The 126,058-nt window shown below is 43.6% G+C and overlaps 3 protein-coding genes across 10 annotated transcripts; all 3 read right to left on the reverse strand.

Moving 5' to 3' along the window:
• Positions 1–12,314: 12,314 nt before the first annotated feature.
• On the reverse strand, positions 12,315–14,189 carry LOC146642836 (thymosin beta-12). Its single transcript, XM_085399486.1, has 3 exons — positions 14,032–14,189; positions 12,620–12,732; positions 12,315–12,525 (listed from the first exon to the last, which is right to left on the reverse strand). The coding sequence occupies exons 2-3, from the start codon at positions 12,717–12,719 to the stop codon at positions 12,494–12,496; spliced, it is 132 nt and encodes a 43-aa protein (XP_085255612.1). The 5' UTR covers positions 12,720–12,732; positions 14,032–14,189; the 3' UTR covers positions 12,315–12,493.
• Positions 14,190–16,412: 2,223 nt separating this feature from the next.
• Positions 16,413–27,396, reverse strand: LOC146642837 (ribose-phosphate pyrophosphokinase 2-like). Its single transcript, XM_085399485.1, has 7 exons — positions 27,069–27,396; positions 24,230–24,413; positions 22,138–22,236; positions 21,709–21,833; positions 18,700–18,873; positions 18,456–18,615; positions 16,413–17,433 (listed from the first exon to the last, which is right to left on the reverse strand). Exons 1-7 carry the CDS (start codon positions 27,188–27,190, stop codon positions 17,341–17,343), a joined length of 957 nt encoding a protein of 318 aa, XP_085255611.1. The 5' UTR covers positions 27,191–27,396; the 3' UTR covers positions 16,413–17,340.
• A 2,054-nt stretch (positions 27,397–29,450) lies between these two features.
• On the reverse strand, positions 29,451–117,024 carry LOC146642838 (histone deacetylase 4-like). Of its 8 annotated transcripts, none has more exons than XM_085399072.1 (27): positions 116,535–117,024; positions 112,140–112,491; positions 91,012–91,080; positions 81,530–81,846; positions 72,695–72,845; positions 69,114–69,237; positions 67,088–67,206; positions 58,183–58,311; positions 57,981–58,090; positions 57,381–57,515; positions 57,066–57,258; positions 50,431–50,654; positions 44,115–44,330; positions 43,634–43,829; positions 42,823–42,956; positions 42,616–42,718; positions 42,454–42,500; positions 42,228–42,335; positions 40,838–40,893; positions 40,456–40,543; positions 40,238–40,357; positions 39,260–39,357; positions 38,379–38,497; positions 38,058–38,191; positions 36,582–36,666; positions 36,076–36,220; positions 29,452–34,216 (listed from the first exon to the last, which is right to left on the reverse strand). In XM_085399072.1, exons 2-27 carry the CDS (start codon positions 112,159–112,161, stop codon positions 34,174–34,176), a joined length of 3,285 nt encoding a protein of 1,094 aa, XP_085255198.1. In that variant the 5' UTR covers positions 112,162–112,491; positions 116,535–117,024; the 3' UTR covers positions 29,452–34,173. The 8 variants fall into 8 exon arrangements, with proteins under 8 accessions (XP_085255200.1, XP_085255195.1, XP_085255202.1 ...); XM_085399073.1 differs by lacking the exon at positions 116,535–117,024 and adding an exon at positions 115,990–116,097; XM_085399074.1 differs by lacking the exon at positions 91,012–91,080 and having other exon boundaries at positions 29,451–34,216.
• Positions 117,025–126,058: the final 9,034 nt, after the last annotated feature.

A 126,058-nucleotide genomic window follows, 5' to 3' on the forward strand; every position in this document is an offset into this window, starting at 1 on the left:
TGATAATGAATCTCATACTCAGTTGATCCCTGTTGGGAACCAAAGCAGGGGTCAAAGGTCAGGCACCAGTCCTGGAGATTTGTTTCTAATGCCTTAGGAAACCGCACTGTTTTCTCCCTCAAGGCACGAAAACTATTTATTACATGTTCTTGAGGTTTCAGATGTTAATATTATCCTCATGGGGGAGGCGACAATGGGCTATGTTCACTAACCTGTTTGTTAGCAATAACAATTGTGTTTTGCCAGCATGAGCGTTGACCTCGTTTAGACAAAACAACATGTGGTGTGCTGCGGCATCAAAATTCCTCAGATGCCGCAGAAGCTGGTCTGTGTCGGCGTCCTTGACAGTGCCGGGTGGTTGACGGGAAAGAAGCTGACCTCAGATTCACAAAACATGGAACAAGTTTTAATCTCTGCGGTTATTTTTTCAAAAAATTATTGTTTTCTTTTCTCATGTCACTCTTTTAATATGTCCTATGTCATATTTACGTTCCTATGTTAGCTGGTGGCTGTTTATGAATACAGATATATCGTTTGGCATTGACTAAACAAAAAAAGCTGACCATTATTCTAAAACAGGGCTATTTTCAGTGGAGATTGATACACAGCCGGGGTTTTAGTTAGTATGTTCATCAGCAGGTTGTGGAGATATTTCAAAACAAAATAAATGGCAATTTCAATCATAATGTAATCTGACACTTGCATTAAAAGATTATGAACGTCACAAGAACATATCTTTCAAACATCGAGCCATAAATATTAGTTTTTACACCTGGGCTAATCTTTGGATTTGCACTCTCTCGGATGATGGCAGAGCTCCAGCTTCCTTGTTGTCTTACCTTGTACGTCAAGTATGCTGGGCCTTGCTGTTGTTGACACGGCTTAATGGCGACCTTGGCCCAGAGTGACTCACTGCAATACCAGCAGCTGTTATCACCACTTAAATGACCTCAGAAAGGGAAATAAAAACTAAACACTGTGACAAGCAACTGCAAGATACGTTAAGTGGATTACGGGTGTGGAGCTGGTGCTATCACCCTGAGATTCAATCAGAGTCTGCATGAGAGAGCCCTCGATTAAAACATATTGAGATCGATCGTTTGTGTGAATTTCAGACCCTGGCTGGGTGTTGCACAATACAGCCTTTGAGCAACATTGTTTGAGCAACTCTGCAAGTCTCATGTCACACACTCCATATGATGTAACACTCGGAGGAGGCCTGAGAGACGCCTTGAAGTGGGTTAGGCAGTTTTGAATGCTATGTCGAGGAGAGCAATATGTGCATGCCATAAACCTTGGAGCGTCAAAACAAAGTTAATGAACAGCACATTATTCATCCCTCTCCTGTACTCATGTGCACAATAATAAACGTTCCTTCAGGCAAGAACAACTGAGATGTACTGTTGCAAGATTGAACGAGACACACACACACAGGCCCAGACAGATTAAATTATCAGTGCAACCCCACCCTGATAACACAGCACAAATTGACCAACACTGGCACCTCTACTGAGAGATACCATTCATGCCAGGTTTAATGTGTAAGTGGCAGCATGAGGCAAAAGCCCAGGAACTTCTCTTAATTACAGCAGGAGAAGAGTAGCTTTATTCAGTCACCCACAGTTTGAATCAGGACAGTGTGAAAAGCTGCAGCATGCCTTTCTAAAACTGAATCATCAATCAGCATTTGTGCCACACAAACACTGTGGGCTGAAAACGGAGTCCTCGGGCATTTCAGCATCATGTTCAGCTGGAGCGAGAGAAGAATTTAACAATAAATAGGTTTGATCTCCAGATGTTTTAGGTGGAGGCGTACACAGGTGGCAGTGCTTGAGGAAACTTATCTAATCGCTCTCTTTGTTTTTCTCCCAAGGCTTATCTGGGTCTTAAGATAATGGCTCAAGGCAACAAAAGACTTCCAAGTCAAACATCTACAGATAAAAATCAAAAGCCCTAACTGGTTTCAGGTGCGCTGGCACATGGGTTTGTTGGCTACACCAACACTTTACTTGGCGTTAGTCGCACTTGCTAGATTTTAGTCCTTGTAACACTCACAGAAGAGATCGAACCAGAGACCACATAAAAGATGGACAAAGTGCACACTTGTATTAAAAATGGAGCCAATGCGTTAGTGCCTTAAGGCTGCATTCTTCTTAATGGCCAGCAGGGGGCAATTCTTTGGTTGCAAAAGGCGTCTGGGTGTATTTAGGTTTTGGAATCACACACCGTCAGTGTTGGGGAGTAACGGAATACATGTACCGCCGTTACGTATTTAAAATACAAAATATGAGTAACTGTATTCCGTTACAGTTACCGTTTAAAAAGGTGGTATTCAGAATACAGTTACTTTGTTGAAATAAATGGATTACACTGCGGTACTTTCCTGTTCCATTTTGTCGCGGGTCAGGACTGTTTGGGTTTTGTTTGACAGCTACGTTCTGTTGTTCCAGGCCGCAGCGTTACGGTTGCCATGGTTACAGGGCTACGCTCTCTCTCTCTCTGCGACTGTGTGTTTCCTGGGTGAGAGAGCGCCTTTTCGTTGTTGTTGTTGTGCTAAGCTAACAGGCAGAATGCTACAAGCATAGCTCTAAAGAATGTAGCATCATGGGCAGTGTAGTCCATGCTGCAGGGAGAATGGACTGCCATACTCGTTATGGGTCTGTGAGCGAGGAGGGAGAAAAAGGGGAGTGGAAAGGTACGAGTTGTCATCGAGCAGAAACGGGAGCTGGAAGCATGTAAATATAATAATAACCATTGCAGCCAAGAAGAGAGCCTGACGAGCCCAGTTGTAAGTAAGCTATTAAGACTCGACTGTACACCGTGTTCGTGTTTTCCTCCGAAAACAATAAGTTCCGTTGGAGCAGTCTTTCAACGCCTCTCTCTGTCTCTCGCAAGAAAAATTGACCCACACAACAAAGTAGAGCTATTTTTCGGCTACGAGCCGACAGGGACCCCGCCGTATTAGTCAGAGGTCCCTTTACTACAGTTTGGAGTCGCGGACCTTCAGTAATAGTAATAAATCACACAGCAATAGTACATTCACGTAGTTGTAAAAAGCATGATAATATATTAAGTAATCCAAAGTATTCAGAATACGTTACTGTCATTGAGTAACGTAACAGAATACGTTACAGAATACATTTTGGGGCATGTATTCGGTAATCTGTAATGGAATACATTTTAAAAGTAACCTTCCCAACACTGCACAGACATGACATTAACTTGGCCATTATTGTGGATGTGTGGTGTTGTAGAGTAACGTGAACAAGGGCCCAGTTACACTGGGCAACTACTGGTCACAAGAGACAAATGTGCATTCTCCAGCTAGTTGGCAAGTGGTTCCTGGAGGTTCACAGTGGTGGCAAGGTGAAATTAGTACTGAAAACCTACTTGTTTTGGTTGCTAACAGGTTGCCACAGTCACCTGTAGTTTGCATGGAAGATGGCAACTTGTCTGCAAGCACTTGCAAACTCTCCAAGTTGTAGTGAAACCTGCACTTTTTTAACATGTTAGCTGGAGTGCCAAGGCACATTTACATTTACTTCTCTGTTTCTGGTTTGATTTGCACTTTTTCCAGTTTCACTACCACTCAGAGAGAGAATGTTGAATGTTTGCAGACAAGTCGCCATCATTTTATGCAAATTATTGGTGACCAAGTAATTAAAAGGTGTTTTCTGGTGCAAACCCCTAAGACTGAGGCTGACTAAAGGTGGAGGGTTGCTAATTTCACAGAGGAGGAGATCCAACCGTAGAAAGTATGAAAGATGGTTTCCAGGTCCAAAAAGATTTAGTGATCTTATCTTAAGCTGAAGACGAACCTTTTTTGCCAAGCTTTTGAAAACTTCTGATTTCTACAAATATGATTTAAAGTCTGGTTACTGTTTGGTTATTTTGTGTAAACTTTGTGAATGTGTGTACTGTCAATCTTATCCGCCTCTCCCGCAACACATCTGATTTCAAAACACCAGCTGGCAAAGTATAAAATGCTCATCTTGAGGCTTGACTAAGCACTGAGTCATATCACACTGGTTTATACCTCCTATGCATCCAACAAGTATCGTAGAGGACACAAGTGGTCAGGATAGTACTTCTAGAAAAGCTCTAAAAATAGTTGCACTAAAAGTGACACAATTTTGCAATCAACCCTTGTACACAGATGGATCACATATGTGGTGGTCAGCAGGGAGTCCTGCACAAATACCAGTAATAATGTTGGGTAAAAATGATTGCTGTCGTTCCCATCATTTCGCCTTTTTTCTGTGACTCATCATACTGGCAGGAATAGCTGTTCGCTCATGCATAAAAGATTTTTTGTCTTCAAACATGGTTGCACAAACTTGTTCTTTTTCACCCTTAAGGAATATTTGATTTCAGTAACAGCCATCAAGCTCCAAAGCTTGTGTACAGTCTGCATGTGGTTCAACTGGTAAAACCTTGATTCTATTATAAAAAGCACAACAAGAACTGGTAGTGAGCATGTGAAGCCAGGCAGATGCTTTCTTTCTTCGAAAGGTGGTTTCCTGAGCCTCCTGTGCTGTGCTGCTTCATGTTGGTCTCTTGCTGATTAATAAAACCCAAATAAGGGCATGACATGTAAAGCTTGTTAGTTGCAAAGGGCCAGTAATTAAGCAGATCTCTTCTGGGATTAAGAGGGTAATTAACGCTGATGATCAACATTCTCCTAGCGATGAGCTTGGCCTCGGAGAGTCTCAGGGTGCCACGGTCTGTGTCGTTTCAAATTTCATCAGGGTTCAGGGATCATTTCAGATGTGCCCTTTTGCTGCAAATGCATTCCTTGGGTTTAAAAAGTTAGAGAGTAAAAATTGCAACATTTTGTGTAAATTGAAAATTTTTCACATAAGTGAAAAAACAGAACAGCACCATAGACCGAGTCACAGTTATCAAATGCAGAACATTTCTCTGCTCTTTTGCAAAGTAGAAACCAAAAGTGTCAGGTGTCTGCTTCAGGGAGGAGGAAGAGGAGATGCAGAGAGTGCCCCAGATCTGTGCCCGTGGCGAGGGAGGAAGTGTTGCGTCTGCAGCGTGGCAGCCACAGCCTCTGCGCTCTGAGGAAATGTCACGGCTGTCGCACTGGGTAAGCCCTCAGGAGAGCAGTCGCTGAGAGCTTCTCCCTGTTTACACTTCACAAGTGCACCAAGGTGACTCACCAACACATCTCTTCATGCGATCATGTGTTGATCATGCATGCACTCACACATGCATGCACGGCTATATGTAACCTGCAGGACCAGCTTTTATTCACACTCACTTGTGGTTGTCACGTGAGAAATTATATTTACAGGAGGGCCTCATAAAGTCACAGTGAGTCAGTTTGACACTCTGTGATGTGCTGCACTGAGCTCTACTGCCTGTGCAGCCACATTGATTCTCTACAATGCTAGGGCTAATGCATTCACAAGCAATGGAGAGCGTCACCATCATTTAAACACCATTGATCGAGGCCCCACCTGGGGCCAGGCTAATAGAGCATGTCTGGAATAATCAACCCAAGCTATAGACAGGCAGAGCTGCCTGCTGCACTCTGTAATACGGGCCCACGCCCGCTCAGTGTGTGGCTGTGCTTTTATGCATCAGTGTGATGGTGTAATTAGGGTCCCGTACAACTGTTTAACGGTCTGTTACCAATCCATGGGCTCTGATGTAATTATGATTTTGTGCAACAAGAGCGCTAACTCTGGCTTTATGGGGAAGAGAACATGTGTGCTCTTTTTTACAGTGTCATGTGTGTTTTACTAGACTTTTTTTTACAACACTCTGTGTCTTTGTTCAGAAAAATGCTATAAAACAGTTCCTGCTTTCCTATAAACCCCAGATGCAGAACATCACTTATCTGTAAACACATTGCACAAAGAGGACATGACTGGTAAAAAAAAAAAAAAAAGGTTTTGACACCTGCTTGAAATATTTCAAAAGAATATTTTATGTAGGCCTCCTTGTATAGGAGTAACTTTCGGGAGTAGCACAGACAGAACAGACCATCTGAGCACTCTGTTCCTTAAAAATGTCTGTAAACTGATTTCTAGTCACAGACTCGGGGTTAATTTTCCAGGAAAATCTGAAGGGTGTGCCCTGCCTTAGTTTCTCTCTTCCGCTGAGCTGCACAGTTTACTGAAACAGTAAACTGTGCCAACTATCACTACCTTAAAAATGGAGTCCACTAATCACTGCAGTGTCGACGAAAAAGCACCTTCCAGCACGATACCCCAACACAGCCTCCTCATACGGACAAAAACAAAACCTGATTACATTTCCAGTAGCAAGGTTTTGCTAGTGAGGAGCTACGTATGTTGTTATGTTCTAAGCTGATATCTTGGACAGCTAAGGGCTAGAGAAAAAATGTGCATTCAGTGACCATTTTGACAGTTGTGCCTGGCTGTAGGTGCAATCAGTCACAAAGATACCAAAAACCTCCTTGTGATTCCTTTGTTCTGCAGTAGTTTGTCAACTTTTCTGCAAATCACTCGCCACTTTTTGCCAAGCCATGGTGAAACCAGAAACACGGGGCGTTTACCATCAAAGTAAGCATGCATTATCACTGCAACTGACGCATTTTAAATGGTGCCAGGCTGAAGGCAAATGCTCCCCGTCTTCCAGTTCGCGTGGCACTTTTCACAGTTTTGCTTCTGCTTGGCTAGTTTGCGAGTGTTTGCAGAATGCATGCAAACTACTGGCATCCAATCTGCAAGCATCAAAAGAAATCACAAGGAGGTGCAGCACTATAGTATTTGTATTTGTATTCTATTTTTATCTTATTGTATATTTATTTTATTTTATTCTACTGTATATAGTATTTTATTTTATTCTATTCTGTACAGCTGTGTACTGTATTTATTCTTATTGTATTCTAATTTTTGCCTCATAACTTTTGCACTGTCCACTTCCTGCTGTGACAAAACAAATTTCCCACGTGTGGGACTAATAAAGGTTATCTTATCTTATCTTATACACCTCTTTATGTCTAATCTAACAACCTCCAGCAAACACTTGCCAACTGGTCATGGAATACATACTTTTCTCTAACAACTGGTGGTTACTGGGGGAGTCACTGACCAGTCCCTAGCAATGCTTTCACAACCACTGCTAGTGACCACTCACCAACCAGTCAGAGAATAAACAACCACCAGTTGCCAAATGGTTGCCAAGCTGGTTTCTAGGCCTGTGTCACTGGGGCCTAACATTAGGACTAGAGAAAAGCCTGTTTTATCTACCAAGGCCCAAACAGAAATATTACCATTGCACAGAGAGCGCTTAAAGACTGACGAAGCCACCACAGACGTACCTTACACCTGCATTCTTTTTATTGGCCAACAGAGGGCGACTCCTCTGGTTACTTCTGGTTGTAAAGAAAGCCTATGAGGAAAAGGTCCTTGGCTCTCTTACTCTGTGTGCTCAGTAAAAAGCTTCCTGATGATATTATGGGCCTCATCTGTAGTTCCAGGATTATCATGGGGAGTCCTCACTGGCTAACAACTTTTCATTCATAAATTGTTAGCCAGTGAGCATGCAGTGTTTTTTGATTTTACATCGATTGTTACAGTGCATTCAAACTTGCAGCACAGCAGTGCAGGACAGTGTCATGTGCATCTCTTTGTTCCTATCAATAACAATTCTTTTTTCTTTGATTTCTTCTTAATTTCTGTGGTTAAACCATGTCGGGTTGTAAACGTGCAGCCCTTGATGACAAAACATCCCACAGTAGACCACGCCCACCCCGCTATGAAAAATGCAAGAAGCCCTTTTAAAAAAGGAAACCATTTTCCTAGTCTAATCTTTATTAATAAAATATTAAGTTGACCATTAGTGCATCGGCGCTGTCCAGACCAAGCCATGTATCATCATCCCATTTGGTGATTTGTTTTACTGGGTAACAAAATCCAGCACTCATTGTCTCATAAAAACATCATCACAAGAGTAATTCTGTCGCCTCCCTGCAGATCGCTGATTTAAGGACATTTTCTCCACATTATAACCAGCTAAGAAAATAAAGTCTTGTTTGATTTCATGTGTGGATGCTGTGTCGTTTGGTTTACTGTTACGAGCATGGCCAGAAAATCAAATAAACCAATAAAGTTTTCATATTACTTCTCATTTGTTTTCAGGATTCCATCGGCTTTAGTTTCATCCATATGACCATGTGGGAGTCCCCGGGCACTTTGCTAGCTGTATTAAATTACACTCTGGAGTCACATACTATGAGCTAGCCTGGTAGCCTCAACACTACCACATGCAGAAAAAAAATCTGTGGGGAGTGATTGCATTCAGTGACCTTTAAGTCGCAGAAGCAGAGAAGGAACACATGCTATATATTAGCCATTGTCTTCATGTATGTGTTTTTACTTCTGGAGGTAAAGCCAGCACACAACAATGACACCACAGATAGTACAGAGAGATACGCTTTGGACAGGAAACCACAATCATGACGCTCACAGAATGTGTTTTTCCTGTTTAGCCCCCTCCGCAGCAGTAACAGCTGAAGACACAGCAGATATGATTAATGATAACAATCAGGTGTTAACGTGAGAGCCACTGCAGGCAACAGAATATATAGCTCCTGGGTGGGTAGTTGCCATGGAAATCCACAGCAGACCCAGTGTTTGACTCAGTCGGCTCAGTGGAAAACCTAGCTGTACCTGCAGCTCTCGGTGAAGGTGCTGCAGTAATACGTGGCTCCTCGTTTCTTTGTTACCTGCTACGGGGGACATTGGATCTGGATTTTTGGGGGACTAAGTGCTTATCTTGCTGTGCAGCAGATGCCGGTGTCATAACAGGAAAAGTAAACTCATTTCCAGGATGCCAAATATCGATGTTTTGTCAAAGCTGTTGGTGCCTCGCTGATGTGCAAAATGTGTCTTATAGAGTTGGTGCCACTGTACAGCGTGTTGAGACAGCTTTTACTCAATTTGCCACATGCAGATGCTTGTAAATGACCTTGTGCCATCTCGCTTAGAACGACATCAGTTTTCAACGTGCATTTGCAGTATTTGTGGGTTTTTTGGATCAATCTGTATTTTTACGTGCAAATAAATAGACCAGACCAATCAGACCACTGCATCAGGCAACAGGTACGCTGTAGCATAAAATGTGTACCAGTACTGAGTATATACCAAAATGATCCTACCTTACTCCAGACACACAACTAAAGGCTGCTCTGGGTCAATCAGCTCTCTGAAATTATTTCTCTGCCTCCTCCGATGTGGTTCAAACTGCATCACTGACGTCCTGAAATATGTACGAAAGCCAGCTCCTGGATCATGTATGAAATTCTCCCTGTGGGCTGTCTGCTGCTGAGAATTGGATGAATCCAGAACGTCTCTTGGACCAGCTCATCACTGCTTGATGTCAACTGTATATTTTTTCACAGTGTGTTTTTTTAAGGATGAATTTTCCATAAAGCACAACACGTTTTGTGTGCGTACACGTCACACAACAAGTTCAGATCTGAAAAATTGTGAATCTTGCATTGCTCTTTGGCAGCACGCTGTGTAAAATGACCTTTAGTGTAACCAAGAAATGTCTGGGGCCTTCATTTAACCAGCAAGTTAAAGTGAAAGTAAAAACAAAGTGCAAAACAAAATGCTCTAAACAGGATACGAAGCACAGATTTCTGGCCGACAGACCTGTGTGACTTATAGACCGTTATCTCTTCCTGCATATTGCAATGGTTGGTCCATTAAGGCACTCCCGCCTTAACTGAGGACTGTTAACGTCTTGTGCAAATTTACATGCAATCCATCCAGCCGTTTAAAAACAAACCGCCCTATTTGTGGCCACAAACAAGTCACATCCAGTAACCGTGTGTCCATTACTGCTAAGTGTAGGGGGACGAACAGCCTGCTAATAGAGTTGCAACTATGGAGCACGTCCACTGAGCAGCCATTAATCAATCACTTCCCTCTGTTAATTAGGCCAGTTTCAAAGACATGCCTTTAGTTTGAGTCACCGTGCTGCAAGGCCAGATGGTTGAAACGTCTGAACAGAAACAGCACAGCAGAACCCGACGCGTTCATAATCTCCCAAGTGTTGAAAACGCGCCAGGAGGACAGGTTTGATGTCGAGTGCGTGCCAGGGAGAAAAGCTCTCCACGAGGACAACAAGCATCCAACCGCCCAACCCCCAGGACGTGACTCAGCAGCAGCTGTTGCCATGGCTTACCAGGCAGGACACCCATAGGTTCCCAACGAGCTCACAGTGCTGACACATCTGACGCACCCCTCCCCTCAAATCTCCCCTTTCCCCTTCATCCCTAGACAACAGCGACTCCACCCCGATTCTCCGTCACTTTCTCTGGGGGTCCTGATGCAGGCCCGAGCGGAGGCGCACAGCATGCTGTTGAACCGCAGGCGGCTGTAATCCCATCCGAGTGAAGACCGGGCCCGCTCTCCCTGCCATAGCCACTACCCCTCCTCCTCAATGCAGATTAATACCTTATTAACAGCCTCTGACTTAACACTAATCCACTTACACTAGCACGTAAGATCTTCGGACTGTTATATGGCCCGAGATCAAGCCCGTCTTCGGCCTGAGAAGAGGCAAACTCTGACGATGTCTCCTCTTTGCATTTGTCTTTAGTGATTGCGAGCCCCCACCCCGGGGAAATACACAGAGTCAGTCCTGCAGCAAAGACTCATCTGACTTACTTGCAGAATTCATTAGCTGATAGTTCAGGCATTCATCGCTATGCCCGTGCTAAGCAAGCCAATGAGGGCTCTGCTCCTCCAGAGCCTGAATAAAAGGTCTCTCGTGAATTATGTCCACCTTTACAAATGCAGCAGGTTCTCTGCATGCATGCTGCTGACGGGAAGTCTTACAGAAGTCATGGTAATAACAGTAAGGCTGTGTAGGCGGTGGCTAAATTAGGATTAATGCAGTTTAGGGTGAAGGACTGAGCAAATCTCCTGCAGGGTCACGGCCATCCTGTCCCAATAAGCCACCGCTCACCAGTGCACCGACCCAGCTAATAGCTAACTTGTTATAGGTACACCCTTATTCTCCCCTGTCATTCAGTATAGCACGTTCATGCTGCATCAAATCAGACCTGTAGCTGTTAGAGTGCCCTACACAATCAGTTCCTCAGCTGGTCTACTCTACTTCCTGAACTTGAGATTGTTTGCTCCACAGCTCAGGCTTTTAAAGTGTAATTCGAGCTGACGGTGGTGTTCACAGCTTCCTCTAGAGGAAAGATTCATGACAGGTGGTTTAACAACTTTCATTTCCCTTCCGCCACCTCGACACATACACAACATTTAAAAAAAACCTCATCTCCTGTGCTGGTAAATCCCGGCCGTGGAACACATTTAAGCCTTTCAATGGTGCCTCATCCGTTAAGTAAGCCTATAGGAAGGTAAGAGTGAGGTAGTGTGGAAAGTAGGTTAGACTAAGACTTGAACTGTAAGCTGGAGCCAATTTAAATTCCTGCTAACTACCTTCAAGTGTGAGGATTGTGATAGAGCATGCAGGGTGGGGGTGGGGGACTGGGACATTTAAATGTGCAGATAAACTCTCGCAGCACACCTCTTTAGTAACAAAGTTTTTTATTACAACATTTCACTGCTTTTTTTTCTTTCCATTTCTGGTAATGGTTTGTGGCAGAGTAACATGACTGCTGGGAATATACAAAACTCCAAAAGAATTTCGCTCTACGGTTCAAAGCAAACACATGGAATCGATTGGCAGAATCATTTTTTCCTTTTCTCTCATTTGAAACAATTCAGAGACGACAAAAGCCATCCTGAATCACTCCACACAACAAACGAAAAAGGGCCAAAGCACGTTACATTTTCACCGCATCTCCCAGAATCTAGATGGCATCCGTTACACTTTCTTAAATCCTTGTGTACATACAAAAGAAAAAAAGAAAACACTGAAACAACAGTATCAGTTTCTTTTTCCAGGTTGTGGGGGGGGGGGGGGGGGTACATTTTGGCCAGCGTACAGACGAAGTTGTGCATTTCCGAAAATTAGAAAAACAACAAAAACAAAACCAAAAAAAGCTTGACGCCTCAGCTTTGGCGCAAAAGCAGCCACACAGAAAGTTGGGTGGTGGTTGGTGGGTTTTGGTGAGACGGTGATGAGCTTCCTGGGACGCAGGCCACGCCCCATCCCTCAGGCCTCTCGCCCTCTTGACACTGCACGTCGATCTTGGTGGTCAAGGCGGTGTTAAAAGGAGAGACGTGCACATTCACGGACCATCTTCTGCAGTCCCCTCCCTTCCCTCTCTGCCTCAGAGAAATCTTCCTCATCTCTTCCCTGGCGGAAGGACGAGCATGACGGTGGTTAAAGGTGACAGTAGTAAAGGGGTGGGGGTCGGGGTGGGCGCTCTGGCGAAGGCATCATCCATCCACAGGCTGTGCAGCTTGGTTATCGTTTCATAATTTCGGTTACAGAGTTATACAGCTAAAAAGAAGTGACTGAAAACAAGGCAATGCAGGAGGAGGGGTGAGGGGTGTACAGTGCATGACGGGAGGTGGGGGCTTCACGACGTCGCCTGCTTCTCCTGTTCGATGGCTGTGAAGGAGAGGAGAGAGGAAAGGAGGGGTAAGGAATGATACGAAAAGAATCGTGCAAAAAAGAGGAATCCAGAAGAAACGAGGACACCAACTTTCTTTTGTAGGCAGGGGATTCTTCTCCTGCGTCTCTGTCTTCTTCAGCTTGGACTTGTCGAACTTCTCCACCTCTGCAAGGTCGGGCTTGTCGCTCATTGTTGCAGTTAGTCTGAGAAAAGATGGAACAAGCAGGGAGATGATTAATATTATTCACCACGCAAAGTTGTGCAACAAAAAACAAAAGACTAAATATACACGGCACATCAAATCTGACATGTCAGTGGCTTTTATTTGATTTCTGGAAAGGGCAGAAAGCACCGAGCATGTGGACCGAGCTGACATTTTTAATCAGTAGAAGGGCGTTGCCTAAAAATCTCAGCCACCAGAAATCGACGGCTCGAGATGAAGTTGACTGCGCAACCGCAGACTACTTTTTCCCTCGAATGTGCCGCCGGTGAGTCCGCCTTCTTTTGTTCGCCTGCGGCTCAGCCCTGCCTGATTTGACTGCCTGCCATCCATCCCGTTACCCAACACACGCACACAAAAAGTGCGCACACACAACCCGGGATGTTGCACACAGGGAGGGGGGAAGACAATGAAGCCCGTCCAAGGCGTTCAGCGCGCATTTACATAACAATAGGAGTTCCCATGCTGGGCACAGCGAGGAGAAATATGAGGGAGAGAAAAAAAAAAGGGGGGGGGGGGGGAGGGGGAGCCAACTTGTGCGCATTATTTAAAATATGACGCTGAGTGAATAAAAACTGTAATATTCTAAATGTTAGAAAATATGGATTTATGAGCGTCCACTAGCATGGAAACTGCGCACAACATCCGCAAAATTCACTTGTTACGTACTTCTCCCTTTGGTGCGCAATCTTCAAGGAACCACCGCCCTGATTGGCGTTCAGCTGCTTCACCCAGCTCGTTAAAAAAAAAATTTATTTATTTTTTTTTTTTTTAAAACCTCCACCCTAAACATTTGCTCGAACAAACCCACGAGGGAAAATATCTAAATGTGTGGTTTTATGAAGGGAACCAGGTGGGTGCAGGGCTCCCTCTCTGACTCTCTCTCTCTCTCTCACTCTCTCTCACACACACACACACACACACACACACACACACACACACACACGCACAGCAACAAAGGAAATGGGCTGATATGCTTGAGACAAAGACGCTGCACACACGCCCACCCTGCTGTCACATTTACACTCTGATGGGAGCTTAGAAAACCTGCAACCCTCTTAACTCAAGGACAGAAAGAAAAGAGGAAAAAATCTAATCATCTTCTGTCTCCTTTTTCTTTCTTTGCTGTGGCATCACTTTTGGCACAACATCCACTCCACTGCGCATTTACCCGCATCGACTCCGACAGTCTCAGCTCTCCCAGCTGCACACGGTGAAGCACAAAGAGGCTGATCACAAAAACAGAAAAGCAGCATGAGATGCCGAGCAGCTGTTTACTCACCGATGTGTCGGCTGATGTCTGGAAAGGTTGTGCTCGGCGCGCTGTTGCAGCAGTAGTGGCGCGTCTTTGCGCAAGCGTTAGATATACTCAGAAATATGCTAATGACATCTGACATCACCGCTCCCCCAGACCGTCCTCCGTTGCCCCCTGCTGGAGGAAAGCTCTGAATGCTCCATCCACACTCACACACACCACCACCACCACCTCTTGTAGTAAGCTCTTAGTATTATTATTATTATTATTATTACGTGACAGACGAAAGGAATGGAAAGATGTGGATTTCTGCTTTTTGTGTCTGTTTTTACTGTGAAATCCCCACTGAGCTGAATGGTACACTCCACTCCTCTAGTTTCATAACATGATGCCACTGCACTGAGTGCAACATCAGCACGCGTCTGACTGAGTGGCTCTTTTGCGTTCGCTCAGTTTGATCTGGAAATCGCTCTCTGAAGGCCTGACCTGTGGAAAATTGTTAAAAAACTGCGTCCTTCCTGATATGACTTCCACGTGCCACTGACTGCACTTCCATGCGTGCTGGGCTCCACCTGGTGGCAGCTTCATTTGAGCTGTGCGTCTCCCTCTTTTTGCAGCATTTCCACTGTGATTCATTTGTAGATTAGATTGGATTCAAGGTGAGTTTCTCCAAAGGATCTGCCTTTAAGTGGGAAATCCAACCATACGTTAGGGAGTTCTATACTAAATTGTGACCTTTGACCTCCCCAGAGACTCCCAGGACGTCTTTATCGAGACTGACTAAACTGCAGAAATCCATTCCCTCCACAGAAGGCATATTCAGAGGCTTTGATTAGGAAAATATAGACACAGTAATGCACCGATACATAAGTTCAGGTCTCTCTTTGAAGTCAGGCCTCTCTGAAGGGTCATCAGACCTATCCTGTCACACCAGCTCTCATTACGACCTCCTTCAATACATCCATGGTTCTTCTCTGTGGTCTTCTTTTCCTCCCACCTCACTGGCAAGAGCTCTGATACTGAAAGCTCTGTTTAGGCAGACTGCAGTAAAAACTGTGTTAAGAACAATGTATGTAAGTGCATTTGCCAAAAATGCAGCCTTTAAACTTTCTTCAATCACCTAGCAACAATTCAGCTTTTCTGCGTGCATTCACATAGTCGGGCTGTAAACAGGGTCAGTTAAAACAGTTAAAGGTGTGACCTCCTTTTAGACATCAGAAACAAGTCAAAGGGCCTCTGAGATAAAGATAAGACAGATTATTTATTTTTATCTAAGTAAGAGGTTCTGTGCTTTACATGAACTGTGTATTTGTGCAAGTTTACAAGTACTGTTCAATTGTTCTTCAACTCAAATATGTAATCAGCCAATCACATGGCAGCAACTCACCTCATTTATTTATGTAGACACATCAAGACCTGCTGAAGGTCAAACTGACAATCAGAATGGGGAAGGGAGGTGATTTAAGTGTGTGCTGGTCTGAGTGTTTCACAAACTGCTGATCTACTGAGAGTTTCCCACACAGCCACCAGAACAGAGTGAAAGAGAGAATCTCCAGTGAGCAGCAGTTCTCTGGGAGAAAACGTCTCGTTGATGCCAGAGGTGAGAGGAGAAAGGCCAGGCTGCTTTGAGATGACAGGAAGGCAACAATGACTCACATAATTTCACAGCTGAGCAGAAGAGCGTCTGAGTGTAAAATGCTTTGAACCTTGATACAGATGGGCTGCAGCAGCAGGAGGCCACACTGCGAGTCACTCCTAACAACAGCAATCTAAAGCTACAGTTCAAACAGGTCCACCTAAGCTGGATATTAGAAGACTAGAAAACGTCGTCTGGTCTGATGAGTCTTGATCTCTGCTGTAATATTCAGAAGGTAGAATCAGAACAGCTCCCTCTCCTGGTGGTGTAACGTGTGGGGGATATTTCCTTGGCACACTTTGAGCCCCTCGAGCATCGTTTAAACTGAACGACCTGCCCGAGTGCGTTTGCTGACCACGCCCATTCATCTTTTCACGGTTTCTTCCAGCAGGATTATGCACAATAACCCTCAAACTGGAGTTCACTGGACTCAAACGGCCTCCACAGTCACCACCAGTCTCAGCTCGCTAAACTGGAACAGGAGGGTGTGCAGCCAACAAATCTACAGCAACTGTGTGATGCTGTCATGTGAATATGAATCTAAATCTTTGTTTCCAGCACCTTACAGGACAGTTAAAGCAGCTCTGAAAGCAAAAAAGGGGGTCCAACCAACTACTAAGGTGTACCTAACAAAGTGTCAGGTGAGTATATTCCACCCAAACTTGTCAGTTGAGAACACTTTAACCCCCCCATCTTACCACTTTTACAATGTTGCTGCTCATGTGTTTCTTTAGTGCCACTAAACAGGAGCGCAGAGATGATGAGGAGAGCGTCGGTAAGCCAATGTCAAAAGCTTTATTGTCAAAGCGTTACACAGATATTTATATATGTATATATAAAAAGAGAAGAAATCACATTTTCAATCAACCTGCAGGCAAATGTGACCCATTACAGCTGATTCACCTTTAAAACAAAAACAAATTACGGCTGAAATCGACACTAGAACAAAGCTCGATGCTCCATTTCTCATCGTGACCTCTTGGATTCTCGTATTCGTCGTTAAATCTCCTTTTAGTGCGATTCTCAGGAAGGAAGGCTGCCCTAACATCGTGCAGCTGAACCAGGCAAAGAAACGAGGAACTAAAACAAAGTGTTCGAGCTCTGACTCGACTGTGCCCGTGGTCACGTCGGTACAGTTACGCTCGCCATGCAGCTTCTGAACTACGCTCAGGAATACGGCGCTAAGCTTGAACTACCAGAATCAAAGTGTTAGAGTTCGGCTACAACTAGAAAACTTTCAGCAGCTCTGAAAAAGCAAACACTTCAGTGACAGCAGGGACGCGGATACATTTTCATGTTTTATTACTTTGTGAAGCATAAAGGGCCATAAACACCGCTGACCCACGACACAGTGGAAAGCTTAATTTAAAGTGAGGTACAAATAATACACGGTGTTACATAAGGGACCCTTTGGTTAAAGTGGAGGCCAATGAGTGCTGGGCTCAAGGTTAGCAATACTGAAACTGAGAGGGGGGGGCACAAAAAACTAAAAAAAGCTCATAAATACAAAGTTGGTCTTCGGAGGAGGAAGTGATATTTCTCTGTCTGCTGGGTGAGATGTAAAGGGCAATGTGGGCGTGACCTTTAAACAGTCACATGGGCTTTTGGCTGAAAGCCATCAGGCCTCTTTTGTTTTCAGCCTTAACTGGAGGAGGTGTGCCCGAAAGCGTTGGCCCCGTGGCCTGACGAGCTCCTGTTCTCTACAAGGGTACGTGGCTGAAGAGGTAGGACACCGACTCGCCGTTGTGGGTTCTCCTGATGGCCTCCGCCAGGATCATGGAGATGTCGATGACCTGCAGGAAATAACGAGTTTGTAACGTGAGATAGAAAGTAGCACAAATCACATCTGCTGCAAGCCTCCTCCAGCCTTGCTCTTCTTCTTCTTCTTTTTGTTGCGCGGCAGCCGTGGCTGGCCACCCTGTTTCTACAACTGTTTGTGTATAAAACCCTTTTGTTGAACACATTTTAACAATGCTCTGGCCAGTGTTCGTCTAGTGAGCACAGGCTGACAGATCACCGTTTACCCCAACATGCTGGGTGTGAAGCACTCACAACAATTTACTCTGGAGGAGGCTGGAAAGTTTCCTGAAAGGAGCCTGATACGAGTCGATGAGTCACTGATGACAGCGATGCTGAGGGGAGTTGTTGAGCATTTGCAGACCTTTGCAGGTCAGAGGAGGCTTGGAGAGAGCAGTGGAGGAGAAAGACAGTAAGAAAGAGATGATGAAAATATGTAGAATGGTCATAAGAAAGAAAGAAAGAAAAATTAAAACCAACTTAACATCCATTTTTGTAAAGCTACATTTTGGTGTTTGAATTCTCAGGAATCTGGAAGTTTCTAACAGAATTAAAGAAAACCGACTTACAACAGCAACATTTCCCTGAAGGACAGAAACTGCAGACAAACAAAAGCTCAACCTGATGCCAAGTGTTTACCTCAGCAGCTGTCAGCTAAGAACCAGGCCTGTAAAGCTGAACAGGTCATACCACTGGATGTCACTGTTGTATTATGATCTTACACTGTGGTTCTACTCAAAAGCTGAGCATTTGTAACCACAGCAGAACTACATGAGGGAGTTTGAGGACCTTCAGCTGCAGTTTTACACCTAATTAGCCAAATGTAGTTCCTGGAAATCCAAACAGGATCCACACTATCCACCGCTGCAGGTCTGGACACCTTTATCACTGCCAAAGTGGTAAACTGGTAGAATAAGCTGCTGCACTGCTGTAGCCAGTGACGATCCCAACCAACCGAACATCAGTCGGTTGAGTTCTGTGCACCATCTCATCTAAAGACGGCAGCTGTTGTGTATACCTGTATTTTCGGGCAGGCCTTCATCTTCTCCTCCTGCGGGATGGTGTTGGTCACCACCACAGCCTCGAACGGGGCGCTGTTGATGCGAGATATGGCCGGCCCTGAGAATATGCCGTGCGTGAGGATGGCGTAGACCTTCACAGCTCCAGCATCGATTAGCCTAAAAGTGGAACAATTACCAAAAAAAGTCACTACATTTATACATAAAACGAGCCAAAGACAAAACCATCTAAGTGACACCGACTTGTCGGCAGCGTGGCAGATGGTCCCGCAGGTGTCGGCCATGTCGTCCACCAGGATGGCCACGCGGTCCTTGACGTCACCGACCAGCACCATGCGGTCCACCTCGTTGGCCTTCTTCCTCTCTTTGTGGATGAGAGCGAAGTCCACATTCAGACGGTCCGCGATGGACGTCACGCTGAGCGGGGGACAGGAAAGAAGAGGGACATGCACAGACTCAACCCTTAATTGCTTCTCAAACAAGTCGACTACAAAGCTGTGACTGAAATCCCCGCAGTGCGCCCTCGTTTCTCTACAGGATGACATCAAATAACTTCCAAAATGGCAAGCAGTTGGCAAACTAAGCAGATGATAATCACCGAGGTTCTGCTGATCTCTCCTAATGTCACTGTGAAAAGACTCGGAGCTAAAGCTTGAATCAGCACATCACTTTCCCCCTACACTAAACATTGAAGTATATTTTCTACACTCAATACAAACGAATGGCCAAACAGATTTGGGGGGGGGGGGGGGGGGGGGGTCAGTGCAGTCTGTGTATTCTTGATATGACCAGGTGCACGGCCACTTTCAGGACCTTTGATGTGGTCGGAGTCCAGTGTTGGGAAGGTTACTTTTAAAATGTATTCCATTACAGAATACAGAATACATGCCCCAAAATGTATTCTGTAACGTATTCTGTTACGTTACTCAATGAGAGTAACGTATTCTGAATACTTTGGATTACTTAATATATTATCATGCTTTTTACAACTACGTGAATGTACTATTGCTGTGTGATTTATTACTATTACTGAAAGTCCGCGACTCCAAACTGTAGTAAAGGGACCTCTGACTAATACGGCGGGGTCCCTGTCGGCTCGTAGCCGAAAAATAGCTTTACTTTGTTGTGTGGGTCAACTTTTCTTGCGAGAGACAGAGAGAGGCGTTGAAAGGCTGCTCCAACGGAACTTATTGTTTTCAGAGGAAAACACGAACACGGTGTACAGTCGAGTCTTAATAGCTTACTTACAACTGGGCTCGTCAGGCACTCTTCTTGGCTGCAGTGGTTATTATTATATTTACATGCTTCCAGCTCCCGTTTCTCCTCGATGACAACTCGTACCTTTCCACTCCCCTTTTTCTCCCTCCTCGCTCACAGACCCATAACGTGTATGGCAGTCCATTCTCCCTGCAGCACGGACTACACTGCCCATGATGCTACATTCTTTAGAGCTATGCTTGTAGCATTCTGCCTGTTAGCTTAGCACAACAACAACAATGAAAAGGCGCTCTCTCACCCAGGAAACACACAGTCGCAGAGAGAGAGAGAGCGTAGCCCTGTAACCATGGCAACCGTAACGCTGCCGCCTGGAACAACAGAACGTAGCTGTCAAACAAAACCCAAACAGTCCTGACCCGCGACAAAATGAAACAGGAAAGTACCGCAGTGTAATCCATTTATTTCAACAAAGTAACTGTACTCTGAATACCACCTTTTTAAACGGTAACTGTAACGGAATACAGTTACTCATATTTTGTATTTTAAATACGTAACGGCGGTACATGTATTCCGTTACTCCCCAACACTGTCGGAGTCACATCCCTCAGAGTTTTGTCTTAGCCACCGCAGCACGATGCTACCTCCATCATGCTTTACCAGTCATGCACCAATCAGATGACACTGGGCAGGTGATAAAATATAATGTGACACATAAGAGCCTTTTGTCTGTTTTTTATTGCCTCTTTTCCACCAGCATAGACCCAACCGACTATTTCAGTTGTTTTCCATTAGTACCACTTCAATGTGGGTGGAGTTGTTATAGCAACGTGGCCGGGATGTCCTGTGATGTCATTTTATGTGACACAAACACAACAATGGGGCACATCGAGGTGATGGTACACCTGCTGCTAAACAGATGGTAAACATCTGCACCTTGTCGTTGGTTAGTGTGGAATAATTTTCCTCGTCCAATCGGTGGCCTGCAGTCTGCTGACGTCACGTCTTAAATGCTACCACCTAATAATGGGAAACCCTAAAAACAGAGATGAGCCAAGTCAAGCAGCTGCTGGTGGAAAAGAAGCTTTTTACTAAGGAGGAGCTCCAGTCCAGCTTTTATGGCCTTTACTCCCCCAGCGTCGCTGTTTGGCCAGCGGCCCTTACTCCCCTTCAGGAACCTTCCATGAGGCATCATTCTTTTGCAGTGATCCCATAACGTGTGCTCAACACACTCCTGCCTCAGCTCTGTGGGTCATTCCTTCAAGCTCATGATCTGGTTTTTGCTCAGTCACCATCAGCACTGAGGCTTTACAGACACGTCGTTGCTGAGGGCGAGCAACACAGCCCCAAAATGACATCACAACACTCACACAGAAAAAAGAAACACTGAACCGTGTTGTATCGGCGACTGCAGCTCGCAGACGGCAGCATTTATTAGAGCAAACACGACTTTTCCAATGAGCCGCTGCCACTGACGACACGCTGTTTAATTTAAAGAGTAAATCTACTGCTGCGAGGTGCCAGCAGCTGCAGCACAGTAACACAACTGCAGTGACATAGCATAAAATGAGCCTGCACGAGACAGTCTCACACTAGAATTGAAACTGAAAACATTTTTCTACCTGGGATCTTCGTGTTGGGTCGAGCGCTTTAAGGAGTTGCTTAAAGCCCTCCTTTACCATCACATCAGTAACTTTCATCCACAGCTCGAGGGAAAGGACACGCAACGCATTGCTATATCGCTGATAACGCAATATAATGATACAATTGCGTACAGTCAGATATGGCACAGCCTTGCACGTCACGTTCTTGCGCACCCAAAGCTGGACTCCAGTCATGATCCAGAAACCTCTCAAAGACGCTTAGGAGACACAGGCATGATGGGACATGAAGTTTGAATTTGAAGACGGCACAAATAAATAAAAACAGTGGTCACAGTTCACTGCATACAGTCGGTCTGCAGCTTATTAGCATTTCACATCATGCAGAGATACGTGGTGCTCCTTAACCCCGCTATCTCGTGTCGCTGCGGCTTACCGTTTGGCTCCTCCTGCATCTGGAGACACGATGATACAGTTCTTCCACTCAGGAATGTGTTCTTTGATCCACTGCAGGACGGCGGGCTCGGCGTACAGGTTGTCCACAGCAATGTCGAAGAAGCCCTTAAAAACCGGACCAGAGTAAAACGACAATTAGCTCTTTATGCATGCAAACACAACACGTGTAGCACAAATAGAACTGGATCAAAGCATACATTCACCTTCAAATCACTCTAAGAAACTGTTGCTGTGAAACTGGCAGCTTCGTATGAAGCTAGCAGCAGTATTAGGTCCATCTACAAGCACCTGTGCAGCCGTGTGTGAGACTTAGAGGTGCTAACAGGCAGATTTGATGGTCTTTATGTGGCGATTTCTCAGTCTGTACGTCAAGTTTGGCAGTAAGAGGTGGAAACACTGGTGCACCAACCTGGATCTGTGACGCGTGGAGGTCCATGGTGATGATGTGGTCCGCACCAGCCACCGACAACATGTTAGCCACCAGTTTGGCTGATATGGGTGCTCGGCTCTGAGGAAGCATTGAGACAGTCGTTGGAGGCAAGTATGCACGGGTAAATACGCCAAAAGGACTTTCCCCCTCCTATATGGTGACCATACTGTTTGTATAATCATTTTATGTTGACTCGCAGCACCTTTGAACATTTGTGCTGATGTTAATCAGCCGGCTTTCATTTTCACACATTTTATTTACAAAAATGAAACTAAAGCTATAAAAGCTCCAGCAACCTAAATAAAACCCCTCCCTTGTTTTGCTACAAAGTTCAAAGTTTGTGTGTTGTGATTGTCAGCTGCTGAAGGCACACGTAGACGGCTCCGTCCTTGTCAGAGTCCTTGCTTTGGGGGTCACCCCAGCAATGTAGGTCTGGCTGCCGCTCGGGGCCTGTGCTGTTTAGCTGCTGCGTCTACTCGAGAGACGCGTCAGGGCTTGTTGACAGAACACTCGAATACGTGTTCATGACGGTGGAGCGGCGCTTAGGCCGGTGATTAGACTAAATGTGGCGCTTGGATATTCATGATGGCTAGATGCTCACTGCACCAGGATAAAGTGAGCAGCTGTGAGTGGAGTCTGAAGTACGTGAGATAAAAAGATTTGAGCTGTCAGGAGGACGTTCATTATTCACCTGAAACACATTACAGCTCTGTAGGAAGTTAGACCTGTTTTCTCCATCCATCTATTTCCTTCCACTTATTTATCGTGGAGGTGGGCGGCCTCAGGGATCCAGCTTTTTCAGCCTTGATCAAATTTAACTTAAAAATAATAATAATAATAATAATAATAATCTAGCACAAAATGAGCTTGTTGTTCAGAATGAATGTGGTAAATATGGCTATTATATCCTGTAGTGCAAAAGTCACAGCTCGCAGATTTGTTGTCGCTCGTGCAAACAGAACAGAAATACAACATATAGGACAAAAACTGAGTTTGCACAATTCTAATGAGCTTGAAAGTCAATATTTACCTTTGTATTTCAACACAGCCTGAACTCAAGGCCGGCTGTCTTGTCATATCTGTCAGTAGTATGTGACTGATCCCCCCCATCACTGCTGCCACTGATTTTCAGTCCAGTTCTTGTGTAATCTGACACCATCAGCCTCTTCTCCTGTTGCCCTTCTTTAAGAACAGTAACCTGACAGCCACCAACACATGCACTATATTGGACAATATATGTACTACAAATCCCAGCGACAGCTTGGCTGTTTGTGTTGTGAAATGTGAACCGGGTTAAGTTTGTATAGCGTTTCCAAATGAACAGAATCTGGCAGGAAGCCTGAAATCGGCACGTTTTTAAAGTAGAATCTTTATCTGGTGTAAACGAGGATGAGGTAAGAAAGTGTTCACAGAGCTTTGACCCTCACGTGCTACGATGAGACTTTATTAGATAAGTGGAGCTCGGCGCACACGCAGGCAGAGTGAAGGTGGAAAGCAAGGAGGAGTCAGACAGGACGCTAATTCGCTGGATCAGAACCTCTGCAGGTGCTAATTAGTTGAAAACCGCGTCCATCTCGCTGCTTCGTGCAGACGTGATTCTCCACACTCATCACACCAACAACTGTGGCAACACAAGATAATGATTTACAAGATCAGCAGCTTGAGCCGGTTTCTGCCTGCAAACCGACGCCGCTGCTGACCTTGAGGGATTTCTTATTAAAACGTCAGTGCGATTAAGTTAATGCGTCAACCTGCCAGAGGGGAAGCAGAAACGTTCTCCGAGGACCTGTTTGGTCTCGTTCTTGAGATTTTGAAATCTGCATTTTAACGTCCCCTACAAAGACAGATTTTCACTCATTACCCAGCAGCCTCCACTCGAGCCGGCGCCCACAGGACCATTTATGTTTGTATAAGCTCACAGCTGCACTGCAGCCTGTGACTAAATGCCAGTTTACAGGATTAAGGTCATATAAATATATATGTGGCTCGCAGGAACAAGCAGAGGTGACGTTTGTACTTTTGGTTCTGAACTCTTTCTGCTGTTAGGGTTTCAGAGTGGTGAGGCGTTTACCTTGTCCTTCTTGTCCTGTCGGGCGTAGGGGAAGCAGGGGATGACAGCAGTGACACGGGATGACGAGGCGATCTTGCAGGCGTTTATCATGATTAGCAGTTCCATTAGGTTGTCGTTAATTTCCCCACAGCCGCTCTGAATGATGTACACGTCTTCACCACGCACACTTTCCCCAATTTCCACACTGTATAACAAAAATGCAGGCAAAAGAATATATTTTACATCCACACAGACACACGACCCTGTGATCTTTGAGTAAAACGACCAAAGAAACCCACAAGACTGAAGAGACAATGAGACATTTGACAAAACGACCAAAACCACACGTAAACAGACAATTCAACCAATGTGGTACAAGACCACAGAGACACAACAAAAGCCACAAAGACTTTAAATGACCACAAAAAAAGAGAGATGAGAAACAAGCTTTAGAGTTTCTAAAGACGCAGAACGTATCCTCAGAGTTACCAAAGAGACTCAAAGCAAAACAGTCAAAAAGATTCAAAGTCACCAAAAACAGACTCAAAATGACGCAAAAAGGAAAAAACGCATAAAGAAAACCCACAGCGTAAAAACACTTCCAAAGAGATACAAGTCAGAGGCACAAGACCACAAAGAGAAACTAAACAACACTAAAAAGCCACAAAGAGACTTTAAAAGACTCGAGACAGAATATAGCCTCAAAACAAGCCCAAAAATCTCCAAAAGGCCAAAGATGCAAAATTACCAGAGACATAAACTGAGCACAAAGACAGAAACATAACTTTGGTGTCTTGTTGCTTAAATCCAGGTAAAAGAAAAACTCAAGGATGGATCAGTCAAAACAACAACAACAAAAAAGCACTCGACCACTTTATATTATAAATCTGATATTAAAACTACAGGATTCTGTGATGCTCAGAAAATCCCCAACAATACATTTACCTTTATATTGACACTCACACAAACTGCACTGTGGGACACTGCAGGTTTTAGTGTTAAAGGCCAAGTCTGGGCTGAGTCCCTCTGCTCTGGTTGAACATGTGAAGCTGACACTGCGTGTGTGTGTGTGTGTGTGTGACATTCCTCTGTGGGAGATGACCAAGTCCCGTCAACCTCAGTCATGTGATCACTGCACGCACAGCTATGCAGAGGGAGAATCACGATTAGACAAACAGTTAATAGAACTTAATTACATCAGCAGAGGCTGTGCAAACACTGATACTGTATATCGCTCCAAGTCTGCAAAGTTAGTCCACTAATAGCCTCAAATTCTCCCTTTATCCTCCATGTCTGGGTCTTTCAACTCCATCAGCTTGAGCTGAGTAACAGAGTATTTTCCCCAGCCTGATCATCAAGGGAAAAAGAGCACAAATAAAAAGTCTCCATGCCGTTTTATTCCCAGGGATTTACGCTCTTGTTTTTGTCACAAAGTGAAGTCTTAGTCGGAAGATTTGAGAAGAGCTGCCATCGCCTCCCTTTATTGTGAGAGGATGAGAAAATAATCTTTGTTTTGTGTCGCACAAACAGCTGCGTTCCCAGGAGAGCAAACACGCCGCAGATAATCAAGAGTTTCCCTGGATTTTTGTTTTTTTAAAAGCTGTGAATGGAAAAAGGATCCAGACACCTTTAAGAGAGACTGCAGATGACCAAACAACAGATGCAGTCGAGTGCATCACACAAGGAAATCCTCTCTGAGTAACCCCCTCAGCAATGAAATGGTCACTGCAGCCCCCCCCCCCAAAAAAAAATCAAGACACTACATTTCTCGTGTTACTCCATCCAAAAGAAGCCCAGCAGCTCCATATGTGCTGAATTTGAAGCTGCTGGGGGCTGAGAGCTCGGGGTCAGCACAAGCATGCAAACATGAAACCAAAAGGTCATCATCCCGCAGGAGAGTTCAGACAGGCTGCACACATTCAAGTCCACAAGCAGTAAAAGTAATAAAAGCCCCGTGGAAAGCTGAAAGTTATTAAACAAGGGTCGACGCATGCGTGTGGGCACTGGATAAACTAATGGTGAGCTCGGTATTGTGGATATAAGCTCAAATTAAGCGCATGTGACACAACCAGTGGACAGTTAACCATCTTCCCTCATACACAGAGGCAGCAGAAACAAGCTGTGCTCTTATTTAACATGTAACGTATCTCTGTGGCTGCTGTGGACTTTTTAAATGTATGCTAATGCCTTCAGATGCCTTTAGCTATATTTCGGTCTATGAAGTTAGCAAGCTAACTCAAGAGTGTGTTAAAATGACAGCGGGGTAAACCAGCATCCATTATCGGACGTAGTTGACCCCCGCACACCAGCGCACTTTAACCGAGACAACGACGAGCGAGGCTTGAATCAGTTATACCGTAATAACCACAATTTAACTTAAATTATTTAACAGCAGTAACAGCCTGTTCCCTTCTCAAAAGTAGCGTTTTCCTAGCTAACAGAAAATCCCTTTAAATGGCTACAAAGCCGAGTTTGATAAGACACGAGCTCGTTGTGGAGTTTGCGACGCAGATACAAAATACGGCATTAAGTGTTACGTGACGCTGGTTTACACCTGTTGTTTTGAACGCACGCAAGACAGGTGAACAGAGCATTTTAAGTAATAAAACAAGTCCTCAATGATAAGGATAGCGCAGGTGTCCGATAAAGGACGCCCCAACTTTAGCAAGCTAACCTGCTATGTTTACATGTGGTTAGCTAGTCACGTGTAGACGTGAATAGTAAACTATTGTTAGCCAGAAGCTAACCCTCCCACATGGGGACACCGAGCCAAAGCACTGAGGGCAAAAAGAGAAGACAAACCCGTTACGCGTTAATGTCAAGATAACTAGCATAGTCTGCAAATCCCAAATATACTCACCATGTCTCCTGGTTGCTGAATTTCTTCGTTATCACTTTCCCCAGCTCCAGTCCCAGCCGATCCGCCACTTTCTGGGACAGGTCGTGGTGGGAGCTCCCGCTAAAAAGCACGATGTTAGGCATGTCCAAAAACCTGGAGCTGCTTGTTCGAGAAAAAGAAAAATGAAGAAAGGTATAAAAGACACGAGGTGTCCCCGCTTTAAGGGTGCTTTGGGGGGAAGAGAAGGGGGAAGAAATGAAGCTTAAGGTTGGAGAGTGAGCATCGCACCGCTGCTGGGACCGTCGGCGGAGAGGAAATACGAGCTCAGCGTTTGCACGGTGAGGGGAAGTGCCTGCCCCTCATTGGACGGCAGAGCTGTCCACTTATGAATGAAGAACGTTATCTCAAGACATCTTTCAAATCGATCTTTTTATTGGCTTACACTGTCCCAGGTTACCCCATGTCTGCTCAGATTTCACCGTGTAGCATGTGACTTTATTACCTTATAAATTAACTCTTTAATATATTGATACTATAATCAGAATCAACATTTTATTGCACAACAAATATATATGCTTTCCCATTTAGTGCACATTAAGCAATCTTAAACTTTTATTCTATTAAAAATATATATATATATATATATATATATATATATATCTCCTCATTTCCATTTAGTTTGTCGAGAGCATCGTAGTGTAAAATGCCCCAGCTTTTATGCTGTTATAATGTGCCAAACTAATTGTTAAATATTCTTATGAATTAATAACTACACAGCTATTCTTCATTCCAAGAGAAACAAGCTTTCCTTTTTAAATTCGCTCTTAATTATTAATACCCGAAAGCCTTTCCTCATGCTATTCTCATTAAGGCTCAATCCATCTAAAATCCTCACATCTTTCCAACATTTTCCACTCGACGAGCCCAGATTTACCCAAATATAGTGTGGTTCAACGTTTGAACAAACATAATAATTGCTGTGAAATTGTAGTTTTATATATGAAATACTTTTCTAGATTATTTATTTTGAAAAATTGTCCATCCAACTCCTTTACCTTTCTTTTTTCTTTTTTTGACTTAAAATCTGAGCCAATGTTTGAAAACGACACTGGCGTCAGACACTATTAAAGATAAAAGCCTGGAATTCTCACTGGTGTTTGTGGGATGTGTAACGTGGGACAGATACGTTGAAAAATAGCTGAGTATGAAATATTTTTAAACATTCAAGCTGTCCTGTAAAGTCACACCTATTAAAACATACCAATAAAAATTAAAATAAAAAAAACTAGTGATAATTTTGAATGGTATATCGTTGCAATTCACAAGCATGCAAAATGAAGCATATAGAATATTTTTAAGAAAATATTTTATCACAAAAGTGAATAAAGTTATATTTTCACTCAACTTTCATGCTGGATTGAGCAAATATGACAACCCTTACCAGAAAAACAAAAATATCAGTATATAGTTGAATCCAAATAGAACAGAATTCTGGAAATGGTAACCATTTTAATAAATAATATTGTTAAATGTTTGCATATTCATATTCAGTTTTGAGAGCTACTCTACCTACTGTTGTTGGACTTACACTGCCCTGGAGGAATCCAATATTTCACGTAAAGTTTTTAAACAATAGTAAAAGCTATTAAAGGTCAACAAGTGCAAATAAAAAAAATATTGTACATAAAAGTAAATATGTCAAAATCGATCTATCAGCAGTGATTAGATCGATCTGAACTTTGCAGTATTAAAGTTTTAGGCAAACCAGAGATGGAGCAGAAACCGCGTGATGATTTGAGACGACTGACGAGCTTTTATTCCTGTGACCCCGTACGTCATTTTGCTTCTAAGCTATATACAGAAATGCAATCAGATGAATGCCAGATTTCTTATTTATCAGCGTTTTTGATCTTTCAAACTTTGACGTTTAAATCATGTTCTAGACTAAATGTTTGACCACAGCTGATAGTGACTGCTTGGCCTTTGCCCAAATGCAGCCTGCACACTTGTGACACTGGGTTTTGTAATTCGATTTACTACTCAGAGAGAAGTCATCTGAGACTTTATGCCTCTCGTGGTGCTCTTTCTTGCCGTCACGTGGTGGCCAGCTAATTTTTCAGCTCAAGAAAGAGCATGACTCCACTGTCTGCTCTGCAGATACCCTGAAACCAATACTACTGATTATTTTGGATTGATTTGCACTATCACAGACTCTGAGTAATCGTTTCAGTTGTGTGATCAAAGAACATCATCAGCTAGAACGTGACCAGACACCAATGATTGTATTGATTAGGTCCAGAATCCTGGTCACTGAGGTCAAAACCTCACGAGGTAGCAACAAGTTACCCCAATGCTGTCAATGATGACAAACCAATAACACGACTGGAGCCGCTCGTATTTTTCAGAAATATATTTTATAGATGATGTCAGAGATGAAATGTCCAAAGCGTAGGTCCCAAAGAAAGATAACATTTTTCATCAATAGAGACAAACAACAAACAAAAAATAACTTTTTTAATCCATTTACATGTAAACCAAGAATTGCTCTTGAGCCACAGTGGTTATATATATGTATAGAACTGGCCGAGGTGGGTGTGACAATCAAACGACGATGCCCTTTTTCCCCCCAAACCTTTTTCTCAACTGATTTCTCCAGTGCCCGTTTAGAAATCTTTGAAAGAGGAACATTCTTTGGGAGCGTCTTTAAGGTCTGAATGTAGCAGAGGTTTGGCAGAGCACGTTTCTCTCAAACACAGTTCATACAAGTCGTAAGTGCTTGAAATCACTTATCCAATAAGAATGATATTAAATGTTTCTCAGTGGAGTCATTTGGACAAAGTCCTTTGAATTGTTTGCCCACCAGAGAGGAAGAAAAAAAAAAAACATCCCTCCTGGAGCTCTTGGGAGCTGCCAAGGGAGGTTTTTTTTTTGTTTTATGTTTTTTTTTAAATATATAAGTCCTCCAGTGTTCTTCTTCTATTGTGCAAATACACTTTTTGTTACACAGACAAGCAGGCATGCTGACTCACAAACCATGCAAAGAGTTAAAGTTTGGCGCGAGCAGACAGCAAAAAAAGAAAGAGTAGTAAAAAAATCTACAACTTAAGCAAGTAACAAGTGGAATGTTTGGTTAGAGATGAAAAATATCAACTTAACCGCAAATCTTACAAGTTTAGAAAATTATATCAACTCAAATTTAGACATTTCTCTCCTCTGGCCTGTCCTACTGCTCATCCACGTCTATTATTCTGCTGTAAGTGGACCAGTTTTGGTTGTAGACAGCTGGGCCTTCTCTGGCTAGAGTTGGCCTGATAAGGGATTTTTAAGACAGATACCAATATATTTTTTTTTAATGTATATATTTTGAGATATCGGCTGATATTTTTTTCCTTTTAAAAAACCAAAAGAAATTTCCCTAAAATTTGTTAAGTGTACTTATTTATTTACTTGTCTAAGCTCTGCCCGACTGTGCTGGGATTAGAAAACTCAGCCTTTTCTGGCCATAGCCTGACTGATAAAGGATTTTTAAGACTGATACCAACATTTGGTGATCTGAAAATCCGATATTGTGATATACCAATATACGTTTTTCTTTTGGACAAACAAAAAAATTTACCCTAATTTTTTTGGGGGGGTGTACTTACTTATTTATGCTCTGCCCAACTATGCTCAAACCAGCTGGTTGTCTTTGTGGCGCTGCATAGTGGCCTCTGGTGGACACACTATGTAATGTCAACACTCATAACTTGGTGAAGGGTGTTTCTCTTCTTTATTTTTTAAAATTCTCATTTATTGGCTGTTATAAATGCCATTACCAATAGTATGGCAAATAATTATGGTTGAAGTTTTGATAAATCAATTGGGGTTCAAAAAAAATGGGACTCACCTTGTGATGCTCAAAGACATAAAAGATATTTTAAAAACTCAGCAACGTGTCCTCCAAAAATCAAACGTCTTCATGGATAATTTATGTATAATTTATTTCTACTGACTAGATCCGCTAGCCAAAAGAAGTATGCAGATAGTATTAAAGCTCATATTGGGTTCGTTTAGTGTCAGGACAGCCACTGAACATGAAATCAGCTAAAAAGAAGTTGTTGATTTTTGATTGTGAACTCCTGTCAATCCTGTCATATTTGCAACAGTAAAGTGTTAACACCCGTGGAACCCCTGTTTATTAGTTTTAATCATTTCCTAAACTGTAACATCCAAAACCTCAAAAAGTTGCCATTTTATACAGAAATGGGTCAGAACAGAAACTCAGATCTCCCGAGTCTCCACTGACAAAAATAGCGAGGGCAAAAATACATCCGCATTACCATCTGCAATATGGCATCTAAGCCTAATCACAGTTAGATGGTGGATGTATTTTGGTGGAAAGAAAATAGCTTCTACATGTAGCTCCTCACAGCAAGATTTGTGGATATTTTTGTATAAGTGGGTCATCTTTTTTCCTCTTTTTGAGCAGCACAAGGAAACTTCTTTTTAGTCCCATTATATTCAAAAGCCACAGGAATGTCTACAGCTGATATCATCAACAATGGGCAACTCGCACCGGAGCAATCCGACTGGATAAATCACTACAGGCCAGAGGAAAAACACGCTCATTTGATTTGGGGGATGAAAAGTCCCTTTAAAAATAAACATGACAGTCGTCTTTAATCAGGTGTTTAACAAAGCAGTTGACAGATGGGGGCTCATTCGAATGTATTCGATCTACTCTTCGTGTCAGGTCAGTTCAAAGCAGGAAAAGGAAGAAGGAAACACCGACGTCATGATAGTGCCACACATGCTTAGAGAAGGACTTTGAAATGATTGGCTGATGTTTTCCATCCCGAGCTGCTTGAAAAACAAAAAGAAAGAAATCCTTTCGTTGACATAGGTGTCCCCTTCTTTTCTTTTCCCACCACAGAAAACTCAGCTAGCTACATAAGGTGGCCTCTAAACGTCGTTTTGTTTGTTTTTTGGGTGTTATCACAGTTGAAAGGTAAGCGCATGTCGCACATGCACCAGAGGAAATGTTAGGCAACAAAGTGATCAAATGTCTTGACTCTGTAGGTGTTTAAAAAGTCAACCGCGGTGCCGCGTAGCGACCACTGGAAAACAGTGCAGTCGATGACGAGTTAAATATGCTGCTTTTTCAAAGTTCATGGAGTAACATCTTACACCATACTGCTTTTCTTTTTTTTGCTCACAATATCATAGCTGTCATTAGTTTAGAGTACATTTATAAATTTTTCCATATACAAATCTCCTATAAACAGTACATGTTATAAATACATCATTGATGAAAATGCAGAAAGGCTTCAGGGAGCCGTAGAAAGAAAGAAAGAAAGAGTTGCTCCTTAGTTCTGATAAATACAAGAAAGAAAGAACAACAGTACTAAGGACGTGAATGGCAGCCCTATAACTATTCAGAAAACGGATAAAAACACAGAACAAAATCTATGGATGAAAAAGTTAGAAAAATAATTTTATACAGTAAAAAGTAAAAAAAAAAGAAAAAAGGAGTGGACACGCTTACCAAACACACTTCTGACGTTGCAGAATTGACAAGTTGATGCGAAAATCATACATGTAAAATACAAACAAAGACAATACTCGATTACTGCCTCTCAAAATATATTCAATTCAATATACATGGCTGATGTTTAGCTCACAATAGTAACCAAGGTAGTTGCCAACCGGCAAAGCATGGGCTCGGCACACACCTGATCTGTGAAGGAGTAAATCAGTAAACATTGAACTGGGTATTGGGCGCCTTGTCTTAAAGGGCCAATACGTGAAATGTTTGTCGGCTTGCCATCTAAGTGGAGTTAAGTGCTGCTGTAAATCCAAACTCATGCTTTGGCTTTCTCTTGCTTGGCTTTCTCTTTTGGATAACATTCAAAATATCTTGCAGGTAAAAAGAAACAAAGAAAAAAAACATGTCTGGCCTCTCTGCTCAAATGCATGCGTTTTACAAAGCGACGACTTCGATTAAAGGGAAGCTACATTAAAGGCTAAACCTTTTCTAATTCCTTCTTTGAAGGTCTCCATGTTTGCACCTTTAATTTTTTTCCTCTACTGAAGCTGGCAACTACCTTTACAAAGCGCTTTCATTTCCTTCTTTCTTTTCTTCCTTTTTTACAGAAAAATAGATCCATCCAAAAAAAAAAAAGTAAAGTAACTCTTCAAGAGAGGCCGTGAGAGACATAAATGCTGTCTTCGTCACGTTCCAAGTAAACATGCTGAAAGATTGTTTGCTATATTTTTCATCACCCCCCCCCCACAAGAAAGGACTTGAAACTCTCCTCCGTCTCCCGCACCCTCGGGCCGATTCCTCGGCGAGAAAAATCTTAAGGCAATCTTTTCCTGAACAATCGTGAAATCCAGCGGACCCTCACCAAGGCACTCCTCTAACTCGTCAACCTTCGACAACAGGCTGGTCCGGCGAGGCGACGGAGTCTCACCGTTAAAATCTTTGTAAAAGCCTACTCAAACTTCGGCCCAACCAAAGTCCACAGTGAACACATTTAGTAAAATTATCTTCTCGGTTGCCATGATGCCCCCCCCCCCCCATTTCTTTAGGGAGGGAAAATAGTCAAGAAAAAAAGAAAACAAATCCCCGCGCTTGCCTCTTGACAGCTGGGGACGTCTGCTGTCCCCGTGTCCGTACTGGATGTGGTCAGAGGGCAGCCGCGTAAAGCACCGTATTTTCTGCACAGAAGTGTCATCGCACCTTTCGGTGACGAGATCTGATCTCGCCCCTGCCCTCTCCCGATCGCTCCGCTCCAAATACGCTCGCCCGCTGCCGTGATCACTTGATCAGCCGCCGAGGGCTAACATGGGGGTGCGAAGACTGACAGATAAAACGTCTCTGAGCGAGCGCTTGCCGGTATGTTTAAACAAGTTTTTTCCAGTTCAGTCCTCCTCTGTCTTCTGATTGGCTCCCTACTCTTGAGGCTGAGCCCACCCCCTCTCCCTCGTTTTTTTTGGCCGAGGGGCCGCCAATCAAGGTGACTGACGTGGTGAGTGGGGTTATTGGGGACTAAATGAAGGGATCAGTCGAGACTCTTTGCTGCTCAAAGAGGCGTTCTCCGGAGAGGTCAATGGTAACGCGGTGACACCCTCACGTTTTCGTCCACTACAGCGGCTCCTCCTCTTCCATGGGCTCCTCCTCAGACCTGCTGAGGAGATATAACACAGAAATATTAATACTAGACCTCAAGCTGTCATTAACAAAATGCCTCCTCAACTTTACCAGCACCATCGAGGACTGAAAGAATGGGAATCCAGTGTGGAAAGATAAAACTGCAATTCTTCTAGCGGCCACTTGGGGTTTGCTCCAAAAGTGAGTCAATCCCCATCAACTCTCATGTTAAAATAACTCTACAACTCTAAAGCAGAAAAAACATGTTGGCAGCTGGCAACAAAAACAGTTTTGGTCTCGATAGCTTATTTGCTATTTCCTGACACCTACACACAGGGTCTTTTTTACTGATATAGAGGCATTTAAAGGTTTTTAAGACTAAAGGCCATGACACACCAAGCACATTGCAAACTGTCCCCCAACTCCCTCAAAAAACCCACGAAATTCCAAATGTTTGGATGCAAATTTGTTGTGTAACGTATGTACACACACTGACATTCGTCCTCATAGATTGCACTGTGAAAAAGACTTGACTCAACATCAAGCAACGATGAGCAGGTCCTGATGTTTTACAGTTAAAGTTGTGTCACGATCGCTTTCACGTATGTTTCATGATGTCAGTGAAGCAGTTTGAACTCAGAGCCAGTTGACCCAAAACAATGTCCAACTGTGCGTCTGATAGTGAATATTGATTGATATTAAATAGTATTAGTATTCCTACTACTATTATTAAAATAGTATTGTTTTACTATATGATTGTATATTCATTGTATATTCAGTACGAGTGCGTTTTGAGCTGAGTGTGTGTTTGGTGTGTACGGCTACATTAAAAATAGGTCATAAACTTTACACATCTGGTGTGTAAAGGCCTTTAAAGTTTGCATGATTGATCGCGTCTCTGACCTGAAGTGGTCGATGTGGCGGCTGTTCGCTGCATGGTACGTCAGCTAATTTAACTTCGTAAACTGGACCTCTGGACTGTGTTTGTGCCTTTTGGATCACATTTAATGCTATTTTCTGACAAATAGCACACATTGCTTCTTGTAATTGCACTAACAGGACGTTACTCAGCACTTGTTAGCAGGTAGATCTACACCCATGCATCTAAATCTCTCCTTCAAGCCATTCAAACAAAGGGTAGCATCAGGAAAAAGTTCCTCTCTGCTTTCACCTTATATACTTTTTTTCTTCTTTTGTGCAGATGATTTCAGCCATTTTAGCATCCTGAAGTCAGTTATTTAAATATTAAATGACATTAATTTAAGACCTTAGCAAGAGTGAAAGGGCAGATTTACAAGATGCTAGTGAGGGCTGCTGTGGTTTGGAGATGATGCCCCTGACAAAAACACAGGAAGCTGAGTTGATGCTTAGATGTTCAGAACAGAGAAGATTCATGGATGTAGTAAAGGAGCACATGTTGGTTGGTGTGACGGAGGAGGATGTGGGGGACAGGGTGAGGTGGATCCACTACGGTACAAGAAGTAGAAAATGTTCTTGTTGGCTCTTTGTTTAGGTTGCTTTATAAATGACCTTTGACCCTATCTAAAGACAAACAAAGTCACTATGATTTCATCTATGTTATCTCTTTAAAGGCTTTAAAGTTGTAAATATAGTCCAGGGAGTATATTTACAAAATATACGTGCAGTTGATCAGTATATGCAGAAGTTGTTCAGTAAACGAATGAATCTTTGAGTTATTCGGAGGTTTTATTGGAGGTTTCCATCAGGATTAAATATATTTAACAACACGTTACTCCGACTGCAGACTTGATGTCAACGACAGAAAGTAGTGACTTTACTGTTGCCGGGTTTAAAGGTTATATAAAGTGTATAACTACTCTTAAGTCAAGACTATTGCTCTTAACACTGTGTTTACTTGTGGTTTTGGATCCTTACCTTTGCTCCATGGCATTAGAGTTGGCCACAGAGAGAGAGGCCATGGCGCTGACGGCCTCAGCCTCCTCCGAGTCTCCCCGTTTGGCTTCCAGCAAAGAAAGCCCCAGCCGCGGCGAGTAGCGCTGCACCGAGCGCCAGTACTTACCTGAGAAGACGGAGCAGATAAAAGACAGGAGGGAGAAAAAACAACAAACGCAGAGGAAGTGAATAAAAGTAAAGCATTAAGAGGGCTGACCTTAAATATATGAAGCTCACACGAAAATGAACCAGAGAGAATCTTAAAAAGTAAAAATAGATATTCTCTAATAAAAATGTTGCAGACTTTATTTTGTCACAGAGAAATGACATGTTGAGTGTTACTCAGCTTGCCTTTCACGTACTACTTCCATGAAGGCTAAACCCTTTGGATTGTTTATGAAGCTACAGATACAGATTAGGTTTCTAATAAACTCTGTCCCTGTGGGTATCGGTGTTATGAGTCGGTGCTCCTGCAACGGTCAACTCACTGTGAGTCTCCAAGACTTTCTCCAGAGAGCGAACAGCGTTGGGGTTTGGCCTCTGCTCGAGGACAGCCTTGGGCAGTGGGTCCAGCTGCATGGGACAAAAACACAGAGAAAACACAAACATGAGCGTGCAACAGCTTCAACAGGATGACCTGCCAGCCTTTTTTAATGAATCTCAGCCGCTCCAGGACAGCGACGTCTATCGACTGCCCCGGAGTTTAAGTGTGGATCAACAAATAAATACAATAATAATATAAAGACTATTTTATAAATAAATAATATAAATACAATAAATATATCTAAAAAAATCTAATAAATAACAATAACTATTTAAGAAAACAACCAGAAAGAAATGAACCAGTAAAATATTGCTGCCCGGCCTCAGAATCCTTGTTGACCCTGTGGTGACATTTGAAAGTTCTGTCAGTGTTTCCCGACCTTTCGGAGCCGTTCCACATATTCCACATATTCCACATATTCCACATGAGAAAAATCCCACAGCACACCACCAAACAAATTTCACAAAAAGCATATTGATCATTTTTCTCTGGGCACCAGGCTCTGTTAGCTTTTTTGCTTTCTTTTGAACACTGCTCTACGACTCCCCCCTCGGGCACTACGACTACTTTGTCGTTTCAAATATTTATCGATTGCTATTACGTACTGCGCTGCCTCACTCACAGCATGACTATTGTGTCATTTCTTCTTCGTCTTCTGTTTCACTGGCACTCGGCAACCTATTTAATTAGAGCAGGTAGTTGTACTGCCCTCTAGTGGAAGAGACTGTAATTGTTCTGCCCGTTACTCACGCCGGTCATTACTGATCAGGTGGAAGCAGATAATCTTCCACGGCACACCTGATCATTTCTCGCAGTACAGTGGTTGGGAAACGCTGTTCCAGGTGACTTTCTTCTTGAGTCATCGCACTCATCCCTCCTTGAGCCTGGTTATTTTCGAGGTTTCTTCCTGTTAAAAGGATGTTTTTCATCCCCACTGTCACCAAAGCGCTTACTCATATTACTATAGGCTCTTTACCTTACAGCAAAACGTGCCTTGAGGCAATCTGCTGTTGGGATTTGATGCTATATAAATAAAATTAACCTGAATTGTTGTGTGTCCACGCTGCATGCCCGGCTTTGTGACGACTTTAGTCTTCACGGCTGGAGAGTAAAATGGAGTCGACTCACACTATTAAAACTGGCTATTTTAGCTCCACCCGTTTAAGCCAAACTTCTTCTTATTGGCTAAAACTTGCATACGTTTTGAGAACATACAGAGCCGAGATGTGTTTACTTAATCACTAACTTCTCCATTTCTTCTCATGTCCACTTCCAGTCAGTTATCATGTGTAAGATGAGCAGGAACAAAGGAGCGTGGTCCGAGTCCTGCTTCGACCGGTCTTTGTTTCTAACGTCGACCCTTTGAGACGTCCTTTTATTAGGATTCCAGCCTTGCGTGCTTTCAGAGTGACCTCCTTACCTCCTGGCCGAGCAGGGCGGCCACGCAGGCCTCGGAGGCATCACAGATGGCGGTGAGGTCGTGACCTCCCTCTAGAGCCAGGACCACACGGCCTCCGGCGAGGGTCATCAGCTGCCTTGTCAGATAACCGAAACCTGAAGAGAGTTTACAGGAAGGAGGTGAATGCACTTAAATGTATCTGAATGCCTTCCACAGCTGCTGAAGTTCGTTAACATTTTAGCGCTCTGTTAGACTCTGCTTCAAAGCTCGGTCAGCAGCGTGCGCGCGTGTGGAGCGGCTGGAGCGCGAGATAAGAAACACTACCGATAATCTCCCACTCACATTTGGATGTCAGAGTGTAGCCGCCCAGCGGGGGAGGGTGTCCCTCGACGGCGTCGAAGCCAGAAGAGACCAACACGATGTCTGGAGCAAACTCGCTGGCTATCGGCATCACCACTGACCTGCGAGTGGAAGGGCGGGGTTCAAAGATTAAACAGTGCATCAGCCAACATCTCAACATCATCTGCACAAAGGCGACGCACAAAGGAGAAGCAAGCTTCAATCATTATTGATTTCATGACAAACAGTTGCTTCATTAAAGTTCGGCAAATTATTAAAGCTGATTATTAATGAGCGTCACACAGTTACTTTTATTTGTTTCATGAGATAAAAAGCTGAATATATCTGTTTCATCCAGTTTCATCTATTAAGAAAGTATCATGTGATTAGTTATGGCCGTCCAAACAGAAACATCCACCTGAAGAAACATTTGGTATCATGACAAAGGAACAGGAGCTCTCAGAAAGAAAACTTTGTGATGCTTTTATTACAACACGCTGACGTCTGACCATTTCACCTTTCATTGTGTATTTTCTTATCTTTACCCACATGCTTAGAGCAGAGCCTGAAACAGTAAGAAGTTTGTCACAGAGCTCTCTCCACGCTCTTTCATATGATGAATATTAATCGAGATGGTTTCTTGAACAGTTTTTAAGGTCAATTTTGAACTTGCTAACAATGACGATCAAAGTCAAACACTCAAGGCCCCGCATATTGTTGTGAAGTCTGAAGGCCAACAAACAAATGGAAGCCATTATATACGCCCTCCCTTTAAGGGAAAACTTTATTTGGGAGCAGGGCTTTAAAGGCAGGGCGCTTAACTCCGAGGTTTGTCGTCAAAAGTTAAACCGACCCCTCACATGTGCTGAAGGTTTATCTGGTACCTGAAGGCAGCCAGGTATTCTGCATCTCCCATGGGCGGGTCGAGACCTCCGGTGAAGGCAACGTTGACGTTGAACCCGACTCCAGGGCCACTGCCCACCTGTGGAGAGGAGCACAAACTTCAAGTGAGTGTATGACACAAATAAAAAGGAAAATGTCCTTTTTTTAAGCTTTTTAGCTTCTTTTGGGTAATTACAGGATGCTTCTCCCTACTTCAGATTATTTCTTGCCTTTTGATCAAGATGTCTTTAAAAAAAAACTACGATTAGAACAGAGCATTAATAAAGTGATCCTTGGAGAGAGTTCAACTGGAAACGAACAAGATACACCCGGAGCCGACAGATAACATAAACTTGGAGTGCGACCAGCTTCAAGAAGTGTGGACTGAAAAAACTGGCAACCAAACTAAAAACTGTCAAAAAGCTGAAGTGGACCAATTATCATTATCCTTTGCAGCTCCACGGTTTTTATTCTTGGACTCGAGTTCATGTTTAAAATGATCTTTATTTATTTTATACTCCTCAGTTCAATCGCTGTGTGGAACAACTCGTTTTAGCTCGTCTCCCTTTAAGGCAACTTTTCTTCATCACACTGAGCCATAAAACACAGCGTGAAGCTGACAGGGCTAAATTATACACAATTTTATCTTGTTATGTGAAGCTGGCCATATTTAATATGTGTATCCTGGCCACCAGGTCAACTGTTTATTGAGGCAACTATCTAATCAGCCAATCACGTGGCTGCAAAATCCCAGCAGATCAGGAGTCCAGCCACGTTCAAAGTCACTTAAATCACCCATTCTGATCTGGCTTTGAACTTCAGCAGGTTGTTTTGACCATGTCCACATGCCTGAATGCACGAGCTGCTGCCATGTGATTGGCTGGTTACATATCATTAACAAGCAGCTGCACAGGTGTGCCTAATGAAGTGGCCACTAAAAAGTAAAACGTGGGAAAATTCTGATCAGGTCACACACTCACCTCATCAGGTGCTCCGCTTCCAGGGAAGAAGTTGCCGTCGTCGTAGCGATGAACAGAGATGTAAAGGACGTTGGGGTCATCGTAGAAGGCTTGCTGGGTGCCGTTGCCATGATGAACATCCTGAGAGTAGAAGAAGAAAATAAATCTAACTGGTCTTAAGAAAAGAAAAATCTGCATCTTCTGATTAGCGTCACATGACAGAGGATCATGTGACTCACCCAGTCCACAATGAGGATCTTGTTGACATTCAGTCTCTGCTGCAGCAGTTTGGCTGCGATGGCCACAGAGTTGAAGTAGCAGAAACCCCTGAAACAGCAGCAGACGGAGGGCAAGAGCTCCTGTTTGTTATGAATATCTTTGCCAGAGCTCCATTTTCATTTTTGTAATGGGACAATTTAAAGACTTTTTGAGGAGAATATGGAAAATAAATAAAGCAGGGCCCGAGAAAGCTGGCAGAATAAAGGCTCTCAGGATTTTATGTGCAAATAAACTCAATGGTTTATGTAATTTCTATTCCAGACGAGCCCGTTCCAGCTCTGGTTTTTGTATACGTGCAGATTAAGTGTCTCCAAGTCAGTGTGGTGACGGCTTTGGCCTTACATGGGAGTGCTTTCCTCCGCATGGTGTCCAGGAGGGCGGACCACAGCGAAACCATTCTGGAAAAAGAAGAGGCAGGAGCGACAGGAGTCTGTTAGCACTGATCACTGTTTCCTCTGTGATCCTAACCACCATTAAAAAACATCATAACTTAGCCTTTAAGTGGGAAACTATTACACACGAATCAAATGAAACGCTGAGAGTGTGACAAACATTAAATCACAGCAATACAAAGCGAACGGAGGGTTTAATAACTGCAATAAGGCTGCAACAAGTTTTGGGTTAAAACAAGCAATGATGGCCGTTTGTGTTTGGGGCTTCCCACGATGCACTGAGCGCTTAATCAGGAGTTATTATTAATCCTGGTTCTCTTCCACAGAATCTCTGCCAGAGGCTTCTTCCTTTTAAAAAGGGAGTTTTTCCTTCCCACTGTTGCCAAGTACTTGTTCATAGGACATTTCTGCAATTATTGTAGAGTCCTTATAATATAAAGCGCCTCAAGGTGGCCGTTGCTGTGATTTGGTGGTATATAAACAAAACTGAGCTGAGCTCAGTGAGCTGTGAAACATGGGGACTGCAGGTAAACTACTCTGCAGTTATTGATAAAGGTGAAGCAGCCAATACGAATTAAGCTGCGTGCTCTATTTTTTCTAGAAACTTCTTGCTTAAACTTGTGAGTGATGCTCTCAGGTAGACACCGAGTTGTCTGCAACCACTGGCCAACTGTGCATGGGGAGTTGTACCTATTGAAGCATGTTGGTGGTAGCAGAGACGCGTTTACTTTGAAGGCAAATGATTTTCAGTGTGAACTGCACTGATTAAAGTTTCACTACTGCTGACTCACCAGTTTGTGAATGATTGGAGACAAGCTGACAAACTTCAAGAGATTGGCACAATCTTTTAGTGACCAAAGCAATCACAAAGATGTTTTGGACTTCACCTAGCGACAGCAACAGACACATGTTGCTACTTCAACCACATGTTTCATCAAGAGCCCACTGAGGTGTTGCAGGTGTCTCATTAAAATGTCTCCAGGTGCCTCCCTTCAGAAGCTTTCTGGGTACCCCCAGCTGGGAGGAGACCCCGGGGCAGATCCTGAAGTCACTGGGGGGGTTATATATATCTCATTTGGCCTTTGAGCATTGTGGTATCTCCCAAGTGGAACTGGAAAAAGCTGAAGAAAAGGACATTGGAAATACCAAGCTCAGCCTGCTATGGCTGGGTGATGCAGAACGAATGAAAGGGGGTATCTTAAATTTTAAGTGGGAACTTTGGGCTTCACTCTGAAGTTTCAAAGACTGTGGCAGAACTGCAGCACATAAAACACATTAACTTTGCTGCATCGCAGTGGGAAACAGAGCAAGAAGCACCAGACAGGTGTAATCAAGGTTACCTTTAGCTCTCCAGTAGCAACTTTAAAAACAAGCTCTACCACTGAGCCGACGGCGAGGCGAGCCGCGCTGGAGGAGTGGACCTCGTTCCAAATGGTGTCGCTGTCCACCTAAGACCAGAAAACCGAGTCTCATGTTGATAAACTGGCTTGGAAACCGATGTTGAATAGTGCAGGAAGTGTGAGCTGTTTTAGCCCCTTTTAAACAAAGCAAACAAGCATTACTTACCCCCACCCCTCCACACGGGAGCCGAACAAACATAGGAGTGATTGAACCTGTCGCAGGAAACAAAGATTCAATTTGACATTATCAGCAGCTGAGTGTGTGTGTGTGAGAGTGTGTGTGTGAGAGTGTGTGTGTGTGTGTGTGTGTGTGTGTATAAAGGCTTACAATCAAGTTTCTGTCGGAGTGGGTTGGTTCCATACAGCAGGACGTGGGCTTCAGAGTGAACTGTCTGCAGCTCTTCCAGAGTGGCCTTCCTCCCACGGATGCACTACACACAGACAGACACACAGATGGATTCAGCTCACATAAGCGGTTCACTACTTTGTGCGACGGCTGGTGGATGCTGGATATCTACATTTTTTGCAAGCCTACCTCACACTGAGCTCTGAGTCCAGTCTCTTGCAGTCGGGACCAGATGCTCTGAATGCGTCCCGCATGCTCCGGGTGGCTGTTGGTGTTGCCGCACATGCACTGATGCTTCTGCATCAGGGAGTCATACACGAGGCCTTGGAAACACATGGAAACATTCACTACACTCGTTCAAATGCTCGTACACACTGATTGTGAAATACCACCTTCATTTTTGTTAATCTACACAATAGCGGTCTAGATGAACGCCTTACTCTTTTATTTTGAAAAGCTGAGGCATCAGATCCTTGTTTGATATTCGCTGTTGAGCTGTGCTTTTCCCGCACATTTTTCTGTAGTTTGGAACTGAATCGGAGCAAAGTAGGCCAAACTAAAAATATCTTCAGCTGTGGTGCTCGCATGCAAGAACTGTCACAAAAGTGCGCTTCCTAAAAGACACGCTGAAGCGGCTGGGAGGAGATTTAAAAAAAAAAAAAAAAAAAGAGGTTTCTCCTCAACGAGTGAAACAACAGAGTGGGAGAGACAAAGATTTTGGCAAGATTCACTGATCCAGCTCGTCTATTTCTGCTACCAGATGGAGGCTGGAACTAGCCCAACGTTTTCTGGCCAATTCACCTGATTTCTGGGTGATTTTTTTTTCTTTCCAGTCCCGAGTGCATTAAGATGGAAATTAAACTCACAGGGAGGCGGCTAAACTGCCGATGAATCCTACTGGTTGCTTTACGGTGATTGTAGATTTGAGTTAACGTGTAAGCAAACGAGCACGCACACAGTACGTGATGCTTCAGTGGGAGGAGAGGAGGGCGATGCTGACCTGTGGTAAAGCGAGGCTTGACTGGAGGATCGGGCGTGGGGACGCTGATCGGGAAGGAGGAAGCGGAGGCCGGAGATGACTGGGCCCTGGACAGGGGGCGGTGTCCCGGGAAGGAGATAGAGAGGCCGGCAGCTTCCATGGAGGCCTGGTAGTTTCTCAGTTGGTGAATCCGCTGCTGCTCCAACAGCAGGGCCTGCTGCTCGCACGCACAAAAGTGAAAAATAAAGGATGGGAATTCTGGAAAATGTTTAGATAATAAAACTCTTTGATGCTTTTTTTTACTGCAAGCGCAACTTGTGGCCAAAAGGTGGCAGCCAAAACAAATAATCTGGCTTTGATCGTCCCTTTTGCTTCTTAATCTCATGAACGCTGTGCCATTTCTTTCAAACCACCCCCCGCCACACTCCAGGACTTCCCCAGGAACACCTACAACCTATCTAAGCCAATCAGGTGCTCTAAAAGTTAACTCCTCATCTTTTACCTGTCTGAAGAGGAGCTCCTGCTCAGCCTGCCTCTCCCTCTGCTGCTGCTGCAGCACCTCCTCCTGCAGCTCCTGGGGGTCGGGGGGCTCCTGCTTGATGGTGACCCCGTGCGGCAGGCCTCCTCCGTCCTGGTGCTCCCTCAGCTCCTCCTCTGTCTCCTCGGGGTGGCTCTGGTGCTGGCGGCCCACGGGCGACTCGCTGGGCTTGGCCATCATCTGCGGGACACGGCGCAGGCAGAGAGAGAGAGGGAGACACAGAAAGGGGAGTGAGGGCGATGATGCCGCGACGTGAAATTTATTTCACAATCGAACAGCGGGATGCGAAAAATCCAACGTGTGAGGCTGCATTCAAGGCAAACGGGCACGCTCTCCTCTGAAACAAATTCCTGGCAGAGCGCTCTTTCCTCTCGAGCATTCTTCTTTTAACAAGCTTAATTTGGATTACTCAGCCAGATTGGTGTCTTGCTCATTTCAAACCTATCCTTTCTAATTGAATGTGAGTAGCCGCTCTCCCGACTGTACTCCGGGGCAAAATGTGTCTCGCAGAACAGAGACATTCCCCGCTCCCCGTCGCGTCTCTTTACAGTCGACTCATTCTGGGCCCCCCGTTAACCGAGCGGTGACTCAGTTGTCTCTTCATTCACTTTTACTGACACGAACCGCTAAAAGGGCCCGAGAGTACTCGCCTCCACAGAGTTTACGATATGAAGGCTGAGAGAAAGAAGTGTTTGCTGGAAGTCTCAAGAGTGAGCTACATTTACAGGTGTGTGTAGTTGTGTGTGTGTGTGTGTGTGTGTGTGTGTGTGTGTGTGTGTGTGTGTGTGTGTGTGTGTGTGTGTCTGTGTGTGTGCGTGTGTGTCTGTGTCTGTGTCTGTGTGTGTCTGTGTCTGTGTCTGTGTGTGTCTGTGTGTGCGTGCGTGTGCGTCTGTGTGTGCGTGCGTGTGCGTCTGTGTGTGCGTGCGTGTGTGTGTGTGTCTGTGCGTGCGTGCGTGCGTGCGTGTGTGTGCGTGTGTGCGTGTGCGTCTGTGTGTGCGTGCGTGTGTGTGTGTGTGTGTGCGTGTGTGTGTGTGTCTGTGCGTGCGTGCGTGCGTGCGTGTGTGTGCGTGCGTGTGTGCGTGTGTGTCTGTGTGTGCGTGCGTGTGTGTGTGTGTGTCTGTGCGCTCCCAGAGCTGCGAGCCTCTGGGTCCCCTTGGCTCAGTGCCAGGGGACAGCCTTGACGTCAGAGCATTCACCAACTCCCTTTCAACCTCCTCCTCCTCCTCTTCCTCCTCCGTGTTACTGTTCTCGTCTTCTTTGCATCCAAACAGACGTTTCTTTACCCCCATTTTTCATGTCCTGCTCTGACCTCTGACCCCCCCCCGCTCCACTTTCCCAGAATCCTCCTGCCTATCTGCTTCAAACTGATGCCCTTCATTTCATTAGCAGCCAAGTTAAAGCAGACATAAAGATAAAAGACAGGAAACGTTCTGTTTTTATTAAACTTGGTGCTAATCTGACACTAATCTGACACTTCCTGGTTAAATAAAGGTTAATAAATAAATAAATAAATTTACACTGGTAAACTGGCTGTTTGTCTATAGCAGTAATTAACTGATTACATTTATATGTGACTAATTATTAAATGAGCATAATGTTAGACCACAAAATCTACACTCAGGTAATACCTGTGTTCATATACAGGGCCCAGTATTCAAGTTGCTTTAGCTTGTCTATAGTCTCTGCTGCAACTGCAAGCCACTTTGCAAGCCACATCCAGCTCCAGCTGCTCCTTTGTGTTGTTTTTAACATCTTTTATTTTGGAGTTAGGCAATCATACACTTGTTCTTGACTGGCCTATGTTGTTATCTGGGCTGGATTATCCAATGAGCATACAGTATACTCATGTACAGCTTGGTGCCCATTCAAGAGCCAAATGACACCAGAACTGTTCGATGTTGAAACCATATATTATCGAAACAGATATATTTCTTTATCATATCAGTTACATAATTAGTAGAATACGGTAGTCCGTATTTTACCTGACACTTTCTCCCCTACATTACAGAGGCTAGTGGTCTCTCCCAGGTATAACAGGAAAACGGGGGAAAATGGCATGTGTAACTTTTATAAAATTGCCATTTTTTAATAAACAAACTTAGGATGAAAATATTTCCCTTAACTTTAAAGTTGTTGAGACGTTCAGTGCGGTGAGATGAAAGGTAATCCGGAGGTTAGCAGCTCACAATCACAATCAGATTTATTAGCTAAAAGTTTGACTGGAGCCAATCAGAGAAGAAATCATCCATCAAATATTATTATTTTACTTACTAAATTTTGACAGATAAACAATGTTTACTCCTCTGGGCTCTACTTCATCACTGTTTCAACACCCGTCCAGAAGCAGTACCGTGGTACTGTCAAGAGGTAGGTACGGTCTCGCTAGTTCAAACTATTCTGTGTATATGTATGCAAACACTCCTGTATGTCGGATTACTGAAGAAAGAAAAGAAGGAAGACGGTGGACGACACCACAAAAGGCAATAAATACACAAGGTAATGAGGCTTCCCTTTAAGGAACACAGTGAAGGAGAAAACCCAAGAGTGCAAACACAACAAACCCAACAAGGAGACAAACTCAAAACACTGTGAGCGATAATCCCCACAAAAAACCCCAACTCTGTGTCAAGACCTTGGGACCATGATAGTTTTGAAGCTTTTGCTAACACAGATATTTTATCTGAAGTTCAGAAACATGACGACATCTTCTCTCACAGATACCTGCTCTTCCTGTCTTAGGGTTTCCACCTATGTGCACAGGAGTGTGGGGTCGTCCCAAGCCAAAACCATATCGTCACTAGAAAACCTTCTTCTGACTATAGTTATGTTTCTTACTAAACTAATTTTGATACGTGATCCAGGCCATCTTGCTTTTTGTGTGTGGTTTGATCTTTAGCATTATTCTGCTATTTAGCCAAATTAAACGCTGCTTTTATTTGTTCGAGCTACACAAACTGTGCGCACGTCTGTTGTAAAATGGTATGGCTTCTCAGACAGCAACTAATAGAAGCATGTTTACATTTAGGTTCTTCCATTTCTCTGATCCAGCTGAGGTACTATATATCAGGGGAAAGTTGGACATGGATGACTTGTATAAAGAATACCATGTAACGGATCCACACTTGCAGGAAACTGTGGCTAGAAGAATCTGGGCAACCTTTCTTCAAGGCAGAAAGACACCAAGTATGGCTGCCGTTGGATGTTTTCTCTTCTGAAATTCCTGTTACAAGTGCCTTTGTAGAGTTTTTCCTTTTTGGGCTGACCAACAGAGCCGGTGTGCTCCTTATTAACAACGGGTTGCACCACAACAGGTGGTGCTACATGTTTTTAATTTTTTTTGTTTTCCATTGCCTTTCCTGACATAACCCCAAAGGGATTTCTGTCTCCTCCTGGGATGAACTCGGGATCTTTCGCTTGTTAAACCACCAAATATGTAAACCAGCTACACTACGGCGCTCTGCACAACTCATAAAGTGTGAAACTCAAGTCGAGAGGAACTTTGGATACAGTTGTAAGAAGTTGTACACCTATGCACTCCAGGGGAAGGCCGTGTTGGAATCTGCATGCTCACACAAAAAAGTACAAAGTGAAGAAGAACATCTAAGGTAAGATGAACTTTGAGGCTATAGAATTGACTGTTTGTGCTGTTTCCAGCGTGGTGCTAGATTGTAATGCTAAACCAGTGCAGTTCTTGAGTTTCAGCCAGCCTCTTTCCAGGGTGCTTAAGTGCACAGCGTGTGTGGGCATACCTGCTTTTGTTGCAGTGTTGCACAAAACTGAAAAGATCCGATTTTTGTTCCTGTTTCCTCCTGACTCGTTTCAGTTTTTTATGTATTCTCTTTACATTTTGTGCATTTTAAAGTGCAGTAACTGAATTGGTGTTAGCAGGATGGCTTTATGAACTTTAAGCGAATAATGACTTTTAGGTATATGGTTATACTTCAATATGTGGTGCTAAAAGAGAAGTTTGAATATCTTAAATGTGGTGTTTGTTTTACAGTACTGCCATGTTCATAACGGTTGCTTGAGAAAAAATATGAAGTGTCACCTAAAGTGCAAAAGCAGGAACCACTGAGTGTAATTCTATTTAAAATAAGAATGGATTACAGTTATATGAACACTTACAATGTGTGGGAGAGTCAAACTGTATCACTCGGCCTTTTAGCTCACCCTCAGTTCATATAGTTAATAATGCATCAGTAGTGTAGTTTAAGCCCTCATAAGCATCTTTTTTATTCTCTTTGTATGCTTTGAAAAAGTGTCATTTAAATAAAGGGAATGACACATGCTAAAGGCAACCTACACTCAAACATATTTATGGCTGAAATGCTGGCTTTAGCTAATTTGACTACATGGCATTTTCCATGTAATTGTATTACAGAATTAAAATGTAAAATGTTACATTTAATGAAATGCATTCAGCATTAGCGTTAGCCAAGTAGTTAGCTAATGCTATTAAAGGTTTTCACTAGCAAACCAACAAGAGCAACCTAAATTTGGCTAACAGGAAACCTAACTTGATCATATATTCATTCTATTGTATCCATTAATAAAGAAAACACCTGAAATGATAACCATTTTAACATAATACTAGAGATACATGTTTGCTATTAGCTCGTCAAACTGTCTGCCCAAAAACACTTTTCTGTGATTTTGCTTTTTTTCTACTTCTGTTGTATTTTATTCAAAATCCACTGTGTTTAGTGTCCTTTTGCGCAATTTTTCTATTTGCTGATATTTTAAGTTACAGTGTGTATGACCTCTCAGAGCCACCGTACTGCTGTGTGTCATTTTAAAAAGTAGCGATACATTAAATCAAACTTTTTCACTACCATAATACTGAAGGCTGTGCCCTACATTAATAATCTCTTTGGTTTGCTAGGATCTGGTTACCCTAACCGTAGCACCGGTCTTCAAGTGAGGATGTAATTGAGCTGAAGCTGACACTTTCGTAATGCTTAAAAAATGCACAAACCTAACAAAAATGACACATTTCATGAATGTTCATGTCAAAAAAATGATGTTGTGCCTAATGCACGTAAGTAGATGAGGACAAATTTTAGAGGAACAGTGCAAAAGACGTGGTGACAGAATGCAAGGAAGGCAAAGACTAATCTGGATCATAGCTTTTCAAAAACAAAGCTATTTGCACACATTTTAAAAATGAGGTAGCAGTGATGTTTAGAGGTGCTGGTAGGCAGGTTTTGCTACATCAGGACAGAGCTGGGCCGGCTGTAAGCTGCACGCATAACAGTAATCAACCTTCTCATCCAACTCTGGGACACATAAAAAACTGTTGCTGACCTTTTCCTTTACATGTCAGAGATCTCCTAGTATAAGAGTTTGAAACCAAAAGGACTCGAGTTTAGATCAACTTGTCAGATGTAAAAAAAAAAGAGTAAATCTTATCTATATCTACATTCACAGTAGATATTTAAAGGAACAAAACCAGCTCTTTTATCCCCTCTTGTATTAATTTGACAGAATAACATGCTAAAATAGAGATTTTCTTTCTTCTTTTTGTCCTGGCAAAAACAAGCAGAAAGCCGTCCTTAGCGTGCCAGAGGCTGTTGAGAAAGGTGTTTGTGTAAAAATCTGCCACTTGAGATCTCTGAAACATATGAAGGGAGTGAGATGGAGCAGAGCAGTGCGGGGGAGGTGGAGGAGGAGGAGAGGAAATCCCTTGTTTCATCCACCCACCTCTCCTCCAGCACGTACCCTTCTTGAATAGGTAAAGCGGCAGCTGCTCTCTTCCTCCATGCCCATATAAGGCAGAGGCTTCCGGCGCGGTTGCCATGGCAGCGCATGGTTACCTCGCAGCCCGTGGCAACTGTCTCGGCCACAGTCGCAGAGACGTGGATGCAAGCATTCACACACACACAGACACACACAGCTATACATGTTAACCCATACCTGCCTCCACCTACTCACAAACAAAAATACTACAGAGAGAGAAAGAGAGGGCAGAGGAAAGTCAACAACTTCACACACAGCCAAAGCTAACACATTATTGGCTGTGTAGCCCGGTGCTGCCTACGCAAACTACTACACTACAGCTCCAGAGCTGGCCCTCTGAGACTCATAGCCTCCATTAATTATCAGTTTATGTGAACGTGATATCAGATTTCTGGCCACTCGAACCCCCTGCCTGAGACGACATGTTATAAAGCAACATGGATGCATGATTCAACAAAACGGCACCACTTTGCATTCAAACGCGCCCGGAGACAAGCTGCCTTTAAAACAAATCACAAGTTGAATTCAAACCCAAATTGAATACCTTGTTTAGGTGGAGCTGCTGCTGCTGGAACTGCTGCTTGTGCTTCTCCAGGAACTGCTGGTGCTGCTGTTGGACCACCAGCTGCTGCAGTGCCAGGGCCTGCGCATGAGCCTGGGCCGCGGTCCCCTGGGGCAGCGGGGCCGACTGGGTCCTCCCCAGGGGCCGGTGTTGCCGCTGCAGTTTGGTCATGGACGCTGCTGACGACATAGACAGGCCGCTTACACCTAAGACACAAACAAGGCAGACGTTACTACATAAGGCAGAGCAGATACCAAAGCATTGTTTCAAAGTAGTCTGGCAAGGCGCTTGATTTCTCAGTAACAGCAGCAGCATTGTTTCAGGCCAATCCGGGCCCTGCGCTTGATGCATTATCTTACAACGTCGCTTCAGTTTCGTGCAGCTTTTTAGGAAAATGTGCTGAAGCAGTGTTTTGTCAATGACATGTCTTAAAGTGGCTCTGAGCACCGGAGCGACTATTTAGACTAGGTGTCATAATGATTCATGGTTACTTGAGTGTGCAGTCTATTCTGGCTGTTTTTCCAAATTAAAAATCAGAAGCGAGAATCTGAACAATCGAATCACGAACAGGTTCACGTCTAAGCAGAGGGGCGGGGAAGCAGGTAAAGTCCAGCTGGCTTCGATTACAGCTCACAGGAGTCTCGGTTAAGACTTCCCAGACTGGAGCGAAAACACCTGAGGAAAATCCCGAACTCTTGGTATAAACCGCACTGATGAGAGCGCTCATATTCTAGATAAATATGATGTGTTCCTAATGTTGTCGTTGGACCTCGGATTAGTTAGCAGATGTATTTGCGAACCGAATAAAAACAACCATCTGTGCTGCAATACTGTGAATCTCCCATTGTAGTGACACGAGATCATCTCAGCAGCTCAGATCAGCTTGCGGAGTGTCGCAGCACTGAGAAAAAGTAAGAAAGCAGACGCGGAGCCTCAGAGGCACCACATCGCTGTGCTTTCAAACCGATAACTTAAAGAGAAGGAGCCGGGGAGGAGCTGACATGAAACACAAGAGTTAGTGTTAAGTTTTCATGGTTAAAAGTGCGTCTTTCTGATAAGTAGCTTGTTGCTGCACGTAACGATTCACACTCTCCAGCTCTTGGCCTGTGTGTGGGCATTGATACGTCCTTGTCTGTACGTTTTTGGACAAGAATACACGCATTCTCATACGTGCGTCTGTATCTGCGTCACTGCTCATTCACTGCTAATGCCCCACTGAAAATAGACGCAGTGTGGTAGTGAGTGAATGAGCCGATGAGAAAGGGCACACAATGGACCCATGTCATACTCAGACAGCATATGCTGACATATGAAAGGAGCTCATTAGGTCGAGCTAATGAATGGACGTCTGTCAGTGTGAGGGGGCACACAGCGATGATGGTTTTATTTTTCTGCACGTCCATGCGTGTGTGTGCGTGCATGTGTGTGCGTGCGTGCATGTGTGTGTATGCATGTGTGTGTGCATATGTGTGCGTGTGAAACCAGATGGCTGCAGGAGCAAAAATGAATATTTTTACTTTTCGTTTACGTTGCATTTGATTCTTTTGTTGCTTTTTCTCAGCTACTGCTGCTATTTATTTAACATTTAATCAAGCTGAGGCTGTAAAACGAAGCAGTAAGTACCAAAAACTGCAGTTCCTCTAATGGCCACTTGAGACCAACTCTAAAAGTGTTAACTCTAAAACTCTAACTCTAAAAATTCTCCATTAACTGCACTATTAAAATGTCCAACTTTAGAGCAAAAATAACATCTTTACAGATATTTTGGATATCTACAGCCAATTTTAGCATCTGTGACAACTACACAGGTTGAACTGTTATACAGCACTGTGGAAAAGTCTTCAGCTGTCCTTCATTTCTTTATATTTTGCTAGGAAAACGGAAAATAAATGGAAATACAAAAAAAAGGCGTAAAAACAGAGTTTGTACAATTCTAACAAGCCTGAAAGTCAATATTTGGTATGGCCCAACTTTATTCTTCAACACAGCCTGGACTCTCTTAGGGAGCTTTCAGTAATTTCTTTAAGCAGTCTTCAGGGACAGTTCTCCAGGCTTCCTGAAGGACATTCAAAGCTCTTCTTCGGATTAGGCTGCCTTTTGTTCTCTGTCAGGATGATCCCACACTGTTTCAATAATGTCGGGCTCTGAGGGATCCATCAATTTTTCCAAGATTTCCAACATCACTGGCTGAAATGCAGCTCCAAATCATGACAGAGCCTCCACCGTGTTTTACAGATGCCTGTACATTCACTGCTGTAGCGCTCTCCTTACCTCTACCATACATACTGACCAATGTTCCCTCTAGTTAGGGGTGGGTTTTTATAATCGATTTATCGATTAAAATCGATTCTGGCTTGGATAACGTAAAATCGATTCATTAAAATCCTGAATCGATTTTTTAATATAAATTTATTTTGCCCGAAATGCCAGAATCTCAGGTGAAAGATCACAAAATTTCAACAACCACCAAACAGCTAAGACAGTAAATGAGAGCAGGTACACGGATTCTGCACAAAGACTTAAACACACAGCGCGACCCGCGGATCAGAATCAGTGAGATGTCGCCTTTCTCACAGTCGGGGATGAAAGCCGACAGCTCGCTGACTCTGATCTGTCGGCGGGTCCGCGCTTTGTGTTCACGCCCTTTTTGCGCTGATTCTGAAGCTGTTAGTTTGATCTCTCTCCAAACAATACTGACTGAACCAGCAGCAAAAGAAGATCCAAACTACACTTCACATAAACATCGTCATGAATTCACTCTGACTTTTACGGTTTTGCTTCGACCACGATGCACAGCTCTCTCTCTCTCTCTGTACTTCAAGAACAGTTTCCCGTCTAAAAATCTGTTTTCTTCGTTATTCGCTTTCTTGTTACGCACAAGTTTACAGCGCTGTCGGCCAACGTTTTTTTTTTCGTTTTATATACTTCCGAAAAAAAACCTAATTTCTGCTGTTCAATACTGAACAAATTTTAACTTTTTAAAATTATGCAAAATGCAAAACGCTGTGTCTCTAATAAAACCGCTGTAACTTCAGAGGTGATGTTCATGTGTTGATTAATGGTTTTCTTTCGTTTTTTGATGTACTGCAGATTAGAGCTGGGCGATATGAGATTTTTTCATATCACGATATGTTTTTTTCATTTCAGGCGATAACGATATCTATCACGATATAAGCCAAATAACTATATTTGTAAGATTTAAATGTGCCGTTGCTCACAAGTAAAATGTGAAATAATCAGCAGCTTGTTTTTATTTAAATATTTATTTCCCATAATAAGTTCAACAGGGTAGATGTACTTAAGGAACATGAGACTTTTTCAGATAAATAAAGGCAAATATTACAAACTACACAAAAGGCAGCCACTAAAGCGTTTAAGTTTCAAAATAGAACAAACGAAACAGACTAAACTGTCAATTCCACTTAGAAACAAAATATTAATTCTAAAAATAAATCTTAGTTTGTTTTACAGAAGAACAGACAAAACTGACTAACTTTTGTCAATATCAAATAAACTGAGAACTAAAAGGAAATTCTCAATCTCTCCTTGTTGTATAGCTTAGCTTTTCAAACAGTTTTAACAGTTACTTTAGTCTGACAAAAGCCGAATGACGAATTAGCGCTTCCAGTCAGAGACTGAGGCTACGTCCACGCGTACATGGGTATTTTTGAAAACTGAGATTTTCCGTTTTCGTTTTAAAAAATAATCCCGTCCACACATAAAGGCAGAAATGAAGGAAAACGCTGCTATGAACATGCCAAAGCAGCAGGTGGCGCTAGATTCCTAACCGTGCAGAAATGCTGGCCAATCAGAAGTCTAGAAGCCTCGGTGGGAAAAAGTAAACAAAGCTGGGGCATAGAAGCAGAACCGAGTCGTATGTGTGGAGGGACAGTAACTGTGTGTATATGTAAGCATTTAAACACTGCAGAGAGTAGAATTAACAGTAACAGTATTGTAGAAATTCATTTCACCGAAACAATAACGTGGCGCACAGTGTGACGCATGCACCAGTTCATTGTATTTCCAGACTTGCTTTCGGCACAATTTACAGTGCACGCTACTCTGTTTTTTGTCAGACTTGAAATAGCCGAAATACCTTCACACTACGGAACTTCTATGGCTCTTCCGTTCGACAATCTCTCCGCCGTTGGAACCATCATCTGTTTTCTCTTCGGTCACGCTCGGTTGATTTTTCTAGTCGGCACACTCATTTCCTCCATTACGCGCTGGCTGCTTCCCAAACAAACACACGTGCGGCTTGGCACTTGTGCTTTACGTAACAAGTCACGCGACGTGACACTGCGGCTGTGATTGGTTCGGCTCTGCGCTACTTAATTTGGATTGGCTGACCTTTTTTTTTTTTTTTTTTTAAGAGGACAAGAGCGGCGAGCTCTATCGCGATAGCTTAATTTCTCTATCGAGTAAAAGTTATATCGCGATACATATCGTTATCGTTCTATCGCCCAGCTCTACTGCAGATTATTTTTATAAAATCCAGGCCAGGAAAACCTTCATGTTTTTCTGTGTTTTATCTTCAGCTACTTTGACACAAAGGCCTCTGCTGTGACGCTCACACCTTTGATAAAGTCTTGCGTGTGTCAGCTTCCTTTTTATAGATACAAAAATATGTAAATGTGCTGATCTGAATTATAATATTTCTGACTGTCAAAATTTCCCAGATTCAAATCAAATCGAATTAAATCGAATCGTGGATCGAATCGATTCGGGACCTTGTGAATAGGAATTGAATCGATTCTAGAAATGAGTGACGATACCCTGCCCTACCTCTAATGTTTCATGTGTCTGAGCGAACACACAAACTCTCTGAGCGTCCCTTGGACCACTGTGAGCAGCAGCAGACGTGTGCACTGTGGTCACGCCAGCATCCAATCCATCCAAGTTACATGTTTATTAAAATAATCTAATTACAGCATTTATGTTAGACTACTTTTAATTAACTGCTTTAGCCCACTTACAATGAAAAGAAAAATAATCTTGTTCATGACCTGTAGCATGTTAACACTATTGGAAGTAAAAAAAAAAAAAAAAAAATATATATATATATATATTTTTTTTTTTTAATAAAGCTCTGACTTGTATGATGAGTCTGTGGTCTGGGAGAGAGTCTGTAACTCTGTCTGCAAATACAGTAAGTAATGACCAATGTTGGGCAATTACCGGTAACTATAGAGTTACTTCTTCAAAAAGTTACTGAGTTTTGCAAACAACAAAGTTTTGCAGCTGTTTACCTAAAAATGCAGCCAAGGTGTTTTTAAATAAACATTTCAAACTATTTACAGAACAATCAGCTGTTCTGCATCTAATCTGATGCCACACAAATTATTTGTGCTGCTCCAAAAATAATTTGTGTCCACTATGAGATGAAGGAGAACAACAGCCTGATACCTGCAGGCCTGACAGCAGCAGATGTGTCACTGCTGTAACACCTGTAACACTCAGCAGTCGCCTCATTGTTCTGACACACAACACTACTGACTACACTACACACTGACTACACACTAACTACACACTAACTACACAAGATTTGTGCTAAACGAATAATGAATCGCATCATTGGCTGGACTGTGGGATAAGGTGGCATCGTTCTGATCCCATACAGGAGCAGCCAGTCACTGACTAAGACTGTAAAACAGAATTGTTAACGTATTTATTTTAATTTCAATTCAGGTTAGATTTTTTTTGTGCGCAACGCAGATTTTCTGTGCACAGAGACGTGGCAGCAGCTTAGAGGGAACATTGATGCTGACAGTGTTTCCCTTACTTAAGAACAGCTCTTTGACATCCATCCTAGACGACCTCTGTCCGGGTTCCTCAAATTTTTTATGACCCACTGCACAACACGCTAAGACACCAAGTTTTCAGCTAATGTCTCTTTGGAATTAACTTGTTGGTGCAAAAAACAAAACAATTTTATATATTTAGCTAATCATGCTGCTACTTGCAAAGTCCTTAAAGATATAATTAAAAACTTGCTCTTTGCTAACTTGTCTGTGCAGACACATGCTTGAATGTTTCATGGTTCAGTGTTAAATAACTTAAACAAAAAAAACATTCCTCTGAAAACAGTAAGGCACATGGACTCCGTCACTAATGAATCAAAAAGCAACACAAAATTACATGGCTGATTGTGCCACATGTCAGTGGCATGTTTAGTTACACATTATCGCTCATTAGCAGGTATCTGCGTCTATGGATGCTCCTTGGTAGCATCAGTAAATACCAACACCCTCTTGTCTATCCCCCAAAAACCAAGATGAGTTTGAACCTTCAAGATATGAGCTCAGTTGGGTGATAACTAACTAACTCTTGTTCAATATTCAGTTTTATTTAAAGGACACTCCAGGGAAGCAGCTGTTTTCTCCTCTAAGTATATGTTGTTTTAAGCCTGTTTATCTAACGGGGGCAGCTTGCTGTCCCCAGGGTTCAGGTAACACCCGAGGTCTACCCTCTCATCCAGATGCGGTCATGTCGGCCTTCAGATCACTATAGTGATTGCAAAAAATAGCTAATTTGGAAACCAGTGGCTATCGCCATCTTTCATGTATATATAGTCTATGCTTTAAGGTATTTAATAAAAGCTGAATTGTTTCCCCTACCTGTCACCAGGGGGCTCTGCGCTGGACTCTGCTCCATGAGCACCATGTGTTGGAGCAGGGGACTGTGTGCACCGTGCCCGCCTGTTCCTGCTCCAGCCTCGGCCAAGTAGGGGGTCAAGTGGCCACCGGAGAGGAATGGAGGGCTGAGGGAGAGGGCTGGCTGCAGGCCTCCATCCTGTTGGGCTGAGGTCACCTGGAAAAGAGCGTGCAAGCATATTTGAATAGATAGTTGGAGACAGTGCACTCTAAACAAAACAAATTCACAGTTAGAGAGATGCACAGTCTGCAAGCTGTTCAGTCAAGTTTCCTCCTTACATTAGAAGCAGCAGTGGCCGTGGCAGTGGCTGGCAGCCCCAGGGTGATGTTGGGTAAAGATGGGGAAGTGTAGAGGGACAGCTGGCTAACGGAGCCACGATCAGCACCGCTGCACAGCCTCTGGGCCAAAGATGCCTGGAAAACACATTTAAATGATTTATCTGTGTTTGCATCAAGGGAAAAAACCTCCTGCACACAGATAACAAAAAAAACAAACAGCACACAGAAGAAAAAGTCCACACACGGGGAAAGATCTACATTTGCACCCTCACTGCTGATGTAAAACTGTCACGGACAGAAGCCTCCTCCACACTGCCTGAGTGCCCCTAATGGCTGCCACAAATAGCATCTTGCCAGCTCCTCAGCCTGCCTCCTTGTCCACAGAACAATAATCCGAACATCCCTCAATCACAGCCTTCATACGTACTCCAGGCTGCAATGCTTTAAAGCTAATAAGAGAACCTGCAGCACATCGCTGGCACAAAGGAGCCAGGCTACAATTTCAGAGATCAGGCTTAATAAGTTTTATGCTAAAATTACAAGAACAACAACAGAAAGATAAATGGCATCTATAACAGCAAATGTATGCGTGTGTGTTACCTCCGTGTTGTTGGAGACTGACACAGTGATGCCGTTCTCATTAGGGATGTTGTTGGAGCTGTTATTTGGAGAGCTTGGGCCCGAGCCGGGTGCGCTGCTACATGCCGAGTCTGAAACGCGCGCAGACACACAAATCAAACACACAAGAAACCAGCAGCAGTGTGGAATGAAACTCTGAGCGAGCCGTTTGCTTGCCTCTTACCTGCCATGTCGAGTGAGCGTTTCTTGGCGCTGGTGATGGGACTGTCTCGGCGACGCAGCAGCGGACTGCTCCTACGCTCGCTTACCTTCTGCTTCAGCCGGGAGCGCAGCTTCAGGTTGGGCTCAGATGCTGAAAGAAGATTGAAAAGAGACCAAATTCTTTTTTTGAAATCCAATTTGAACTCTGTTATCGTAAGCGCATAAATACCTTAATGAAGAAAGCTTTGATAAGCTACTGAAATGAGAAAAAAACCTTAAAATACAGTTTCTACATGTCACCAATTCATTTCGAATTAACATTTTCAAGAGGTTTGTGATTAATGCATTGATGCGACCTGAGTGCTCACACTGTGCGTCCATAACATGAAGGTTATAACACAAACTCTGTCTCTCGTTACCACGTGTATACTACACGATGCACGACACACGATTAAGGCGAAAAACGGTCACACAACTGAAAAATCATCTCAAAATGGGCCAAAAATGGCAGAGTGTATGCCCGGCTTTAGTCAGCGTGGAGCCACTACTCCACATCGAAAGAAGGCAGATGAGATGTTTTTAATGACTTCTCTATATTTTATTGTCTGGAAACTAATGCATCAAATATTTAAAAAGCATCATGGCTGCTGTTTTGCACTTCCTGTCCAATACAATAAGTGCCAACTTTCTGCTCAAACTTCTTCGGGTTCGCTCAATTCTTTAGCTAACCACGATAATTAAACTAATCTTTCCATGTTCCCCCTGTGAACCCTTGACGTTCTCACAGCCCTGGTTGGAAATCACTGCACCGCAGCACTAACCTCCACTTCTGTCACCTCTGGTAAATGGGATATTTTGGTTTCTTGCCAACACCAGCTGAGGAGCAGCACCCCTGTCAAACCTCCTTGATGTTAAACAGATAACTGGCAGCTTTGGATGAATCAATCGGCAGGAAGTGAGACTTACCTGAGCTACAGTCACGCAGACTTTCAGCTTAAACTGGGAGCTCTACACACTGATCAGCCGGGGGAGCACCTTCTACCGAGCGGCTCTGTTACGAAACCTGTTAGGTGGACAAACTGTTACATGCTGCTATTCATTTAGTGTACAATTCCCCCCGCCTACTGAGATGCTTTCGAACAAGCCACATTCTGATTTTCCCAAAGACGTTGTGGCTAAAAAGCAATTAGCTCCAATTTGGGAGCCGTGTCTGACTGGCTAAAGGTCTTTTGGTCTTTTGTGTACGCTGTCACGGACTTGTGAATGGATACTGACAGAAGGGAACGGCATGTCACCTCATTAGCTTTCATGGCTCAGACCATGAAGGCTAATGCTCGGTTTATTTTACCCTGCCAATCAGCAGCCTTGGATAATTTTTCTATTTATTATCCAATTTTCAGTCATCAGAGGATAGATAAAATCAAAAACAGGGCACTTCTAACCTTTATTATGACATAACCAGTTTAACCGTCTACTATATCTCTTTTAAGACTGACAGGATAGGTAAAAGCACCCAGAAGCTACCATCACCGGAGCAACTGTTCCTTTTGGGAAACGATCACAGATGAACTTGTTCCCGTTTGCAGTGTCAAGTAAAAATAAATGTGTGGAGAAGACACAAGTGTGAAATATGAGGTGTGAAGGTACAGTAACACAAAGTGGGAAGGAGAGCTCAGTCCAGATGGAGTCAAACCAATTAACGTTGAGGGGAGGTGGTTTTCAAAGCCAATTTACTACAAATCCAATAAAAACTCTGTGACTCTGCTTTAGATTTTAGATCTAAATTAAGCAAACCCAAAAAAAAAAAAAAGGGTCTTTGTCATAACAAATACAATATTTGGTCAAAATGAAGGCTGCTGATTAAGGCTTTTGACTTTTTGAATGCTGTGAATGTTCCGGTGTATTTCATCACTTTTCACCAAGCACAACAAGAGATTCTGATATGTTCTGTTTTAATATTTGTTCTAGTAGTAAAACTACTGTATCTACTAGGGGTGCAACAATACACAAAATTCACGGTTCGATATTTTTTCGATACAAAAAATGTTCATGCTTTTTTAATTTGTCATTTATTAAAATTATAAATATGTATTTTAACTCAAAAGCACAGTTTTTAAATTTAATGTTGCTGAAACAACAAAGTAATAAAAAAAAATAACTATCTGATGGAGGAATCACTCATCTTTGGAAAAGAGTTTATTACAGAGAAATGGCTCTTTCAAAATAAAAGCTCTACTATATGCTTCTTCTGGGCTATATTCTCAGCAGCATATTAAATATATCAGGTCCCCATGAGGAGAATCATGTGCTAACGGCTGTCTAAATGACTCGGGTAAAGTTTGTAGCATGCGTGCTTGTTGTTTTTGTCTGCTTCCACTTGTCTTTGCACTAGGATGCTGTCGGAGTAAATGTGCAGTCATATTCGTTGTGTTCCCACTAGTGCTGTCAGCGTTAATCTGAAATGACATTAACGCCACAACACGGCAAATCTCCGTTAAAGAGCTACCGCGGATCGCCCCGTGCGTGGGGCTGGACGGCGTCAACACATTAACGAGCTAACTGCGCTAACGCAGTAGTTCCCACCCATGTAATTGAGCATTGCGTGGCACATCCAACATACTGTTTTACTTTAGTCCATGACTCGCTTACCTTCAGGGTCATACGTCACATGAAAACCAAAATAATTCCAAAGGCCAGATCTGAATGAGGGTGGGGGAGGTTCAATTTGCCATGTTGCAACGAGCTTAGCTTCTGTCTTGCTAGCTTGTGCTGCGCTCAGTGGATCTGCGCTTGACAGTGCAGCCTAGGCGGAGTAGTCGAACGCAGATCCACTGAGCGCTCAACACAGACAGCATCGTCAGAAGAAAAGTTGATAAAATAAATTAAAATTTTTGTATTGTTCGATACATATGCGTACCGAACCGAAAGCACTGTATCGAACGGTTCAATATCGAGTATCGTTGCACCCCTAGTATCTACAGTACTGTACAAAAGTCTTGATCTACTCCCTTTTGGTCACATGTATGGAAAAACTGTATAAGGTTAAAAACACGATTTACACAATTCTGACGAGTTTGAAAGTTAATATTTCGTATGATAAGCTTTAATGTTCAACAGCCTGAACTCTTTATGCAAGGTTGCCTTGCTTGTCCTTCTTCAAGGACATTCAAAACTTTTTTTAAGTGTCAGTAATGCTGGGCTTCTGGCTTTGAGGAGGCCAAACCATGACTGGTCTCTGTCCAGGTATGCTTTAATCCAGCGGTCCCCAACCCCCGGGCCTCGGACCGGTCCGTGAGTCGTTTGGTACCGGGCCGCGAGAGTTGAGGCCCAGGTGTGAAATGTTTGGTTTTCAGGGTTTTTATCGGTTTTCAGCGTTATTTTGTCATCGTTTTTATCGTTAACTCTGTTTTCCTGGGTCTTTTCACGTGTGTTATGAATAAATCTTTTTTTCGGTACCGGTACTAGTTTTATTTTGTTGTATTTATCCGCGACACCTTAAAGGCCGGTCCATGAAAATATTGTCGGGCATAAACCGGTCCGTGCCGCAAAGGTTGGGGACCGCTGCTTTAATCGCATTGGCAGTGTGTTTAGGAGCATGTCATGGTGAAAACTGAAGCCAGTGTCAATCGGACACGCCAGATTCTATTGCATAGTGGATGAAAATCTGATTATACTTTTCTGTATTCATAATTTCATCAATTTTGACAAGATCTCCAACACCACTGACTGAAATGCAGTCACAAACCATGACAGAGGCTCCGCCGTGTTTTTCACATGGCTGAAGACACTCAAGAAAAACTCTGAAAGACCTGTAGGCACCGGGGAACTACTGGATATAACCACTTAAAAAAAAAACCTCAGACAAAGTCTATCTTCTTGAAAGCAAAGTATAAAGAAACATGTCTTCTGTCATGATCAATATTGAATGAGCACGACCTTTCGAGGAGAAAGAGTTTGAATAAATGCATCCATCAAATCAGAAATAACTCCTGAGTCGTCATTTCATTTACATCTTTGAAGATTCATGACAGATCTTGTTTTTCTTAGAATTTGAAAATACTAATAGGCATTTTATTTTCTGAAAGGAAAACAAAGAAATGGCACGACAGAAGAAGGAAGGATAACAAGTGGCCCTTTGAGTAATTAGATTTCTGCTTTCGTTATTAGCAGAGGAAAGAGGAAAGACATTTTTAAAAGTCAAAGCCGAGGGGAATTGACGAAAATGTCAATAACTGTGAAAATAGGTTTTCTCTGCTCTTTGAGGGCTAAAGAGAAAACAAGACCAAATGTGGTGCTCATAAAAACACACGCGGTGTTAAGGGAATCGGTTATATCTAAGGCTGCATTATCATGTTTCTTGGACCCATCTTCATTCTCTAATTTTGGCAATCATTGCACAGAACAGGCTAATTAATTTTACATTAATTTATTTTTTTAAGTTTGCTGTTCAAAATTGCAAACTCCGACTAGTGATAGTCTGAAAGTTGTATTATAAGCCTGTGAAAAGCAAGAGCACACGCAATCAGAGCGATATGGCTACATAAATGGTGTATTGTGGCCCTGTTAAACGGGGCCTTAACCAGGGCGCCCAGCTAGCATTCAGTGAGTGACGCCCCCACAGCCGCATGTTGCTTTGTATATACGGGAGATTTATACGGTCCAGTTATCAAGCAGCAGCATGTACTGTATGCGTTCTTGTATTCCACATGGACATGCTGCCCAGTGAGGCCACAAAACAGCCTCGCTCATCAGTGAAAAGACAAGAAGGCTTCACTTTGTTTTCCCCTCTCATATCTTTATTGGTGTGTGAGCATGTTCTAGACAGGGGCATTGTTCATGTCGTGCTCTTTCACCCCTAAATGCATACAGAAATAGTGTCAAAGACTCAAATCCCCTATTAGCTGGCTTTGCAAATGCCTCTGTAGTTTGCAACAGGAAGCAGCTGTTCTCGACCACGGTTGGTTTTGCAGTGACAAAGGCGTCACCTGCCCATACCACACTGTAGTGGGATGGTCAGGCCAAGAAGCAGTGCCAGCGTGTTTCTTTGTAACGACAGAGTGAATGTGGAAGAAAGTGCACAGCATTTCTGAAGACAGCATGAGACGTACATGTTCATCGTCTCCTCTGTAGACGGACGGTACAGTGAATGCACTTGATGTTCTGGGACAAAAGGTCCTCAGGAAACACCTTGTGTCACCTGACTCTTCTACCTTTTACACCTTTAGCTTGCTTAGAACTTAAACCATGTGTTTAGTTACAATTTTGCACCTTTCCCACAGCTTGGCCTTTAATAAGTTGAAATGTCGTCTGGTGTAGACTTCCTGTTCTGTTGTTGGACAAGTATAAAAAGAAAAAATCATCACCTGATGACATTTGGGTGGTTTTGAGATACAATTTCCAGCAAATATGGTTCCTTTTTTGCTCTCCACACACTGAGTGTACAATGGAGAACAAGTGCACCAAAAGCTAAAACATTTCTGGGACTTGTTCCATGCTGTAACATTCTGCAGAGTCTTATGTGTAGATTAGAAGTAGTCAAAGTGAACTGATGGACGAAGAATTACAGGTGAAAGGCTGCTTGCTGCCATAAGGAAAGCATGAAAACAATGAGTCCGTTTTACTGCTTACAGATTTGCTTGCATTAAATCTAAAATCTCACGCTGTTCAAGAAGTAACCACAGTTGTCACCAAATCAGCCGGGACTCAAAAAGAAAGCAAACTTTTTGGCTTGTTCTGTCGTTGCACTGTAAAATGGTAAAAAGGACGACGGGGAGATGCACAAAAGAGCGTTGTTGCTTCCTTCGGCCGTTGCTGGGAGTTCTGGGTTCCAGTCCTCTATTTTATGGCCTGGCGGTGATATAAAAGAGCCTCTAAACTCCACCAAGCTGCCATTACCATAAGTAAACCCCGCAAAGCACGTCAGTGCTGTGGGCAAATATCAGGGCGGCACAGGTTCCCCTCTCTCTCGGCAGCAGAGCACAATCCTCAGCCTTATAGAAATCCAGGGACGGGCTGACACTCCAGGGACGATCTTTTCACTCTCTGCCATCTTCCAGTTTTTCTCTCTCTTTTTTTTTTCCATTCTGCACATAAAGCAGATTTTGCTAAGTGTGTAATCATCGTGCACTTGCTGGATTTAGTTTAAATCCTGCATGCCAGCTCTCATTTTCTATGCTCTAATCATCTTTCTCAAGGAAATGATCAGCGAAGCTAGCAAGCACCTTCTTCATTCTCCTTTTTCTGTTTTCACTCATTTCTACTCATTATCTCCTTTTCTTCCTTCATGTTACTCGCCTCTTTCTCCCTCACTTTCCTCTCCTTCTGCTGATCTCCCAGGGTGGAATGCAGCTGTGTGGGCCAGTGTCAACTGTGGTCTATCTGTTGTCGTAGCCAGCAGCCTGCAGGCTCAGAGTCAACAGGGCTGGAGCGGCCTGCCACTGGGCTAAGTGAATAATTGCACTGTAAGACGACCGCTGCTTCACGGCTACACCACCGCACACACCACTCGCACTTCGCACACCCACACAGAGCTACACATACACACACACCTGACAAAAGCACGCTGAACACAGCTGGTTTTACTCGCTAAAGCTTTAAAGACATCTGATGTTTGAGCAGCAGACCCAAAGAATGACAGATTGTGCACCACAAGTAAACTTTTATCTATTTCTGTGGTGTGTGCAGCAGTTTTAACTGCTTTAATTCTTTTTGACATGATGAGCACCGAATGTGAAACAAAACTTTCAGCTCTGTGAATCTGTTTTAGTTTCTGGACAATAAGAAGTGCATGCTGCGCTTGTGTGTGTACATATCTTACATACACTATGTGAAAAAGGTATTTGGCCACCTACACATTAAATTTACTAAAGCTTTTATGCTATCCTATCCTACAACCCTAAGCATCAGTATGGTGCAGCTACAAAAGCTTCCACCCCTCTGGGAAGGATTTCTACAAGAGTCTGGAATAAATCTGTGGAAATCTTTACCCATTCATCCAGAAGAGCATTTGTGAGGTCAGACACTGATACTGAACTCACATTTTTTGATCTAGTTCATCCCAAAGGTGTTGAACGGGGTTAAACTCACCAAAATGCATCCAACCATGCCTTTTTTGGACTTTATGTACTGGATCACAGTCATGCGGGAACAGAATAAGGACCCTCCCCAAACTCTTCTCAAAGCTTGTACTCACCTGGTGTATTGTTTTGTATGTGTATGTGCTGTTAATTTATGCAACTTATAATAGTACTGCTGTCCTTCTTGGCCAGGATGCTCTTGTAAAAGAGATTCAATCTTAAGAGTAGGGATGGGTACCGGTATCCGGTGCCATCTGACATAAACGGTAGTAACCAGACCGAAAAGCAGCGCACATTTTGGTGCTTTTTTTTCCTGAGATGTGATACACTTTAGATTTTAGCCAATCATTTTACCTTTGCGAGCGTAGTAGGCGGGGCCAGGTACGTACGTTCTTTTAGAGCAGAGCTACAGATTAAAAATGTCCAAGGCGAAGCGGTCAAAGTCTGGCTGTACTTCACAGCAAAAGATGCAAACTCAGCAGCAACAAGTGCTTTAAGCTGATACTGTGATACTGTCAAAGGAGGTAACACCTCGAATCCGATGAAACACCTGGCGATGCATAGCGTTTTTTTAAAAAGCCGAGAAATGCGCCGTATTTGATAGCTTGCTGCGAGACCTCACACCGTGCACATCTACTGCGGGTGTGGTGCCTGTTATCGGACCCGGAGTTAGCAACATCCCCCAAGAACCCGAAGAGGAGAGTCCTGGCCCCTAGCCCTGCCAGTGTAGCAGGAATGATGAGGATGATGATGCAGCAGCAGCCGTTCTTCTCTGCGTGAGTAGCTTAATGTTGTTCATGTATAATTTACGTTGAGTAGGCTAACCACGTTATTACATTAATGCATGTAAGGTGAACTAGCAAACATCATCATAGCTACATGCGGCTGTCTTCTTGTTTGATGGCAGATGCTCCCTTCACCCTGGCCAAAAAGGCTAAAATGACCAAAGAAAAAGTGGAAAACAGTTAAACATGAGAGGTTTAGGACAAATTGTGTGTTCTCCATTCTTTAAGCACCAGTTCGAGCACCGTTAAAGTACCAGTTTGGCACTGGTATCGGATAAAACCTAAATGATACCCATCCCTACTTAAGAGTTTATTTTCTCCGGGTTAAATAGAGGTTTATTTTTTTTAAAACTGCTCCAGAGTTTACTGGTAGTGTGCTTTATGCTTGGCATTGTACTTGATGTAAGGCAGTTGAAATTTCACCAACTGACTTGCTGCTTTGGTGGCACATTATAGTAGTACCACACCCAAATTCACTGAGCTATGTTGTTATGTAAAGGGAGAGTGGCTTTTTAAACATTGAAGAAAAGACACCTGCAAAAGCACCTGTGGAAATGTGGAAGTTTAAGAGGACCAAGAACAGAGCCCTGGGGAACTCCAAAGGTAATTGGAGTTCTTCACTACTAACACAGCCCTCAAGCCAGTTGGTCTTAATATTCAAATATCCAATACATTAAAGGAAATAACAGTAAATATAGCTGTCATATTTTGGTAAAAAACAGTAACTTTTTACTATTCAAACTATCAGTGTCAAGCTGATGTTTCTTAGCGCTCACTGTACTGAACTACACTTACCTACACTTGCACTCTCTACTGCTCTCATGTAGGGAATGCTGGGAGACCCTGACAGCCTAATCTGGATGTGATTAATGGAGCAGTGCTCAGTGCCATCTAAATAATTCTAGATGTGAGTCTACATGGCAGCTACTGGACATTAAACTTTCAATGTGTGTGTGTGTGTGTTTGTGTGTGTGTAATTCTCATGTGTGCATGCAGCAAATAGATGAGTCTGCACTGCCAAAACAAAGTGTATCCACATGCGTATGTGTGTGTGTGGGGACCGCACCAGTCTTTCGCAGTGGGAAGTCATCCCGGGGGTTGTAGACGCCCAGCACAGGGTGGTTGTAGGTGGACACGCCAGTCTGTGGAGGCGAGCTCTGGTCCAAAGAGCTGTGCTGGGTTTTGCTGCAACACACACACACACACACACACACACACACACACACACACACACACACACACACACACACACACAGTATTAAAGGGGCCACCAAGATCACAAAACATGTGCAACAAGGCAAAACACCGATAACTCACTGTACACGTGACTCAATGAGTAATCCAGACAAAGTAACGAACTTCATGGCTGTCATAGATCTTTATGATTAAAGCATCATGCAAATCCCTTGGCAAGAGCACAGAAATGTGCTGCCATCTGTTCACTGCCTGCAAAATAAGGTGGTGTTTGCAGGCAAAGTTAAGCCGTGTTGGCTTTGACCCAAATGCATGTTCCTGACAAGCGGATGCACACACTTGTCTCTTCCAAACTGAGTCCAATGAGTGGAGAAATTTAGATTACAGAGAGAGGCGTAGAAAAGGAGAGAAGCAGGCAGATATAGAAAGATACACTTTGTGTTACTTTGAGCTGTTGAAAGTCAACACTTGTGGGTGTTTCACTGGGTCACACATCAAGATTATGTAACGTTATTTATTTGGTTTTGCGTTTGCAATTTGTGGTTTCAGTCCTTTTTTGTTGTAGCACAAAGACGCATGTAGTCATAGGGAATAATATTCGGATGTGCTACATCCAGGGCTGAACTTCAAAGCTAAATATGGTAAATGGTAAATGGTCTGTATTTATATAGCGCTTTACTAGTCCCTAAGGACCCCAAAGCGCTTTACATATCCAGTCATCCACCCATTCACACACACATTCACACACTGGTGATGGCAAGCTACATTGTAGCCACAGCCACCCTGGGGCGCACTGACAGAGGCGAATATATGTCAGGCCTGTGTCAGCAGTAGTGAGCGCTAATATTAATTTAAGGGCTGTGCTTTTATTCTACAGTTCTGAGTTATTTACACAGAGAGAAAAGTCAACTGCATATACATTTTCATACAAAATATACAATTAGCTGATGGCACGTTACACTGGTTGAACTAAAGTCTCTCACCTGAGTTGCAAAGTTCTACGGGTTTTTGAGAATTGATATTACTGGAAATTCAATTCAAAACTGAAAAATATACTTTTTCCAAGTAAACGAATTAATGACAGTAAAGAATGAATGAATACATGTGAATTTTAATTGTGTTCCCAGTGTCAAAAGTCCCAGAGGACTGTCTTTACTCACCGCGAGTCCATTTTACCATTATTCAACTATTTGTCGTTAAACTCACATCTTCATGTTTCCTTCACACAGAGTCAAACCAGGACTGCAAACTCCTTGCGAGTAGGAAAAGTTGGCGTCCAGTGATTGGAGTATTTATATATAAATATAACTGATGTGTGTTTGTATATTAAATTCTGTAGCTTGCATTGAGCACGCTGTCTACAATGTCACTGACGGGCAATAAAAAACATGTGACAGGAGGCCACCAAACCTAGAAAGAGGAAACAGCAAGTGTGCACACCTGCACAAGGCTCCCGAGATGCTACAATAACCATCCAAGGCCAAGTCTTCAATGTGAGGGTCCCTATCATCAGCTTCCAATATGCAGCTCTATCACGTGTGCGTGTGAGCATATGTGTGTGTGCGCGGGCTGCCATCTTTGTTTCATAACCCTGCTAGATCCATCTTTCAGTCGGGCTCACACAGTGTGGCAGGTGTGGAGGAGAGGAAGCTCGCTGACAGATTAAGATACAATCCAATACATTATTCAGCCGCTGTCAGAGACAGAATTACCATCCTACACTTAGAAAGACCTGCAGATGCGTTCAGGAGTCTTCTGCTGCTTACAGTCATTACAAAGAATCAGCGGCGGCTCGCGCACTGACAGGAGGGAGAATGATTTGATGTCAAACAAACTTTTTGGTTGAGTGTATCATGTGCATTACTAGCTGAGCTAATACCACAAAAGGTGCTCCTCACCGGTACCAGTAGGGAGCGTCGTTGGGGAGGCCTCCTTGGTTGATGCTACGCTGGGCCAGTGCCTTCTTCTTATTCAGGACAAACTCCTGGAGACGCATCTTCACCTCGGTGCTGGCCACAGCGCCTGAAAGAGAAAGCCACGGATAAAGTCATTACAGCTGAATGTACGCTACATCACGAGCAATTACCATAACAAGTTAGCCACCGCGACTGAACTTGTAGGAAGACTGCGCGGAAAAGGGCCAAGTGTCCATGGGTGGTTGACGCGATAGTTGGATGTCTCATCACAATTCTCATAATCAGTTTGATCTTTTTCACTTAAGTGTGAAACGAACCCTATTACACTCTTCCACTGTAACATGTTTCAAAGCAGATACTGTCTTTGGCTGATCTGTCTTCATTAGGTTTTTAATACTGTGGGTGGCAGAGTGCTGCCTCACAGCAAGTCCTGGGTTAGAATCCACGACTTGTGTGGATTCTCTGTGAGTACTCTGGTTCTCTCACAGTCCAAAGACATGCATGGCTTTAGGTTAACTGGTGATTCTACATGTGAATGCGGGCGTGAATGTTGGCCTCTTGTCCAGGGAGTAGCCTGCTTCTCGCTTTATGACAGCTGAGATAGGCTCCAGGCCGCCCCTGCCACCCTAAATTGGATTAGTGGAAGGAAAGATGGATGGATGGACTCCAGTTTTAAATGGCTAATCTCTGTAATCACATATCTATTAGGAGTTGGTGGGCATGCGTGTTGTTGTTCCTGGGTTTTTGTTTCCCTTTTCGAGACGCAGGTAGGCGGGGCGGTGCTTGATGGCATTCCGGCGGCGTATCGGACGTCATCAGTGGGAGCATTTATGGAGCTGAGTAACGGACGTCTGGTGTCGCAGTATCGTCGCTTCCACAAGTGGTAACCTGCTTTTGCAAGATTAATCTGTTGCTTCCGCGCTACTGAGCTGCATGTTTTAAGATCCGTCTCCTGCCTGCTTTCCCTCTGCACCAGCCTGTCTCGCCGCCTGCCTGTGTGTGCTGGCCCTCTTTGGATCTGTGACAGAGACTTACCTCGCGCCGGCCTGTGACCACTGCCATACCTGTATTTCAGTGTTTCAAGTAAGCTCTCCAACTCTCCCCGTCCGCCTCAGTTTTACTCTCGACGTTATCCCCTAACTCTGTTTTGTCGCTCGTCCTCAGGTAGCTCCGGTGCGCCATCTATCCTCCCGCATACCTCGGCTCCGTTTCATCCCCTCGGCTCTGTCTCCTCGCACATTTTCCCGGCCACTGTACATAGCCCCTTCCCTTGTAAATATTCCCCTGTCACTGTAAATAAATCTGCTTCACCGCGATCCTGTGCCCGTGTGTGTTTCTGCCACTAAATCCCCCCGTTTAAATTCCCCTAACAATATCTGCATGTTCATATGTAACATCTATAGGCATGAGATGAGACTTCTGGTATTCCAGTGTAACTAGACTATCCCAGCTAAGACCTCCAACAGGAGAGATCTTATTCCTAATCCTCAGATCAGGTAATTTTGGATAACCGATCACTACATGCAGGTTAAAAGTTTAGAGTTCGTTTGGCGGTGATTTAGTTTTTATCTTAAACCAAAACTTGCACACATATCAACTGACTACAGATTCCTGAGTCTGGACTCCTGAGATATAGGACACTGCCCCCAGAAGCTAAGGGGGGAATCAAACATTGCCACAGCTTTGTACCATTTAACACCACTTATTGCACGAATACCTGCTCCAGTATTCTGAAAGCTGTTGCCACTCAGACAAAACATCCACATCACTGCCAGCATATAAAGAAAAGAAGTCAAAATCAGGACCAAAGATTTATTAATGTTTTCTTTCCAGAAAGTCCCATCTTTATCTTCAGAGGAAATTCAACAATCAGATCAGAATCAGAATCAGAATCAGAAAGGGTTTTATTGCCAAATGTTGAGCGGGTTTACAACATTAGGAAATTGCTGCGGTGCTTCAGTGCAAACATACTGTTATAAATTAAGCTTATTAGACTCCCTATTAGCAAGGACTTGGCAACAGTGGGAAGTAAAACCTCCCTTTTAACAGGAAGAGGGCTAATTTGTTCAGTTGTCTTGTATTTTCTAAACTTATTATGCATAAATCCCATCTGGAAGCTAAAATCAACTCGTCAACTGGAAGTCATTGAACAGTAAAACTTGAACGTCTGACCTTCCTCAGACGTTTAGGCAGAAATTAGTGTTTGTCTCAGTTTTCTGTGTAATCTGGGGTGCTCAATAGAAAGATACGAAAGTGGGCTTTAAGTAACTGCGACTATCTCCCGATTTTTAAAATGAAAAGAATCAGTTGAGAAAAGAATCAGCGGATTAATTACTAAAATAACCAATCAATCAAAAAACCATGCTCTCGTCTTACAGTGAATCAGCAAAAACAGACTTCTTGGATAAAGAACTGTGGTAAGAAAGAAAAACGCTACAAACTAAGAAATTTACAGACCACAAACTGCACCTTTGCAGATACACGTGAGAGCAAACACTGCAGTCCTCTCTCTTGCTCTTTTGGACACACACACACACACGCACACACACACACACACACACGATCTGTAACCATTTTCCATATAGTGTGTAAACGGCTCTCAAGGACTCCTGTTCACTTGCTTTCAATGAACTGTTGAGAGACATCCAGCAGGCAGCGGTAACAACTCGGCCCAGCTCCAGCCAAGGCCACCGGGCTAATACAGCTCGTTTACCACAGTAAATACACAGGTTCTCCAAGTAAAATGGAAATACACAGACATGCAAACACACACGCACAGAAGCGCACAAACACAACGGTCCTTTTGAACAGAGAGTTCTCGATAACTCTGGCAGATGCTACCAAGCTTCCTGACTGTATAGACAGGAAACAATAGCTCACAGTAGTGGTGGTGGTGGTGGTGGTGGTGGGTACCCTACACACGACATTATATGCTGTAACTGTAACACTGAACTGAGTGTGAAATCAAATGCTGTTCATAACGTAAGCTACTAATATGGGGACGACAACCTCTAATTATTGTTTCCAGTGTTATCCTGTTGATGCATCCCAGTAGGTTAAGTTCTGTATGTATTTATGGAAAACATAAATGCACGCAAGTCTCTTGCTTTGGGGACACTCATATGGATCCTATAAACCTGAAGGTATTTATTAAACTCAGAGGAAAGACTCCCACAAACAGTGGTTAGCAACAAGCACAACTTGGCTCCTATTATGTTTTAGTTAAACCCAGATTAGATTCATTACTGGGTACGACCCACAGAGATTCACAGCAGATTCTGTTGTGAGTATAGATGTGGTAGAGAATTCTGTATGACAACTGCAGGTTCGTAGGAGCTTTGATCAGCTTAGATAGTGACATACTGAGGCACCAGTGGTGACAAAGTGTGAACTGAAGATGAGAGAAAATAAATAAGTTACATTTGCTGTTATACTGGTTCAATATATGATTTCATATGGTTTTGCTGTTCAAACTGGGAAAGTTGGCTACAGGGCGCAGGCTTGGCTTCAGATTCAGTTTGACTGCTAGCGCTCTCAGTATCACTCATCTTGCTTCAACTTACTTTCTTGGCCCCTCTCCTTGTTCTTCAGCAGCAGCAGCTTCTGTTCTCTCTGCTGCTTCTCCAGCTCCTGCTCCCGACGGTGGTTCTCCATCTTCCTCTGATGTTCCAGCAGCTCCTGCTGGTGCTTCAAAGCCAGGAGCTCCTGTTGCTGCTGCACGAAGAAAGACCACAATCACATTAGCAAATATTCACCAAACGGGCGACTGATTGCAGATAACTCCAAGTATCCTGCACGGAAGTTTGGAACTGTTCCTTATTAGCCCTCACATCTATCTGTCTACATATCATGAGATGAGATAAGATAGGCTTTATTAGTCACAGAGTTGGGAAATTCACATTGTTAGAGCAGCAGAGTGAACACAGCAGGAATAAATAGGTCAACAACAATACGAGCATGCAAAAACACAGAAAACTACAAGGTTATATACAATATTTACCATATTCAAAAGAGCTTTATGTTTCCTTCTCCGTAATCACCACACATGTCCAAACAACAAACTCATCCCATACTTTTGTGAGCATGTCTCACTACAGTCACTGCTGTTGCTATGCTACCTACCAGTGACCACGTGAAACTCACAAATACGCTTTTTCTAATAGCTCAATTCAATTTTATTTATACAGCAACAAATCACAATGACAGTTACCTCAAGGTGCTTAATATTGTAAGACAAAGACCACAATAATGCAGAGAAAATTCCAACAATCAGATGACCGCCTGTAAACAAGCATTTTGGTGACAGTAGGAAGGAAAAACTCCCTTTTAACAGGGAGAAACTTCCAGCAGATCCATGTGGCCAGCTGCTGCGACTGGCTGGGGTCGGTAGTATACAGTAGGCTACTGTATATGAAGAACTATTACCACTTGGGTCATTCCACATAAATCAACCGTTTTTTAAAAAGTTCCCACGTGACCCCCTCAGAATCACATCATTGATTTTTTATGTATGATACAATTAGTGCATTTAATGAAGAAGTGCAAAGGTTTTACACTCTGAGGTGGGTGAAAGCATTTTTGAGCCCTCACGTCTGTAAGAACAAGAGACAGACATTCAATTTTCAGGCCTAAAACTCAGCTCCAGATGTCACAACCTGAAGCCAAAATCAATTTCTGTTGCATCAACTTGACAGGATATATCACATTTTCAGTAGCAAAGCTGCACCAATTTAATGTCTATGATGCAGAGGAGCAGGAACAAGCATTAGTGCCTTAGAAGTTTCATTTGTGGCTTTAACCTCAAGAAGGGAATTTTGGGGGTTCATTTTTAAAGGTCATGTCAACATGAAGGATTGGTTGGTTGATCAAAACAGGTCACGGCATATGAAAGGTCTCATTGTTTACCTACATTTTGATCCTAGGCTCACCTTCAATCCATGATTACTTTCTTATATAGTCATATTTTCACCTTGTGGCTGTGAAATGGTGTTAACTTGCACTTTGGACGCGCTTTTTGCACCGATCGAACAACTTTAAGTCCCGAAGACGTTTTATTTCCCCACAATCTGAGCGCACATAAGAGCCTGAATCACAGTGGCTCTTCCAGATCAGTGGATCTGAGTATTAAACACAAGTGTCACAGCAAATGGATGGTCCATATGACATGTGACATCATCATCATATGGCAAAAGAATCTGAACAGGAAACAAAACAATCACCGTCTGTGATCCCGGACATTCTGGGTGCTCAAATTCGAACGACTTTTAAGAACGTCAGGAACTTAAAGGAAAGAAAATCATAGCATGATGGTGAAGTTTTATATGCCTAAATTAAATATACTAAATCTATTGCACCAAAGAAATCCGCTGATGCTACTGGCTCACTTCACGGACTAAACCCGCTCGCCTTATCAGATACCATCACTTTGCAAAGATCTTAAAAATGCAACCATTTCATTACTTGGTCGTCTTTAAAAGTCGAGTAGTCCCATTTCTGCTTTGCTTGAGTTGCCATCTGAAGTAAATACATCTGACAGCTGTTTAAAGAAAAAAAAGGAGGGGGAAAGAAATAAAACCTTTGCAGTTCTATAAAAAAATCCCCAAAAACCTCAGGCCAGAAGCTTAAGCCTTTAAATAAATATAAACAATTTAACAGGGGGATGAGGCTTTAGTAAAAAAAACACATAATCCAATCTGCTTCTTCCTCAGAAAAAAGACAGAAGAGCATCTGTTAAATGCTCTGAAATCTGCCTTCCCTGTGCTTTTATACCGCAGAAACAAACTCACCTGTGCCCTGACGGCTTGTGCTGAAACCAAAAAGGTCAAAAATAAAATCACAGTAAAAGCCAACCTGTGCTTGGAGACACCTCTTCATCCCACTTGAGTGTCCTAAGACCCAGAGCCTAAAAGCATCAATTAAATTAAACGCAGGCTGAAGCTCACTTTCACCCTTTTCGCAGCCGTAATTTCAACAACATAAAGTACAGAGTCAAGCCTCCGAATCACTTTGTAATATGGAATAAATAGGCAAGCTGCCTGCACTCCGCCAGCAACATAATGACCTCTCGCTGATGTGCCAAGGAATCAACACCCTGGGCTCCTTTCTCCCTTATCATTGTGAAACCAGTGGCAATATTTGATTAGTTTACTGTAACGGCATGTAATCAGGTCGTGATGGCGTCTTTTTATTTTTTTAAGAAGTGTAAATAAACGCTCAGTAGCCGGGACATGCGCTCGTGTTTACCGCCAGGGTAAATCAAATGCTCGAGACCGGTCTGTGAATAAATTAGCGGCTGAAGGTGAGAGGAAGGTGAGGTGGGGCCCGTGAGAAAAGCTCATCGGCTGTCTGGCTGGCTTCCAGCCCGACGCCTGAATCCTTTTTCCTTTTTTTGGTCTTTCAATCGAGGTTGGGGGATAAGGGATTGAGTGGGTGGCAAGGCTCAAAGTAACCTCGCCACCCACATTCACACAGCCCAAACCCCTGTGGCTCACTAGGCCAGAGATGTACACAGCGCTTTGAGGGCCCCGAAAAGCGCTATATAAATGCAATCCATTATTATCATTATTATTATTATTATAGAAAATGTTGCCACTTTTTGACTAAATACTCTGAAGAGTTTCCGACTGTCTCAATTTCTGAGAGTTCCCCGTTGTTAGCATGTGAATCAGCGCATGTACGCCTGCTGCTATGGGTACTCGAGTATGTGCTACTGTGGGCATGTGTTCGAGTGCTTGCTGACATTTAAGAGGATGTTTAGGTTTTAATGGCTGTAGATTTCTGTGCGTGCGTGCACACAGGAGCTGATTGAGGACAGGCCTCACTGCTCAGTCTGTGCGTCACTCTCCTCCATCTGCGCGCCGCCACAACTCAAACGCACCTTCAGATATCCTCGCTCATCCCTCGGCATCACAAAAATGACAAAACAGGACGGAAAACTTTGGTGTTCCTCCACAGCAAAAGAAGTGCGTATTCCCGCTCCTCCAGAACATCTTATGTACACGTTCCAGCAAACGCGCGTTCCAACTTCTTATCTGACGCGCGTCTTTTATTTTGACAGCGAATGCGCACCTGCGGACCACTTATGTGGAGCCCTGTGTATGGAATTTACAATAAATGCATCATAATTCCCTATAGTCTGAAGGTTTTACATATCAGAACATAGTAAAAATGTAACCTGGTCCTTAGCAGCTCTTAACATGAGGTGAATACAACCTACAACAGATTATTTAACAAAATGCAGAGGTGCACCCTTCCAGCTTTCTAAGTCCTGCTAATCATATGCACTTGATTAGCCGATCACCAGTAATTCTGAGCACCTCTGTAAAAGCAGAAGTTTTGTAAGGTTGCTGGTCTGGAGCATTCAGTTGTGTGTTAACACGATGCCAAGGAGGAAAAAACAAAGGCAACTCGTGCTGCCCATCAGTCTGGGAAGCATTGTAAGGTCATTTCCAAACAATCTGAAGTCCATTATTCTGCACTGGGAAAGATTATTCACAAGTACAAAACATTCAAGACAGTTGCCAGTCTTCCCAGGAGTGGACAATTCACCCGAAATTCACCTCAAGGTCAGTGCGTGCAATGCTCGGAGACGCTGCAAAAAACCCAAGAGCTACATCTCAGACTCTGCAGGCTTCAGTTAAAATGGTAAATGTTAAAGTTCATGACAGTGCAGCTGGAAAAAGACCGAACAGGTTGGAGGGTAACAAGGGGCAAATCTCTTTTCTTTAAAATAACAGGACAAGAACAATTTCTGTTTGCAAAGCTGCATCTGAACAAAACACAAGACTTCTGAAACAATGTCCTTTGGATGAGACCAAAGTTTGACCATGACGCACAACAACCAAATACATCATACCAGCTGTCAAGCATGGTGGTGAAGGGCCACGATTTGGCCTCAGCACCTTGTAGTCATCGATACAATGATGAAATCCACTCTATACCACAGTAGAGTCAAAGTGAGGTCATTGTGGGCGACCGTGGCTCAGGGGGTTGGGAAGCGCATCTGTAACCGGAAGGTCGCCGGTTTGATCCCCGGGCTCTCTGTCCTGGTCGTTGTGTCCTTGGGCAAGACACTTTACCCTACTTGCCTACTGGTGTTGGCCAGAGGGGCCGATGGCGCGATATGGCAGCCTCGCTTCTGTCAGTCTGCCCCAGGGCAGCTGTGGCTACAACCGTAGCTGCCTCCACCAGTGTGTGAATGTGAGAGTGAATGAATAGTGGCATTGTAAAGCGCTTTGGGTGCCTTGAAAAGCGCTATATAAATCCACTCCATTATTATTATTATTATCTGTCCAATAGATAAAGTTGGACCCAAACGGGGTCGTGCAACAGGACCATGATCACAAGACTGAATGGATCATTTTAAACGTCTAGAAAGGAAAAAGATACAATAGAGTGAAATTACAGGAAGAGGAAAAAAACAGTGAAATACAAAAACAAAAAAAATTAAATGAAGAAAAATGTAAACCAAAAGTAAGAGACAGAAGAAAGTAGGAGGAGCGGATGACACACAAACAAATGAGGGAAAAGTTTAAATGTGAAGACAGAAGGAAGAAGTGAGAGAAGGAACAAGAAAGGAGAAAATTAGAGACGGGAAGAGCAAGGGGAAAAAAGCAGAACCAGTAAGGAAGAAGGAAGCACAAAAAGACAAAGGCAAGACAAGCTCGAAAGAAACGAGAAAAGGAAAGAATAAATAAAAAGGTTCGTAAAGAGGGAAGCTGAGCACCAAGAGATCAAGAGAGCAAAGACTTGCATGTGACATTCAAACTAATGTAATCCTGCACGTCGCCATCTGATCTTCTGCCCCCACAATCCATTTTTAGACAATTTATTCTAAGTCCTGAAATAATAAGTAGTTCAGCTGTATCTGCGTGTATTACAATTCATATTACAGCAGTATTCTTCTAAAAAAGAGCAAATACTGGAATATCTTTATGTGACATTTCTGCCTCTCGGGAGCGCTCCGGCGCTCTCGGGGGTGGGGGTGGGGGGCTGATGTATTAAAGCTTCGGCGTGTGGGCGTGATGATCTAGATTCACTTTGTATTTCCAGGTCACTGTGACATGTGATCCAAGCTCCAGCGCACACTCCTGTGCAGCTCTGTTTATGTTCCCCAAGCGTCCGGCCCGGGCCGTTCACACCAAACCGAACTTTTCACTTTTTCACGTCGCCCTGAGCACACCGTATATTTCTGGATATTTAAAGTAAGGCTACAACAGGGCTTGTGCATAACTTATGTAACACCAGGGGAAAAAAGTCTTTCGCACATTTTCCGACTTCAACCACATGCTCATATTGCTCTTCTCCATCTCTGGAGTTAAAATAAATGAAGGCAGACTGCCTCCTTGTTCTCTGCTCCCTCTTCACTCGCAGCATTTAAAGGTCTCACAGGCTGAGTTTAGTCTGCTAATGAAGAATCCCGCGGCAGACTACATCAAAGTCTGTCTTTGCTTTGTTTAGGACAGTTTTAAATAGGTTTGAGTAACAGGCCCGCTGCTCTGCTTTTACACTGATGGAAGAATTAAAGTGAAATCAGTGTCCAACAGCGTTTGTTCCTCGCTGACAACAACAATATTACAACCTGTGTATTTAAAACAACAAAAAAATATTAACAGTTTTACTGCTTCACTCTTCAGGGCTTATTAGCCGCATTTACAATGATCGTGGAGAGAGCCGATGCTTACCAGAAGTCTGACAAATTTAAAATTAGTAACCAATCGATACAAAAAACTCAAATTTCTTTGATTACCCATTTGCAGCAGTGTCGATACCTCAAAACACTGAACATCACTCTGAGGAATTTCAACAGGTCAGTAAAGCTCCTGTTTCAACCACGCTGACGTATTTAAAAGTTATAATAAACGTCAACACATTAATGTTAGCCGTTTAGCTATTAGCAGTTACCCAATAGCCATGTTACGGTGAATTTACGGTAAAGTGGGTAGGTATTAATCTAAACTGAGCCTCCAGAGTCTGCAACCTACGTAAATGTGCTTGTGTGCAGTAGGGCTGCCACGATTTGTCGACTATCAAAATCGTCAACGACTGATTTAATAGTCGACGCGTCGTTTGAAACTTTGTAAGATCGCAAAAGACGCAGGAATAAGTGGCAGGATTTAAGAGTGTAATAACGGACTGAAACAGAAGATGGCAGCATTGCATGTACAAGGATGTCAGCTACCGTTAAACCCCGAAGAAGAAGAAGAAGCAGCTGTGTCCCAGAATTCATAGCGCGGCCCAGCGCAGTTTCCAACAATGGCGGCAGCTAGTTAGTTTTAATGTTACTCTTATTATTCTTTCTGGGTCACAAAATAAACGTTTAACATATTTTCAGGCGAGAATGTAGCTGTGTAAACCTCAAATATCGGCTCAGTTTATCAGGACACCACATATTTTCAAAAGCGCTCCGACGTTTTCGGAGACATCTGTTACCCACTAGCTCGTTAGCGAGCCGGGGGCTAGGCTCACTAGCGCCGTGAGAACACCGGACTCCCCGCAAATCGTTTTCAAACCCACCGCCGTCTTTCGCTACTCAGGTTAAATATATATATGAGTCACTTAGATAACTTAAAATGTTATTGTTTGGCTTTTTTTTTTTTAGTATTTTATTTGTTCCTGAGTAAATCTGTTTGTCTGAGATTAAAGTTATAGTTTTTACACAGCTGAATAAACGTCAAGCAGACAGCTGATTATCAGAAGTGTGAGATGCTCCAGAATATACTCCAGTGTCCTGTTATATTTTAGATAGCAAGGAGTTTATTAAACTTCACTGAAACAATCTGCAAATTTCATTAAAATTTAATAAACTATCATCTTGTCTTTATTTTTAGTTAGCACAGACCTTAAACACTTAAAGCTGTAAGCTAATGATAGTTATATAAGAGTAGATGCTGCTGGTGCAATAAGCTGTACGCTGTACGTCCAGTGGATGATGATCTGATTAGTCGACTAATCGCAAAAATAATCGGTGACTAGTCGACTATCAAAATAATCGTTTGTGGCAGCCCTAGTGTGCAGTCCTCCGGAAAGACCGCGACCAGGTCTAATGCTGATCTGTTGAGCTGTGGACCAGAAGAGGCTGTTGTCTGTCTGTTTTCAATACTCTGCTGCTTTTAAAGCCAAGTGTTGAATATTTAAAAGTAGAATGGGAGGCAGAGCCTGCAGCTTTCAGGTCCATCTGTGGAACCAGCTCCCAGTTTGGATTCAGGAGGCAGATATGATAAATCATATAGTTAGGGCTGGATCAGGTGACCCTGAATCCTCCCTTAGTTATCCTACAATTGATCTAAGCTGCTGGACGCTTCCCATGATGCACTGAGTGTTTCTGTGCTTATACACCTCTCTGTATTTGGTCATTAGTTATGATTAATCTCTGGCTCTTTTCCACAGCATGTCTCCTCTCAACCACAACTAGTCTGATTCTGCCTGAGGTTTCTTCCTGTTAAAAGGGAGCTTTTCGTCCCCACCGTCTCCAAGTGGTTGCTCATAGGGGAGGGTCTGATTGTTGGGGTTTCTCTGTCTTTACTTTACATTATAAAGTGCCTCGAGGCGACTCATGTGATTTGGTGCTATATAAATAAAACTGAAGTGAACTAGTTCGAGTGGGAGTACTTGATAAAGGTGATGCAACACAAATAAGGCTGTGTGTATTATTTGCTTCTAGAAAGTTGTGCCTATCTAAAGCGCTTTTACGACTCTTTTTGTGATTCGGCCCTGTATAAATAAAGTTGAACTGAACTGAACAACAAATCTGCAAAACAAAGAATGAAAAAGTCAAAGTCCAGACCTCAAACCGACTGAAATACTGCGGTCAGACATTAAGAGCTGTTCATAAACGAGTGGCTGCAACCCACAGTAAATGGAAGCAGACTAAAACAGACTAAGACTGTGAAAAAATTCCCCCAGACTGATAAAGTCATGCAGAAAAAAAAGGTTTGTCTACAAGCTCCTGAATCATGGAGCGTGCCCACTACTGAGGGTGGATTTCAATCATTTCCGAACCGGATCAGAACAGGGTTGGAGGGGTGAACGCGCTGCTTTTAAGTTGAAATGTTCTGAACAGGCGGCACAGGAAGCCTCCTACTGGATTTTAGCGTGTTCCTTGTCAAGTCTAGAAAAACATTTTCTTCCAGCATTGTTAGCAGCCCTTCCTTTGTTCACAGACGGACTCACAGGTGAACTAGCTGTGATTGGTGGAATCACTGTGCAATCACGTCCAAATAATCCTGCCGGGCCGTCACAGCTTTAACTGCTCTTCTTTTGGCTGCTGTGAAACTGCAGCTTTAAGGACTGCTAGTGCCATTTCTGGAAAACGTGGGCCAAATTTTTCAGATTTGTTTTGAATGCCTCCTTTTTTTCCAGCACTTGAACTTCATTCATTGACAAACACGCGGCCGTACCTGAATGTGCTCCTGCAGCTGGGCCTCATGCTGGCGGGACAGCTGCTCGTGCTGCCTCTGGAACTCTGCGATGAGGATCTGCCGCTGGATCTGCTGCTTCTGTTTCAGGGCCAGCAGCTCAGCCTGCAGCTGCTGCTCGTGCACCGATGCCGCCACCACGCTGCCGCCACCGCTGCCGCCGCCGGGCTGGCCGGGCGACTGCTGGGCGGGCGGGGAGAGCGAGGACACCTGCTGCTGCTGCTGGTGATGGTCCACGCGCAGATCCATGGGGATGGCGGCCGGCGGGAGACGAAGGGGCAGCGCAGAGTTGATGTCGACTGCAAGGGAAGATGACGGGAGAGAAGAAGAAAGGCATCTGCTTTTTTAGTTTGCTCCTGACAGGTGGTGACACCTCACAGCAAAGCAAGCTGCCAACATTATCATCACCATCATCTCACCACAGATTATTAAAACATTCAAGGACGTATTTTCTAACCGAAAGCCTCTCCAGACACTCAGCGAGCATCAGCTCCTCGTGTATTTTTAGCAGCATCACAAGCAGCAAAGTAAAGCTTAGAAACGTACAGATTGGGCCCACTATCACGTGAAAGCAATTAATAAAAGTCTATTGACACCCAGCAGCAGAAAATAGGAAAAAGGAGAGTGGATCCCAACGGCTCTCTGTAACATGTTCACATGTGTCACATTGATCCTGTTCTCGAGCACTTAAAGCTGCAAGGTTGCGTGGATGAATGGGATTAAATCAAAGCCCTGCTAACTGTTGTTCTGTGTTTCTACCTGCCTGAAAAGCACCTGAAAAGTCACTCGAAGCTCTGCGGTTTCACGCTCCCCAGCAGCTGTGCAGTTTTAGGACGGAAGCATACCTGCGTATCTGCTCGCCTTTATTTCAAAATCCGGCCTCAAGTGAACATGCAATGTAAGGTCGAAGGATTTCCCCTGATAATAAATCACCTTAATAGCCACATATATGTTGCTTTTTCCTGCTTATACCACTTCCAGGAATGTTTTCCAACAGTAACCCCTGACCTCTGATCCCTGAGAGAAAGTGTTAAATAAAGCTTTCATAAAAATAGCGCCCTTTTGTCCCCTCGTCTCTTTTGTATATACAAGGAAAGCCAAACAATCCGGTTTCGTGTGTAATTGCAGAAGCCCGGCGTCTTCCCACAAAGATCGCATTGACCTGGAGCCCGGCTGCGCACAAATCACTGCCCAGGAAGCCCTCCAATCAGGCAGCTTCCTCCCCATTTAATCTGAATAAATAGGAGTCGATTGGCTGATTATTTACCTACATGTTTGCAGAGAGTGCAGCGAGAGCCAGAGATACTTTGTGTTAATAAAGAGGCAAACACGCCATCAGCGGCACACTTAATAGGAGGGTTCAGAGCCAGGTCTGCTCATAGAAAACACACAGCGGCACATTTACACTCTTTTTTTTTTGAGGATATCGTATTCGTGCTCGACCTTTCAAACAGCCACAAACTGATCACATCTTTGTTTTCCTCAGACAAACCTCTGAAACATTTCCAGTTTGTTCCAGGCTCCAGCACAGACGCACTCTCGCTGCATCACAGAGACGTGTAAAAAGCCTCTTATGGAAGATCCTTGCAATGGATTGCAGACAGACCACAGAAAAAACTTCTGAACGTCCTCCAGTGTAACCGCACATCTCAAACGACTCGGCTTGCCGCCTTCTTGCCGGTGTTTTCCGTGTGCCGGGGTGAAACACATCCACATGGTTGCCGCCATCCATGCCATAGGAGAACAGGGCAGCAACACCCAGCGGCTCCTTAAGGACTTGTCGTCATGTGGGGGATTTTAAAAAACAACAACACAACGTATGAGTCAGTAGTCCGCGCTGGTTGATTTGTTTCAACCCTGCAGGACATGAGGTTTGACATTTCCCAGTCATGAGATCCCTTCTTTTAGCCGGCTATTGCTTTCCTTCCAAGAAAAGAACCTACATGGTTGGATTTTTTGTTCTTTCATTTCCTTTTCCATTTGTGAATCTGCTTAACAAGGTACCCAATATTTAATTAAAAATGGAGCAACGCCCTGAGTTTTGGCTCCTCTCTGGCCCTTTGCTCATGTTAGAAGCGACGATGGTTACAATCTGGAAACCGACCAGCAGGCGAGGAGGGAAGGAGCGAGGTGAGCTCGTTTAAGACAGACGAACTCCCACAGCCGTGAATCACTGTGCAGAGCAAAGACGGAGAAGCAGTCCGATCTAAAGATAAATGAAACGCATGGAAAACTTTGGGTTTTGCTTTTTAAAGAAGGAACCGGCTGCTGAGGTTGTAGTGAAACTCCCATACCGCTGTCAGCCGTAATTGTGAAGGCTTGATGGAAGATTTCCATGAGATTTACAAACTACACGAAATACAGGCGTGTTCCCTCCTGATGTTTCTTAACATAAAAACGAGGAACCAGCGATTCTGCGTTCATCCAAAAGCAGAAGCAGAGAGAACCTGACCCAGCGGTTGAAGCTGTATCATAAAGGGCGTCAGGTAGTGAGCACATCTGACGAGTGTCTAGCTGTGTGCCTGAGGTAAAATAGTATTATTTGACTTTTTCCATATGATTTTATTTTCAGCACTTTTGAGCTACAAACACGCTTGTTGCCAAATGCAGTGGTCTTATTGGTCAAATCTGCTCATTTGGATCAGAAAAATCTGAAAAACTAAACGTATCAAATTCGTAGTTGTGAACCTCTGCATTAGTGAGTCCAAAAAAACTGTTTTACACGCAAAATGATCAAATGTTACGCGTCTAAAGGCCTTAAAGCAGCTGACGGATAGATGAATGTCTCTACCTGTTCATGTAATGAATAACATCAAACTTCTTTGTGACACATTGCAGGAGCTGTAAAAATCACTCACAACTATTTAAAAGAGAAACTGCTCCACACAACAGTCCAACAGTATAGGACCAAGCAGTTAAATGCACATGCTGTATTTAAACTCTGGACCTCCAAAGGTCCTGAAAAGATTCACGATCTTATCACACCCTTTGAAGAACTGAGGCGCGAGTTTAACCTGTACAGAACTAAAGTTATCAAAAGCTTATCAGCATAATTCTTTCAGCAGGCTGCCACAGACTGAGAGCGTTGGCCTCTTCTGCTTTGAAAAGTTGCTTTTCTTGCTCTTCAGTCATCATTTTTCCTGCGTCTGAACGAGCTACTTCACAGTCCTCTGCTAGCTGAAGGTTAAAAAGCACTCCGTGCTGCGCTTTCAGGCCTACAATCTGACGTCCTGGTTGGAATAAGGCCTATTTCTTCGTTTTTCATTCATTTTTTTCCTCATCTAATATTAGCTATAGCAAGTGCTAAGAGAGGAGTGGGGAAAGCACACCGGAGATGTGTTTACGGCTGAAAACGACACTTATCAAAGTGCCGCGGCTCCTAATGCAAATCCATAACTCATAAACACACTCTCTCCCCGAACATTGTGTTCTTCTGCCACAAGAAAACACACACAAGCCTCACACACACTCTCTCGCTGATGGTCACGCACAAACACACCTCACATCTCAGGCACCGGCGCTAATTGCGAGCCGCACAAAAGGAGAAGATGATGCAGAAAAGACGAGAGAAAGGTGTGAATCAGAGCGGCCGTTAAACGCACCCATCAGTGCTCTCCTCCTCCTCCTCTTCGTCCTCTCCTCCTTGTTTTTCCTCCTCCCCTCTTCCTTCTTCTTCCTTTAGGGCCGTTACAAGGAAGGACAGTACGTCCTGCACATCTGACTTGTCTTTTCCAGCTCAGCCTCTGTCACTTTTGGCTCGGCATTCGCCCCCCCGCCTCCTGTTTTAACCTGATGGGCGTCTCTCTCTCTCTCTGCTCCTTTCTCTCTCCTCCCCTCGTCCCTCGTTTGCCCAGGGGTGACATCACAGGGCAGTCTCAGGCATGCAGCCTGTTTATTCTGCAGCCCTCTGCTTTTCCAGGAACCAGCGTCACACACACACACACACACACACACACACACACTCTCCTCCCATACCCTCTCTGCTCTCTTTACTTCTAAGGCCAAGGAAAACCCTCCATGCTCGCTTGCAGACACCGATGTCTCTTCCCCCCTCTCGCGCTCACTCGGCGGGCCGTCCCATCTGAACCGGCTCGCATGCCTTTTTTTCCTCATCCGCCCCCTCCCTCCCCCTTTTACTTGTAATAACTATCCCCCCCCTCTTGCGGTTTTAATGCTGTGAGCTCGTATTCCCAGCCTGGAATTTGCCTACATTTCCCAAACAAATAAAACCGCAAAATGGTTTCAGGTGAACAGAGTGAGGATCCCAGACGTATTAATGCTGCAGGATCGTAGTTAAATTTGGGATTAATGTTAAACACTTCAATCAATTATATCTCGACCAACTCAGATGAATCTAAAGTGGCTTTTTTTAAAAAAAAAATCCCAGCATCTTCATTTTATTTTGAAATTCTGTTCAGAAGAACAGCTGGAGGTGCACGTGAGCTCTCTACTGCAACATCGCTCTGATGACTACCTGGCTCTCAGCGAGCACAGTGTTTGTCCTTCATGCAAACTGCTCTACTAAACTAAAAATAACTGTCAATAGAAGAGATGTGAATTTGGTATTTACAGCTTCCTGTCCTACAGGCAAGTTTTACATTTACAGCCTGAACGTTTAGCTGAGCTCTGAACAGTAACAGCTACTTTTTATTAGGCATTTTGTGACCAAACAGGTTGACAAAGTCAACAAGAAAAAGTCCATCTTATGACATTTAATGACCGTAAACTATAAAATATATGCTTGTAAAAAGTATTTAAAGTATATTTAGAGGTAGGTTAAACGTTTAAATGATACAATAATATTTTCACACATGTCATCCTGCTGCTCTGGCTGCAGAGGTTTCATTGCGTTATAACAAAAGCGTCTACGGGACGCACAAACTTGGTAAAAGTTAAGTGCAGCAGCTCAGTGCGTAAATGTAAACAGGCTAACTGGGAGGGAAACTACTGACACGTTGGGCCCCAATCACACAGGCCCAGAGTTGGTTGCTGGAGATTTCTGGAAGTTGCTGTGAAATCAAATGCTGACACCAGCCGAAGACCTCATGAGGGAAAACGGAGTAATCTATGACAGGTTGCTACAGTGAAACTGTTCTTTTTTTGTTTTAGGCGCTAACAGATTACCCTCGTCACCGGTAGTTTCCAGACAAGTGTGTGCCTTGCATGCAAAGCACAGTGACTGACCTCACTCTAGTGACTGCCAGCAACCTCCAGCAACCAGTTGCCAACCAGTCACTGAACATACAGTTTTCCATAGAAATCGGTGGTTACTACTAGTTTCTAAGCCTGCGGCACTGGGGCTCTAGTAGTCATTTTACAGCATTAATCAGCAACTTTTTGTAACTGATCAGGAAATACAAACTTTCCCAGCAACTTGCCAGATGATCCGTGCTACAGGTCTCACACAGGCCTAGTGAGCAAGCGACCACTTTTTGGAGGTAAAAATGACAAATGCTTATGTTTGTGTTTGTGTGAATATCCAAACCAATTTAATAAATCAATACAGCTCTCGAGGTAACTGTTTAAAGGTTTTTCAGGTAAAGTGTGAAGTGGAAACACATTAAGTTCTTTTTTAAGCTCCTTTTCATGGAAAAACATGAATGTATGACAAACTGTGCATATGGAGAATCTTCACATCACCACTGGGCATAAACAAAGATTTCTCTTCTGCTGAGTCTGCTCGCTCACGCTGTCTTTACTGTGGATGCTTTATTATGTGAATGACTTACATTGGTCAAGGTCAATAAACTGCATACAGTAGATGTTTATTCACAATCTTATTTCGCTTGAATGAACATCAAGGCAGCCTCGCCTTTACACGTCAAACACACGTGACGTGATCTTAACTAAGCGCGAGCACAGGAGGGGCATACTTCAAAAAAACAAAAACAAAGCAAAAACATTCACAGTCAGTGAAAATCCTTTGAGACCGACCTGCTTCTTAAAAAAAGAAAAAGATAAACTCTCGTATCGGCACGTCTCCGTGTACAAGCACTGACGTCAAACACGTACCTCAGTTTACTGATGTTGGCCAGATAGAAGATAATATGAGGGCACTTCCACCAAAACCAAAACACTAACAAACGTGCCGTCTCTGCGCGACCGCAGGGACTTCCAGGCTTCTTGCGCAGCTGTACCTGAATCAGACTTGACAGGAGCGAGGACTCCAGCTCAGTTCCAGTTTGTTTCCTCTTGGATCAGCTCAGGCTTCAGAGAGGAAAGACAAAGACGGCTGAAGCCTCAAATCTCTGTTCCCTTTTTCTTCCTTGAAGTTTACACAGAAGATCTCTGAGCATCAACGACAACCTCTCTGACAGCACATAACCTAAACATTTTTCCCTCTATCATCTAACAACTTTGTCCCCCTTTGCCACCTTCCCTGTCAGCTGTTCCTCTACCCTCCATCCCTGTGTCCCCTATCCTGCAGCCCTATTTTGCGTCCTTACCCGCTCAGCAGCTCCCTCCCTCCCTCCTCTCCACCTTTCTTCCCTCCATCTCTCCGCAACAAATCACAATCTGTTTACAACCCCTCAGGCGCACTCCACAACTCTTCTGGCTCCAATTGCGGATCTATTTATACCAGACAATGCAGAGGGCTGGCGTCTCTGATTTGAGACTCGGATAGCACAGCGTATATCCCACGGTCTGACTCGCTGAGCTCCACACTCATTAGGCTTAATAGATGTCATACTGAGAGCCGAGCGGAGCTGTTTAGAGAAGCAAAATGTGACTGAGGTCGCTCTCTTTTTTATTTTCTGGCGCCGTGCAAAGAGACAAAGAACAGGTTTCACAGTGAGTTTAGCAGCAGGGTGCGACGAGAGGCAACAAGTAGCACATCTGTTGATGATGGAAAATAGCTGCGGTCGCTTTATCGGCCTCTGAGAGCGGGCTGCGTGAACATCTCTTTTAGTTTTTCTCTCAGTGAGAGCTATCAGAGCAAGACTGGCTCTGAAACGGCCCGGCGACCTCCAAAAAAAGAAAAAAGTGAAAAAACACAAACAGACCTCGGGCAAAGTAGGGAAAGGGAACAGGTAAGGCGTGGCGTTGGGGAACGTGTCGAGGTGCAGCAAGTCCTGCTCTTCTGAATGCAAGCCCCGACTTGTCGCCGTCTCAATGACATCACAGAGCGGTCTGCGGCACCGCGGGCTAACAGGAAGGAGACGGCAGAGACACAACATGTGAGATCTAGAGCGGGGCGACGTGTGAAGCCGAGGTGCGGTACGTGCAGAAGTCCTTTGCGACCAGGCTTTAAATTAAGCGTGTCAGACCTCGCTATCTGGGATGACGCACAAATAGAGGATGGTGAGGGCTTCAACGCAAAGATGCGTTCAGTAGAGTAGGTGTGCACTATCAGAGAGAGGTGAGCGCTCTTTGAACTACATCTACTTCTGCAGGGGGAGGAGGGGGAGGGGTTGTGAAATTTGTCAGTTGTCCTTGTTTAGGGCATCAGCTGATGATTCTTTATATCATCAGCTGATTTGTTCATATTTCAGATCAAGAGAACATTTGTTCTCATACTTCTAATGCTACATTCAATTTAAAGTGACAGCAAAGCAGTAAAACAGGAAGTCGGCCATTTGCATTACTTTATTTCTTTATTTATAAAAAAATTTGAATATTATTTTTAGCAACTCCTCTTCAATCTGCAGACATGGAAACCCAGAGGTTGAGAGCAGCAGAACCATTAAACACAAATCAGTAGCAAAAAAAAAAAAAAGGTCGTGAAAGGAGGAGCTGGGGTCCAACACAAGGGGCGAGGTGGGTTGCAAAGCAGCTTGTAGATCCCAGCAGCTACGGGCAGCGTGAAGATACTTAAAAAGTCAACCTCACATGAAATTGACCAAACAGAGCACAGCACACCACCAGCTGGTCTGACGTGACTATGGATGAGCTCGACTTTGAGGCCTGCCCAAGCTAACGCCGTGCAGCGATGTCATTTTTTGATGGAATGATCTGCCGACTATTTTATTCTTCAATTTATTCCTTGGACTAGAGAATGTCTGAAAGCAGTGCCACTTTTTTTCTCAATTCCACTTTTCAAACGTGCCTGATATGTCTAACTAGCACTTCAAAACCTCCAAGCAGTCGTTTTAGCATTACATAAGATATGTCAGCATCCTAACAAACAAGAAGCTGGCACCAGAGTCTGCGGCTAAATTACGACATCTCTGCTTTGAGCTTCTGCAGATTTGCAGGAAACGCAATTTATTCGGTTAAAAAAAACAAAACAAACACAACGCTGGTGAAAAAATGGACCTGCACAGCTGCGTGCAGGTGCACCGACCAGAGCTTTGCACTGTGTGCTAAGATGCAACCACCAGCATCTGGTTACATTAAGATCACATGACAAAAGCGGCTTTAATGATGCAGCGATGTAGATGTTAAGATTTCCCGCAGCTCTCGCTTCTCAGGAGAAAGAACCGAACGGTCCGGGGTCACACCAAAGCGGAGGGCCCCGAGCCGCTCTGTATCCAAGACAACAGATTTGGAGAATATCTGATGAAGTCACTCCGGCAGATTTCAATATTTTATCAGCGCAGCCGGAAGGCGCGCAGAAAACAACCCCAACAGAGAGAGCGCGTGAAGCCCGTGAAAGACCAAGACGCTTAGGGTCGAACCAAAGATGAAACTTTGCTGTTTGCTCCCCTGAAGCAACAGGCTGTTCGAGCTTACAGCACTTCTTCATCGCTGCTCTGGGAGAGCCGTGGAAAGAGCAGCACGGGAGGAAATTTATGAATCAGCCTTTTGCCATTTTTGTTTTCTTTTGTAACTATTTTTCAACCACGACAATCCAAATTGTTCTGTGTTAGAAGCATTAGAAGCGCCCTCATTACTGAATTAGATAATGCATTATGCATATATTACCTCAGACTCATTTCTCCTTCAGATTACCTCATCTCTCCATCTGTGCCCCTTTCACTTCTGTACTCTGGCCTCCCTCTGCGCTGCTCCATGTCTCCTCTGTCCTCTCGCTGCTATGAACTCTCCACGCTTGTATGCTGCTAATAAACACTTGGCGATTTGAGCATACTCGGGGTGGCGGGGTTCACAGGAAGTGGTGTGATTTGTTTGGGGGAGATGAAACTGTGTGGAATAGTTTGTTTTGGTGTAGTTTCACGTGAGCTCGCAAACACACTGCTGGATTGTCATTCAGCAAAAAAAACCAAGAAAAAGGAAAAACAAACGGCACGCTGAGACACCAGCGTAAATAAAACACAGAAGTACGGCGTCGTCCCGTCAAACGCCGTCAACCTTCAGTCGGACAAAGTGCAGAGACATCTCTGACGTGATGGCACTTCACAAACGGCACGACAATTTATGACATCCCAGGAGAAACAAACACGCATGCAAAGTCACACAGGATGTGGTTAATAGTGAAATCACGTCTGTTCACACACACTCTGGTTTATAGAAGCTCACACACACATACACGTGCACCCAAACAAACATCCAGAGTGTCCAACCTGTTGGGATGTGGTTGAGCGCCGATGTCTTCAGGACCTCGAGCGGCTGCTCCTTTCCCAGGATTCCCTCTGTGGGAGAGAGAGAACACTCCGCTTCAAATATGGTCCGCAACATTGAGACAAGCTTCCAGCGACAAACCTAATCGGGCAGTTTTTTAAAAGAAAAAAAAAGAAACAGAGCCACAGTGCAAACAAGCGGGCTTCAGGTCATCTGCGCTGCGGCCGGCGCGTGCAGCGGCAACGGTACCGACACCTGAGCGCGTTCCATTGGCCGGAGAGAGAAAGCGAGTGGTGAATGCGCAGAGGGTCTTCGCGACCGCAGGGGTGCTCGGAAAAGCTCTGAGGGGACGCCGAGGGGCGCGCGAGTTCGGCGTGCGAGAGGAGAGGAGAGGAGTTGGGGCTCGACTGATGCTGCCTGTGCTCAGCATAGCAAATGTGGCTGGCAGCAAGCAGCGGCGGCAGAGAGGGATGAGGGGGATGGTGGTGGCGGGGAGGTGGGGGGAGCGATGGAGAGGAGGAGAGGGAGGGAGGGAGAGAGGTAAAAATAGCTCACCCTTTTGTGTGTAACGGCACATGCAGGAGCACACACAGGCACACACACACAACGCACATGCATACAGACACAAAGACACTCCTCTAATGTGCATGTGTGCGCATGTGTGTGTCTGTGTGTGTGTAGGCTGTAATTATAGTGGCAACATGAAAAGGCTTTTGTAGCTGCCGAGCCCTGGGAAGACATGGCTATAAAAAGCAGAGCCACGGAGAAGGGTAGTGGTGGAGGAGGAGGATGCATCAGGGGATGGAGGGGGTAAGAGGGGAGAGAGGTAGAGGGAAGCAGGGATGATGAGGCGATGGAAAGATGGAGGAAAAAGCAACGAAACGGCGAAACGAGAAAAAAAAAAAAACACTGACATTGAAATAGTGCATGCATTGCAACCGCACACAAACCTGCGACTACTGCTGCTTCATCCACCCTCTATATGTGTGTGTATTCATAGTAAACACGAGCACCTGAGCCATCTGTATATAAATACATTTACATCTAAAAATCCTGAGCACAAGGCTCAAAAACATCTGAGGGGCACAAATATGCAATTATTCCTTTTGGACGCGAGATGAAAATCCATGTAAAATCCCTCCGGAGGCATCAAAAAGAAAAAAAAAGGAGAGGGAAACGGGCGAGCGTCTCGCTGTGCGTGATCTATTTCTGGAATTCTCTCTGGACCAGACGGGCACATACACACAGACGCACGCTCTTAATTAGCCTTGAAGCTGCAGGGATGCGTTTTGCGCTGATTATGTACGTGCATTCGTCTCGCGCCACCTTGCGCGAATTGATGCACCAGTACCCCCGAACCCTCCACCTTCAACCACCCTGTCCCCCCAACAAGTGAGGGCTTGGGCGTGGGCTTGAGTGTCACATTTGGCCCTGTTGAAACAGATCTACACACACAGGTGACATTCAAATTCAAACTCCTGCAGACTTTATGTAAAGAGCGAGGAAATATTACAAGGTGGTCAAAGCCTCTCCAAAAACAAACCCGTCCGCATCGGTGAGAGCCGATATCCCCTGAGGTTCCTATTCAAATGAAACACACGCTGCTGCATTTTGCAATGGAAATGAGGTGCATCTGCCTGTGCATGACACCTGTGGCTTGGAGTAATTCTACGCCCTGCTTTTGCACAAATTGCTGGTGGGAGCTTTACATCTCCGACTTTTAAGTGTGGGGAATTGGTGGAGGGGTGCGCGTGTCGTTGTCTGTGGTTAGTTAGACAAAGCGTATAAGCTTTCAGCCCCAAACCGCAGGGTTGATACCCGACACTCACGTGGGGAGGAGGGAGCATAGGTGTGTGCTGGAGCACTGAAGAGGGAGAGTGGGACACACAGCAGTCGGAGAGCAACGTAATGAAGCGATAACCCGCCAAAGTAGTGCCCTATACCTTGGCGACAGGATCCATCAATCTTAAATGTAGCCTAGTTACACAGCAGAGCCCCCCCCCCCCAACACCTCAATGTAGCTCCTTCATATCTCCCTTTCTCCATTCCTCTCCATCCTTCCATCCTTCAGTTCCACTGGGTAAGAATCGGGAGACAGGGAGCCATAAATAGCTTCTTCTACCCTCAGGCAGAGAGTTAGTCGACTCAAGTTAGCGTAGCTGCATCAAAAATATGTTGTCATAGGGAATATAAATGGGTGGGGAGGGGGGGGGGGGTGCAGGACTAACGAGCTTAGCAAAATGGTGAAGGGGCTCCGTCCGCCGCATCTCCAAGGAGAGACAAGAGGCAAACTTGACCGGTCCTGGCAACGAGAGCATACTGTATGTTGACAGAGGCCTTTGTTATGCCGGAGAAAAGAGAATGAGACGTTTGTCTGCGCCGCTGTGGCATTTACAAAGCGAGACAGTAACTGAGAAAGAGAGGAAGGATGCTCCGGCCCTCATTACATTCAGCGCACTTCCGTTCTGGCTGCTCTGTCCAGGGTGACTCCAGCGAGCAAGGTGAACCCGACAGGAACAATACGATTAATCAAACACGCCTCTCCTTGAAGAGGCTTTTTCCTCTGGGTCGCAGATTCGCTTCCCAAGGGCACCGGCTGACGTCAGGGACCCCGATAAAAAGAGAATGAGTGACCCCTGCGTGAGCCCCGGCCAAGTTTGCGTCCTGCGGACGGTCAGAAAACAACCATCTGACCTTTCGTTTCAAGCTGGAAGACTCGGAAAAACAAGGTGGTCACATCTTACATGTGACAGAAAAATCAGAAATGAGTTGGAAATTGGTCATTACGCTGCAGACGCGTGTCCAAAACGCTGTTTTGCTGTGTAACTGCCACAGACCATAAGGGCTTACGTGTGACTTACTTACGTGTGAGATTTGTTCAAAAAAGCCGCACATTTAAGATAACGCAGCTGATTTAGAGAAAACCACCAACGCCACACGGTGAAGACCAACTGGTTTGCTTGCATCATAGCAAATAGCCCAGGCCAATTTGACTTCCACAGCAGTCAAAATCTTGAATACTTGAAGTCATGTTCAGTACGTGCAGGCCTGAATTCACTGTGCACCAAAAGCAAACAATGCCACAACATTCAACAGAGGGTTGTGGCAACGGGCCTGTTGCCACTGCACACAACTGTACAAGAACGGTCCCATAAATTGGCCCTTTCACACTCCGTTTCGACTGTGGCGCATAATAATGATATTTGCCACTTCCTTCGACTATGATCTCAAATATGAGAGCGCCAAATGTGCATTCATAACACAACCTGGTTGGAACCAAGACAGCTGCCGGATTGCTGCTTGCTGTACTTTTACAATGTTTGAATCTGCAGCCTTTTCAGCGTTTACCAAGCAGTAAAAGCATTCAGGGGTTCAGTAATGCACGTGCACCTTTCACATCTGTGAAGGCACCATTAATGCTGAATGATATAAATACAAGTTTTGGGGCATTTTAAAACAGAAAGGCCTCATCACTTCAGCAACATGTTTTACAACAGCATGGCTCGATTCACCCCAACATACATACTAAATCTACTGTGCAGTGAGGCAAAGCGACACAAACAGAGCTGCAATCGACTTAAAAATCAACTTCAGCGAAAAATCCAGTCAACACTGCTTTATGAAAATATGGAAGACAATTAGAGCATCTTAAAAAATGGGGTGTATATTCCCCCAAAATAAAAAGACATTTTAAATAGAAGTAAAACTTCGTATTTTTCTGTTTTTGAATTCTTAGGTTTTTCTCAGAAATTCAGAATTCTGACATTTTCAGAAAAAAGTCCTAAGTCAGACTTTTTTTTCTGAATTCCGACTTTTTCTGAGAATAACCTTTTCTCCGACATTATTCTCAGAATTCTTTCTTTCTGGGGAAAAAACCCCCCAAAGAATTCTGAGGTAAGAATTTTGACTTTTCTCTCAGAGTTGTGAGAAACAAAACACACACAAAAATCTCAAGCACAGGCTTTTGTTCAGTGGCCCTAATCCTCTTCCGTACAAATCCCTATCAACTGGGATTCTCCTGATGCCAGTGATAAGCTTTTCGATATCATTTGAGAGCAGCTGTATGGTTGTATGGAGCTGCATGGTTCAACTTTACATTCATGGAGACAAAAAAAACCCAAAACAAAACAAAACGAGAAAGCTTGCAGAAAAGTGAGAGCTTCCCAATAAGTTATGAACATATGTTAAAACTCTAACTTGATTCCAGCGTTCGTCGAGCACGTCATCGTCCTGCTGGCTGTTGAAGGTAAAAAGAGTTTCCAAAGCGTGCGCTGTTATTCGTTTATTTGGTGACAACAAAAGCAGACCTTAGCCCGAATTAACCCACAAAACCTGAAAAGTGCAAATTATTTCAACTGACAGCGATCTTGCGTCCATCTTTAATATTCTCTACTTAATGGGCAGCCATGATGGTTGCTAGGAGATTTGTGATGCAACCGTAAAGCTTTGCTCGCTGGGCCTTACAACAGCAAACACCCACAGCATCAGAGCTCGCAGTTGCTCCGCACCTACCATGCACGCACATCTCGACTCTTTAAGCGCTCGTGTGCTTCGAGTTCCGACAAAGATGATGCGTTGATCCTCTTGCGTAACCGTAGTATTTCCTTGATGCCCTGGCCAGACATTTGTGCTTCGTGTCAAGCACTGTGGAGCACCATGTCAAAAGGCACAAGGATTGGGCTCCCAGGCAGCAGTGTAAACCGTAATTGCCGCTGACAGCATGCTGGCAGAACACAGTGTATCCCGTTTCTCAGCTGGGACTAGACAAAAGACGCGGGGACAAAAGATGCGTCCCTTCATTAGCTCATGTTCGCTCTGCGCTGTCTTTGTCCTGGGATGGGACTCTCATGTTCAGCCAAGTTGGTGGCGCATGGGAGGACAGCGCTGACAAACCGTCTGGCTGGCAGCAGCCTCATCTGTGTTCACCGGGTTCAGCGAGAGAGAGAGAGGGTGCGGCATTTGTGGGAACACGCTGCTGAAGTGCATTTTGCAATCTGCCACAATTTTGTAATTGGGTTTCGGAGGGGCAGAAAACAACATGTCAGCACAAGTGGACGGCCAGGCAAACGTGACAATGAGGCTCGAAATTACCCTCGATGAGGCTCATGCACCTAGCACAATGACCGCCCGCACAAAAGAGCCAGCGGTCGTGTCACGCATGCACTCGCCCCGTGCTCCATTTTTAGCCGCACGGCAACAAAGCGCTCAATCACGGCGAGGAGAATCTACACGGGAGACCAAAAATAATGATCGTTTGTTCGCCGTGCTTGCACGTGCACATCTCTTCTGTGTGTGTGCTTCTAAAAATAGACTCGGGGATAAGCCGGGCCCTCTTCATTGCAGTGAAAGCTTTTAACCCTTTCACCTCTGGATTTGAGCAGAGACTGCGTGCATTTGGAGAAAGAGGCTGGACAGAGGTCAGTGAAAGCAGAAGGGGGAAATAGAGTTAGAAGAAAAAATGCATTTAATGCATGAAACACCTTTAAACTTTGGTCAGCTGCTGCAAGTGGCTTTCACTTTACTTGAAACTCCTGATATGAGCTTCCTCTATTTCAGTGCATCTCAGCAGCCAAATACAGCTTTACTGTAGCAGCTCTGATGGACCAGTGAGGAAACACTGTCATACTTATGTGTGCTTCACTTTCCTCAGTTTCTCTTGTAATAGGATGAAGGAGAAAAAAAAGGTTTCTTTTTCACTTTTTCCATTTACTAGTTGGGACAAGCCACCGATCTTCCAGTCCCAACCCCATTCCTTAAATCTCTATGCTGCCGCTTCCCCAATAATAGTATCTGGTAGGTGTAATAAAAAGCAAATCTATAATATAGACGTATAGCCATCCAGAGATCTGTGTGCATGCCTGTACTGTGGTGGTTGTCAAGGCAAGGGTAAAGACTCCAAAAAATGCTTCTCAGAGCAGCAACCTGTCAAAATAAAGGGGGGGGGGGCTTTAATTTTTAAGTAAAAACGAAAGGTAATAAATCACCTTTCTGGCCCTGCCATGTGCGATAAGGCAAACTACAAGACTGTCAGCAGCAGTGCGACAGTGCGGGAGCCTGAGTTTTTTATTAAAGCCTGCCTTAATAAACTTGCAAAATTAGTTTTTGGTCACGACAACAATTACCTAGAAAGTATGAGGCTACGTGTCTGGGGATGTATTTTTTTCAGCACTTTAGATAGGACCGAGAGGAGAAGCAGTGACAACACAAGTCGCAATGCTGAGGATGCAAGTGTGTGATGGACCCCTGGGAAGGTGATGTCAGTGAAAACTGCATGGATACACACTTGTACTGTACAGCAAGTTACAGTGGTTTGGGTCTCTTGAGTCAGATTTACCACAAGCAGCATGAGGGGGGAAAACCCTGCACCACGGGTAAATGCATGTGCGTGTCTGTCTATGCTTGACGTCAGCAGAGGTCCCACGGCATACCTGCGAAAATTCCCCACAGGCCTGATAGTAAAGGTGATAGTAAACACACGACGAGGGTCTGGAGCAGAACTCTTAAACTAAGACAAAGTGGTGCAATGTAAACCTTGTGAAGACCATGTTTAGGTGGAAACTAGCGAGCTAGCTTCCTGCTAACTTCTAACTCTGTTTAATTTAATAAATCCTGTTTTCATGGATGTTAAACTTAATTGTTACACCTGGTAAAGCAGCAACGCTGATCGTTTTATTGCAGATGAAAGAATTTAGACAGTTTTTAACTCTCGGTGATGCTGCAGTGTTCGTTTGACTTTGGGACCTGAAGCAGACGGAGTTTAGGACAGTGTTGCCCACTCCTCAGTAAGGAAAATCGCTATTGGCTGTCCTGCAAGTCGCCAAATGACGTCATCGCCTAATTTGCATAATTGGTAATGCTAATGTAATTGTAACCTACGCTGTGGGAGAGAGAAATAACATCGTGGAAGAGACAGTAAAAAACTTCCTAAATGCAGTTAGAATTTATTTAGAACTACAAATTTAATTTCTTTTAGTGATTATTGCTTTTGGCTTTTTTGGTTTGTTTTGTTTTTTTGTTCCAACCCTGCTCCTTTACCCGGGCTTGGTGTGATGCATCAGCCACACAGGGGTAAATTAGTCCATTTTTTACTTTATTAGTTTGCTTTGCAGTTTTCTTCATTAATCATTTGGTTAAACCTAACACTGGTATTATGAGGCGCGCACATAGTAACATTGTGTGTTTCTCTTTCTTTGAGTTACCTGGGTTTGGGCGGTGGCTGTTTCCTGTCTGGGCAAAAGGCGTGGCCGAGGACTCTGGGAACAAAATGCCTGCTCAGCAGAACTAACCATGGGCTTACCAGGAGCAGGGGTGTTTTAGGTTTAGTTAGGTTATTCTGTGCTTAGTTAATATTAGTGTGTTTTTGTTTTCCCCCCTATTGTGTGTAAATGGTTTGGCCAAATCATTATAAAAGCTACTCTCATGTGTCTTTGTAATTAGGTCAGTTTGTGAGTTGTGTCTCACTTTGTTTTGTTTAAGTTTCTGGAAATTACTTTTCGTAGAGTTATATTTAGTTGACCTCTTTTATGGGCCTGCTAAGAATGGTTTTGAATGTTGTTAATTTTGGACTTTGAGGGTTAAAATAAAGAAAAACCTTTTTGAAGACACTTTTTCGCCTGTGTCCTCTTTGCTTTGGCTGCTTGGTCCCTCACACTTGGACCGGCAAAAGTGACCCAAAATAGGCACTCTGGTGGAGTTGCTTTGTGTGTGTGTTTATAAGTAGTTTTAAACCTTGTGATCCACAAAACAGCGTACGAGTAAAAGAAGAACTGACTGCGTTACAGTCAGTGCGGGAGCAGCGGCTTCGCTCATGCGCAATTCATTTGCAGTTTGGACGCACAGGCGTGAACATCTGCTGCCCTGATAGCAGCGGGGGGAGGACTATCCTCCGCCCGTGAGCGCTTTGGCACGGGTGCGGTGCCCACGGCAGCACCGCTGCTTGTTGAGAATAAGAGCGATATGCGCCTTCATGTCAAAAAGTCGTCATAAATAAGTCTCCAGTAACACCAGAAAAAGTCGCCAGATTTGTCGCTAGTCGCTTTTCAGAAAAGAAAAAAAAAAAATCGCTAAGGGGTCTGAAAACTCACTAAATATAGCGACAAAGTCGCTAAGTTGGCAACACTGGTTTAGGACCCAGATTACTCCGCGAGGCTCCTGACTACGGTAGCCGTAATGCTCCGACAATGCACCTAGCAGTGCGCATTCATAGCTTACCAAAGTCGTACTAAAACATTTGACATATTGCTGCACGCCGTGTGCTACGTAAAATCGGTTCAAGGTCAGTAAGCACAACCATAATTCATAGATAAGGCACACTGTCGATGTTTAGATAAGATAAGATAAGATAACCTTTATTAGTCCCACACGTGGGAAATTTGTTTTGTCACAGCAGGAAGTGGACAGTGCAAAAGTTATGAGGCAAAAATTAGAATACAATAAGAATAAATACAGTACACAACTGTACAGAATAGAATAAAATAAAATACTATATACAGTAGAATAAAATAAAATAAATATACAATAAGATAAAAATAGAATACAAATACAAATACTATATACAACTGAGTTTCAGAAACTTAAAGGATTTTAAGTGTGCCCTATAGTGTGTAAAAAATGTTATACAGAAGAAAAGAAGATATTGCGATATATACTGTTACCGCTCATGCTTCAAATTATACCGTGATATGGATTTTAGGCCATCTCGCACAGCCCTAGTTTCTAGCTACACAAGGCAATTTAATTTGAAGTCCCTGTGTTTGAATAACCATGTTTATCCATTATATTTGCCCTCATTAACCTGCTGCCTTTCACTTATTACAGCACAACAAGGATGACTCACTTCTATATGGATTCGATACCCACTGCACTGCACAGCAAACATCTTCAGCCACCCCACATAACCCCCCCCCCCCCAAAAAACCACCCAAAGATAAAAGAGAGTGTGGCTCCTGGGAAGCAAAATGCAAAGCGCTCTTGAGCAATAGTTCTCAGCCACTTAACACTGACCTATGAATCATTCAAGCATAGCCACCTAACCCACGGGATGAACCAGTTCTGTGAATCTATAAAAAATTCCAAAGATGAACCAGTTTTTATACGTTTGGCATCCACAAGTCTGCTTGTGTCCCTGTGACATAACTTTCAGCATTGGACAGTGAGCGCAAGGGTCCGCACAGACCTGCCTAATTTTTTGTGATCGCGCAGACTCATTGCAGAGAATTCACATTACAGCAACTACAGTGGATGCAAAAGTATTCGGCCCCCTTGAACTTTCCCACATTTTGTCACATTACAGCCACAAACATGAATCAATGTTATTGGAATTCCAGGTGAAAGACCAACACAAAGTGGTGCACACGTGAGAAGTGGAACGAAAATCATACATGATTCCAAACATTTTTTACAAATAAACAACTTCAAAGAGGTGTAACGGGGACAACTATTTGACTGCCGGTTCTCCAGTTGTCCTCGTCTGAGTACAATCCAGACTTAACACAGTTTGACAGGCATAAAATAGTATTTTGCAAACACAAGGTGATTTCCAAAGAGTTAGCACCCAAAGAGTTGCCATATCTCAGCACAATTTGCAGAGTGTCCTCAAACAATCTGAGGAAATTGGACAAATGGAAGACGTACAACTACCTAGAGAAGTCATGTCGTTAAGAAATAGGAAAAAGTCTAGCAAACACCTGGCGCAGGACCTAAGAGATATATCTGAACCTTCAGCTGATCCATCTACTGTTCACTGAAGCTTCATCAGAAATGGCCTCAGTGGAAGGGTGGCTGTCAACAAGCCATTCTTTAGAGAGGAAAACACAGAAAAGAATGAAGTGTGTCAGATTACAGAAGAACTGGACTGACAACAAGTGGCAACAGGTCTGATGGAGTGATGAACCCAAATTTGGTCTCTGGTTCATGTCAATGTAAATATGTATCTCAAGTCATCACAATGGATGCTCTGGCAGGGTTTGGCGCCACATTTCAGTCAGTGTTGGGGATCCTGACGAAATTGATTTAATCATGAACACAGAAAAGTACCATCAATGATTCCACTGCCAAATCAGTAAAACTAAACCTGGATAGAAATAGACACGGTTAGAGCTGGACGATATATCGAGTTTTTAAAACATATCGATATTTTTTTATACGAGATATAAGATGTGACAATATCCTTTATATCGATATAGTCTATGTTACGTTATAATTATAGTTGTGGAGCCGCAAGTTTGCCTCTCTTTCGTCCACTTTTGTCTCTACGCAACGTTACTCCGCCTCGCCTTCACTGAAGACAACTCCCCCTCCTCCCCCATCGCTTCACCTGCAGGCAGCGACAAGATGGACACGGCAAATCTCCGTTAACGAGTTACTGCGCATCGCCCCATGCGTGGGGCTGGACGGCGTCAACGTGTTAACGAGCTAAACATGCTAACGAGCTAACAGCGCTAACCCTAAAATCCTTTCATTCTCTCAAAAGTTGACAGCGCGCCTTAATGTATGAATTCTGGTTGTGCTTGGTGGCCGCGAACTGATTTTATGTGGTACGCGGCGCTCAGCAATCTGTCAAAAATGTTTGAGTACGATTTTGGTAAGCTACGGAGCTGCACCGCTTGATAGATTGTCGGCGCATTACGGCTACCGAGGAGCCTCGCGGAGTGATATGTACTGTCCATCAACGTAATATTACCGTACTGTGTGTGTATAAGGACCATAAATGGCACCTGTAAGAGACGTGGTTATGAAGTGGATTTCAAACTCCAGGCTATCAGTCACGCAGTAAAACTTGGGAACAGAGCAGCTGTAAAATCTGTCTGTCTTTGTTATTACGCTCAGCGTCTTTTAGTTTACATTTTGACTGCACAATTGTGAGCTCTTTGTTTAGCACAAAAACAACATTGTTTTATTTTATTTATGGAGCATTATTATTTAATGAATGCTCATAATTTAATTTTGAGTAATTTTTCATGTACATCTGTGCTGTATGTTAATAAAAGTGCTTGTGTGACATCTGGGACACAGCTTTGACTAAGAACTCTTTTTGTTCTTACTTTATGGCTTAAAAAAAATATCGAGATATATATCTTATATCGCCATCCAGCTAAAAAATATCGAGATATGAATTTTGGGTCATATCGCCCAGCCCTAGACACGGTGCAACACTATCAGCCATGGACTGGCCTCCCCAGAGCCTGGACATCAACATTATTGAAGTAGTGTGGGATCATCATGGCAGAGAACAGGTCAAAAGGCAAAAACATCCAAAGAAGGAGAAAATTATTGTAGAAAAGATGTCCTGGAGAACTATTCTTGAAGACGACCTAAAGAAATTACAAGAAAGCTAGCTTTGGGTTCAGGCAGTGCGGAAGAATAAAGGTGGCTAAAACGAATATTGACTTTCAAGCTCATTAGAACTGCAAACTCTGTTGCCTTATACACTGTATTTTCATCTGTGTTAGGAAATGTTTCAATAAATCATTGTACCTAAAGAGTTTTTGAGACTTTTGTCTAGAAAAAAACTAACATTTTAGCTAACGTCCTTAAGCTTTGCTACAATACAAACTCAACACTGTAACCATGTTAAAAAGTCCCAGTATTTCACTTGTCAGAGACCCTTCATTTCTTAACAGGGCTTTTATTATGAAATGTTTTCATGCATCTAAAATAGCTGTCTTTTACCCGTTTGTGCTGACCACCTCCTCGGCCACATTCACAGGACTTCTGTTAAAATTTGGCTCTGTGTTTATACTTGTAGAGTTTGAAAAACATTTAATGGAAACCAAACTAACCACCTATTTAACTTAACCTCGGCAATGCTCCACAAAACCTAATACGTCAGCCACGGAACAATATTTAATCAGAATTGGTCAAAATTTTAAACTGTCACTATCTGAAATAATGAAATCAAAGAAATCTTTAATTCGTCATTTTTAAACATGAGAGCAAGTAGTATGCTGATGAGCTGTCCACAGAAAATATTACAACATCCTGTTTCCTGTGATTACTAATAATATAAATTTCTTGTCATCCAAAATCTTAGTAATTCAGTAAACACGGAAGCTCAGCAGAAACATGGCTGACATATAGAGAGCTGGGCCTGAGCACTTGCTTCCATCTCAGCTCTTGGCTTCAGTAGAATTCACATGATTTGATGTGGTTATGCTACTCAGATATTAAAATGTTTTAAATTATACATGTATTAATCTTCTAAGTTCAAAAGTTCAAAGGAACAAGAGAGATGAAAGAAAATTAGATTATGAAGTTGTTTCTTCTTCCTAACCCTTGTTCCTTGTCTGGAAGGCAGAAGTTAGTACTGCATGTAAAAATGGTTTTATAAATCTAATATGAAGTCTGTAAGCTAAAACTAATGCAATGTAATACAGCCTAGCAATAAATCCTACTTTTGTGGAGGTTATAGTGTTCCCCTTTTCTCAAAAATGTTTTAGAGATGCTGAATCAACTTTATGATCATGACAAATGATGTCGTTTGTGGTGGTATGGAAATAAGCTTTATTATGTAGAGAAACTATTGCATCTCTGTTGCCCAGTTGGCAAAACCTTACATCTTTCTCCATTTCTGATATAGTACTACACCACTAAAAACAGTCTCTTGAAAACATGTGGCCATACAAGTCACCATATACTGTAGATCTTGATTTAAGATACTAGTTCATGGTTCCATATGTTGAAAATGTGTTTTTATTGGAGTCTGGTGCTTTTTATCCATCCATCCATCAATCTTCTACCGCTTAGCTGTCCCGCTAAAGCCGTCTCAGAAGAGAAGCTCAGACCTTCCTCTCCACAGGCAGCTGAGAGCTATAATCTCTCCAGAGTGTCCTGGATCTGCCTTAGGGCGTCTTCCTGGGTGGACATGTTTAAAATACCTCTCCTAGGATGCCTCCAGAAGGCATTCGACTCAAATACCTCAACCACCATTTTAATTTCTCTAGCACCCCTGAAACTAGAGAGCCACCCAGCTTTACAACCCATTAAGAATATTTTTCACAGTATTAACACTGGATATCATTACTGAGATAAAAGAAACCTTCGCCAAACAAAGCCTCATCATCAATATCTTGGTCTTTTGAAACTGCCTGTGACGAGGAAGGGGTGTATCTGACTTCACTGGCTAATGCTCATTAGTAAAAGATAAAACCCAACCATCGCTACCTGTTATGATGGGCTGCTATTAGCTATTTATAAATATTTCGGTATCAAATAATTTTCATTTACTGGCCGATGTATGACAATTAAAAAACAAAGGGGAGACAGCACAAACATGCTTCATTCACTTTAGGAGTGTTGATGTCGCATAGTTTGGCCACCAGGGGGCACACTGCAACCTCTGTGTTGGTAACAAATAGGTTTGGAAAAAACAAACAATCAGCAGCCGATATATCTGATAGTTAAAATTCCTGCACCCATCATGAGTTACAATTAACAAACCTCCTTTCTGACGCTGCAAACGACCAAATTTTATAAATGAACGTCGTCTTTATTCCAATATAACTTCAAGCTAGCGGCTAAAGTCATAGAGTCATCGGGAAAGTGTTTGTGGGGATTACAGAAGCAAGAGAGCCGAGGGCTGTTTTCCCATAGAGCTCTACACAACCAGAGGAATCACCCCCTGCTGGCTATTAAAGAGAATGCAGACCTGCATTCTCTTTAATAGCCAGCAGGGGGTGATTCCTCTGGTTGTGTAGAAAGCACTTTTCTAAAACGATTGAGCGATTAGCAAACTAAACTAAATATTCTGTAGTTGGGTTCAAAACCTTTTTTTCTCTTTCATAATATCACAATTTTCTTTTTAATAAGAAAGTTTCACTGTTAAGTTAGCTCACATATCTTACAAGCTTAGAACCAGCCAAATGTTAATGTTAATACTGTTTTACCTGTTCGGCTGATAATCCATCCACTAAATCAAAATAAAGGCATTTTTCTGTTTATGAGTGACACAAATCACATTTTATTACTGGCAAAAGCTGTAAAGTCGCAAAAAAAACCCTCCATCGTATCTCTCTCCTAACCTACTGTGCGCTCAGAGATGCAGCACAGAGGCCAGCGCAGGTCTGGTGCTTTAGCGGATTAACTGGGTGCAACTCTGAATTGCTGCTAGGAATTCTCTGCTACTGCTCTCTTCATGCCTGGATGCCATAAACCGTCTCGTGTTGCTGTGTAGGGCTGCCACAAACAATTATTTTGATAGTCGACTAGTCACCGATTATTTTTGCGATTAGTCGACTAATCAGATCATCATCCATTGGACGTATAACGTACAGCTTATTGCACCAGCAGCATCTGCTCTTATATAACTATCATTAGCTTACAGCTTTAAGTTGTTAAGGTCTGTGCTAACTAAAAATAAAGACAAGATGATAGTTGTTAAAATTTTAATGATATTTGCAGATTGTTTCGGTGAAGTTTAATAAACTCCTTGCTATCTAAAATATAACAGGACACCGGAGTAAATTCTCCAGCATCTCACACTTCTGATAATCAGCTGTCTGCTTGACGTTTATTCAGCTGTGTAAAAACTATAACTTTAATCTCAGCCAAACCGATTCACTCAGGAACAAATAAAATACTGAAAAAAGCCAAACAATAACATTTTTAAGTTCTCTAAGTGACTCATATATCATGTTTAACCTGAGTAGCGAAAGACGGCGGTGGGTTTGAAAACGATTTGCCGGGAGTCCGGTGCTCTCACGGCTCTAGTGAGCCTAGCCCCCGGCTCGCTATCGAGCTAGTGGGTAACAGACGTCTCCGAAAACCTCGGGGCGCTTTTGAAAATATGTGGTGTCTTGATAAACTGAGCAGATATTTGAGGTTTACACAGCTACATTCTCGCCTGAAAATATGTTCAACGTTTATTTTGTGACCCAGAAAGAATAATAAGAGTAAAGTTAAAACTAACTAGCTGCCGCCATTGTTGGAAACTGAGCTGGGCTGCGCTATGAATTCTGGGATAGGTTGGGCCACGAAGTATACACCCGACCCATCCTTCAAATCTGGGGAAATGAAGGGCGCATTTGTTGGAGTCTTTGGATTTGGACAGTCTTCGTCGTGTCGCTGTAACGTAATCGGCCTACAAATGCGGGCACAGGAGGATGCGGTCCCTGAATTTGGACACAGCTACAATACCGGACACAGCTTCTTCTTCTTCTTCTGGGTTTAACGGCAGCTGGCATCCTTGTACATGCAGTGCTGCCATCTTCTGTTTCAGTCTGTTATTACACTCTTAAATCCTACTACTTATTCCTGTGTCTTTTGGGATCTTACAAAGCTTCAAACGATGAGTCGACTATTAAATCAGTCGTTGACGATTTTGATAGTTGACGTAATCGTGACTAGACGACTAATCGTGCCAGCGCTATTGCTGTGACATCCCTGAGGCTTACAGAAAGATGCTTTACTACAATCAAAATCTGCAAAAAGATCCAATGATGGAACCACATCTATTGACCTGAAGCCTTTCTATCAAAAACATGATGTGATAACGATGTCAGGAGGAGGAACAGGTTTACCCCAAGATGATGAAGATTTGGTGCACAGTTGCATTAATTCTAGAGTTTATCACAAGTGGAACCAGAAACCCAGAGAGTCGGTGTTCTAGCATTATCTACAGTAACTTGCAGACCACTTCCTGGAAGGTTCATAATTAACAGCAGTAGCTCCATTAAAGCTACAGACACTTTTACAGAGTGGAGCAGAGCTCAAACCAGGAGTCCATCTAACCACCCATCCATTTTCTTAAGTGCTCATCCAATTCAGGGAGCCTATCCCAGTTATTATAGGGCCAAAGGTCAGGTACACTCTGGACAAGTCGCCGGTCTATTGCACAGCCAAACCTGATGTTTATAAGCATCGTATAAACAGTGATCGGTGAAAACATGAAAAAAAAAATATTCTGGGGGAACACAAGAGCGTTTAACTTAGAAACGGTTTTAAAAGTGTACTTTTAACCTACCGGTAGTAAGCAATATTTGTATATACCAAAAAGCAAAGGACAGGAATGACTGTACCAAATTACTGCTATTCCCTGACCATAAATCCTTTTTTAATGCAACCGCAGCACGACTAGCTTGTCTAAGACATAAATCAGCGGATGTGTGAGACCTCGAGAGAATTATCTAATCTTGGGTACCAGCCCATGCAATGCAATGTCCTGACCCTCCTCATTAGTGTTTATTTTAAAATTATGTTATTTTCCTCGCCGATTTGTGGCGTTTCCAAGCTGCGTAAACCTAACGGGCGCTTGTAACCTAGATACCGCTGAGCCTTCGAGGAAAAGAGCACTGTGTCAAGTTCACCGGTTCAGAGCCATAAAAGGCGCTCACGCCCACACAGACCCTGCAAAATAAAGCAGTAAAAAATCTAATCTGAACACACTTTATGTCCCACTGTCAACGTGCTTTTGATAGCGTTCGCAGAACGTGTTAATTATTAATTTCCCCCCCCCCATGCAACAATGTAAAGTTCAAACCTCTCATTCACAAAATAACACCTGCCACTTACTAAGTAACCATTCAGTGGCCTGAGTGCATGCTTGTGTGAGAGTGTGTGACAGTGTGTGTGTGATTCATTTGCAGGCCAAGCGGTAAACAATACAGGCTTTCCTGGAAAGCCGGCGCGATTCTGACTAAGATGAAAACAAATCATTGCCAACGAGCGGCATCACCTTCCCTCTTCAGCAGCACTGCAACACCAGAGGAGGCCAGCTGCTCTTTTTTTAACATCCTCCTTTTCCACTCACAGCGCATCCAGCCCGCATCAGTTCCACAATAAAGCGTCTCTCTCGCTCTCTGCACGCTCCCAACCAACCGGCTTCCACCTCTAAAAGCAGAAATCAAAGGCTGTTGGTAACATCAAGCGGATTTAAAGTCTGGTTTTAATATTTCAAATACTTTTAATAAAGGATGGATTTTTCCACTCCGAGGTAGTCCTTCTATGTTTATATGCAAATGGTTTATGGATCGCAGGAAAACACGCGTCTTCTTCTTTGTTTGTTTTTCACCTTTATTGGACAGTAACAGTGGAGAGAGACAGGAACCACCCAAACCTTTTCATCCATTTCTCTGTTACTTAATAATTAATACGTTTTGCCCTTTCTTTTTCGGACTTGTGTAGTTTATTGGGCCCTGCTTCCTTTTATTTTTATAGGCGGAAGCCCAGAAACTGATAAGGGTGCTCGCCGAACGACCACAACCATGAAGGCTCCCTCAGTCATCACGGAGAAGAGCTCAACACCTGCCGAGGACCTGAGCTGATGTTTCTGAATCTGCGTGGGCGCTGCAGGACTCTATACTCTGAGCTCTTATCAATCCCGTGCGTGACATTTAGAGAGACAACCGCCCTGTTTAACACCACACACCGAGCACGTTAGCTCACCGCTAAGCACGAGTGTAAAACAAATGTCGCAGGCTAATGTGTTAAAGCTCCTGGCACACACAGCAATCACTCCTGTGCAAACACTCCAGCCTGTTTGCTGACCCCCTTTTTTTGTTGTTGTTGTTGTTCTTGGAAATCAAACCTGAGAATCTGTTTTATATTTCATTTTTCTGGGAAGAGATTTGTGATAAATGATATTTAATCTAACCTAATCCTGCCAATCTAGCTGCTTTAAGAAAATGAGTAAGTCCTGGAAGGGGAAAAATAAATAACAGTGCTTGCTAGTAAGCTCATTTACAGATTAGAAAAAATGGCAAACACACACACACACAGCTTGATTGGAAATAAGTGCAGAGCAGAAGAAAGTTGGCAGCTTTGGATCACACTGCACAACAAAGCCGTGGATCTGAAAGTCTCATTGTTCACCTCGAGAACACAGGCGCTGTTGTTTTAATTGTGACTCTAAATGAAAGTAATTGGCCTTAACGGTGATAGCGGCAGACAGTCTTAAAGAAGCCTCTCCTGCATCTGCAGTTATTAGCAGAGAGATCTCCGGAGAGATTCCTCGCTCTGTAAATACTGCTGTCACACACATTTTCATGAGGGAAAAAAAAGAAACAGAAGGCTGACAAGGTCAGCGTCGCATTCCTTTAAAATGTCTCCTGGCTTGCCTCTCTCCATCTCTCTCTCCGTCTCCCTCTTTGCGCCGGCATCCAACAAGTGCGTCTCGAAGCTGTCATTCAAACGAGACAAGCAACACCTCAAATTTGACGCCCACACTTGGCAGCGCTCTCGAGGGCCGGGATCGCCTCCTCTTGAAGGCTTTCCCGCCAGCAAACAAGACAGCGGGAAACAGCCGCTCAACAGGTATGAGTCGTAATCTCCGGGCCTCGCACAAAGAATCGCAGCTATTTCTGTGTCGGCGAGAGGTGAGCTAACAGGGGGCATCCCTCTGCACGCTTCCAGCGGAGGGGGGGTGAAGCACGCTGAGGATGCGAGAGGGAGCGGAGGGAAATTAAAAAGGGTTCATTTCATATTGTGACAGGAGCTGGTTAGTTTATCTTCTTCTATCAGCCCAGAACAGAGTGAAGCTTCCTGCCCTGGCTCCTGCTCACAGCTGGGCATTGATTCAATATCACTGTTTGCTTCGTTCTAACAGTCGCACTGACATCAAATAATGAGTGGTGTGTTATTTCAGAGGTTTTTGGAGGAAAAACAATAAATAAATAAATCAAGAGCAGCTATTGATCGTAAAAACCCCGTGAGCCTGCGTTACCTTTTCAGTTCCTTTACCGAAGCTGATTTTTCTTGTGGAGTTCAGCTACTCTCTGCTAAGCAGACGCGGTCTAATGAAAGATATTTTGGGAAGTGAATCTACACTCAAGAGCAAAAGGTGAGGATCGGTGTCTTGCAAGTCTCCAAAGTGCAATGTTAAATCAGCCCTTTAAGGCATCTGTAAACGTAACGAAATGAGCCGCTGCGTTTAACTTTATTAACGTCCATTCACAGCCTTAACTTAAAGCTACCATAACTCGATTTGAAATGCTTACTTACCACTTTTAAAGCGTTGAAAGACCTTTCCCCGAATTATATCAACCACTCATTAACCCCTCAGGCGCCTGCGCGCTCACTTATGTTGTGCAAAAGCCTTGAGCCACCTCTGGTTTCTTTGTGTTTCGCTAGCAAAATGAGAAATAGGTGCAGTGACTTGTTGAAACACGCAAATATGCATGAAAATGCAGTTTCTAAGAGAAAAAGAGAGTTGGCTCTACTCTCAGGAGGAGTAAGGAGCTCTCAGCTTTCTTGCCTATATTTTGTCTATATTTGTGTTTTTCATGGATTCAACCAAAAATGGTGTGTTTTTGTTACAGGCTGCTAGTAACTGAACATGTTCAGGTGTGAGTCACTCTCACTGCTCAGTCATCCTCAAACAGAAACTGAAACTTATTTAAAAAACAAATAAAAACATACTTCTAGGCTCACAGGCCTACGTGCAATTAATGTAGTTACTGAATATTATTTGACACTTGTTATCTTCCGTTTGACACTTCCACTGTCATCATTTAACGTGTCACCTTGCATAAATTAGCAGTTATTAATGTCAAAATCGTTGCTCGGGATTAGCAGTTTATTAGCTTTGTCAGCTCAGCGGATGACAATGAGTTAATGTGTGTGTGTGTGTGTGTGTGTGTGTGTGTGTGTGTGTGTGTGTGTGTGTGTGTGTGTGCGCCATGCTTACATATATTGTGGGGACCAAAAACTTGGGAAGTTACTATACTGATGGGGACCAAATGCTCATCCCGAGTCTGAAGGCATTTTTGAGACTCACTACAATCAGGTTCTGGTCAGGTTTAGGGCCAGGCATTCATTTTTGATTGTTAGGGTCGGGGTAAGCGGCTCTAGGGAAAGCATTATGTCAATTAATGTCCCCACTAAGATAGTAAAATACGACTGTGTGTGTGTGTGTGTGTGTGTGTGTGTGTGTGTGCGTGCGTGCGCGCAAATATTGCACAGCTCTAATCCAAGTTTATAAAGGAAACACTTAGGGAAAAGGAAAGTGTGTGACCTCTCTGGCTGATCTATAGTCATCTTAAACAGCGTGCACATGTAAGGCCAAATATCCACTCTACCCTCTGTGATGTGCATCACATGTGGCGATGCGCATCACATGTGGCGATGCTGCAGGACTGAGGACGCCGGCTGAGACTACGGCTCGCTCCGATCCCTCGGGGCCCAGCGGTTGCCCCAGCTGTGGTATTTATACTGCACACACTCCCAGGTGTATAAAGTAAACACAGCCGACGCTGTCAGGTACCGCGTCGGCCAGTGGCAGGAAGCTAACCTTTCTCATCCACCAGCTGGTCGCTAAATAATGTATCAGCTCGCGGAAGTGCAAGTGAAGGCTTCCAAAGCAGCGATCAGTCATCAACAAGGAAAAAGGGAGGCTCTTTTTACTAAGCTGATGCCGTGGACGTTTTTCTCTCGCCCCTCCGGAGCTCATTCATATTGAATCGAGCCCATTAACAGTTATAAGACCAGATTAAAATGCTTTATTGCATTTGAAGCGAGCCACGATCCGCCTCTGTTCACAATCAAAGCGTTCGCATACGCCAATATGGCAGATGTAGCAGCAGACAGATTTCCCTTAATGTGACGGCGCCGAAGGGGATACATTTTCATTAATCTGCACATGACAGGTAGTTTTTTAGGTCTCTAAAAATGGTTTTAAACAGCATCCTAGACACACCTACAATTCAGCCAGGCCCACTATAATCAAAAAGGATTGCTGTTTCCACCTGCAGGGTTTCTATTTGGTGGTGTGGAGGCGAGGCAGGCATCAGTCACATCAGATATGACAATAAGTGGAAGGTACAAGAGGAGCTGGGTTGGGGGTGGGTTGCAAAGCGGCTTACAGGTGCAGTCTCTGTACTTCTGTATTTCTGAAACAACATTCACAGACTTTCTCTTTCTTTTTCTTCATGTATTAAAAGTATTTAAAGCTTTTCTCTGGTTTAATTCCTGTTCTGCTGCAAATACGTCGTGACTACAAGGCAGACTGATACATTAAACTCCTGGATAGTGAAGCAGCATCTGCATGCAGCTGTAGACTGTGGTATTTGTTTGTTTAACACAAGGGCAATATCAGCCGGACGCATGTGCCTGGCCTTTTACTCCTGTGAGAGTTAGAAGACTGAGCAGGCCCTTTCCACCCGGTGCATAACAGGTAAAAAGTGGTAGACAAACATCTTACCTTGGTGGCTGTGTGAAGTCATTGCTGCCAGGTCGGTCAGGCAGACGTCCACGCAGTACGGCGAGTGTGCACCCAGCTCGTCGTGTGAGCGTGTGTTCACTGAAGGACAGATGTCTGTGTGTGTTTGAGTTGAAGTACGGATGTGGTTTACAGGATGGTGATCAGGAGCCTGTTAGCCTGCCAGAGCTGGGAGGAGGAGGACAGTGTGGGTTTGAATGCGTGTTCAGGCTGATCCAACACTCAGGACGGTCAAACGGGAAACAGGAAGCAGACGTCCGGCAGCAGCCAATCTCCATTAGCTTATTGATCCGGCAACTCCAATCAGAGTGGCAACTCGCTGTTTAGCACCAACCTGTGGGAGGATGAAAAGGACAATGTTTTATTTAAACGCTTCACGTAAGAGAGAGCAAAGGAGAGACACCAGCTGGCCTGTCACAGGTCGGTGCTGTGTGTATGCTGCTCCATAAGAATAAATAGGAAACCTTTTTTGCAGGAGACACTACAGCAGAAAGATGCTGTTCACATGGTTTGCACTCCCAGGACCGTGCAGCACACGCAGCATAACAGCTGAGCACACGGAACTGCATTAGCAGAAAGTTAAGAAGCAATTTCCCCATGATATCGTTTCCAAACAGCGCCGATGTACTGTAGCTACATGTACACGGTATTTTTATACAGCATATGAACCGAGGATGTCAAAGTGGGCGGGACCAGTGAAGCTCTCCTTTCTGTCACTTTAAAGTTTAACTAAACATTTAACCCCTCAGACATTTCATTCAAAGAAAACGAGCCGATTTCAACGGCACGTTTCATGTTTTTTTTACATCATAAAGTAATTCTGCTTTAAAAAATGAAAGAAATCTGCCAGCACTGCTCTTCACGGCCAAATTGTAAGAAATTAATGTGTAAAATGACAGAAAAGGTTCTGTTAGCTCAACGCCAAGACTTTCAAGAAATTATAAGACAAAAGGTTTTTGCTAATACACAGAAAATATCCTGGGTTTTCTTTTTCATTAGTGTTTTTTTTACTGTGAATCTTTTTAAAAAATCATAAATTTCTAAATTAGCAAAAAACCCAAAAACATTTCTGTCATTTCACTGTTCATCTATTACTTCTTTACTTTAGCGGAGCATGAATGTGTCATGAAACGCTGTGTGGCAGGCAGGAGATGAGGACTCAAAGCGCAGGACTCACAGACTCAGGGGGTGAACTCAAAATCACAGCTTTATTTGCTGGTCACAGAAAAACAAGCAAACTAAGCTAAACTGGGGAAACAATGACCTAAAACTCACACAGACACAGGGCGATCCACACAGCAAGAGGGTCGACACGACACTGACTCAGAGAAACAGGGTTTAAATACACTGGGAAGTAACGAGGGGGATGAGACACAGAAGGAGGGGACAGCTGGGAGAAATCAGAACTGACGAGACAAGGGAGCAAAGTAGGATACACTCACATGAGACACAGACCTTCAAAGTAAAACAGGAATTAGCACAGACGCAAACTAGACTAGAGGAGACAGAGGAGCTAAGAAACACAGACAACACCAACAACAAAGAGACACAGAGGGCAGCTACTAAATACTCAGAGAACTAAACAGAATACAAGAAAACCAAACTAAGACACAACACTAAAGAACAAGCTGGGACAACAAAGAGAACTAAGAACAGAATACACAAGAAACTCAAAACACTGGGTCACTGACCCAGGACCGTGACAGAATGATTGCAGGGGAAGCTCTTTATAAGCTGTAAAACTTATTAAAGTCTTTGGCGGGTCTATTGTGGGCCCCGGGCCTTACGTTTGACACCCCTGATATGAACAAAGCAGGAGCGGTCCCTAAAAATCCAGTATCAGCCAAGCTCTAGTACTCTATTCGATCCAGATATTACAGACAGTTATATAAGCCGTGATATTTACTGTATTGTTATCAGGTCTGTACACAAGATGACTGCAAGGACTGCTGCTAGTATCAAAAACAACACGTGCATCCTTTAAATGCCTCTCACTCGCAGTTATTTACAGCGTTGATCTTATAGTGATGCGCCAGCTGCTTACTGAGGACATATCACTTACATTACAGACAGATTTAGCTTGGTCATCTATAATTGTTGCTATAACTCTAGCAACATGCGTTTGTAAGTAGAAGTCATGAGTTAACTACAGCTAGTAAAGCATATTTTAGGTCTTTTATTGCATAACAACAGATTGAGGCCCAAAAATAGCCAACGCAGGTTTGCACAATTAATCCTTTCTCATACTTGCAAATAAATCATCTGGTTAATGAACTAATGGTTTCACTTTGTAAGCAGTCTTAATAAGAATAAACAACTTTCACAATACTGGAAAGTCTTCTGGCTGCAGGGATACAAAATCCATCTTAATGCGGATTTGCAAACATTTCCAACCTTAGCAAATCATCAAATCCTGCTCCTAGAAATGCACCGGTGAGTTTTCAGAGTAAAATACAGAGTTCCAAGAAGTCAACGCAACCCCGGGTTCAATGATACACTGCGAGGAGCTGTAAACCAATCAGGCAATAAATAGCTTTTCCTTGAGATAGCGTCTTTTTGACTGAGGCGCACTGGGGATTTCACAAAACTCCCCAGTAGGATGCACTGCGTTCACGGCAGAAATTGGTGGAAAGATCCCATTAAAAAGCAAAAGAGACAATGATTCTGTTATTTGCCTGGCAGGAGGCTCTTCTTTGTTTTTTGGGAGGTAACTGATTTGTCTTCTTGTTGCTTCTGGAAATATACGATTGTTCTTTTCTTTGTTTACGGAGAGTGGCCTGGATTCCTTGGGCCCGGAGCACCGGTGTCAGATGTAATAACAGCTCAGCCCTAAAGTATCAAGTCGACTTTACTACTAGTACAAAATTCAAGGGGCCAGACTGCCCGGGGGTGAGGTTGAAAGATTTGGCCGCGGAGACACGAGGTATGGGGGCAGCGCCCTTGTGTGTGTGTGTTTGCAGAGGTCTCAACCGTCCTCTGAAGCAGGATGGGATGTGCATGCGAGTGTGTGTGTATGCATTAAAAGGAAAGGAGTGGGGGTAAGGGGGGACTCTCAAGACAAGAGGACCAGACACTGCAGCCGCAGGACAAATTGGCCCCCCCAAACCAAAAAAAAGTCGGTCACTGCACAGCTCACGCACACTTGCGCTTTGTGATGGAAAAGCAAAGCAAGGATTGGTGGAGGGAGGGCACAGGCAGGCAGGGTAGGGTGGGGGGGCTGTGTGTGTCATGCTGACACTCCAGGGGGGCTTCATGCAACACCAATCCCCCCGGGGCATCTCATCTGTCTCGGGAGGGGTACTCATATGTGTGTGTGTGCGTGTATCCCATAGGCCATTGTCCCTAAAAATGAGCTTGCTTGATGCAGGGTGACAGATCTGGGGAGACAAGCCCTGAAGCCCAAAGTGAGCAAAGAGTGAAAAAAAACAGAGTGATGCTTCAAAATGACACCAGTATTAGCAAAAGAGAACGCATGTAAGATAAAAATAACCCTCAAAAGAAATTTAATATGCACATCACAGCTACAGATGACAGCCACAAGCGCACAAAAAGGTGGGTACACACAGTTCCTCCCCCTTTCAGCCCAAACCCAAACTCTCAAACACGACAAACGGCTTCATTCACCTTCCCAAACTAACGTTTCCCCATAAGAACTATTTCGTGCGGAAGGCGACACTTTGAATCGGCCCCTAACGCGTTGCTTTGATGTCGCTTTAACGGCTCCGTACGCCCCCATTCACAAAAAAACAGAAAGATTGACGCATGCAGAGAATTACCACCGCCCATCCCGAACCATTCACACACACTCACACACACTCACGCGGGCCCCTACCTTCATTTCAAGCAATTTTTCCCTTCCTCGCCATTAGCACGGGGAAAAGCGACAAAATGCGCACGAGCTCAGTGTTTTATCGCGTTAGAGTCTTTGGCTCTATAAATAGCTCAGCAACAATCGGCATAATAAACACCGCCTGCCCCCCCCCCCCCCCCCCCCCACACACACACACACACACACACTCCTCCTGCCTCTCCCCCCTTCTCCCCTTGTTGCCAACACACTTCCCGCCCGCAAATAGTGCAATAAAACCGTGAAGGATATTTTGTAGCTAAATCGTTACAAGTCGCAAAAAGAAAAGAAAAGAAAAAAATAATAATTTCTACCAGGATTCAGATGTGACTCAGACTCCGAGGGGAGTCGTTTAAAACGTTCAATCGCAAGCGAGAGGGCGAAAGCGAAGATGAGCGGAGTGAAAACTTCAGCCGGACATGGTTTTTCATGAAGCCTGCCCGTGCATCGCATCCCTGCCTTGGATATCAACATCAAAGCGAGGCTACACATTCAGCCACAGCGGCCACAGGCACACCAAAACAGCTCACCTATACACGGGCCGGGAGGAGGCCAGTCGTCCCAGCATGTGTCCCAAAGCGGCTGGCCTTTCTTAAAAAAAAAAAAAGAAAAAAATCTCTCCCATGTTAGCACTCCGAGGCTTTTTTCTCCTCTTTTCCTCAACGCAGGAGGAGGGGAAGAAAAAAATCATCTCCTGACAGATTCCGCCATACTGGATTTTTGTTACAGCCCCAGCGTCACATGGAGCGCCCCTGCATTCACCAGAGGCGGGGTCAGGCTGATGAAAATGTGATCATCTACGAGCAGACAGCGTGGTATATGTGTGTGTGTCTGTGTGTGTCTCTGTATGTGTGTGTGGCAGGTTGGATAAATGCTTGTGATTATGGCCGAGGAAAAGAACTTTTTCTGGGGCGTGTCCTGTATTGTAATATCCGTGCATGCGGTTCCCCGAGCGTCACATACACGCATTACCATGTTTTTATAACTTTGCAGCTTTATGAGCCAGCTATAGATGTGCATGCACACACTTTCCACTTTTACTGCGTTTTTATGGAATCACGGGATCATTATCCCCTTCCTGTAGTGCACTATAATTAGACACTATTGCAGTTTGTTGCATCCCCCCCTAAAAATATTGCTTTTAAATGTTGGGATTTATTATCCTTTATTTTATTATTACTATCCTGAGGCACCTATGCTACCTTATGGCATTTATCGTGATGGTCTGCTCCACGTGATCACAGCTATATATAGCCTGCACATCTTCAGGCCAAACGTTTATGTGTTTATGTGGATGACGACATGTGCATAGACATACAGTGGGGCAAAAAAGTATTTAGTCAGCCACCGATTGTGCAAGTTCCCCAACTTAAAATGATGACAGAGGTCAGTAATTTGCACCAGAGGTACACTTCAACTGTGAGAGACAGAATGTGAAAAATAAATCCATGAATTCACATGGTAGGATTTGTAAAGAATTTATCCGTAAATCAGGGTGGCAAATAAGTATTTGGTCACCTCAAACAAGGAAAATCTCTGGCTCTCACAGACCTGTAACGTCTTCTGTAAGACGCTTTTCTGTCCCCCACTCGTTACCTGTATGAATGGCACCTGTTTGAACTCATCATCTGTATAAAAGACACCTGTCCACAGCCTCAAACAGTCAGACTCCAAACTCCGCCATGGCCAAGACCAAAGAGCTTTCGAAGGACACCAGGAAAAGTATTGTAGACCTGCACCAGACTGGGAAGAGTGAATCTACAATAGGCAAGCAGCTTGGTGTGAAAAAAATCAACTGTGGGAGCAATCATCAGAAAATGGAAGACATACAAGACCACTGATAATCTCCCACGATCTGGGGCTCCACGCAAGATCTCATCCCGTGGGGTCAAAATGATCATGAGAACGGTGAGCAAAGATCCCAGAACCACACGGGGGGACCTGGTGAATGACCTGCAGAAAGCTGGGACCAAAGTAACAAAGGTCACCATCAGTAACACACTACAACGGCAGGGAATCAAATCCCGCAGTGCCAGACGTGTTCCGCTGCTGAAGCCAGTGCATGTCCAGGCCCGTCTGAAGTTTGCCAGAGAGCACATGGATGATACAGCAGAGGATTGGGAGAATGTCATGTGGTCAGATGAAACCAAAGTAGAACTTTTTGGTATAAACTCAACTCGTCGTGTTTGGAGGAAGAAGAATACTGAGTTGCATCCCAAGAACACCATACCTACTGTGAAGCATGGGGGTGGAAACATCATGCTATGGGGCTGTTTTTCTGCCAAGGGGACAGGACGACTGATCCGTGTTAAGGACAGAATGAATGGGGCCATGTATCGTGAGATTTTGAGCCAAAACCTCCTTCCATCAGTGAGAACTTTGAAGATGAAACGAGGCTGGGTCTTCCAACATGACAATGATCCAAAACACACCGCCCGGGCAACAAAGGAGTGGCTCCGTAAGAAGCATTTGAAAGTCCTGGAGTGGCCTAGCCAGTCTCCAGACCTCAACCCCATAGAAAATCTGTGGCGGGAGTTGAAAGTCCGTGTTGCTCGGCGACAGCCCCAAAACATCACTGCTCTCGAGAAGATCTGCATGGAGGAATGGGCCAAAATACCAGCTACTGTGTGTGCAAACCTGGTAAAGACCTATAGTAAACGTTTGACCTCTGTTATTGCCAACAAAGGTTATGTTACAAAGTATTGAGTTGTATTTTTGTTATTGACCAAATACTTATTTGCCACCCTGATTTACCAATAAATTCTTTACAAATCCTACCATGTGGATTCATGGATTTTTTTTTTTTTTCACATTCTGTCTCTCACAGTTGAAGTGTACCTCTGGTGCAAATTACTGACCTCTGTCATCATTTTAAGTGGGGGAACTTGCACAATCGGTGGCTGACTAAATACTTTTTTGCCCCACTGTATGTGCGTACGTATCTATGTTTAGTTATATATGGGCATGTGTGTGTGTTTAATTTTATGCACGGTGAGGAAGCATTGCCATCATTTTGTGATGCTTGCATAATGGCAATAAAGAGTCTTGGATCTTTCATTTTTCTGGGTTGTGATCATTAATCTGCTCTTTCGTGTTCTGCTGATTGACTTCTATAAATGACTTTTTCTAATAACCTTATCTTAGTTTATAGAAGCTTTATCTGCCTTAGTGTCATTACTACACTCCAAGAAGGTTCTAGTAGTAGCAGTACTGCAGTGCTATTGCAGTAGGCCAATAGAGTTTTAAACTGGTATCTGAGCACTTATGTAAAAGCAATACTTGTTGCTGCAACAGAACAAGAAAGAGCTTGAAGAACACTGATGTCAGTCTAAGTTCCAGTCAGTGTACTGACATCAAAAGCAGAAAGAGACCAAATCCTCAACAGTAACCGAACATTTCATAATGCGTCATTAATCTATTTATGCTGTAATTACTATGTGACAGCAGTTTTCTGCCTGTAATGCAATATTTCTAGCCTTACTTCAGTTGCTCAACGGCAGCAAAATGGAACAAACATTTTTATCCAATTCCTGTGCATTGCAACATGAAACGCCCTCCATGCTGCCTGCTCTAATCCAATATGCTTTTATTTCCATTACTCTGTATTTGATTGTGCATCTCAGCAGCCACCCACAGGCAAACCTGCAACACTACTGCCTGCCTCAGCTGACTCAATTACTGTAATATGCTAACCAGTCTCTATATAGGCTACATCTGAGGGCGGAGACAGCGTTATTATTCACCCAGTGTGAGTAGACTACAGAGCTCTGCTATGATTTCAGTCTGCTCTAATAACCCTGAGGCTGCTCCGGTGGCTCGCTGAAGTCTGCGGAGACGCTTTGGAAAGATTTGATTCTGAAGTTGTTATTCAGGAAAGGAAAGAAGCTCATTTTTTATTTTCATGAACATTGCTCCAACACAAATATTTTCAATATATTTGAAGGAGAAATGTTGATTCTAAATTTTCTAAACTTGTCTCCTAGGCTGTCATGTGACGTGCGATAATTTTAGCCGTCACATCAAGCAACTAAGCCATTATTTATCTAGTATGTAGATGTTTTAGCATCTTTGATTTGAATTTTCCCAACATGACTGAACTGTCAATATGTGGGTCAAGTTAAAATCGAACCCTACCTCCAGGTTTTATATGGCTCCAGGCTTCATCAGTAAAGCACCTGTTCTAAACTTTTTTACCCATTACCGTGAAGAACTACACTCATCGGCCACTTATTGCCATGTACACCTGTTCAACTGCTTGTCAGCACAAATGTTTTATCAGCCAATCACATGGCAGCAACTTCACAGAAGATAATGCACAGCGGCTGGGACCTTAAAGCACACGGCTACTGCAGCAGAAGACCACACAGGCTGCCACTACTGTCAGCTAAGAACTGGAAACTGAGGCTTCATTTCACACAGGCTCACCAAAAGTGCACAAATTAAAGACTGAAAAAAGTTCTTTATTTCTGCTGTGACAGGTGGTAGGGTCACAATTTGGCAAAGATTAACATGAAAGCATCTATGCTGCATCAACAGTTCAGGCTGATGCTGCAGTAATGGTGTGGGGACATTTTCTTGGCACACTTTGCGTCTCTTACTATCAACTAGGGATAATTTAAACGTCACAGCCTACCTGAGTATTGTTCCTACCGTGTCACACCTTTGTAACCACAGTGTTGTGACTGTTACACAATATATGTTAAATGTGTTAAATTACTCTACCTTTTATTACTTTTACCTGAGCTCAATTATAGTTTCGTTCCAACTAACAGGCTTTTCAGATAGGGCTACTTTTATTTAACACATTCCTTCTTCCTCTTTCAGTTTATTTGCACTATTTATAAATTTAAAGTACTTTTAATATTGGCTATTTGGCTAGCATTAACAGTTAGCCTACTTTTACCTTAGCCCGCTATTTAATGCGTTTGTTTGTTTTTTGTTGAATTATTCACCTGTTACATTTTCAAACATAATTAATTAACAGTTGCAAATTTCAGTCTTTCACTCCTTTTAGGTAATTCAGTTGATTATGTGTATAATTTACACACAATCAACTACTTTAGACATGTTCTTCTAGCTGGCCTGCTATTTAGCATGCAATATTTTTATCTAATATTAGCGTAACTATTTTAGCAAACATACACAAAATTTGTCACATGCTTTAAATTATTATGTATTTTTCTATTTTATCTCCAAGTAATTTATAATAATTTAGAATTACATAGCATCATACTGGTAGTTTCTTTTATCATTAATGTTGGATGGAGTTGGTTCATTATCATTTTTCATTCACTCTCCTCCTCTACAGGGAGATCACAGGTCAGGGTCCACCAGCAAGTCCTCGCCTTGCTCAAGGGCACCTCAGCTGGGGCAGATGCTTAATTGCCCCAGCTGACCTTCTCTTTCTCACTGTCAAGGTTTTCACTGCCGTCAGAAGACCTTCTTTATTAGTTTTAACTCGGGCCAGCTTTGTGCTGCTCCACTACGACTTGCATTTATTAATCAAGGTCGCTCCTCCTTTGCAGCAGGCCCCTGAGGGACAGCTGTATCCATAGCAACAAAAGATGATCATTTAGGGATGAGCTAGGGAGTTTCAGTTACGTAAGGCAGTCGGACTTGGAGGCATCTCTGATATGCTCGTGTAAGGTCTTTGGAGCTGTTGACCTTCTTTCTCTTTATGTATGCAGACATAAGATACATTTACCATCTAATTACAGAACTTAGACATGACTTTCCAGTTTAATTAATATCTTTCAGGGCCAACTGCAAAATCATACCTTTCTCTACGATATAAAAAATAAATAGAAAATAGAAAGGCAACTACCAAAAGTTAGTCAAGTTAAGAGTGAAAAATAATGCTAATGGCTGGTCTGACTAAACGTTTGTATCACATGACAGTCTATCCAGTAGTTTATTACTTTTGTCTTGAGCAAAATGACACATTTTGTTTGTAGCTGAGCAAATGCAACGAATAAACAGCTGTAAAAGCTGTGTTAATAAGAAGAATCATGGCTCTCGGTATATTTGGAAGGTAATATGCCCTCATTGTCTCATGCTCTGCACAAAAGCACAGAGTTTATACTCGTGTTGTCAGGGAGCACAAATTGCTCTTGGACATCTGCATCTGTATTGTTTGTGTACAAGCTTTTGCTGACGCAGACATGCATAAAACAGTCAAAAGTGCGTGTACGAGCAAGTGTGTGAGTGCGTCCAGGGCAATGATGTCAAAGCAGGGATTAGATTGGCTTATATTGCCCAGAGCAGCACATTTGCAATTCAGCGAACACACTCGAGTTGCCAAATCACTGATTGTGTTAACTGTTTTGCATCCAGGGGAGTAGCCATCACCTCCTTCCACTTTAGAGTTTAGGTCATGAGTGCTTCTTTGGAGCATGATGTGTTTAAAAGCATCGGTCCAAAGAACCTTACATGGTTCTGGCTAAAAACACAGATCCTGAGTAATGTTGTTCCAAAAATACACCATGTTTTTTGGCCAGAGGCTGGGAAGAGGAGTAGTAATCAGGCTAGAAAGTCAACAGGCTGGTGAGCGTGCAGGGCCTGCGCAAACCTCGGCTGTGCTACCACAGCAGACACATCACACACGGGCTGTAGACCAGACCACTTGCAGTGCACACACAACTGGCTGTTAGTGGTTTGTGAAGGGAAGCCGTCGTCTCACCCAGCGCGGTCCCACATGAGTCAGTCGCAGCGTGCAGACAAAGCTCGCAGACCTCAGTGTCATAAAGAACCTCGGCAGCCATGGAGAAAGCGCTTCTGAACATCTTCACACCGCATTTGGCAGCGTGTGATCGGCCTGCGCAGCCACAACTTCTAACGTATCGGTGGAATTATGGCGTTTGCAACTTTTTCTCTGTGTGTTAGGTTGCGTGCGTGTAGAAAAAAAAAACATCAGGCCCTTCCAGGTTTCCTTGAAACAGGAGCGTTTAAGAGAGAAAAGAGAGCAAATGAAGCCATAAAGAGTTCTTGTTAAAAAGAAGCAGAGCCGAGGCTTCTTACAGTCGAGCCAGTTAGTCTAAAAGTTTCCATCAAAGCCCCGCTGAGCTGCATGGAGTAATTACTTCTCACACAGCAACAGCTCCCAGGCCTTATTACTGATACTGTTTTTATGTGCGTGTGCATGTGTGTAAAAGGTGCATGTACTGCACGCGCTCACTCGTGACAGACGAATATGCCTCCATGTCCCATTCAGGCAGAGTGTGCGTTTCCATGTGTGTGCCTATAAAGTAATAGCACCCCAGATTGTCCTGCTTTTTACACATAAACCAGCTTGCTGGGGCGATAAACTGAGAAATGTTGTTCTGACGGGTCGCTCTCGGTCTTAGCTGTCCTGATGACGGCAGAGGGGAGCCCACCCAACATGATGTTCCAGAGCATCTGGGTGTTAAAAAACCAAAAAGCAGACTTAAAAGCCTTTCTGAAGAGCACTCCTAGCAAGAAGAAAAACAAATCAGGCCATCTATTGGCACAGTTCCCAGTTCACAAGATAAATCTGAGATATTGTGAGAATCAATAAAGTAACTGGTCTGATCATTTTTGGCTTTTTGGTGGTTTCAAATTGGAGCCTTTGACTAATTCTTCTGACATGAGGTCAAATTGACTTATTTTCCTACTGAGCAGCAGCGCTCATTAGCGATCCACATCATTTTCATAAGCAGTCCATGACATATGAGCTGTAGAAATGCCTGCCTTCTCTTGAACATGATAGAACCACTGTGTCGTTTTGTTTCATGCTGGCATGCTTAACAGGCAAACTCATCATGGTGAGCATGTTAGGATGGAGTGGAAATGGGCTGCTATATACGCTCACTGACCACTTATTTAGCTCCACTTGCTCCGCTGTTTATTAGCAGCGGTGTCGAATCAGCCAATCGCATGCCAGCAACTCCATGCATGTGGGCATATAGACATGATCAAAACAATCTGCTGAAGTTCAAAGTGAGAGTCAGAGTGGGGAACAAAAGTGATTTTTACATTACTTTTAATGCGATATGCTTGACATTTTATACATGGCTTTGTTTTTGTGAACCTACATCCATTCCCAGTGTACAGTCACATTTATCTCAATGTGCAGGTTTTTGGACAGGAGGGGGAACCCAAAGAGCCCAAAGGAAACTGACTTGGGCATAGCAAGAACATGCAAACTCCACGGCAAAAGGTCCCAGCCCACGAAGAGAGAGATTAAAACCCACAACCTTCCTGCCGCGGCGCCTCCGTAGGCTCTTACGTTTGCTTTTTTGAAAAGCAAATGATGTCTAAACACTACATTTCCATCTGAACTGTAGTGAAGTGGGAGCATGAAGCAAACTGTGTGTCCAGCAGTTCACGTAGCCGGTTGCTTTCCACCGCTGGTGACGTTTCACCTTGAAACCACAACCAAATATCCTGCCCCCCGGCGAACAGGAGCTTGTGGAAAATCTGTCTGTAACCTCGAAACATGTGCTAGTAGCGGCGAGAACACAGGCAAGGCTGCAGAAAGTTTCTTTGCAGCTTATGATTGATGTTTCAGTGAACATCCTGAGACTGCATCGCATGTTTTTTTGAGGTCATGTGCTATTTCCTGTTGCTCCTGACCAAAGACTGTATAAACAGTCTAGCAGTAAGCCTGTATATCCACCATCCCAGACTTTATTCAGTTGTATTGTCAGTATTTTCATTTAAGGACCACATGGGATTGAGAAACTGCTAAGCCTCAAAGAATTTCTACCTGCTCTTTTAAAAGGGGAAAAAATCAGTAGTTGCCATATTTTGGTATGAGAATGCGTTAATTTGATTACACTGGAAAATATCACCTCTTGGAAGAGCATTTGCATCATCCTTCCAAAAACAGATGTCAAGCAGCTGCACTAAAAACGTCCAAAAATGGGATTCATATTGCCAATTTAATCTGACAGCGTTAGAAGAAGCACATAACCAAAGATTATGCACGTAGGAGTCGAATGAAGTTCTTTTTATTGGCCTGACAGACCGAAAAAAGAAAAGAGAAAACAGCAAAAATGGATTTGAGAAATAAAGCAGCTCCGACCGGCGTTGTAACTAATGTCATCGAACTTTCCAGGGAGAGAAAGCCTCTTCCAGCGTTAGTCATAACCCAACAGAGAGTTTATAAATCTCTCGCCTGCTGCAGCTTTAAAACGTCTAAATAACGTACACCCTGATATTTCCACATCTCGCCACCACATCATGAGATGGCTGTATTTTTCCAGGAGAAAGCTTGAACACGGAGGGCCCGGGCAGCCAGTAAAACTTATTTGGGCATGCAGTCGCCGAGTCCTGCCAGCAGCATATAGCAAAAGACATAAAACTCCAACCGAAAGCCTGATGTAGACAAACTGTGCTAAGTGTTCATAAAATATCTCCAGCCAGGGAATGTTTGATGGAGGGATTAAGGACGGGAGAGAGGAGCTCCTTTTAAAATGAGCAGACCTGCTTCGAATGCTTTTCCTGTGGTGTTATTGCATTCTGACATATGCCTTCTGTTTTAATCACAGATAGAAAAGGGAGCTTCCAATAATTCCCAAAGCGCACGGAGGTCAGAGGTCAGGCTCAGCGTACGTGAAGCTGATGGGAATTGGGCCTTGTACTTCTTCTCTATGGCACCTCTTTTAGGTTTGAAGGCTCAAAAGCAGGGAAGCCAATCGCATTTTACATAGTAGGCCACATATAACCCACCTTGATCTCAAGTGGGCTGAAGTGGTGAAACTGCCCTTTCAGTCAGTGTAAAGAGATTTAACTACACATTAAATGCCAGAGATATCTTAATATAAGAAAAGGAAGTGTAATTTCAACAGCATGTCTCAGTTTTTCCACACGATAAAGAAATGTTGCTTCAGGTAATGAAATAAATCTGCCAGCATGACTCTTTGGGTATACAGTGTAAGAAATAAATGTGTAAAATTACAGAAAAAGTTCTAGTATCTCACTGCCCAGACTGTCCTGTAAGTATAAAATAGAAAGTTTTAGTAATTTATAGTCCTAATATAAAACTGTGCTACCACGACAATAACAATAACATCACAAATTAATTTTCCGGCAA

This window comes from Rhamphochromis longiceps, linkage group LG23 (assembly GCF_057381845.1).
Source record: "Rhamphochromis longiceps isolate RC_006_pf linkage group LG23, R_longiceps_female_GT1.1, whole genome shotgun sequence".
NCBI classification, from domain to species: Eukaryota; Metazoa; Chordata; class Actinopteri; order Cichliformes; family Cichlidae; genus Rhamphochromis; species Rhamphochromis longiceps.

What these genes read in the sequence shown, in the direction of transcription:
- LOC146642838 (XM_085399076.1), bottom strand. Translation starts at nt 107,760, where the DNA reads ATGCGCTGTGAGTGGAAAAGGAGGATGTTAAAAAAAGAGCAGCTGGCC. An exon ending in ACTCCGACAGAAACTTGATT is followed by an intron (nt 42,501 to 42,615) that starts GTAAGCCTTTAT and finishes TTCCTGCGACAG; the next exon opens with GTTCAATCACTCCTATGTTT. An exon ending in AGATCCTCATTGTGGACTGG is followed by an intron (nt 40,358 to 40,455) that starts GTGAGTCACATG and finishes TTCTACTCTCAG; the next exon opens with GATGTTCATCATGGCAACGG.
- LOC146642837 (XM_085399485.1), bottom strand. Translation starts at nt 27,190, where the DNA reads ATGCCTAACATCGTGCTTTTTAGCGGGAGCTCCCACCACGACCTGTCC. An exon ending in ATCTGCCACGCTGCCGACAA is followed by an intron (nt 18,616 to 18,699) that starts GTCGGTGTCACT and finishes TTCCACTTTTAG; the next exon opens with GCTAATCGATGCTGGAGCTG. An exon ending in AGGCCTGCCCGAAAATACAG is followed by an intron (nt 17,434 to 18,455) that starts GTATACACAACA and finishes TATTTCCTGCAG; the next exon opens with GTCATCGACATCTCCATGAT.
- LOC146642836 (XM_085399486.1), bottom strand. Translation starts at nt 12,719, where the DNA reads ATGAGCGACAAGCCCGACCTTGCAGAGGTGGAGAAGTTCGACAAGTCC. An exon ending in TCCCCTGCCTACAAAAGAAA is followed by an intron (nt 12,526 to 12,619) that starts GTTGGTGTCCTC and finishes TCTCCTTCACAG; the next exon opens with CCATCGAACAGGAGAAGCAG.